The 144,179-nt window shown below is 42.1% G+C and overlaps 1 protein-coding gene across 1 annotated transcript; it reads right to left on the bottom strand.

The window, feature by feature from the left end:
* Window positions 1-42,147: 42,147 nt before the first annotated feature.
* Window positions 42,148-129,445, bottom strand: kpnb3 (karyopherin (importin) beta 3). Its single transcript, XM_034174039.1, has 26 exons — window positions 129,297-129,445; window positions 125,821-125,901; window positions 116,012-116,204; window positions 115,576-115,678; window positions 107,342-107,438; window positions 107,139-107,243; window positions 95,828-95,950; window positions 95,519-95,639; window positions 91,828-91,915; window positions 87,436-87,542; window positions 86,088-86,212; window positions 79,778-79,867; window positions 68,810-68,983; window positions 68,447-68,665; window positions 67,075-67,158; window positions 66,854-66,986; window positions 62,150-62,271; window positions 61,465-61,561; window positions 59,077-59,249; window positions 57,631-57,742; window positions 56,599-56,654; window positions 56,369-56,491; window positions 54,730-54,949; window positions 54,427-54,655; window positions 43,928-44,069; window positions 42,148-43,047 (listed from the first exon to the last, which is right to left on the bottom strand). Exons 1-26 carry the CDS (start codon window positions 129,372-129,374, stop codon window positions 42,961-42,963), a joined length of 3,282 nt encoding a protein of 1,093 aa, XP_034029930.1. The 5' UTR covers window positions 129,375-129,445; the 3' UTR covers window positions 42,148-42,960.
* Window positions 129,446-144,179: the final 14,734 nt, after the last annotated feature.

Below are 144,179 nucleotides of genomic sequence, written 5' to 3'. Positions count from 1 at the left end.
CCTAATCTTGTCCATTCTTGTCACTCCCAAAGAGAATCTCAACATCTTCAGCTCTGCCACCTCCAGCTCTGCCTCCTGTCTTTTTGTTAGTGCCACTGCCTCTAAACCGTACAACATAGCTGGTCTCACTACTGTCTTGTAAACTTTCCCCTTCATTCTTGCTGATATTCTTCGGTCACAAATCACTCCTGCCACCTTTCTCCACCCACTCCACCCTGCCTGCACTCTCTTCTCTCTCTCCACCACGCTCTCCATTACTTTGAACAGTTGATCCCAAATATTTAAACTCATCTACTTTCACCACTTCTACTCCTTGTAACTGCACTATTCCACTGGGCTCCCTCTCCTTCACACACATGTACTCAGTCTTGCTTCTACTGACTTTCATTCCCCTTCTCTCCAAAGCATATCTCCACTTCTCCAGACTAGACTCAACTTGCTCTCTACTCTCACTACAGATCACAATGTCATCTGCAAACATCATAGTCCATGGGGACTCCTGTCTGATCTCATCTGTCAACCTGTCCATCACCACTGCAAACAAGAAAGGACTCAGAGCTGACCCTTGGTGTAATCCCACCTCCACCTTGAATGAGTCTGTCATTCCGACTGCACATCTCACCGCTGTGACACTATTCTTGTACATGTCCTGCACTACCCTAACATACTTCTCTGCCACTCCAGACTTCCTCATACAATACCACAACTCTTCTCTTGGCACCCTATCATAAGCTTTTTCTAAGCCCACAAACACACAATGTAACTCTTTCTGTCCTTCTCTGTACTTTTCCAACAGTATTCTCAGAGCAAACATTGCATCTGTAGTGCTCTTTCTGGGCATGAAACCATATTGCTGCTCACAGATCTTCACCTGTTTTCTAAGCCTAGCTTCTACTACTCTTTCCCATAACTTCATGCTGTGGCTGATCAGCTTTATGCCTCTGTAGTTACTGCAGCTCTGCACATCACCCTTGTTCTTGAAAATAGGAACCAGCACACTTCGTCTCCACTCCTCAGGCATCCTCTCACTTTCCAAGATTTTATTAAACAATCTGGTTAGAAACTCTACTGCCATCTCTCCTAGACATTTCCATGCCTCCATTGGAATGTCATCTGGACCAACTGCCTTTCCACTCTTCATCCTCTTCATAGCAGCCCTCACTTCTTCCTTGCTAATCTCTTTTACTTCCTGATTTACTCTCACCACATCATCCAGCCTTTTCTCTCGCTCATTTTCTTTATTCATCAACTCTTCAAAATATTCCCTCCACCTTCTCAGCACACACTCCTCACTTGTCAGCACATTACCATGTGCATCTTTTACCACCCTAACCTGCTGCACATCCTTTCCAGCTCTGTCCCTTTGTCTGGCCAATCGGTACAAGTCCTTTTCTCCTTCCTTACTATTCAACTTCTTGTACAGCTCGCAATATGCCTTTTCCTTTGCTTTTGCCACTTCTCTTCTCGCCTTATACCGCATCTCCTTGTACTCCTGTCTACTTTCTTCATTTCTCCGACTATCCCAAAACTTTTTCGCCAACCTCTTTCTCCTTATGCTTTCCTGGACCTCTTCATTCCACCACCAAGTCTCCTTGTCTTCCTTCCATTGTCCAGATGTCATACCCAGTACTGCCCTAGCTGTCTCCCTCACCACATCTGCAGTACTTTTCCAGTTGTCTAAAACTGCTTCCCCTCCAACTAGTGCTTCTCTCACCTGCTCACTAAATTTCACACAACAGTCTTCCTCCTTCAGCTTCCACCATCTGATCCTTTGTTGAGCTCTCACTCTCTTCTTCTTCTTTACCTCTAAAGTCATCCTACAAACAACCATCCTATGCTGTCTAGTGACACTCTCTCCTGCTACCACCTTACAGTCTGTGATTTCTTTTAGCTTGCATCTCCTATAAAGAATGTAGTCCACCTGTGTGCACCTTCCTCCACTCTTATATGTTACCCTGTGCTTCTCCCTTTTCTTAAAGTAGGTATTCACCACAGCCATTTCCATCCTTTTTGCAAAATCAACTACCATCTGTCCTTCCCCATTCCTATCCTTGATACCATATCTACCCATTACTTCCTCATCACCTCTGTTACCTTCACCAACATGCCCATTGAAGTCTGCTCCTATCACCACTCTTTCATGCTTGGGCACACTCTCCACCACCTCATCTAACACACTCCAGAAATCTTCTTTCTCCTTCATCTCACAACCTACCTGTGGGGCATATGCACTGATGATATTCATCATCTCCCCTTCAATTTCCAACCTCACACTCATCACCCTGTCAGACACTCGCTTAACCTCCAACACACTTTTAACATACTCTTCCTTTAAAATGACCCCAACACCATTTCTCTTCCTGTCCTCACCATGGTACAACAACTTGTACCCACCGCCGATGCTCCTGCTCTTACTTCCCTTCCACTTGGTCTCTTGCACACACAATATGTCTACCTTTCTCCTCTCCATATCAGCCAGCTGTCTCCCTTTACCAGTCATACTACCAACATTCAAAGTCCCCAATCTCATTTCCACCCTTCTAGTTTTCTTCTTCTCCCGCTGTTCGTGGCAATGTTTTCCTCCTCTTCTTTGTCGTCTTCGCCCAGCAGTAGCCCAATTTCCACCGGCACCCTGTTGGGCAATAGCACCGGTGGCGGACGTTGTTAACCTGGGCCGCGACCGATCCGGTATGGGAATTCGATTCTGAGTCTGCATAGTTGGGTTGGCTTGTTTTACGCCAGATGCCCTTCCTGACGCAACCCTCCTCATTTATCCGGGCTTGGGACCGGCACTCAGAATGTACTGGCTGAACTGCCATCCCTTCAAAAAATGTCTCAAACAGTTCAGGTGTATTTAGAGATTCAGATTCATAAAGATTGGAGTACAATACTTTAAAACTTTCATTTATTTTGGGGGGTTTGTTGTAACATTGCCAGATCGGGTCTTAATTTCAGGAATTAAATGGGATGATTCAGATTTACGGAGCTGATGTGCCAGAATTTTAGATGCTTTATCTCCATGCTCATACCGCATTCTCCTAGACTTAAGAATCATAAATTAAAACTGTTGGGTAGAGATTAAATTAAACTCAGTTTGTAAAGTTAGCCTTTGTTCATACAAATCCAGAGATGGAGTTGTATAATGCTGCTTGTCTAGCTGTGATATCAGATCCTTCAGTTCTGTTTAATGATTTTCTTTTTGTTTTTTAGTATAAGAGCAATATGATATAATATGACTGCGTAGGAATGCTTTTAAGCTGTCCCAAACTGTACCAATTGCCATACCAGGTGTAATGTTAGTTTGTATAAAAATATCAATTTTCATACAGATTAGTTGCACAAACTCTTTATCTGACAGAAAAAGAGAGTTAAATTGCCAGGAATACCCCAAACATTCATCTGGAAAACTGAGTGGGCTATGATCAGATATCACTATACCACCATATCTACAGGTCTTGATATTAGAAAATAATTTTTTATCAACAAAAAATAATCTATATGTGAATACATTTGATGTACTGCAGAGAAAAAGTAATATTGCATGGTTGATGGATAAAAAACCCGCCATTCATCTACAGCACGATAAGTTCATAAATATGATTGTAAAACTAAAGATGATTTGGGGAGTGAAAAATTTTTAGTCGATGAGTGATCTAGTACTGGGTTCCATGATAGTATTCATGTCCCCTCCAAGTATTAATTGGTGAGCACCAATATGAGGAAGAGAGTGAATCAAGTCATTGAAGAATTTTGGGTCATCCCAGTATGGGGTATATACATTTGCCAGAATAAGGGGGTATTATACAGTTATCCTGTGACAACTACATCACGGCCATCTGAGTCAGAAATCATATCTGACACTGTGAATGGAGTATTCTTATTAATCAGAATTGCTGCACCTCGTGCTTTACCACTAAACTTGGAATGAAAAACCTGCCCAACCCAGCTCATTTTAAGTCGTGGATGATCTATATCCCTAAGGTGCATTTCTTGCAGGAAAGCTATATGAGAAAATGCGAGAGTACCTTATTTCATTTCACTGGATGGTTCAACCCCTTCACATTTCAGCTGGTAAAGTTGACATGGCAGCTATTTCTTACAGAAGATGAGTTGTCAGTAGAAGACGTCATCTAAGTGCATGACAGGAAAGAATTGTCCAAATCACATCAATCAATCTTGTCATCAGTGTACACCAGAGGGTCATAGTTAGCCACTATCTGTGCAAGTAGTAAAGAGTAAAAAAGAACAAACAAACACATTAAAAAAAAACCACATACATCATCCCACCCATCCCCTTACTTCCAGTGTTATTCCCAACTGACAAACAGAAAGTCCCCAAAGCCTCTCTGCTTTCAAAAAGAACCGTTCACTAAAAAGAATCACAGTCCCATCGAAAAAGGAATAACTGTCCGAACTATAAATCACCCAAAACATGTTCTTAAAATAAAAAAGTGCATTTATTTAACCTCTCATAAAAGCTGGGCCATTCAGCAAACTTGACAATATACCTGGCCATACCTTTAACAGAATCAACGCACCCTCTTCCAGCGTCAGAGTGTATTGCAGGAGGTACTCAGCAAAGTTTCCCCAGTCAAACTCAAAATGCAACACTAACAGCTGAGTTTAAAAAAAAGTTTAATAATAATAATGAATGGAGGCTAAATCAGAAGACCCCCAATTCAAAAATTATCAACGTTAATGTAAAAATCTCTGGGGTATTGTAGAATATTAACAAATAAACAGTACTGCCTCATATCCTCATAGCTTGTCCTGTTGTGGTCACTCGGGAGATGGCCAAGCTTGGATCAAATGAAGGCCTTCCCTACCTCGGGAGAGTACACACCTTTGTTTCGCCGTTGATGGAGATCCAAAGCCAGGCTGGGTAAAAAAAGATCATAGCAAACACCGTCTTTCTTCTGTAGAAGCCGCTTTATCTCATTAAAGGCAGCCTGGTGTCTGGACAGGTCGATGCTGTAGTCAGGGAAGATGAAAACCTGCTCTCTTTGAAACTCCAACCACCCTTTCTGCCTGGCTAGTTGCTGTATTCGCCCCTTGTCCTGGTAGTAATGGACACGCACGATGAAAGCCCGCTGTCATCACCCCTCTGTGGTCGCCACCGCTGCTGCCACTCAATGAGCTCTGTCCAGGACTGGAACCCGCTCCAGACCGCTGGGACCACGAAGCACGTCGTGTAACAGGTCAATGATGAATTTGATGGGGTTTCCCTGCTCCATCCCTTCAGGTGTTCCTAATATATGTAGGCTACATTGTCTTCCCCTATTTTCCAAGTCGTCAGTTTTTGCCAGTAACTTTTTATATCGGTTATTCAAATCTGCATAACAGGTCTCCACAATTTCTAACCACTTATCCAGATTGTTTAGGCCTTCTTCACATTCATCCATGTCAGGCTGAGTGAAGGTGAGGCACAGACAGAGACTGAACACAAATGCAGGTTCAAAAATAGGACATATGCGTAAAAGGATGGTCTTTATTACAGGCAAGGGTTTGGTAAACAGGATGGCAGTCCGTGGAGCAAAAGTACCAGGCAAGGGCGAGACAGAGGACATGGTCAAAAAACAAGCAGGGTCAGTACACGAGTAAACTGGGTTTTCAGAGCTGTGGCAAAAAAGCAGGATCCGGTACACAGCAGAATCAAAACACCGCGTGGCATAAACAGGACAGAGAGGAGGTGCTGGTAAGTGATGAATATTATCAACAAACGAGCAATGAGGGATTGAACAGATGCAGTTTAAATAAGAAAGGTGGTGACAGGAAAACAAGGCGCACGTGAGGACGAAGGATCTGGAAAGGGGGGCATGGCTGACAGATGAGGAACAGGTGCAGGAGAGTGAGGGAAGAAAATGCAATGCAGACAAACCAAAATAACTAAGTGACTGGAAAATTAATGGTGGAAAATGTAACGTGCTTAAGGCAGACAAAGTGAGCAAAAAACTATGAAATAATGTGACTAATCAAAGTGGAAAACCAGGAGATCAATAATAATAAGCTGCAACAGAAGTGACACAGAATAAATTAAACATAAATGCATAGACTGATAATAAGGAGACAATACAAAATAACTAAAACAGAGAATGCAATAAATCATAAAAACCTAATCAGATATGAAATACTAAAGATAAATAATAAGCAAGACCTGAGACTAAAGCATAATGTAGAGTGTGAAAAGCTAAACCAATACATACACGACTAATAAAATAAAAGAGGACCAAGAATGAAACTAATGTCTCAAGCATACAGAAAGAAAAACAATAAATGACTAAACCGAAAATGCAATACATGAGAACCAAGAATACAATAAAGAACCAAAACCAGGGAGACAGAATAATACATGAACATGAATAATCAGAACCAGACAAGAATGAAAATAATCAAGCGGCAAAAAATAAAAACAAAGTTAAGACCGGACTAAAATGAAGGAAAAGAAAAGGGGACAAATAAGAGTCCAAACAGGACAGAAACGTGACAATCCAGCTTCTTAGTGAATTCGTTAATAGCGGCCTTGAATGGGCAAGACGGCTTCTGAAATTTCCTACCGTAGGGTTTCATTTTGCTCTTGAATTACTTCTTTAACAATGTCGCAGAAGGCAAGCAGCGTGGCCGGGTCGATAGCCGCTTTGCTGGCAGTTTCCAAGTTGCTAGCTTGTGCTCCTTTAGAAGATGGTTAGATGGCATTTTGCTCCAAGACAAGAAATGCTTGTAATAATGTCGTCTCTGTAGCTGCAACTTTGTCTTTTGTCCAAGTTTGAATTGGACAGCTTTGAGTGATTTATATAATATTTTGGTAAAAAATATTGGGACCCCATGGCTTGCACGTCTACTCCATAAGGCGCCCCTAGCGGTCGATCATGATCTATTAATCTTTTATGGTTGCTGGGAAACCAATAATTTAATGCTTCACTCTATTCTCTTTATCTATTTATCTATTACAAAATTCAGCTTTAATCATTATTGCGTGGTTGGCTCTCACTGCGGTATTGTATCACTTCCTGTTCCGGAGCACAGCGGTGTTTTTCTGTATCCGTTTAATCTGCGCAGTTAGATTGATCTAGTTATCTAGATTACGATTTGTTTCCCAGTGTAATCTTTACGTGCCTTAACTAAAGCACTCCCTCTGCTGAATCACCTCTAAATTATTTACACATTATTCACTTTGCGTGTTTTTAGGAATCCACTAGCTTAGCGTAGCTACTAGCTCTTAGCCGATTTAGCATGGCGGCTTCTCCTGTCTCTCCCGCACTTTTCTGCTCTGGGTGTGAAATGTTTAGTTATTCCTCTGCCTCCTTTAGCAGTAACGGTACTTGTAATAAGTGTAGCTTATTCGTAGCTTTGGAGGCCAGGCTGGGCGAATTGGAGACTCGGCTCCGCACCGTGGAAAATTCTACAGCTAGCCAGGCCCCTGTAGTCAGTGCGGACCAAGGTAGCTTAGCCGCCGTTAGTTACCCCCTGGCAGATCCCGAGCAGCCGGGAAAGCAGGCTGACTGGGTGACTGTGAGGAGGAAGCGTAGCCCTAAACAGAAGCCCCGTGTACACCGCCAACCCGTTCACATCTCTAACCGTTTTTCCCCACTCGACGACACACCCGCCGAGGATCAAACTCTGGTTATTGGCGACTCTGTTTTGCGAAATGTGAAGTTAGCGACACCAGCAACCATAGTCAATTGTCTTCCGGGGGCCAGAGCAGGCGACATTGAAGGAAATTTGAAACTGCTGGCTAAGGCTAAGCATAAATTTGGTAAGATTGTAATTCACGTCGGCAGTAATGACACCCGGTTACGCCAATCGGAGGTCACTAAAATTAACATTAAATCGGTGTGTAACTTTGCAAAAACAATGTCGGACTCTGTAGTTTTCTCTGGGCCCCTCCCCAATCGGACCGGGAGTGACATGTTTAGCCGCATGTTCTCCTTGAATTGCTGGCTGTCTGAGTGGTGTCCAAAAAATGAGGTGGGCTTCATAGATAATTGGCAAAGCTTCTGGGGAAAACCTGGTCTTGTTAGGAGAGACGGCATCCATCCCACTTTGGATGGAGCAGCTCTCATTTCTAGAAATCTGGCCAATTTTCTTAAATCCTCCAAACCGTGACTATCCAGGGTTGGGACCAGGAAGCAGAGTTGTAGTCTTACACACCTCTCTGCAGCTTCTCTCCCCCTGCCATCCCCTCATTACCCCATCCCCGTAGAGACGGTGCCTGCTCCCAGACCACCAATAACCAGCAAAAATCTATTTAAGCATAAAAATTCAAAAAGAAAAAATAATATAGCACCTTCAACTGCACCACAGACTAAAACAGTTAAATGTGGTCTATTAAACATTAGGTCTCTCTCTTCTAAGTCCCTGTTGGTAAATGATATAATAATTGATCAACATATTGATTTACTCTGCCTTACAGAAACCTGGTTACAGCAGGATGAATATGTTAGTTTAAATGAGTCAACACCCCTGAGTCACACTAACTGTCAGAATGCTCGTAGCACGGGCCGGGGCGGAGGATTAGCAGCAATCTTCCATTCCAGCTTATTAATTAATCAAAAACCCAGACAGAGCTTTAATTCATTTGAAAGCTTGACTCTTAGTCTTGTCCATCCAAATTGGAAGTCCCAAAAACCAGTTTTATTTGTTATTATCTATCGTCCACCTGGTCGTTACTGTGAGTTTCTCTGTGAATTTTCAGACCTTTTGTCTGACTTAGTGCTTAGCTCAGATAAGATAATTATAGTGGGCAATTTTAACATCCACACAGATGCTGAGAATGACAGCCTTAACACTGCATTTAATCTATTATTAGACTCTATTGGCTTTGCTCAAAAAGTAAATGAGGTCCACCCACCACTTTAATCATATCTTAGATCTTGTTCTGACTTATGGTATGGAAATAGAAGACTTAACAGTATTCCCTGAAAACTCCCTTCTGTCTGATCATTTCTTAATAACATTTACATTTACTCTGATGGACTACCCAGCAGTGGGGACTAAGTTTCATTACACTAGAAGTCTTTCAGAAAGCGCTGTAACTAGGTTTAAGGATATGATTCCTTCTTTATGTTCTCTAATGCCATATACCAACACAGTGCAGAGTAGCTACCTAAACTCTGTAAGTGAGATAGAGTATCTCGTCAATAGTTTTACATCCTCATTGAAGACAACTTTGGATGCTGTAGCTCCTCTAAAAAAGAGAGCTTTAAATCAGAAGTGCCTGACTCCGTGGTATAACTCACAAACTCGTAGCTTAAAGCAGATAACCCGTAAGTTGGAGAGGAAATGGCGTCTCACTAATTTAGAAGATCTTCACTTAGCCTGGAAAAAGAGTCTGTTGCTCTATAAAAAAGCCCTCCGTAAAGCTAGGACATCTTTCTACTCATCACTAATTGAAGAAATAAGAACAACCCAGGTTTCTTTTCAGCACTGTAGCCAGGCTGACAAAGAGTCAGAGCTCTATTGAGCCAAGTATTCCATTAACTTTAACTAGTAATGACTTCATGACTTTCTTTGCTAACAAAATTTTAACTATTAGAGAAAAAATTACTCATAACCATACCAAAGACGTATCGTTATCTTTGGCTGCTTTCAGTGATGCCGGTATTTGGTTAGACTCTTTCTCTCCGATTGTTCTGTCTGAGTTATTTTCATTAGTTACTTCATCCAAACCATCAACATGTTTATTAGACCCCATTCCTACCAGGCTGCTCAAGGAAGCCCTACCATTATTTAATGCTTCGATCTTAAATATGATCAATCTATCTTTGTTAGTTGGCTATGTACCACAGGCTTTTAAGGTGGCAGTAATTAAACCATTACTTAAAAAGCCATCACTTGACCCAGCTATCTTAGCTAATTATAGGCCAATCTCCAACCTTCCTTTTCTCTCAAAAATTCTTGAAAGGGTAGTTGTAAAACAGCTAATTGATCATCTGCAGAGGAATGGTCTATTTGAAGAGTTTTCAGTCAGGTTTTAGAATTCATCATAGTACAGAAACAGCATTAGTGAAGGTTACAAATGATCTTCTTATGGCCTCGGACAGTGGACTCATCTCTGTGCTTGTTCTGTTAGACCTCAGTGCTGCTTTTGATACTGTTGACCATAAAATTTTATTACAGAGATTAGAGCATGCCATAGGTATTAAAGGCACTGCGCTGCAGTGGTTTGAATCATATTTGTCTAATAGATTACAATTTGTTCATGTAAATGGGAATCTTCTTCACAGACTAAAGTTAATTATGGAGTTCCACAAGGTTCTGTGCTAGGACCAATTTTATTCACTTTATACATGCTTCCCTTAGGCAGTATTATTAGACGGTATTGCTTAAATTTTCATTGTTACGCAGATGATACCCAGCTTATCTATCCATGAAGCCAGAGGACACACACCAATAGCTAAACTGCAGGATTGTCTTACAGACATAAAGACATGGATGACCTCTAATTTCCTGCTTTTAAACTCAGATAAAACTGAAGTTATTGTACTTGGCCCCACAAATCTTAGAAACATGGTGTCTAACCAGATCCTTACTCTGGATGGCATTACCCTGACCTCTAGTAATACTGTGAGAAATCTTGGAGTCATTTTTGATCAGGATATGTCATTCAAAGCGCATATTAAACAAATATGTAGGACTGCTTTTTTGCATTTACGCAATATCTCTAAAATCAGAAAGGTCTTGTCTCAGAGTGATGCTGAAAAACTAATTCATGCATTTATTTCCTCTAGGCTGGACTATTGTAATTCATTATTATCAGGTTGTCCTAAAAGTTCCCTAAAAAGCCTTCAGTTAATTCAAAATGCTGCAGCTAGAGTACTGACGGGGACTAGAAGGAGAGAGCATATCTCATCCATATTGGCCTCTCTTCATTGGCTTCCTGTTAATTCTAGAATAGAATTTAAAATTCTTCTTCTTACTTATAAGGTTTTGAATAATCAGGTCCCATCTTATCTTAGGGACCTCGTAGTACCATATCACCCCAATAGAGCGCTTCGCTCTCAGACTGCAGGCTTACTTGTAGTTCCTAGGGTTTGTAAGAGTAGAATGGGAGGCAGAGCCTTCAGCTTTCAGGCTCTTCTCCTGTGGAACCAGCTCCCAATTCAGATCAGGGAGACAGACACCCTCTCTACTTTTAAGATAGGCTTAAAACTTCCTTTTTGCTAAAGCTTATAGTTAGGGCTGGATCAGGTGACCCTGAACCATCCCTTAGTTATGCTGCTATAGACGTAGACTGCTGGGGGGTTCCCATGATGCACTGTTTCTTTCTCTTTTTGCTCTGTATGCACCACTCTGCATTTAATCATTAGTGATTGATCTCTGCTCCCCTCCACAGCATGTCTTTTTCCTGGTTCTCTCCCTCAGCCCCAACCAGTCCCAGCAGAAGACTGCCCCTCCCTGAGCCTGGTTCTGCTGGAGGTTTCTTCCTGTTAAAAGGGAGTTTTTCCTTCCCACTGTAGCCAAGTGGCTTGCTCACAGGGGGTCGTTTTGACCGTTGGGGTTTTACATAATTATTGTATGGCCTTGCCTTACAATATAAAGCGCCTTGGGGCAACTGTTTGTTGTGATTTGGCGCTATATAAAAAAAAATTGATTGATTGATTGATTGATTATTGCTAGAAATCTCAGACAAAAAGAACTTTCACTTTAATTCTTTATGGTTATTGGGCAACCAATAATTTTATAAAACATACCAGGACAAACCACCACACATGAACAAGCAGTGACAGCAACAGTCTGTTGTCTAGTTAGTGAGCATTCATACCCTAATCTGGGACACCAGAGTCTTGATCCCCTTGAGAGCACCCAAAACCGAATTGTGGTGTCGGCCACGAACACATAACCAACCACACACAGAGACCCAGATCACAGCTATATATCCAATCACTACTGTGGCTGGTGTGTAGGGCCAAGATAAAAGTACAGAACCCTACCATATGACATGGACCACTCCGACGCGTCGGAAGCCATACAGCCGACCGCAAGCGACGATGGAAATGGGTCCAGGACGCAGGGTGCCAGGAGGAAACAGGCGACAAAGGGAAGCGGAAGGGCACAGGGACCAGGAAGGGCAGCCACCAGATATCCGATCACTAGTGTGGCTGGTGTGTAGGGCCAACATAAAAGTACTGAACCCTACCATATGACATGGACCACTCCGGCGCGTCGGAAGCCATACGGCCGACCACAAGCGACGACGGAAATGGGTCCAGGACGCAGGGTGCCAGGAGGAACCAGGCGACAAAGGGAAGCGGAAGGGCACAGGGACCCTGAAGGGCAGCCACCAGAGCCACCGGGGCAGCACGACGGACCAACAAGGGAGCGGCCTGATGGCGCCGGAACGCACCCCCAACACCGCCCCCCCCCAACAGAGGCACAGGAAGCAACCCCACACCTGAGGGAAGCACGCAGGGTGTGGCAGGGCCCATCAAGAGGGGGGGCCAGAACCACACCACTCTGGCCACGGCCCCAAGAGGGAGGAGCGAGTGGCAGTGGGGACGCGGTCAAAGGAGCCACCGAAACTGAACCCAGAGCACAGGCAGGGACCACCGGCATACGAGGGCAGGAGCCGGCACCCAGAAAAGAGGCGAAACCCACCCCACGGGCCAGGAAGCACACGAGGCCCCCCCAAACACCCGAGACCCCCAAGCAGCGTGCAGGACCCCCCAGACCCCCCCAGCCTCCATTCCACCCCCCATCACGGACCCCACCCCAGACACCAAGCCCGAGATCAGGAGACCGCCTAAGCGAAAATGGGGCAACACCCTGTCCCACGGAAACCAAGCTGCGGCACACTGCTGCACCACAGCCTGCCCTGCAAATCCACCACCGCCTGTGACCCCGACTTTAAATAGTGAGTGTGTTTACTAATTGTGTTGAAATATAGTGTGTGCATTAAAATGGCAGGGCAGGACTGGCGGATGGAGATTAACCCATTCCCAGCACCCGACCGCAGAACTATTTGATCCCTATAATGTGCTACTTAAACCCCAGTATGATGTGCCTGCATGTACTGTGCTGGGTGAAGTGCATTAAAAGGGTGTGACATGTGAGGCCCAACCCAGCGGCGCGCGGAAGGAGAGGCGCGGTGCAGGGAGCGGGCCACACACACCGGCCCCACCGGGCACCACGGCCCAGCTCCAGACCCGCAGAGGCACCAGGGAGACCGCAAGACGGGGGGAGGCAGGCAGCTCTGGAGGAGCACCGGAAACACAGGGAAAGAACAAACCAACGGGGGACAGGGGACCAGGCAGCTGGAGATGGGTTAGCCACCTCGCCCGGCGGCCCCCAAGCCAGGGAGGCACGAGATGAGACCTAGGAGAGACAGGGGCAGCCGAGGAGCCAGAGGGAGACAGGTGGGCCCCACAAACCCGGAGGGAGAAGCAGGGGCACGGGGGGCCACATGCGATCCGGCCACGGGGAGAGGCACCCCCCCCCCCCAGGCACCAGACCCCGGTCCACCAATGGACAGGCCCAACATGGATAGGAACAATGGCCATCCAGTTATCCCCCGTCCATCACCAACCCACCCCCCCAATAGGATCAGAAGCCCAGCGGCGTGGCATCGGGGCCCCCAGGCCAGGGGTGCAACCGTGCACCACAAGGGAGGAGCCGGAAGGGAGCGCGGGCCTGCAGAGCCACCGGGCAGCACCGGAGTGCAAACCCCCCAGGCGCCCAATGCCCCACCCCAAGCCCCAATCCCCAGGCAGCCCAGGACTCCGCACCCCGACATCAAACCATCCCCGCAAGCTCCGGCCACACATCCCCGCCATACCCGAGAGACCACCCACACTGGAAGACACAAGCTCTCTCCTGCACCAATTCAAATATTTTCAAGAGAGAAAAGAAAAACACAAAATAACAGTATCATATCTGACAGCTAGAGTACCATAAGAGCTGCAACCTGAATCTGCAGTACAACACAGAAAGGTCAGTAGGTCAGCAATAACAGGAACAAGTCATAATGTAATAGTAATACAGTACAGGTGCAAGAGTGGCATTCCCTAACAGGCAAAAAATAATTGAATATATAAACTTAGACCTTCGAATTCCAATTTAAATTTAATGAGTTGATAAATAAAGACCATGTTTCATTAAATTGTGATAATTGGTTTCTTAATAAAAACCTTAACTTAACTAAACTTACCTTAACTAAAGCACTCTCTCTGCTGAATCACCTCTAAACTATTTTCACATTATTCACTTTGTGTGTTTTTAGGAATCCGCTAGCTTAGCACAGCTATTAGCTCTTAGGCGGTTCCACTCCAGCTTATTAATTAATCAAAGACCCAGACAGAGCTTCATTTGAAAGCTTGACTCTTAGTCTTGTCCATCCAAATTGGAAGTCTCAAAAAACAGTTTTATTTGTTATTATCTATCGTCCACCTGGTCGTTACTGTGAGTTTCTTTGTGATTTTTCAGACCTTTTGTCTGACTTAGTGCTTAGCTCAAATAAGATAATTATAGTTGGTGATTTTAACATCCACACAGATGCTATGAATGACAGCCTCAGCACTGCATTTAATCTATTATTAGACTCAACTGGCTTCGCTCAAAATGTAAATGAGCACACCCACCATTTTAGCCACACTTTAGATCTTGTTCTGACATATGGCATAGAAATTGAAGACTTAACAGTATTCCCTGAAAACCCCCTTTTGTCTGATCATTTCTTAATAACATTTACATTTAACGGACTACCCAGCAGTGGGGAATAAGTTACAGTAGAAGTCTTTCTGAAAGCGCTGTAACTAGGTTTATGGATATGATTCCTTCTTTGTTATGTTCTTCAATGCCATATACCAACAGTGCAGAGTAGCTACCTAAACTCTGTGAGTGAGATAGATTATCTCGTCAAAAAGAGAGCCTAAAATCAGAAGTGCCTGACTCCATGGTATAACCCACAAACTTGCAGCTTAAAGCAGATAACCCGTAAGCTGGAGAGGAAATGGAGTCTCACTAATTTAGAAGATCTTCATTTAGCCTGGAAAAAGAGTCTGTTGCTCTATAAAAAAAAGCCCTCAGTAAAGCTAGGACATCTTACTATTCATCACTAATTGAAGAAAATAAGAACAACCCCAGGTTTCTTTTCAGCACTGTAGCCAGGCTGACAAAGAGTCAGAGCTCTATTGAGCTGAGTATTCCTTTAACTTTAACGAGTAATGACTTCATGACTTTCTTTGCAAATAAAATTTTAACTATTAGAGAAAAAATTATTCATAACCATCCCAAAGACATATCTTTATGTTTGGCTGCTTTCAGTAATGCTGGTATTTGGTTAGACTCTTTCTCTCCAATTGTTCTGTCTGAGTTACTTTCATTAGTCACTTCCTCCAAACCATCAACATGTCTATTAGACCCCATTCCTACCAGGCTGCTCAAGGAAGCCCTACCATTAATTAATGCTTCGATCTTAAATATGATCAATCTATCTTTATTAGTTGGGTATGTACCACAGGCTTTTAAGGTGGCAGTAATTAAACCATTACTTAAAAAGCCATCACTTGACCCAGCTATCTTAGCTAATTATAGGCCAATCTCCAACCTTCCTTTTCTCTCAAAAATTCTTGAAAGGATAGTTGTAAAACAGCTAACTGATCATCTGCAGAGGAATGGTCTATTTGAAGCGTTTCAGTCAGGTTTCAGAATTCATCAGTACAGAAACAGCATTAGTAAAGGTTACAAATGATTTTCTTATGGCCTCAGACAGTGGACTCATCTCTGTGCTCGTCCTGTTAGACCTTAGTGCAGCTTTTGATACTGTTGACCATAAAATTTTATTACAGAGATTATAGCATGCCGTAGGTATTAAAGGCATTGCACTGCAGTGGTTTGAATCATATTTATCTAATAGATTACAATTTGTTCATGTAAATGGGGAGTCTTCTTCACGGACTAAGGTTAATTATGGAGTTCCACAAGGTTCTGTGCTAGGACCGATTTTATTCATTTTATACATGCTTCCCTTAGGCAGTATTATTAGAAAGCATTGCTTAAATTTTCATTGTTATGCAGATGATACCCAGCTTTATCTATCCATGAAGCCAGAGGACACACACCAATTAGTTAAACTGCAGGAATGTCTTTCAGACATAAAGACATGGATGACCTCTGATTTCCTGCTTTTAAATTCAGATAAAACTGAAGTTATTGTACTTGGCCCCACAAATCTTAGAAACATGGTGTCTAACCAGATCCTTACTCTGGGTGGTATTACCCTGACCTCTAGTAATACTGTGAGAAATCTTGGAGTCATTTTTGATCAGGATATGTCCTTCAATGTACATATTAAGCAAATATGTAGGACTGCTTTTTTGCATTTGCGGAATATCTCTAAAATTAGAAAGGTCTTGTCTCAGAGTGATGCTGAAAAGCTGATTCATGCATTTATTTCTTCTAGGCTGGACTATTGTAATTCATTATTATCAGGTTGTCCTAAAGGTTCCCTGAAAAGCCTTCAGTTCATTCAAAATGCTGCAGCTAGAGTAGGGAGAGAGCATATCTCACACATATTGGCTTCTGTTCATTGGCTCCCTGTTAATTCCAGAATAGAATTTAAAATTCTTCTTCTTACTTATAAGGTTTTGAATAATCAGGTCCCATCTTATCTTAGGGACCTCATAGTACCATATTACCCCAATAGAGCGCTTCGCTCTCAGACTGCAGGCTTACTTGTAGTTCCTAGGGTTTGTAAGAGTAGAATGGGAGGCAGAGCCTTCAGCTTTCAGGCTCCTCTCCTGTGGAACCAGCTCCCAATTCAGATCAGGGAGACAGACACCCTCTCTACTTTTAAGATTAAGCTTAAAACTTTCCTTTTTGCTAAAGCTTATAGTTAGGGCTGGATCAGGTGACCCTGAACCATCCCTAGTTATGCTGCTATAGACTTAAGATTGCTGGGGGGTTCCCATGATGCACTGAGTGTTTCTTTCTCTTTTTGCTCTGTATGCACCACTCTGCATTTAATCATTAGTGATTGATCTCTGCTCTCTTCCACAGCATGTCTTTTTCCTGACTCTCTCCCCTCAGCCCCAATCAGTCCCAGACTGCCTCTCCTTGAGCCTGGTTCTGCTGGAGGTTTCTTCCTGTTAAAAGGGAGTTTTCCTTCCCACTGTTGCCAAGTGCTTGCTCATAGGGGGTCGTTTTGACCGTTGGGATTTTTCTGTAATTATTGTATGGCTTTTGCCTTACAATATAAAGCACCTTGGGGCAACTGTTTGTTGTGATTTGGCGCTATATAAATAAAATAGATTTTTGATTTGATTTAATAAAGCGGATATTCTTTCCATTGAGATACGGTATATTCGAAGAGGAGGTTTGACCATTGGTTAATACTGATTGATTGTTTAGTTTTCCAATTCGGCAAAATTGTTTTTTGGCAATAGGCAGTGCTACAAATATAGTTTTAGATTGTTTAGTTGGCAGTTCAATAATTGTAGTGTCTCCAAGTTAACATAAATTAGGAGATAAGGGAATTCTATATCCCTATTATCCCTATTCTAATTCTATATTGGGGGAGGTGATGGTCTCGTGGTTAAGGTGTTGGGTTTGAGACCAGAAGATCCTGGGTTCAAATCCCCACCTGACTGGAAAATGACTAAGGGCCCTTGGGCAAGGTCTTTAATCCCCTATTGCTCCCGGTGTGTAGTGAGCGCCTTGTATGGCAGCACCCTGACATCGGGGTGAATGTGAGGCATAACTGTAAAGCGCTTTGAGCCTCTGATGCAGATGGAAAAGCGCTATATAAATGCAGTCCATTTACCATTTATATCCCAAGATGGAGGACAGTTTTTTCAGTGACTTTGGACCAAAAACACCAGACAGGTGAGCAAAGCCAAAGGGCATGAAAATAGGTATCAATGGTGTTTAGTTCACACTGTGAACAAACATCAGAGTCTGAGAAGCCCATTTTATACATCTTATATTGTGTAATGTGTGTTCTATGAAGAATTTTGTATTGGATGAGTTGTAAGTTTGTATTTTTTGTCATTGAAAATGTGTTTTTACAGATCTGTGTTCAGTGGTCTGGGTCAGAGATGAGGAGGAAGCCCCCCCCCCCATTTTAAACTGGGTAAATGTAAAGCAGTGTCCACGCATGATATTAACTTATATACCTTAGACAAGGTTTTCTTTATTGGGAGGGAGTTCTTGATGCCTGTCACTAATGTGGGTGGTTCTGGTGGGCAGACTAAAGCGTCTGAAATTTTGACATCATTGCATGCTTTACTTGATGTAATGAATAAAATTTCCTCCTCCGGGACGCCACAATACGCAGCTCTACGTTTGTGCCAGTGTGAAAGGGGCTTTAGACAAAAAGAACTTGCACTTTAATTCTTTATGGTTATCCGGCATATGCTTTGATCTATTCTCTTTTTCTTTATGGTTACTGGGTTAATGGTTTAATCTGTTCTCTTTATCTATTTTTTTAGTGTGTCTAGTGTAATCTATGTGTACATGTGTTCACGTATGTGCGCGTTCAACTTAAGGGCCCCAGAGATGTCCGCCTTGGTACCCCAGTCACTATCCCAAGTTTGGTGTCAATCGCTTGATTAATGTGGCAGTTCACCCCAAACACAAATTGTGCTGCATACATTGATTTGATGTCACTTCTTTTCTTTTATGATTTGATGTCACCTTTGTACATAAGAACTTTCACTTTAATTCTTATAGTTACTGGGCAACCCAAAATGTTATGCTTTAATCTATTCACTTTATCTACACTCAACAAAAATATAAACGCAACACTTTTGGTTTTTCTCCCATTTTGTATGAGAGGAACTCAAAGATCTAAAACTTTTTCCACATACACAATATCACCATTTCCCTCAAATATTGTTCACAAACCAGTCTAAATCTGTGACAGTGAGCACTTCTCCTTTGCTGAGATAATCCATCCCACCTCACAGGTGTGCCATATCAAGATGCTGATTAGACACCATGATTAGTGCACAGGTGTGCCTTAGACTGTCCACAATAAAAGGCCACTCTGAAAGGTGCAGTTTTATCACACAGCACAATGCCACAGATGTCGCAAGATTTGAGGGAGCGTGCAATTGGCATGCTGACAGCAGGAATGTCAACCAGAGCTGTTGCTCGTGTATTGAATGTTCATTTCTCTACCATAAGCCGTCTCCAAAGGCGTTTCAGAGAATTTGGCAGTACATCCAACCAGCCTCACAAACGCAGAACACGTGTAACCACACCAGCCCAGGACCTCCACATCCAGCATGTTCACTTCCAAGATCGTCTGAGACCAGCCACTCGGACAGCTGCTTCAACAATCGGTTTGCATAACCAAAGAATTTCTGCACAAACTGTCAGAAACTGTCTCAGGGAAGCTCATCTGCATGCTCGTCGTCCTCATCGGGGTCTCGACCTGACTCCAGTTCGTCGTCGTAACCGACTTGAGTGGGCAAATGCTCACATTCGCTGGCGTTTGGCACGTTGGAGAGGTGTTCTCTTCACGGATGAATCCTGGTTCACACTGTTCAGGGCAGATGGCAGACAGCATGTGTGGCGTTGTTGTGGGTGAGACGATTTTTTCTGATGTCACAATGTTGGGGATCGAGTGGCCCATGGTGGCGGTGGGGTTATGGTATGGGCAGGCGTCTGTTATGGACGAAGAACACAGGTGCATTTATTGATGGCAGTTTGAATGCACAGAGATACCGTGACAAGATCTGAGGCCCATGGTTGTGCCCATACATCCAAGAACATCACCTCATGTTGCAGCAGGATATGCACGGCCCCGTGTTGCAAGGATCTGTACACAATTCTTGGAAGCTGAAATGTCCCAGTTCTTGCATGGCCGGCATACTCACCGGACATGGTCACCCATTGAGCATGTTTGGGATCTCTGGACCGCGTATACGACAGCGTGTTACCATTTCCTGCCAATATCCAGCAAACTTCGCACAGCCATTGAAGAGGAGTGGACCAACATCCACAGGCCACAATTGACAACCTGATCAACTCTATGCGAAGGAGATGTGTTGCACTGCATGAGGCAAATGGTGGTCACACCAGATACTGACTGGTATCCCCCCCAATAAAACAAAACTGCACCTTTCAGAGTGGCCTTTTATTGTGGACAGTCTAAGGCACACGTGTGCACTAATCATGGTGTCTAATCAGCATCTTGATATGGCACACCTGTGAGGTGGGATGGATTATCTCAGCAAAGGAGAAGTGCTCACTATCACAGATTTAGACTGGTTTGTGAACAGTATTTGAGGGAAATGGTGATATTGTGTATGTGGAAAAAGTTTTAGATGTTTGAGTTCATCTCATACAAAATGGGAGCAAAACCAAAAGTGTTGCGTTTATATTTTTGTTGAGTGTATTTACCTATTACAGAATTCATCTTGAATCATTATTGCCAGAAATAATCTGTAGATCGATGACAGAATTCGGCTTTAATCATTTTAGACAAAAATAACTTTTACTTTATTTCTTTATCGTTACTGGGCTAATGCTTTAATCTATTCTCTTTATCTATTTATCTTTTATTGTGACTGGGCAACCAAAAAGTTAATGCTTTAATATATTGTCTTTATCTATTTATCGATTACAGAATCTGGCTTTAATCATTATTACGTAGTATAAATCTTAGACAAAAGAACTTTCACTTTATTCTTTATGGTTATTGGGCCACGAATAATTTAATGCTTTGATCTATTCTCTTTATCGATTAGATGATACAAGATGATACTGGGTATGAGAGTCTGGAATTACAACCTTTTCGGTATACTGAGCATCATAGCAGGATCTGGAATATGAGATACAGTAGTGTTCAGATAATAGTAGTGCTGTGTGACTAAAAAGATTAATCCAGGTTTTGAGTATATTTCTTATGTTACATGGGAAACAAGGTACCAGTAGATTCTCACAAATCCAACAAGAACAAGCATCATGATATGGACACTCTTAAGGCTATGAAATTGGGCTATTAGTAAAAAAAAAAAGTAGGAAAAGGGGGTGTTCACAATAAGAGTAGCGGTCTGCTGTTGACACTACAAACACAAAACTATGTTCAAACGCTTTTTTTTAGCAATCCTTCATTTCATTTCATTTTGATTTCTTCACATCTGCGAGGCATTAATTTTGTTGGTTGGAACCAAGATTTTGCTGTTTACTAGTGTGCTTGGGGTCATTGTCTGTGTTGAAACACCCATTTCAAGGCATGTCCTCTTCAGCATAAGGCAACATGACCTCTTCAAGTATTTTGACATATCCACACTGATCCATGATATCTGGTATGTGATATATAGGCCAACACTATAGTAGGAGAAACATGCCCATATCATGATGCTTGCACCACCATGCTTCACTGTCTTCACTGTGAACTGTGGCTAGAATTCAGAGTTGGGGGTCAATCTCACAAACTGTCTGCGGCCCTTGGACCCAAAAAGAACTATTTACTCTCATCAGTCCACAAAAATTCTTCCATTCTTTCAGGCCAGTTGATGTGTTCTTGGCAAATTGTAACCTCTTCGGCACATGTCTTTTATTTAACAGAGGGACTTTGCGGGGGATTCTTGCAAATAAATTAGCTTTACACAGGCGTCTTCTAACTGTCACAGCACTTACAAGTAACTCCAGACTGTCTTTGATCATCCTGGAGCTGATCAATGGGTGAGCCTTTGCCATTCTGGTTATTCTTCTATCCATTTTGATGGTTGTTTTCCGTTTTCTTCCACGCTTCTCTGTTTTTTTTCCCCATTTTTAAAGCATTGGAGATCATTGTAGATGAACAGCCTATATTTTTTGCACCTGCATATACGTTTTCCCCTCTCCAATCAACTTTTTAATCAAACTACGCTGTTCTTCTGAAACAATGTCTTGAACGTTCCATTTTCTCAGGCTTTCAAGACAAAAGCATGTTCAACAGGCTGCTGGTTTCATCCTTAAATAGGGGACACCTGATTCACACCTGTTTGTTCCACAAAATTGACAAATCATTGACTGAATGCCACACTACTATTATTGTGAACACCCCCTTTTCTACTTTTTTTTTTTTTTACTAATAGCCCAATTTCATAGCCTTAAGAGTGTGCATATCATGAATGCTTGGTCTTGTTGGATTTGTGAGAATCTACTGAAGCTACTGGTACCTTTTTTTCCAATTAACAATAAGAAATGTACTCAAAAACCTGGATTAATCTTTTTAGTCACATAGCACTACTATTATTCTGAACACTACTGTAGATCCAGACAATCACTTCTATTCCTTCACAAATGGTAACGGTCGGTATTATACAGAGGAACAATACAATAACTGCATTACTAGTGATGGGAAATTATCAATAATCCACTTTAACAGTAGGAGTCTGTACAAAATTTTGGGAGTATCAAAGACTATTTAAAACAGTTTTGTCAACCCTTCAATACAATTGCCATAATGGAAACTTGGCTTGGAGAGGGTGATGATACAAACTATGAATTGGAAGGTTATGAATTCAATAATATGAATAGACAAAATAGAGGAGGAGAAGTGGCTTTGTATGTTGACAAAAGGCTTAACTACAAAATTAAAGATCAAATGACTATGGCTGTGGAAAATCTTTTGGAATCCATCACAATTGAAATAGGTATGGAAAAAGGTAAAAATATATAGAGCTCCAGGCTCTAAAATTGAAGTTTCAAAATTGAACAGAGTTTTTTTCACAGATGTGTAATAAGCAAGTATTTGTCTGTGGACATATACACATTGATCTCTTAAACCCATATTAGCATAAAGTGACAGAGGGTTTCATTAATACTATGTACAGTTTAAATTTATATCCAAAAATTACTAAACCTTTAAGAATCACTTCACATTCAGCTACTCTCATTGATAATATACTTACAAATGATATCAATACTAAAACATTAAGTGGCTTATTAATTAATGATATTAGTGAGCATTTACCAATTTTATAGTAACTGATCTAATTTCAATAAAAATGTACTGAGAAAATACAATATTGCAAGTGTCTTCAATCCGAAGAAGCTATCACTACATTAAAAAAAATGATTTACTTTTACCAGGATTGGAATCCATTTATGAGAAGCAAGATGCGAATTTAGCATATTCCTAATTTGAAAACCTATTTCTCAATATATACAACAAAAACTGTCCAATTATACAGTATTATAAAATAACAAATATAAAGTTAACCTATGGATAACAAAAGGGCTTCAAAAGGCTTGTAAGAAGAAAAATATGCTATACAGAGAATTCATTAAAAGTAAACCAAGAGAGGCAGAGGTTAAATTTAAGGACTATAACAATAAAAGAACAACTATTATGCGGAATTGTAAAAAAATCATACTTTGAAAAAAATACTAAACAATAATAAAAACAACATAAAGGAAACATGGAAAATACTGAATAGTATTACAACAAATAAACCTAAATCAAATAACTACCCAACATACGAGGGCTGTCCGTAAAGTATAGGTCCTTTTTATTTTTTTCTAAAACTATATGGATTTCATTCATATGTTTTTACGTCAGACATGCTTGAACCCTCGTGCGCATGCGTGAGTTTTTCCACGCCTGTCGGTGACGTCATTCGCCTGTGAGCACTCCTTGTGGGAGGAGTCGTCCAGCCCCTCGTCGGAATTCCTTTGTCTGAGAAGTTGCTGAGAGACTGGCGCTTTGTTGATCAAAATTTTTTCTAAACCTGTGAGACACATCGAAGTGGACATGGTTCGAAAAATTAAGCTGGTCTTCAGTGAAAATTTTAACAGCTGATGAGAGATTTTGAGGTGATTCTGTCGCTTTAAGGAATTTTCACCGGTGCGAGACGTCGCGCAGCACTCTCAGGCAGCGTCATCAGCCTGTTTCAAGCTTAAACCTCCACATTTCAGGCTTTATTGATCCAGGACGTCGTGAGAGAACAGAGAAGTTTCAGAAGAAGTCGGTTTCAGCATTTTATCTGGATATTCCACTGTTAAAGGAGATTTTTTTAATGAAAGACGTGCAGGCGGATTGCAGCGTCGGCTCGCAGCCACCGCGACGCTCCGCCCAGGAAAAACACCTCTGTTGGAAGCCTGAGGACAAGTTGGAACATCTCCAGCTGATAAACAATTTCTCATATACTCACTCCACTGAAAGCCATCAAAAGCCGCCTGGATTTTACAAATGGTTATCAACACGGAGGTGTTTTTCCTGTGCCGCCGCGCCGCGTCGGCTGCGTTCCGATGCGCGGCCCGTCCGCCGTCTTTCATTAAAAAAATCTCCTTTAACAGTGGAATATCCGGATAAAATTGCTGAAACCGACTTCTTCTGAAACTTCTCTGTTCTCTCACGACGTCCTGGATCAATAGAGCCTGAATGTGGAGGTTTTAAGCTTGCAACAGGCTGATGACGCTGCCTGAGAGCGCCAGCGCGACGTCTCGCCACCGTGAAAAGTCCTTAAAGCGACAGAATCAGCTCAAAATCTCTCATCAGCTGTTTAAAATTTTCACTGAAAACCAGCTTAATTTTTCGAACCATGTCCACTTCGATGTGTCTCACAGGTTTAGAAAAATTTTGATCAAACAAAGCGCCAGTCTCTCAGCAACTTCTCAGACAAGAAATTCCGACGAGGGGCTGGACGACTCCTCCCACAAGGAGTGCTCACAGGCGAATGACGTCACCGACAGGCATGGAAAAACTCGCGCATGCGCACGAGGGTGCAAGCATGTCTGACGTAAAAACATGAATGAAATCCATATAGTTTTTGAAAAAAATAAAAAGGACCTATACTTTACGGACAGCCCTCGTACTTTACTTATAACAACAAAGATGAATATAACATGAGCCAAGTAGTGAATAGTAATTTTTTGTTAATGTTGGTCCAGATCTGGCAGCTGACATTCCACACAGCCCATGGGAAAATCAGCAATTAATTGCCAGGAATCTGCACACAATGTTTATTGGCCCAGTAGATGAAACAGAAGTTATTAATGTATTTAGTACATGTAAAAGTAAAAAGTCAACAGATCATAATGAGGTACATATGTCCTTAGTAAAGCGAATAATTACTGAAATCGCAAAACCATTATCATATATTTTTAATAAATCATTTCGAACTGGAATTGTTCCTAACGGTATGAAAGTGGCAAAAGTGATACCTTTATTTAAATCTTGTAGCAAGCATCTTTTTGATAACTACAGGCCTGTGTCTCTATTGTCACAATATTCTAAGATATTGGAAAAACTTTACAACAGCAGACTGGATAGATTTATAGAATGACACAACTTGCTTGATGAAAGTCAATATGGTTTTGCGTGACAAGGTCCACTGCAATGGCATTGCTCGATTCAGTAGAAGAGATCAATAAACATGTGGACCAAAGAAAAATAGTATTAGGTTTATTTATTGACTTAAGAAAGGCTTTTGACACAATTGATCACAATATATTATTTCAAAAGATGTATCTGTATGGGATCAGAGGGCTTGCTCTGAGTTGGATTAAAAGTTACTAACAAAACCGGAAGCATTTTGTTAAACTCAGGGACTACTGTTCTTCATGTCTGGACATCATTTGTGGGCTTCCACAAGGTTCTGGGTTGGGACCAATATTATTTATTCTATACATCAACGAGTTATGTAAAATTTCAGATCTGTTTAAAGCAGTTCTCTTTGCAGATGACAGAAACCTGTTTTGCTCAGGTGAAAATCTGCAATTGTTATCCGATTTAGGAACTGAAATGATAAAGTTAAAGAGATGGTTTGATATTAACAAATTATCATTAAATTTGTCAAAAACTAAATTAATGTTATTTGGAAATTATAAAAAAGACATACAAATTCAGTTAAATATACAAGGGGTAAACATAGAACGTGTCAAAGAAAATAAGTTTTTAGGTGTCATTATTGATGAAAAAATTAATTGGAAAGCTCATATTCAACATGTCCAAAAGAAGGTATCAAAGAGTATTGCAGTATTAAATAAAACAAAGCATGTTCTTGATTGCAGAACACTGCATATTTTGTATTGTTCATTGATTGCACCCTACCTGACTTACTGTGCTGAAGTTTGGGGCAACATTTATAAAACTACAGTGCAACCATTATTCATTTTTTAAAAATCATGACATCAAATCATTAAATTACAGAAGTGACACACACAGTCGGCCTTATATAAATATACTTGCTTTACCTGCTAGTCTATATATAAAAGGCAGTCTACGTATGTGGCATTGTTTGTGTTTGGGGTGAACAGCCATAGTAATTAAGCAATTGACACCAAACTTCATATGGTGACTGGGGGCACCGAGGCGGATGTCTTTGGGGCCTTTGTGTTGAAAGTGCACGTGCGTAAACACACATACCCACACAGCCCAGTCTCACGTTTTTTTTATTCATGCCCCCCTGACGAAATTAGTCTAATTTTTGTGATGGGGTTTTTTTTAAACTCACTATTCCTAACCCTACTCCTACCCCAACCCTAACCTTAACCATAACCTAATATTACTCTTTTCCCCCACCCCGAACCATAACCACCCGACCCCCCCCGCTTCACTTTTAATTTTGGGTAGCCATCACGGAATGAATTAGAATGAATTCATGCTGCCGTGACGAAAATGAGGCGCTTTTCGTCACAATATCACGAACCAATAGATTTATGTATATTTCGTGCTGCTGAATCACGACTTGCCGTGACAACAGGCTGACCCCACACACACTCTAGATAAAAGCATCTCTCACACACACACACACACTAGATTAAAGCATCACACACACACATTCAGGTTCTTTTTGTCTAAGAATTCTAGCAATGATTAAAGCTGAATTCTGTAATAGATAAAGAGAACAGATTAAAGCATTAGCCCAGTAACCATAAAGAATTAAAGTGAAAGTTCTCTTTGTTTCAGATTTCTAGCAATAATGATTAAAGTTGAATAGTGTAATAGATCTACAGATTATTTCTGGCAATAATGATTACAGCTGAATTCTGTAATAAATAGATAAAGAGAATAGATTAAAGCAGTAAATTATTGGTTGCCCAGTAAACATAAAAGATAATAGATAAAAAGAATCGATTAAAGCATTAGCCCAGTGGCAATAATGATTAAAGCTTAATTCTGTAATAGAAAACAGATAAGAGAATACATTATAGCATTAAATTATTGGTTGCCCAATGACCATAAAAGATAAACAGATAAAGAGAATAGATTAAAGCATTAGCCCAGTAGCCATAAAGAATTAAAGTGAAAGATCTTTTGTATAGGATTTCTAACAATAATGATTAAAGCTGAATTCTGTAATAGATAAATAGATAGAGAATAGATTAAAGCATTAAATTACTGCTTGCCTAGTAACCATAAAGAATTAAAGTGAAAGTTCTTTTTTCTCTAAGATTTCTAGTAATAATGATGTAAAGCTGAATTCTGTAATAGATAAATAGATAAAGAGAATAGATTAAAACATTAAATTATTGGTTGCCCAGTAACCATAAAAGATAAATAGATAAAGAGAATAGATTAAGGCATTCTCTCAGTAACCATAAAGAATTAAAGTGAAAGTTCTTACTGTCTAAGATTTCTAGCAATAATGATTAAAGCTGAATTTTGTAATAGATCTGTAGATAAATTCTATTAATAAAATCATTAAAGCACAGAAGTGACATCAAATCATTAAAGTCCAGAAGCGACACAGAAAGTCGGCCTTATATAAATATACTTGCTTTGCGGCGAGTACACTTCCTTGTCAAATCATAAAGGCACCCTACCTGACTTACTGTGCTTAAGTTTGGCGTAACAATTATAAAACTACAGTGCAACCATGATTCATTCTTTAAAAATCATGACATTAAATTATTAAAGTACAGAAGTGACACACACAGTCAGCCTTATATAAATATACTTTCTTTACCTGCTATATATAAAAGACTATGTATGTGGCACAGTTTGTGTTTGGGGTGAACAGCCATAGTAATTAAGCAATCAACACCAAACTTGGTATGGTGACTGGGGCACCAAGGTGGATGTCACTATGGCCCTTCGGGTGCGTGAACACGAGAATGAGAACATAAACACACACACACACACACACACACACACACACACACACACGGTCAGCCTTATATAGACTTTGAAGGATTATGTCAAAACTACTTCACAGATTCTCACCAAATTTTCAACACAGGTACATATTACACCAGGGAAGACTCCAATAAATTTTGGAGGTGATCCGGACTTGGATCCAAATCCGGATTCTGGATCAAGTTTTCACTTTATATAGGCTTTGAAGGATTACGTCAAAACTACTTCATGAATTCTTGCCAAATTTGCACAACAGATAGATCTTAGGACACGGAAAACTCCCCTAAATTTTGGAGTTGATCCAGATCCAAATCCGGATTCTGGATCAAGATATCACTTTATATATGCTTTGAAAGATTACATCAAAAACTACTTCACGGATTCTCCGCCCAACTGGAAAATCACTTAAGGGCCCTTGGGCAAGGCCTTTAATCCCCTATTGCTCCCGGTGTGTAGTGCGCGCCTTGTATGGCAGCACCCTGACATCGGGGTGAATGTGAGGCATAATTGTAAAGCGCTTTGAGCATCTGATGCAGATGGAAAAGCGCTATATAAATGCAGTCCATTTACCATTTATCTGGCACACAGCTGAACAACAACAATGGCAATAACAAAACATAAAAGAAAAATGTACAAAGAACCCGTGTGGCCGAAAGGGTGAAGGCAGAAGCAAAGCTTATAAGCATCCTCCCCTTATACCATTAAAAATAAAGAATGTATATATACATATACAATGTATTTGTATATGGTCGGGATCAGCAGTTTATCCGGACATTCCACTGTTAAAGGAGATTTTGTAATGAAAGAAAGTGCTGACGGGTCCGTGCGTCGGGACGCAGCCGGCGCCGCGTGCCGCCACAGGAAAAACACCTCCGTTGGAAGCCTTAAGGACAAGTTGGAACATGTCCAGCTGTTAAACAATTTCTCAGATACTCACTCAACTGAAAGCCATCAAAAGCCGCCTGGTTTTTACAAATGGTTATCAACATGGAGGTGTTTTTCCTGTGCTGCCTCACCGCGCCGGCTGTGTCCCGACGCGCAGACCCGTCCGCACGTCTTTCATTAATAAAATCTCCTTTAACAGTGGAATGTCCGGATAAACTGCTGATCCCGACGTCTTCTGAAAGTTCTCTGTTCTCTCACGACGTCCTGGGTCAACAGAGGCTTAAATTTGGAAGCTTTCAGCTCAAAACAGGCAGACGAGGGCGGCTCAGGGCACGTCGCGATGTCCCGCTCCGTGGGCAGTCCTTAAAGCGACAGCAACAGTCCATAATCTCTCATCAGCCGTTAAAATTTTCACAGAAAACCAGCTGAATTTCTTGAATGGTGTCCACTTCGATGTGCCTCACAGTTTTTGAAAAAATTTTGATCAAACAAAGCGTCAGTCTCTCAGGAAGTTGTCAGACAAAGAGATTCTGACGGGAGGGGTAGACCACTCCTCACTCAAAGCCAGCCCACAGGCGAATGACGTAACCGACAGGCGTGAAAAAACTCACGCATGCGCACGAGGGTTCAAGGTTGTCTGACGTAATCGCACGTGATTCAAATCCATATAGTTTTTGAAAAAAATAAAAAGGTACGTTAGTTTTATCACAGACCTCATATATACACATACATACATATATACATCTCTCTCTCTCTCTCTGGCAGTTTCCTCGCTTGCGAGGATAGTGGGAAGGCCTTTTTTTTTTCTGCAAGCCCTCTGGTGGCTAAAAAGTCCAATGCGGGATGCACAAGACCTGTTACACTTGAGGCAAATGAACACTTGAGTAGGCTGGGCTTGTCCTGCTGCCCGCTCTTTCTGCCTTTGACGCTTCCGGCGTGAGGCCTCACTTCTTTCTGCCTCGAACTTCAGACTGGCGGATTTGATGCTGGAACGCCAGCTAAGTCTATCTGTAGCTAGATGCTGCCATGACTGATGCTGAATGCCTGCAAGGGAGAGCTGCTTCTTCAGCTGGTCCTTGTAGCGCTTTTTGGGGGCCCCTTGGTTTCGACTCCCTTCCTTGAGCTTGCCAAAGAGAATTAATTTCGGCAAGCGTGTATCATCCATCCTGGCTACGTGACCTGCCCAACAAAGCTGTTGTTTGAGTATATTAAACTCCATGCTGGGCAATTTGGCTCTGGTAAGGATGTCCTCATTTGAGACGTAGTCCTGCCACTTGATCCCGAGGATGTTTCGGAGACAACGCTGATGAAAGCGTTCCAGTAATCTGATCTGCTGGCAATACAGAACCCAGGTTTCAACTCCATACAGGAGGGTAGGGACCACAATGACTTTGTAGACCTGCACTTTTGTGGAAAGGCGCAGTGCATCATTCTGCCAGACCTTCTTGGAGAGGCGACCAAAAGAAATGCTGGCCTTGGCAAGGCAACTGTCTAGGTCCTTGGCGACAGATGCGTCATTTGAAATAACACTACCGAGATACGTGAAGTGCTCTACTGCATTCAAGCTGTTACCCTCGATGTTGATTTGGGGTGGGGTATATGCTGTATGGAGGACCAGTTGATATAGCACTTCTGTCTTTCTCAGGCTGATGGTGAGGCCGAAGACTCTTGCTGCTTCAGCAAAACAGTTGATGTGCTGCAAGGCTTGCTCAGTATGGGCGACGAGGGCGCAATCATCTGCAAAGAGCAGCTCCATGATTAGCTGTTCTGTGATCTTAGTATAGGACAGAAGGCGCTCCAAGTTAAACAGACTTCCGTGAGTTCTGAAGCGGATATAAATGCCGTCTGTCAAGTCTTCTTTGGCCTCACAAAGCATCATGCTGAAGAAGATGGAGAACAGGGTGGGCGCGAGGATACAACCTTGTTTGACACCATTTAAGAAGGGGAAGCTGCCGGACAGAGTCCCATTGTGCTTCACTTGTCCCATCTGGCCTTCATGCAGCTGGCGAAGGATGGTGAGGAGCTTTGGAGGGCAGCCAAGGCGTGCAAGAATCTTCCACAAACCCTCACGACTGACCGTGTCAAAAGCCTTGGTTAGGTCTATGAAGGCTGCATAAAGGGCCATGTTCTGTTCTCTGCACTTCTCCTGGATCTGTCTCAGGACGAAGATCATGTCGGTGGTTCCCCTGTTGGCCGCACTGTTGGAAATCCGCACTGACTCTCAGGAGTATTTTCATGCGCTATGATAGGGGTAAGCCTGTTATATATATATACATATATATATATATATATACATATATACGAGGGCTGTCAATAAAGTATAGGTCCTTTTTATTTTTTTCAAAAACTATATGGATTTCATTCATATGTTTTTACGTCAGACATGCTTGAACCCTCGTGCGCATGCGTGAGTTTTTCCACGCCTGTCGGTGATGTCATTCGCCTGTGAGCACTCCTTGTGGAAGGAGTCGTCCAACCCCTCCTCGGAATTCCTTTGTCTGAAAAGTTGCTGAGAGACTGGCGCTTTGTTTGATCAAAATTTTTTCTAAACCTGTGAGACACATCGAAGTGGACACGGTTCGAAAAATTAAGCTGGTTTTCGGTGAAAATTTTAACGGCTGATGAGAGATTTTGAGGTGATACTGTTGCTTTAAGGACTTCCCACGGAGCGAGACGTCGTGCAGCACTCCCAGGCGCCGTCGTCAGCCTGTTTCAAGCTGAAAACCTCCACATTTCAGGCTCTATTGATCCAGGACGTCGTGAGAGAACAGAGAAGTTTCAGAAGAAGTCAGTTTCAGCATTTTATCCGGATATTCCACTGTTAAAGGAGATTTTTTTTAATGAAAGACGTGCGGACGGGTCCGCGCGTCAGGACGCAGCCACCGCGACTCTCCGCCACAGGAAAAACACCTCCGTTGGAAAAGGCAATATTTGTATGTCTGTGGCACGGTTTGTGTCTGGGGTGAACTGCCACAGTAATTAAGCAATTGACACCAAACTTGGTATGGTGGGGTACCAAGGGGGAGGTCACTGGGGCCTTTAGGTTGAAAGCACACGTGTGTGAACACATACACACAATCAGCCTTATACTGTATATTAGATCACGACCTGCTCACTGGAGCCCTTATTTTATCATTTGTACTTTGACAAATGCAGCCTGTGTATTACTTCACACTGAATTAGGGAAAGTCTTGCACCTGATGATCATTGATGACGTATGATTTCTGTCAACTGAAACCTTCCCTAGATTCCAGACCAAATTCTTGTTCCTGATCATTTTATTGACTGGATGATTGTCCATTGAGCATGGGACTCTGGCGAGAGTGGTCGCATCTCCTCCTCTCTCCTCTGCCTCCTTTATCTCTGCTCCAAACTTCAAAGTCCCTACTTCACTGGACTGAATTCTTCAAACTATATTTGGATTAACCATGGAATTGATCAGCTGGTCTCTGAATGCTATTGACACCATTTTTTCAACAAGGAAATCAGGGCTGGGGGACCCTGTGTGCCCAGATGGAACCTACCCTGTGTGCTATGTTCTTGACACCTGGGAGAAGTGGCATGTTGCATGCTTGGTACCACTCTCTGTGGAGGATGTCGAAGATTTATTTATATTTGGTTTTATTGTGGGAGGATTGGCGTATTGGTTTATGTGCTGCCCTGACCTACCAGTGAATTGGCAAGACAGATGCTACCAGAACCACGACCCCTCACATGTCCATCATGATTAATGAGTAGGGCAAGGCTTTTACACTGGAGCCAGACGTATCAAATGCAGGACCAATAACGCAATTTAGATAACCACCAAAACTCAGAAGTTATGTTTTTAAATCAGGGATCAACCCCAAAAGGTTATCAGCAACCTGGGCATTATCAAAATTTGGAGCATAGATGTTCACCAGAACAATAGGGTTGTGCAAGATAGTCCCTACAATAATTAAATATCTTCCATTTGTGTCTGTGAACATTTTAGAAATTGAGAAATTATTTTCTTATTAAATAAAATTGCAAAATCTCTTGCTCTGGAGTCAAAATTTGAAATGTAGCCTATCCACGGCTTTTTAAGCCTGTTATGATCTTAATACATAAATGACATTCTTGGAGAAAAATCACATCTGTTTTAAGATGTTTCAACTGGAAGAAAATCCTTGACCTCTTTACAGGACCATTCATGCCCTTCACATTCCAGAATAAGAATCCGATGGCAATACCCATAGTACTGCAGTCAGCCATATGTGCACTTCTCCAACAGTATTAGTGTGTGTATGGTTCCATGTTGACAAAAAATGGTGACACAAACATTGGGATATCCTTAAGCATCAAGGGCATGAAAGAGACAAAACACACCAACTCAAATAAAAACATAGTATAAGAGAAAACGAGATGAAAAAACAATTTATAACAATCCCACCCCTCACCCTCTTGGTCTCCTTCCCCAATTGAAGAGAACTACACCTTAAACCATCGGAAACATCGGACTCCCTACCGCAGGCTCCAGCCACACTATCCTCATGACTTTGAGCCAAAAAGAAAGTTAACCTCAGATGATAGCAGTCTCAATATGAAGAACAAAAATAATTTTTTAAAACCAGCAAAATATGTTACTAAAGGCCCTGCCACACCTTGACAAATTAACCAGCGTATGCCAACTGTATTAAAAACAATGGCACAAGTCTAATAACTTCAGGGTATGTTTTTTTAATAAGTTAAGAGCATGTTGAAATACACTGAAGCTCACTGATGTATGTCCTAATAAGCTGAGCTCCTTAAAAAAATTTGGACATGCTGAAAATTTTCAACGCATGCCAGAGTGTGACTCACATGTCCCGCACATGTGGGACATAAGTTGTAGGTAAGTTATGTGATTGTTGGCACGTTTCTTGTAATTTCCTCATAAGTTTAAAGCTGTCCATTAATGCTGGCCACTGATTGGCTGAAACCTGCGGTCCTCATGCAGACACTGTTTCATTTCGGTCTAATTCACCATCACAGATGGACATGAATCCACATAAAGCTCCTGATTTTTTTTAAATACTAATTTCGTGGCTGGAAATGTAGCATTTTAAAGCAATCTAGTCTGTGTTTTTCATGCCTGTGTCACGCTCTGATCACACAGAAGCACTGTGATGATTTAAACTTTTAAAGCGTGATCAATCAGGTGTGGTCACACCTGATTAATGCGCTGTTTACACATTTAAAGCGCCATCGCTGTCAGTGATCACGACAGCCACAGATCACCAGATCGCTTCATTCAGGTCTGATCACACCTGATCGCAGTTGACTGGCACTTTAAAAGTATAAATCATCACAGCGTTTCATTATTCAGGTCTGTGATGACCTGATCAGGTCTCATCAGACGAGAGTGCCTTTATTAGAGAGTGGTGACATGACAAGTCAAAAAAAAAAAAAAAGATCACGTGATTCATGGTGTCATCTTGGGTTCAAAGTAACATTCACTGTTAATGTGTCTGCATGTAAATCCAGCCATTTTTTTTTAAATGTATTCACTGAAAATGCATAGCCCGTACAGTAGGAGCTGAGAGCCAGCTGTAAGCAGGCACTCATGCACTCTGCATTAGATTGCAGATTTGGACATTCATGTCAGGTGTTGCTCTGGATTTGAGCTCATTGTCATCTTTTAGTGTGAGAATCCAGTTTGAAGAGTGATGCCACTTTGGATGAAATACAGTCCACATCTATATTTTCTCCAAATGGAAAACAGAAAATTGACAACAGAATCCGCTGCACACGGACAATGGCATCAACATCGCAAGGTAAAACTCATGTAAATATATTATCTAGGTTTTTAGATGTTTGTTTGTTTTATGTAAACCTGTGAGAATCTCAAGTGATTTCACCGTTATTTACAATTGGTATTGGCATGAGCCGCGATTGCTTCCTGTTCATGTCGTGGTGGAAAGTAAAGTATGCTATCTTAACACCCTGCTTATTGTCCTTTATAACACTGTTTGTTCCAGAGTAATATATATGTCTGAAATTCAGTTTGTGTTCATGAAGGTCCACGCAGGTTGAAGGTAACAGACGAGGAATATTTGCAAGTGTTCAGGGGTCTCAAGCATGCAGTCTCTTACAGATGTTACAAAAGGCAGAAAAATTTACATTTTGGTAGTATAATGTTCATTTGCAATTGTCATTATGTAGTTTCTCCATGTTGTTTGGATAGCAGTGCCTCTCTGGTGTGCAAGGGATTATAGGATATCTCAATAGGGTGAATGGCATTTAGTGAGTAGACACGCATTTGGCTTGCTCTGCTGCACTATTCAATTTTTTTTTGCCTTGCACACCTCTTACTTTTTGTCTGGAGTCCATTTTATTTTTCATATTTTACGCTTTCTGGTCACCTGCAAAATGTCTAAAAATCCAAATGAGACAGAGCAACTTCGCCACTTGCTGCACCTGTAACTATGGCAGAGATTAGCCTTCTGGTGGAAAACCACAGAGCTGCGTTGTCTGCGGACTTTAAGACTTCTTTTGAAAGTTTCTCCTCCAAGCTGGACAGTGTCCTATCTTCATTGCGTGACCATGGTTTATGCATTGTCTTGAAAACTCACTCATTGATTTTGATCAGCATTTGGACCAGCTCAAGGCCGCATACTCTGCACTTTGAAAAGCGAACGAGTGGTCAAAATAGTGCAAATCAAATTTAGGTTATGTGACCACAGGACCTTTGTGGCCGGGACGGCAGTGGGATCGAACCCAGATGGCTCACACTAAAGACCATTCCTCTACCAGGTCAGCCAAATGGGAATTCCCTGTTAACCAAGCTAACGGGAACGTCGTTTCAATCAGGACCCAGGACCTTCATCCTGCTACACTTAGGTCAGTGCACTGGTGTGTGGCCTTGTAACAGCTGCATCATCCTGTGCAACCCTTTCTGTGTAGGCTCTCAGTTGTCCAGGTGGTTTCCATAGTAGAGAAGCTTGAATCTTTGACTGGACTGGGTTGCTTGACACGAGGACATTGTGCTTCAAATCGCAGAAGCTTCCTCAGCTAAAATTCTTGCTCTGGTGGTCTGACTTCTGTCTTGACTCTTGTAGAGAATAATCAAGAAGTCACAAAAGCTGGAGTTTTAAACCTAACCAGACCCCTCCTACTGAGAGGCAGACTGCTATAGGCTAGTGACTAAACAATAGCTCTAATTAGCACCTATTGTGCTCTAGTTAGCACCCTCCTAATGACAAGGCAGCTGTTCCTCCTAATGATGGGACGGACCCTCTCCTAATGGCTCCCTTGACGACTCTGCTGATGACGTGAATGACTCATTACCATGAACAAAAGACTGAAACTGCTTTGACCTGAGTACCCCATTGTAAACAGGGGATAAAGCGTGTCTCAGACCCCTCCCTGGTTAAAGCTGGGTTTCAAACATTCCACAAAGAATGCCTCACCCTTGCACCGTCCCCAGTCATCAGAGGATGGGAGTACAAGACATGGAACCATAGTTTGTCCACACACGTCCAGCCTGTTATACCACCCGCGTGAGATACTGGTGCAAGGCTGCAGCACTAGGTGGGATGTGCTCCAGACTACGATTTCCATAAGCAAATAAATATTTCCTTGCTTCCCTTACTGTTGTGAATGTTGATGTTCAACTGTATAAGAGTACAATAAAGCGTTCAAGTTGGGTGAAGTCAGTGGAGCTGATCTCAGATACTGGCTTGGACAGTTTACTTAACACATTACAATAGTTGATACGACCAACAAGTTCCCAGGCTGACTTGAACAATTTTGAAAATGATGGAAATCCGCCATATTTGATTTATGCTAATAGACAGAAGCGTTCAAATCACTTGTCTCCATCTCTATTTGGAGGGAAAAAAAAAACCAAACAAAAAAAAAAACAAACAAAACACAGGACAAAGCTTCACGCTTGGTTCCAAAAGTGCGCAACTTTTTCACCTATCCCATCCACTAACTGGTTAATAAGGTTTTAAAAAGGAATTGTTTTCACCATGTGCCATGCTTAGTTATGTTATGCACTATGCTGAAGGACAGTGACGCTAAGTCAGCTAAAAGTCTCGCTCCAATGCTCATCAGCGCACTCCTGCAGGTCTTTCACCTGCTGCACCTGATGTTTGGGAAAATGAGCGACACAGGAGCCGTGTGGAGCCACACATCTGGCTCTCTCCGTTGGCTCCTCCTCTCTGCACCACTCTATGGCACAGAGCCTAACTAATCATGCTATCACAAAGTTCTGTTGGGGATTAATCTAGATTTTGAGGAGCAAACTGGAGTGATCTGAATTGCTCAGCAGCTGATGGTAGGATGAATATGGGTGTGTGTGGAGACAATTCACTTCATTCACAACATGACAGAACATAACGATGCGCTGTTAAGCGCAATAGCACAGATTACTCTTGACCATGTGTAATGGTTCCTGATAACTTGCCAACATCTGCCATTAATCGTAACGTGTAACAGGTTGCAGCAGTTCCTGAGGACACCTGCGCCTCTGCCCTGAATCATCACATTCGTCATCAGCGGCCGAGAATGTATACTTCGTGACATTCTTGACTTGTCATGTGTAAACACAGCATTATGTTGTGGCTGGGGTGCCTGGCTGCCTTTCGTTTCTGTCTTTTGTTTTTCCTTCCAGGTGGCACACGTTTAGGACTGAGTGGTTGTGTGGCTGAGTTATCAGGACCTCACCCTGATCACCTGAGGCTTATCATGTGCAGCTCGTCAGGACTCACAGCTGTGGTGCATCTATACGGATTGGAGCATGGTGGCATTTAAGTCTGGAGTACACAGTGTGTACTTGCCAGAGACTCGACCTTGTGACCAGACGGGTGAGATCGTCGTCTTGAGAGCCATCTCATCATTATGGATGCAGAGAACGTCCAGGTTTGATGCCATGGTCTGTGAAAGAGGAGGGGGTGAGGTCTCACGCTCGCCAGCACACTTCCTGAGGTACGTTAGGTTTTGTGACTAACATTTGTACAGTCAGTAAATGTGGTGTCCCTCACACCTTATTATATTGAGCTGTTATGTTAGTCGTTTAATCAGCTTCCACTGCAGTTGAAGTATGTGAACTGGATGTTCCATGCCTGCAGGGTAGGAAGCTGATTAGTGATTAAGCCAGGAAGTGTTTGCTGTTTGTGTACACCTTTGCGTGGTCTCTCTGTGTGTGGAGTGTGGACTCACATGATGGTTTCTTCTTTCACAGACTCGGTTTGTCGCGGCCACCTGGGGGATGTCGGCGGGGTCCTTGGGTCCGAACTGTTTCTGGCTCCGGACCGTTAGTGCTGCTGGGAGCACACCGTCATCTCCACCTCGCAGACCGCGCACTCATTTGTTGTATTTAGCACGTCACTGTTATGTCATTAAATTTTGTTATCCTTTGTACCGTGCTCTGCTCATTTCATACTGGGTCCTTCAAACGCTGGTCGGTTCTCCGGGCTGCGTCAGACACATAACACATTACAGAGGAACATGTCACACGTCATAGAATCCAATGGAAGTTGACATTGTTCCACCTTTACTTTGCAGACCAAGCATTCAACAGTGAAGTAAATTCCATTTATTAATGTACATTATTTTTAATAAATTTGCAAAAATGTAAATGTAGAATTTGGGGGGGAATTTTTATCCATTTTGGAATAAGTGGAAAACCTGAATTGCATTCCGGATGCACTGTAAATTAAGTTCATTCTACCAGTTCTCACCTGTAATATACATTGTATTTTAAATGACTGGCAACAAGCTGGTCCTTCCCCCATGGGGCTTCTGTGCAGAATTTGCATGTTCCCCCCGTGTTTGCGTGCTCCGGCTTCCTCCCACTTCCAAAGACACGCAGGCTACGTACGATATGATATACTTTATTGTCCCCAAAGGGAACTTTGTCTTGGACTTCAAGTGCTTTGCAAACATTCCTGTCTCAAAATCAATAAATACAACAAACAGTACACTGCTTGTATGCCTATGGAACATTCATCAGCATGTTGCACATCCCCAGGACAGGTGAATGTAGGTGTGTGAATGAGTGTCTGTATATGGTCGTGCGATTGACTGTCCTGTCCCGGTTGTACCCCATCTCACGCAGTTTGACTGCTGGGATAATCCTTGATTTGACTAAATGGGCACAGAACACACACGATAATCTGAATTCATCTGTGAAGAATTGGTTCAGAGCTCAAATGGGGCCACTCCAACTGTCATTTTGGCAAGTGCATGAAACTGCCCAACTCCCAACCAACAAGACCGCATGGGCAAGACCAGTGGGAGCTGGCTGAGACAAATTAAGCCAGGGGTGGGCAATTAATTTTTACAAGGGGCCATATAGGGAACCTGAATTATGTCCGAGGGCCACACCATCGATAACTGTCTCCCATTACAAATTTTACAAAAAATGACCTATTTAATAGCTTTTATAGGTAATTTTTTATTGTAATATGTAAATATTTAAATATACCTAAATAAACCTAATGATTTGCAACACACAAGCTTGACATTTTTAATATATGTAATAATCACAGACCTCATGAGGGCCAGACAGAGACATGCAAAGGGACGCATGCGGCCCCCGGGCCGCAGTTTGCCCAGGTCTGAATTAAGCCAACACACCCCATCTCATGGTTACTCAAAGTAAAGGTTAAGAGGTCAACTGTTTCTGGTGCTTGAATGATTTGTGGAATGGGTGGTGGTTTGATAACTGGCTATTTGTTTGGTTGCCGAGCCACGTCTCACCTCAGTCTCTAAACTATCTTTCCTGCACTGTTCCTCAGACACATTCCACTACTTTTTTGGGAGTGAAAGGATCTCATGTAGCATTTTCAGTTCTGCCATCTTTAACTCCCTGGTCTTTGTGCCACCAAACCACAGCTTTAGATACGTACTATCACAAATCACTCTTGCCACTTTTCTTTACACCGTCTTCACTTACCGATTACACACCATTACTTGAATAGTTGACCCGCAAGTATTTAAACTATACCTTCACCGCCTCTGCTCGTTCCAACCTTATGATTCCACTGTGCACCCTCTTATTCACACACACTGATACTCAGTTATACATGCCGAAAACTGCTGGTAATCTCGTTCATGTAAAATCCTTAGATTGCCTTGCAGCAGTGAGAAGTTGGATGTTTAGAAACTTCCTACTTTTAAACTCTGATAAGACTGAAATGATGGTTCTTGGTCCAGTGAGACATCGGCATCAAGTTGACCAGTTAACACTCAGCCTAGGCTCGTGTATCATACATCACACTGACAAAGTGAGGAACCTTGGGGTAATTTTGATCCTTCCTTGTCCTTTGGCCTCCATATTAGAAATATTAGTAGAACTGCTTTCTTCCACCTGCAATATATAGCGAAGATTCGTCCCATCCTGTCTATGGCTGATGCTGAGACCCTGATCCATGCGTTTCTCTCTTCCAGATTGGACTACTGCAATGTTCTATTTTCTGGTTTACCGCAGTCTAGCATTAGGGCTGTCCAATTGGTTCAAAGTAAATAATAGCACCTTTCACAGACAAGAGCCACAAGGTGTTTCACAAAAAAAAAAAAAAATGCAGCCAGACTTTTGACATGAAGCAGGAAGTTTGACCACATTACACCCATTTTGGCGTCTTCACTGACTTCCTGTCCCAGTGAGATCAGATTTTAAGGTTCTGCTACTAACCTATAAAATTATTCATGGACTGGCACCTCCCTACCTAGCTGACCTAATTAAACCTTACGTACTGGCCCTTACATTCTGAGGGTGTAGGACTACTTTGTGTCCCTAGGGTGAATAAGAAGTCTGCGGGTCACAGAGCTTTCTCTTATCGTGCCCCTGTTCTGTGGAACGGTCTCCCTGCGTCAATAAAACAGATTCTGTGGAGACTTTCAAGTCCAGACTTAAGACGCACTTCTTTCCCTTTCATCTGGCTAGCATACTGGTATATTTTGTTTTACGCTTTTTACTCTTAATTCATTTTATTAATTGGAGAGGGCCGCAGCCTCAACTTCACCTAAATTCTGGGTCTTTCAGTGAAGCGCAGGGCTAGTGGCTGGTGATCACTTTAGTATTTCTTCTGTTTTTGTTGATTAATGCTGGCAAATTATACAGTATTTTTTGTCTTTGTGATGCTTGTTTTTTTTCCCCCCTCACTGTTTAAGGTGCAGCTCCATCCAGAGATGGGAGTTGTATTTGTGTTGGCGACCCTCCTGTCCACCAACAGCATTTCTTGTATATTCGTCCGTGAATTGTCATGTAATTTGTGTCTGTAGCATGGCCCAAGCAGAGGGTCACCCCTTTGAGTCTGGTCTGCTTGAGGTTTCTTCCTCAGAGGGAGTTTTTCCTTACCCCTATTGCTCTGGGGGTTAGTAAGGTTAGACCTTACCTGTGTGAAGCACCTTGAGACAACTCTGTTGTGATTTGGCACTATATAAATGAAAAATTTAATTGAAATATTCCATCTGTCTACTTACTGACTTTCATTCCCCTTCTCTCCAGAGCATATCTTCACTCCTCCAAGCTAATAGTCACCTGCTACTGACTCACTAGACTGGTCACAAACAGTCTACTTGGATTCCTGTGTGATCAGTTATCCTGTCCATCGCCACTGCAAACAAATGGCTCAGGGGCTGATATTAGAGAACATATGCATGTAAGAATAGTTAGAATTAAGAACTAATTCCACATTTTTCCACTGTCATCTATCAGATCTTAATTCCTCAGTGACACCAGGTTTTCCTGAGTTCTGTGTTGCAAACTCTTGTCAACAAAAGCCCGTTCGAGTCAGTACAGCCATCTGAGTATTTCACCATCATTTACATATAGACATTTACAGCAGAGGTCTCAAACTCATTCTAGAAAGGGCAGAGGGGGTTGCAGGTTTTCTTTGCAACCACCCACTCCACCAGGTGATTTCACTGATTACAGCTGCTCAAAGATCAGTAAAATCACCAGGTGGAGTGGGTGGCTGCAATGAAAACCTGTACCCTCTCTGCCCGTTCTGGAACACATCTGAGACCTCTGATTTACAGCAACTAGACTGCAGTTACACACGAACAGAAACACACACCCCTACCTGGATGACTAAGAAGCTTCACTGATGCATTGCTGTGCTGTTAATGCTGTACTTTTTTTTTTATTATGATTAGTATGATCTGAAAACGCTGATCAGAAAAGTTTGCAGCAACAGATTTTACTGGACAGTTCATGAATACAGCAAGACAATTTGTTTTGCGATTGCAGTTTTAAGGGTCGATGGTTTCAAGAACTGCCCAATAAACTAGAAAGTCAATTCTGAATTCTCAAAGGGAATTTTATTGTTTGTAGTTTCTGAATCCCGTCACATACCTGCTGAACTGCAAGGGGTCCAAACCAAACTGTTAAAGTGGTCGCACACGTTACAAATACTCTTTGATGCAATACACCACACTTTGTGGTCGTCACCCACTAAACATTACAATTCTGCCGTGTAGCTTTTAGGTGCTGCTACGACAGGCTGAGAACCATTCAAACATTTTTTCTATTAAGAACCACTTGGAAGGTTAGAAATCTGTTCTCAGGTTATGTAAACATTCTATTTCATATTCTACAGTTAGCCAGTGAGCATGCCGTTACTTTTAGACATCCTCTGATCCGTGCGTACAGAGGCCGCTTACACCCACGACACTGCCAGCACACGCGTGTGTGCACGCACACAGTCCACAGGAGACAAATCATGATCATCCCGTGCGCATTCCCACATCATTACTCAGTCCACTTTCATGTCCTGTCCCCATGTCCCCACAGAGTTTGTACTGGACCACTGCTGGGGCAGGTCCAGAAAGAAGACATGATATTGAGATAAGACAGGTCAGTGACTCATACTATGGTTCCCTTTGCACAGGTGAGAACCAGGAAGTTCCCGGGATTCAGTGTCAAAGTTTTTCAGGTTGATGACCAGAAATCTCCACTGTAGAAATGGCAAAACCGCTCCCTCCGCACAGCTGAATGTGGGTGGAGGTTCTCTAATGGCAGGGAGGTGCTGATGGGGTGAAGCTGGCGTCCATACACACTGCAGGTCAGATCAGGAGGGAGAGGAGGAGTGTGGGAGAGATCCAGGAGTCAATCAGGCAGTGTTCAGGAGGTCCTGTATGGCTTTCTGCTGCGTCTCATTCAGCGTCGATACACACTGTGTCCATAATGCTGCTGACACCTAGTGGACACAACATGGTTTAAATGTTCTTAATGTCAGATGTTCCTCATTTTGCTCCAACATCACTATTCAGATGTGGAAAATCCTAAGTTCTCGGACAGTTCAATCGATGTAAGTTCTGACAGTCCAATGTTATCTGATGACTGGGTGATTTGACAGCCATTACTCGGGCACGGACAAACTATTCTGCGGTGCTGCTCCCACTAAACTTTGCAGCCGAGTTTTAGGGATCTATCTGTAGAGCTGATTTAACAAAACAAAGCTTCAGGTGGCTTCACCAAACAGAGTGCCAATCTGTCCATCCACCAGGAGTGGATGGTCCACAGGTGTCAGTCATCACCAATGCAATAGTGCTCCACAATGAGGTTTGCACAATACTTTGAACACTGATGACTCAGTTCCTCAGTAACAGTACAGGCCTTCTTGCAAGGTCATAACTTTGTTTTTTCATTAGCATGAAAAATAATGCTAAATATCCCTTAATTTCTAGATCAGCAGCACAACACCAAGGCTGAGGATCACAACTGCAGAATATCTCCTACCCCAAGGTCATGGTTATTAAATACGATACCCATTATGATCTTTTTTTAAGCCGTTAACTGGCTATAAAGCCAGTTTAGCAAGGAATAACATAACAGTGATGGGTGGTTAAACTGAAGGAGCGGGTGCTCTCTAAAATGATTACGCAGCAACAGACCTTCAGCTTTGAAAATAAAAACATTCCAGGTTAAACCCAGATCAAACAAAGTGAACTACAGTGACAAAATATAGGTTATCCATTACAATGTAAAAAGCACCCCCCCAGCCAAAAAAGGAAGACTCAAAAGCATGTGGTACATGTGCCAGAAATAGAAAACTGGTACATTATCTTCTGGCTCACTTGTACTTGGCGAACGACATTTGCCAGCCGTTTGCTGCAAGCATCCTCACTCTTCACAGACTCGTTAGAAACCCCATCTGCGATGATGATGAAGATTTTAGGAAGGTTGGAGTTGTCTGGTCCAAGAACAATGGGGTTGTTGCTGCAAGGGTGAAAACATGTGAGCAATTGCAGTGTTAGAACATTGCACCAGGATGTGAACAAACCAAATAGTTTACTACAACCCCTGGCAATAATTATGGAATCACCGGCCTCGGAGGATGTTCATTCAGTTGTTTAATTTTGTAGAAAAAAAAGCAGATCACAGACATAACACAAAACTCAAGTAATTTCAAATAGCAACTTTCTGGCTTTAAGAAACATTAAGAAATCAGGAAAAATAATTGTGGCAGTTAGTAACTGTTACTTTTGTAGACCAAGCAGAGGGAAAATTCACTCAATTCTGAGGAATAAATTATGGAATCACCCTGTAAATTTTCATCCCCAAAACTAACACCTGCATGAAATCAGATCTGCTCGTTAGTCTGCATCTAAAAAGGAGTGATCACACCTTGGAGAGCTGTTGCACCAAGTGGACTGACATGAATCATGGCTCCAACACGAGAGATGTCAATTGAAACAAAGGAGATGATTATCAAACTCTTAAAAGAGGGTAAATCATCACGCAATGTTGCAAAAGATGGTTGTTCAGTTAGCTGTGTCTAAACTCTGGACCAAATACAAACATGGGAAGGTTGTTAAAGGCAAACATACTGGTAGACCAAGGAAGACAAAGCATCAAGACGGAAAACTTAAAGCAATGTCTCAAAAATCAAAAATACACAACAAATGAACGAATGGGAGGAAACTGGAGTCAACGCTTGTGACCGAACTGTAAGAAACCGCCTAAAGGAAATGGGATTTACATACAGAAAAGCTAAACGAAAGCCATCAAAGTCATTTCAAATGGCAACTTTCTGGCTTTAAGAAACACGATAAGAAATCAGGAAAAAAATTGTGGCAGTCAGTAACGGTTACTTTTTTTAGACCAAGCAGAAGGAAAAAAAAATATTGAATCACTCAATTCTGAGGAAAAAATTATGGAATCATGAAAAACAAAAGAACACTCCAACACATCACTAGTATTTTGTTGCACCACCTCTGGCTTTTATAACAGCTTGCAGTCTCTGAGGCATGGACTTAATGAGTGACAAACAGTACTCTTCATCAATCTGGCTCCAACTTTCTCTGATTGCTGTTGCCAGATCAGCTTTGCAGGTTGGAGCCTTGTCATGGAGCATTTTCTTCAACTTCCAAAGATTTTCAATTGGATTAAGATCCGGACTATTTGCAGGCCATGACATTGACCCTATGTGTCTTTTTGCAAGGAATGTTTTCACAGTTTTTGCACTATGGAAAGATGCATTATCTTGAAAAATGATATCCCCAAACATCCTTTCAATTGACGGGATAAGAAAAGTGTCCAAAATATCAACGTAAACTTGTGCATTTATTGATGATGTAATGACAGCCATCTCCCCAGTGCCTTTACCTGACATGCAGCCCCATATCATCAATGACTGTGGAAATTTACATGTTCTCTTCAGGCAGTCATCTTTCTAAATCTCATTGGAACAGCACCAAACAAAAGTTCCATCATCATCACCTTGCCCAATGCAGATTCGAGATTCATCACTGAATATGACTTTCATCCAGTCATCCACAGTCCACAATTGCTTTTCCTTAGCCCATTGTAACCTTGTTTTTTTCTGTTTAGGTGTTAATGATGGCTTTTGTTTAGCTTTTCTGTATGTAAATCCCATTTCCTTTAGGTGGTTTCTTACAGTTCGGTCACAGACGATCGACTCCAGTTTCCTCCCATTCGTTCATTTGTTTTGCATTTTTGATTTTTGAGATATTGCTTTAAGTTTTCTGTCTTGATGCTTTGATGTCTTCCTTGGTCTACCAGTATGTTTGCCTTTAACAACCTTCCCATGTTTGTATTTGGTCCAGAGTTTAGACACAGCTGACTGGGAACAACCAACATCTTTTGCGACACTGCGTGATGATTTACCCTCTTAAGAGTTTGTTAATCCTCTCCTTTGTTTCAATTGACATCTCTCGTGTTGGAGCCATGATTCATGTCAGTCCACTTGGTGCAACAGCTCTCCAAGGTGTGATCACTCCTTTTTAGATACAGACTAACAAGCAGATCTGATTTGATGCAGGTGTTAGTTTTGGGGATGAAAATTTACAGGGTGATTCCATAATTTATTCCTCAGAATTGAGTCCATATTTTTTTTCCCTCTGCTTGGTCTAAAAAAAGTAACCGTTACTGACGGCCACAATTATTTTTACTGATTTCTTAGTGTTTCTTAAAGCCAGAAAGTTGCCATTTCAAATGACTTTAGTTTTGCGTCATGTCTGATCTGCTTTTTTTCTACAAAATTAAACAACTGAATGAACATCCGCCGAGGCCGGTGATTCCAAAATTATTGCCAGGGGTTGTATGTACTCATTGGAGCACCCAGGGGGCTATTCAAACAGGCCAACTAGTAACATATCACTCCTGAAAATCTTTGGCTTTTTACGTGAGGTGAATCTGCCCTACGATTGGATTTTGGAAAACCATGTGACGGTGAACCAACTCCGATTGGACACTCACATTGCGCACATCACACAGCTTCTATGAGGAGTACAAAGATGGCCGATGGCTGGCTCCAAAGTCCGCAGAGTTAACTTTTCAGCAAAAAAAAAAAGTTTCTATCTCATATCATTAAAGAGTTATTTATAATTTAGTAAAGCTTGGTCTTAGCCGTCGTATAATGACATTACTCATTCACAGAGCGATTTTGACACCAAGGTTGCAGCTGTGATCTCATTTTGCTCTGAAGTGGTCCCATGTAATGACAAAGTTCACAGCATTTCAATGTTGTACATTCTGCTGTAGCAGTCTGACAGCAGGTGGCAGTACAGAGAAAATCTCCCCTGCAACATGACAGTCAGTCAAAGTCTCTGAAGTGCATAACGCCACATTACATTCAACCCAGAAATAATAAATCACAACTGGGAATTAATTCACACTAGGTTAATGTATTCCAGTTTCCACACAACAAAGCAAGTCCGAAAATAAGGCCAACGCATCCAAGATTTTGAAGTACAGAGTGCTACAAAGATATTTGGTCCACCATAAAGACCTCATGGAAGAGAACAGTAGAGGCAGAAGTTACATTGTTTAAATTTTCTGCTGTGGTTGTAGCATGAAGTAGAATGCTGTTAGCTACACCTACAGGTAGCCAATACTAGTTGTACCACTTGACAAAGCATTTCACAGATAAACATACTGTAGCAGGAGGTCCACAGGCGGCAGCAGGAAAGTACTCTGTGCATGTTTTATTAAAATGGACAAGACAGAAGTGATAAAATTCCTGCAGCTTTTTCTGCCATTTATGCTCTGAGTGGACAGTGAATTGTTAACTCTGGATATGTGGGGTTCAAATAAATTCCTGAGGAGCGTGACAAGGAAATTCTGATCTCAAAGCATATTTGGAATGCACCATCATGCCATGTATTTGACTTTAGCAAACTGCAAGGACTTTGTGACAACTTAAACCTCAAATGTGCCTTTATTTCTTCTCTATACAATTTAAAAAGGCACCTTCAACTTGTAATTGTAATACCTGGTATAATAGGCCACTCTTCATAAGAGGAGGGCAAGCCAGTTTGGTGCCAAAAGTCGCTAACGACACGATACCGAGTGATGACATCACGCAAACAGAACGAGTCAGTGGGGAACAAAGATCTTCAGAAATGAAACAATCGAAATGGTTTTCATTCCCTATACATAGCTGTGTAGCCCGTTTTATCCTTCATCCCAACAGTGACAGAGCCCTCTGTGGGTGGAAGGAACAAAAAGTCTGACTTGTTCCTCATGTTGCACTCTACTATTCCGGCGGTAAATTGCATTACGATACCCACCAACGTGACTGAGAACTGTAGAAGTGAAATCAGGCTTTAATTATCAATCAAGTTAGAGTGGAAATGACCAGTGTGTTCTCACCAGAACTTTTTTTTTTTAGGAAAGTACTGGGATGGCAAAATCACCTTAAAAAGTTGGGGATTCAGGGGCTGCTTAGGCGCCACCCCGGTGGGGGGCCCAGGGGAGCCAAGCTTTTACACTATGGGTTTATAAAGGGCTGTCTTTGTCTAACTATACCAAATTTCTCTGGACCTAGTTTTACCTTTTACATACCATGTTTCCAAAATATTTGACAATCAGGTGCTTAAGCTCACAATAACACCCAAATCATGAGCTCAACATTTATTGAAACTAAAAGTTACATATGCATTTCTATCAGATTTGATTAAAGAATGCTCAGGCAGTAGCGCCAATTCTTTATTCATCTTGGCCCAGTTGTTGCAAGCAGAGTCAAAGCTGAATGTTTCTGTCTCATCTCCTTCAATAAAAATCTTAAGGAGGTTGTCCAGTAGGGTGTCCCAAAAAATGCCAACTTTAAAAAATTTCGAGTCTCACCCACCAAAAAGTTTCCTTTTGGTGAGTCATTCTCACATGTAAAACTGTTTGCCAATCAGAAATTATTTAGAGGTGGCTCAAGGTCACCAAACATTGAAAATCTAACCGTGACAATCGATATTGGCGCAATAATTGGAATGTCATATCTTTGCCACTTTTAGACCTATTAGATCACCACTTTTCAGATGTGTAAAGTTTATTTTGGTAATTTAGAAATTATAGCAGCAGATTGGGTGCTAGATGTTTACAGTGCAGTGACTATACAGGTCCAAACTTGGCTCCTCCAAACCCAATTCGTGCAGAAGCTGGGCTTCATAGTAATCCTATGATATTGGTCAGACAATTTATTTACATGTTATATTTACAATACTGTGTTTACTTTTTATTTTGCCTTTATGGCTTTAATATTTTTTGGTACTTTGTTCATAACTGTCTGCATTCTGCAAGTGCTTACAGATTAATCATAAATGTAAAAAAAAAACCTGTTAGGGCCGTTTTTATCATTTCTGTATAATTAGTACAATGAAAATACTTATATGAATACTGAAAATCAGCTGCTTTATAAAGGTATGTAATATGTTACTGTGATGCTTTCATATGGAATATAAATGTTTCTAGTGTTTAGAGAGACCAAAACTGGTGAGTTTCCATACAGTGCTATAGTTTTCTTTCACTTCCCAGTCTTACAGGTTTCAGATCTGCAAAAAAACTGCAAAACCAGCCAAGTTTGGAATTGCATATTCACTGCAGTAAACATCAGGCACCAAATCTGCTGCTAATTTCTAAATTACCAAAGGAAATTTTACACAAATGAAAAGTAGTAATCTAATAGTTCTAACAGTGGCAGAGATATGACATTTCAAATACTGCACCAATGCCAGTTGTTGCAGGTAGATTTTCAATATTTGGTGACCTTGAGCCACCTGTAAATAATTTCTGATTGGCAAAATTTTACATGTGAGAATGACTCACCAAAAGGAAACTTTTTGGTGGGTGAGACTCAATTTTTTTTTAAAGTTGGCATTTTTTGGGACACTGCTGTCCAGGGTTTCTTCTTTCAGTCTGTTTCAGAGGGGGGTCGTCACCCTCTTCATAGTGGAAAAGCCCCTTTCATAGTCTGAATACAAGTTACTTAGCCACAGCCTTGGGCTAACTGTCTCACAGTGTATGTGTTTTGAGGCACTACAAGTAAATGCATTTCATAAATTGTTTCAAAATGTTAGGTCATTTCTACAATCTAAATTTCTTCAACTCAATAGTAAATGAACACCAGGTATAATATAAAATGGTAAATTAAAAATATTATATATGAAACTCAAAATACCTACTGTTGAATTATGAAGATGTATAGACATCACCTTCACGTGGTTGGGGAGTTAGTAAATTTCACTTGTAAAATGAGCTACCAGTACCCAGGACAATTTCGTTGGTGAGGAGTTAGAAAACATCACAATCACGTTACTGAAGTAAAGTTGGAAAGATATACAATGATTCAACCTTCTGGAATAAATAACTTTAAAGCCAATCTCTGTTTTAAATCAAATGATGCCTCTCTCCAAATGTAATACAAAGGCCCTTTAGTCAGAGAGCGACATGAGTAAAAAAAAAGTCACTTGATACATGGTGCCATCTTGGGGCCAAAATAGCATTTGCCATTAATCTGTCTGCATGTAAATCCAGGCATTGTATTTATTTGCTAAAAATGTTGGGTTGTGCATTTGGATGCACAAATAAACAAGGGCTTCAAGATGTACAGATTCCCTTCAGATCTGAACAGAAGAAAAATGTGGAAAAATAAAGTCAGCTGTGTGGGATGTAAGCGACTTGAAAGCTTTGTGAGGTAGGTAAATTTATTGTTCAGTCACATGTACAGTAAAACTCACCTAAACAGTCATCAAATAAACCGGATATTCGTAGTCAGACAAAAAAAGTCCGTGTTTTTGTGTCGTCTTGCATGCAGTGGTGGGCACAGATAACCAAAAAATTATCTTCGATAACAGATAATCGTAACTGAAAAGTTATTAGATAAAGATAAAACAAACCACCCAAAAATGTATCGGAAGTTACAGCTAATCGATAACCGATAAATTCCAGTATTGTCTCTGGTACACTTGTAACTACTAACAAGCTGATTTTGAGTTTTAACACCATGATGGCTTCTGGTAGCGTTAAAAGGGACAGACCCAAACAATGAGCCAGCACTTCTGTCTTTGAACATCTTGCCCCCTGCTGGAAGCTCCTGTTTACTACATGGCTTCCAGCACAGAAGCAAGCTGAGAGGAGCCACGAAGCTCAACTCTCTACTCAATCACAACGCTGCCGTCAGGCGGAGGACTTGGAAAATAAAGCAGTGCTGAGTTATGGTTTGGTATATAAATAAAATGAATACTGATGGAATAACTCCATTAATGTCAATTCTGTCATTTGTACAAAGTTAAAATATAACATATCATTTAATGTTGAATAATGCACTAATTCTGAAGTTTTGTAACAAACAGATCGCAAAGGATTCTGGGTAAAATGTGCCTCTGCTAAACACTGACTTGAGTCATTCATTATGTAAACCAACATTTTAATGTGACTTGTGTCATGTGTTGGTGTTTACAGATAAATGTGCTTTTGTAAAATATTCCAATTTTTATTTGTAAAAACAGGCATTTAAAAAAAAAAAAAAAGCCAAGTTGTAATTAGATAACTGTCTGATATAACCGGTATCAAAAATAAATAGAACACTGCCATGATCTACTGGTGCCAGATGTTCAGTACTTAAGCTGGGTTTACACTGTGCGAGTTTTGGCCCTTTTTCAGCTGATTTTTCATCCGTGCGAGAATTTTTTGGATCGCACTTAGTTTCAGGTTAATACTGCGTCCTGCATCCTTTAGTATACATGGAGTAACAAGCTGCGTTTAACATCTCACGACCACCTCCTGATCGGCGATCGTATGGTCAGATGAAAATCAAACCTGTTTGATATTCTGGTCGGCCGTCATAAGGGTATCCCGCTGCTGAAGAGCTACAAGCATCCAAACTCTCGCATTGTGCATGTGCAAACACCGCAGACCTGTCTTGTAACTTTTTTTTTTTTAAACTTTGATGTCTCCCATTGCGGGTTTTGGAAAAAATAAGAAATGTAAATTAAATTTGAAAAAAAAAAGTTGTGTACGTTTTGCCTCTGGAAACACGAGTCCAACACGTGGTTTTTGAATGTACAATGTGTGTGACAACAAATCGGGCGCTCTGAAGTTTTACACCGTGCGGTTCTGTGGTAGTTTGAGCTGGAACAGAGTACAGTGATTGAAAATATCAGCCCAGCTTCAGTTTGAATACTGCTATCTACTGGCCAGTAGAGACCGTAAAAACTTGCCAAAACAAAATTCCAGATAATCCGTGTCTGTTACATTTAAGATGCGCGGAATTTAATAAACGCAAACACAATAACGACATCTATAAACCCAGAGAATATATTCACGAGAGTTTAAGGCACGAGAGTTTAATGCTGTTGTCCGTGGAGCCTGATCAGAGTGTCTGAAATGCATTTCTCATGTCATGAACGTACAGAGATTACCCTATCATACCCATAATGCACCTGGACACAGCATGTCCACACTAAAACCTTAAAAATTAGCGCATTACTTTAAAACTAAAACATATATCTGATATTTTCACTTTATAAAACTTCAGACATGATAATTTAAATAACTTGTCCGAAATTAGTTTGGTTAAAATTTGAACCATAAGTTAAAAATGTATGCCTCTGGATGACTTGGGTGATATTGCCCGCGTATCAGTATGGGGTTAAAAGAAATTAGTTTTTTTTTGGTGACCAGTTCTCCTTTGCCTGCAGAGGCTAGAGTGGTTTCTTCTAGAAGCAGCTCTCCTCTGTTTTGCAGAGGGTAGAACTACACATCTGCTACGAAACATTTAACAGGTAGGTGCTCAAGTGATTTTAAATTTTATAAATATTTGTAGCTGTTCAGCTTTATTTACCACGTTATTGGTCTAAAAATTATCGGACAAAAATTTATCGCAAGATAATTAGTCCGATAATGGTTTTTAAAGTTATCTAAAGAGATAATCCGATAATGAAAACATTATCTTCGATAATTATTGGTTAATCGGAACTGTCCCCACCACTGCTTCCATGTAATAAACACCATGTATAAGATTTTTCACTCAAATCAAATAAAATGTCCCATCCGATCGCAATGTATTTCCATTAAAAAAAAACCCTTGCATGTGGGACCGGAGCCATTTTTGTGATTAAAAAAAACTTGACAATTTTTTTTCCCCACACCGTGCTCGGACTCAGACCCACAGCCTGACGTGTACCTGTTAAATCAGACACAGCAAAAGGCTGTAATTTCACACTTTTCTGCCATCATATTTTAATAGTTTTTTTCAATGCACACTGATTACATTTCAGGATCACATGCATTTGGCAGAAAAGTCTGCAAATTTACAACACTGAGTTGGAAAAAAGGTAACTGTACAGCTTACCTTTGAATTGACAGTGATTATTGTAGAAAGAAAAGCTTGAGGGTCAAATTAATCCATAAAGCATAATCCAGAGACTGAACGTTTAAAACTGCCACGCACGTCATTGGATGACACGGGGTTACAAAAGCGTAAATCAGGCTTTAAATTAAATAAACCACGTGCTTAATAGGATATGTGCCAAGTTTTAGCTTAATATCTTCTTAGGTTTTGACAAGAAAATAAAAATAAAGATTACAGTGGTCCCTCGCTATATCGCAGTTCACCTTTCGCGGACTCGCTGTTTCGTGTAATTTTTTAGTGCAATTTTGCATGCTTTTTTTTTTTAACTGTCTGCTGTGCTTAGTTGCAGCCAAAATCTGGCAACAGGTCCAGAGACTGCACTCGCTGTTTTGATGCAGAGTGCTCCAGCAGCGAAGAAAAAGCATGCGCATTGTGTTCTGCGTGTGTCTGTTTAATCTTCTCACTCAGAAGAAAAAAAACAGCGCCAACAACTACCCATATCACTCAGAAAAAGACGCTGCGGAGCGGCGCCACAACGAAGAGGCGCGATCAGAGGAACTGTGAAATACTGGTCAGTTACTATTAATAATTTATGTGTCCAACCTCGTAGGTTGATCGTTAAAATTAAATTTGTTAGTTCTAAAAGCCATAATTATTTATAGGAAAATGTTCTATTTTTATTTCTCGAACAAATGTCTGGGCCTGAAAACAGGTTTTGATCTTTGGTTTCATTCTATAATACTGGACTTATTTTTCTACTAAGGTTTGAACTTTGAGAGTGTTTACACAGGAGAGAAAAGTGAGAAAATGTGTGTAGTGAGGGGTTTACAGCCTTAAAACATCTATAATTGTAAAAAAAAAAAAATGCTGACTACACGGAATTCACCTATCGCGGCCTATTTTTAGAACGTAACTCCCGCAATAAACGAGGGACCACTGTACAACATTTTGCTAATTTTCACACTCGCTTCTGCAATGTCAAATAAAGGAGTTTTTAGGAGGCCTTATCTCTAGATATTAAAATACCTTGGGCTCAAAACTTTCCAGTGTACTATGTATACACAACACACTTGCCAAACATTTTCAATGGCAAGTCAATTTTTTCTAGGGAGCCGTCACAGTTGGCAAACCTTCACCATCTCAAAGTATATATTCAAGGGGTACCTTTGGTTCAAAGATGGATTTCCAGGTCAGAGGTCAACTTAATTCTTTGTGAAAATAACTCGCACAGTAGAGGTTCACCAGACTCTGTATATAAGTTGTCTTGATAAACATAACTGACTTCAACCATTATTACCTTTGTGGAAACAGCACTGGATAAACTGAACTTCAACCCGATTTACTGCCGAATGAGCATCATGTTAAACAGTCAAAATACTTATTTGTACCATTTGTTACACTGAAACTTTTTGTTGCATGTAAACATTAGGCATGTATATATTCGTTTGTGGATTTCAATTCAACACAAACTTTCAGCCACTAATCTACCTTTCAATGAGGTCACACAGGAAGTCAAACGTGTGGGCAGCCTCTTCCTTGTCCTCGTTGAGTGGTAGCCAGCTGAGCCAATGGGGAAGGACTTCGTTAACATTGACACATTCAGAGCGAAATCTCATGACCTTCCCAACAGCAGAGATGCAGTTCTCAGTGGCATTGACATTCTCCTTAGAGCGAGATTCTGCTGCCTGGATGACCCCAACTAACAGCGGGATGGCTTCTGAAAAATGAACAAGCTGTTTGTAGCCACACACACACGCGTGCAACTGTTGGAGCTACAGGACCATTTCATACCTGTGCAGAACGGTCGATAGTTTTCTCCTCCATACTGAGCCATGACACCAATACCGTAAGCAGCTGCCTGTCGAACCTCAGGGCTCGAGTCACACAGAGACTGCAACATCGGCCGCAGGAAATACTCTGCGTATTTGAAGGAGGAGGGGCTACAGTGCTCCACAATATCATCAAAGATGCACAGACCCCACTGTCTGTCAGCCCATGGCCTGCTGGGACACTGGCAGACAAAAACAGTTCAGTCAGTTTCACTGAACCAGCACTATGAAGCTGCATTCCAACATGACACTGAAAATTCAACATGAAATACAGATTAAGTGCAACAATTTCACAATGAGGGGAACAAACTATATAACGTCACCAAAATTACACTTTAAAATCCAGCCTCACTGTACCACGGCCTACCCCATAATGTATGACAGCCATCCCAAAGTGGCAGCTGTAGCTAGGTGGGCGTCAATGAATGGTTACATAGAGGTCAACATTTAAAAATGCTCCAATCGTGTTGGAAAAAATTTTGTCTGATAACGATTCCAAAAAGGTATAGTTTGGACTAACTATGACTGAATGTTATGGAGTTATGCAGTAAAAACAGCAAAAATTGTGAAAAGGGTCAGTTTCAGTTTGCACAGGGATCAAAAGTTAAAGTTTCTCCAATTTCAGTAAAAAATGATGCAAAATATTGGATGAAATAAAAGGATTAATAAATAATAGTTTTAACTGTGCTAAATGCTTGGTCTCCAAAATAAAAGGCTAAATAAAGTTGACTTACATTGGATTTTATGACATGTGATAATGAAGCATATGGTGAAAACCATTTCTTTTAAAACCCTATTGACCTATTTGCACTACTTCATACCTAAACGGGAGCAACTAACTTTTGACCCCCGTATAAACAAACACCTTTAACACAATTTTTCCGTGTTTTTAACTCTAACATTCAGTCATAGTTAGTCCAAGCTATACCGTTTTGGAATTATAATAGATAAAGGATTATTAACTGAGGTTAATAATTTGTTTATTTTATATATACACACACACGTATGTGTGTGTATGTATATATAAATAAGATAAGATAAAACTTTATTGATCTCACAGAGAAGAAATACACGTTACATCAGCTCTTAAGATAATGGTTCTCAGGCTGATGTCACTTCCTCCTTCTCCAATGTCGGGACTCGCCCGGAAGTTCTTGGTTTTTAGTGGCACTCAGTTCAAGATCTGAATATTCATCTCTTCAGTAACTGCGCACCAGGAAAGGATAAATTTCAAGCTTCTTTAATTTTAGTCTTAAATACTAAAAAAAAAAAAACAAACAAACATTACATATCATGCCACCTACACTTTAAGTACATGTGATTTAAATTTTTAAAATTTTTAATAAATTTACAAAAATCTCAAACATTATGGGGTACTAGGTGTACAATTTTGAGGAAAAAATTTAATGCATTTTGGAATAATGCTGTCACAAAATGTGAAAAAAACAAGCGCTGTGAATAGTTTTGGGATGCACTGTAAGACTGATACCTGAATTTGAGTTGGTTCAGGTTGCCAGGGAGCTGTCAAAAACCAACTCTCCCATCATTTTCACTGCAGTTTCAGTGAAAAGTCTTTAATCTACAGCCTAAGCAGTACTTACGATGAGCTGGACGATGAGCTGCAGTAGCTGTTCAAACCAAGGTAACACTTTTTCCTTATAACTGCTGAAAACTGAGTGAAGGATGTCTGACACTTTGGTCAAAATGTACACATCATTCTCATCCTGCCACAGGGGAAAAGAAAAAAAAAAAAGTTAGTATTTGGGGGGCATTCCTTTACTCGGGAAACCAAGTGGTTTCAGTTTCTGTAATAACTCGTGAGTGTTTTTACCTCATCTTGTAATGTTTCCTCCACCTGCTCATCATAGTCTTCATCCTGCCGTTTAGCTGTGAACACAAAATGTAAATATCCATAAATCACTCAAATGAGCATCAACTTAATTTTAATTAGTACAATTAAAGATTAATTTCAGATCCTTTGGTTAACAAGTATAGTGCAATTGAAGTCCCTTCGGCTTCTCCCTCCCTCTTCAGTAACGATCACCATATCATGGTGGAGAGGTTCGTCTGTCCCTATGAACCTGAGAGCTGTGTTTTCTGGAGCCTTCGTGCTCCTAGTAGGGTCTCCCATGGCAAATTGGTCTCAGGCGAGGGGCCAGACTAAGAATGGTTCAACAAAGACCCAATGGAAAAACGAGGCAGAGGAAATGTGACCCGGTCTGTAGGAAGCTCGAGGACCCATTCTGGAATCAGGTGTGGACGAAGGGCCCGTCTGCTAGCATCCGATGTCTGGACTTGCCATGAAGCCAAACCAGGATTAGTCCAGAGAAGCAATGTGGACTTTCCAAATCCACCCTGTGGGCTCACTACCCGCTGGGGAACTGCTTCAGATAGGGTGCGTTGTCCTACAGGTGGCAGTGAAAGCCTGGGGCCTCGATGGACACGACCCGGGCGACAGAAGTTAGCTGTGAGGGTGTGGAACATCACCTTACTGTGTGGGGAATGAGCCAGAGCTGGTGCGGGAGGTGGAGTACTACCAGTTAGATCTGGCAGGCCTCACCTCCACACACAGCCTCAGCTCTGGAACCACTGTCCCTGATAGGGGTTGGACCTTATTCTTTTCCAGAGTTGCCCAGGGTGTGAGGCGCCGGGCATAGCCGCACTTTCCTGGCTACTGGAAAATGCGGTTAAAGTACAAAATCTTTAGCAGAGGTATTGCTTTGATGTTTACTGGGCATCCCCCACCCCCTTTTTGTGGCAATAGGGGCTGTCAGCCCTATTTTCTGCTTTTCATTTAAACATTGATGTTATAAACACCCCACCCACAATAAGAATTGAGTATTATGCACTTAATGAATCTCACCTTGTCTGAGTTCCTGGTTCTTAAAGTGTTCCTCCAGTTTTCCTTTCAAAATGCAGCCTAGCTCCTCAAAATGCTCATTGTTCAGACAGCCATCACCCATCAGCTCAATACACTGGAACACAAAAAGCTCTAATCATAGGAATCGATATGTCCACTTTCTCTAGGAAAGTGGGCTCTTTCATTTCATTTGACCATCTGACCAAGCAAGCATATCTTTACTGCGTGGAATACAAGTCTTTTTTTTGGGGGGGGGGGGGGGGGGCAGAATTTGTTAACATGTTTCCAGGAATCAAAGCACAAAAACTCAAAAGAATAAATGTCAATAATAGCACACAATGCACAAAAATCTCAAATTAAAGCACAGAAAATCCAGAAAGGTGTGACTTTTTCCTCAACAGGCGTGACATACTCAGGAAAAACAGTTATTAGCTTCTAAGTTCATTAATCATTAAAATCTGGCAAATGTGGGAAGATGGTTTGTGCACCATCCTTTGATCTATGAAACAAAAATCTATCAAGAACTCAAATCATTTGTGTAATATGGAACACATGCCTACAACGACGGATGCCTCATTATGGTATTAGGTCATCCTGGCCGTACAGCTAGATCTAAAAAAAATTCATGTCAAGCAATCCTGGTTGATTTGAACCCTTGGGTGCTGAAAGGCAATAACCCACAAGTGTGCAGCAGAGATGACATGCGTTCATGAGGCAGTAGTGAGCACATTTACATGACCATAATAGCCTGATAACGGAGTCAGATAACCATCACAATCTGATCTTTACATGCACTTCAGTTATGCCATAATTGGGAAAACCTGGTTTACATAATTTCAGTTCAATAGTTTGATTTCTTTTGAAGTGGAGAAAGGGCAGCTCTTGAAGAAAAGACAGTGCTCTCTCCCTTGCTCAGTCAGGTGGCTCATGGACAATCAGGAAAAATGAAGTCATGCTTTTAGACCACAGCAAACTCTGCTCAACTCCAGCATACGTCTATAAGCCACAAAGATCGCCAAGAAATTTGCGCAAAAGAATGCTGAAATACACTAGAGATGTACACTAGGATGCACACTTGTGCACCCTGGCAAATTATTTTGGACACATACTCTCGGAACTTGATCAGTGATCTGGTGAATGGAAATGTGAATGGCACAAAATGGATCAGATTAATGGTATACATGTACCAAAGACGTCCGGGTATTAGGGAGAAATCTAGGTGTGTTAATCAGATTTCTCAAACTGACAGTCATTATTGGATAAAGGATACTGGATTTTGTCGTTTACATGAACACTTAATCATATAACAACAGTAATCAGATTATCGGGTTTTTAGTGTGCATGAAAACAAAGCCACCCCCCACCCCACCCCCAAAAAACATTCCGTTTCACATATACCTGTTAATGCAGTAAACCAACACTAGGTTAAAGACACTCGAGTTGCCTTACCTTGGCAAAAGAATGCATGATTTCTGATAGGACGTCAGAGTCGGGTTCTGTGCCAATTGCCTTAATGAGGGCATCACACATGAAGTGCCACATCTGAGTAAGATACTCTGGTCCTCTAACCCGTGCACACTCCAACAGCAATGGCATGGACTCAGCTGCTGCAACCCGCACACGTAACGTAGTCAAGGACAAACAGTCAAGAATTTAATCACACCAAAATAGTTAGCAGAACAAAGGCTTCTTCTCTGGACTGGCTTCAGTGTTGTCTCCAAGGGACAAAAAAAAAAAAAAAAAAAAAAAACTACAGGAAGACTAACATTTTGGAATCCAGGGGTCTCACTTCTGTCTTCATCTTTACTAGTTTGTCAGCAAGCCGACTGAGGATGTCAGTTAATTTGTGCAACCAAATCAGAGCAATATTGACAATCTACTTATCCCAAGTCCCAATCTGATACACATCGCATATACAATAAAACTTGCATATAATGATTCAGTTGGATCAGCAAATTTTGCCCGTTATAATTGAAATCCGTTACATGTACGAAATGGACAAAGTCCATAATATGTATGTATTTAGTCTGAAAAAATAGACACCGGACATTGTGTGCACGAAAAAGATTAAATGTTTTTGAGTCACTCTTTTCTAAGTTCGCTGTAGGGTGGTACCTTAAAATCCTCAAGCCTGATTTATTCTTCTCCAGCTCTGTGGCCATGCAAAGACAACGTGTGTAAAGTGACTAAAGTTCTCCACTGCGTCTTATTGCAATTTACAGCAGGAACAGCATCTGTTTTTGGGTTAATTTGTCACCTACAGACACTACATGTACTATTTACTGCCTTATTCTGCAGAGCATTGCAATTGGCTGTACTGCCAAATGGCTGCATTGTCAACCCTATAGTGCTCACTAAGCTAGCACCAAATACATCAAGTAAGTATAAACTAAATATCCAACTTGCAACTAAGGACGGGTACTGATAAGATTTTATCAATAGATGCCTTAATCGACCCGATTCCTTATCGATACCTCTTGTGAATTTCCTGTGTACTAAAAGTAGGCTTTACAGGTTTTCTATGTCAACATTTTATTGCGCAAATAAATATGAAATTGGTCACTGGATCCTTGATCTCTGGATATAAAATAAAATCTGTACATTGTGAATCCTAGATCTCTGGATATAAACAAAAATGAATAAAATCTGTAGTTTGTCAAAAGCATTTCCTTTCTGATATTAATGACAAATGCAACCCCATAGCCTCTGAGCTGAGCTTTTGCAGGTGGCTGTGCTGCACATCAACATCAATGTAGTTCAGAAAGAACAGAGGCCTCTCATTTTGGGAGAGGGGAAAAAAAAAAACCCTGAAATTGCGGACCTGTTGCTTCTGAAAAGTAGCGAAGCAATGGATCGTAGCGCTGCTTTTAGTTCATTTGATACCAATTCAAATTCAAATCTCAGGCCCGTAACCATTATCTGAAATTGTGGAGGGGGTACTCTTTTTTGGTGAAAGTGGACCTTGATCAGCAGGGAGACTGGGGCTGCTCATGGGACCAAGAAAATTTTGGGTTTTTGTGATGGAGGGCACGCCCCTGACATCACCCTCTTTCCGTCCGGATTCACCCCTGATTTTGCTGTCCCTGAGCAGGAACAATCAATTTGTATATTTACATGGGAAGCGTGACCTGACTGAGATGTAATAAGGGTATATGAGTATATTTTATGTCATGCCATTCCCAGAAAGAGATTCTAGGTATATTTTAGGGGGAGAAAAAAAAAACGTGCGTATGTATGTTAATTCGTCACAAGTCTGCAACTGCTTTTAGTTTAACCATAGCGAGGACACTCAGACAGAATGGACTTTGAAAGAAAAGTTTAGAAATATGTTTGTAAAACTCTTCACTCTGTCATTGCTGTGACACACAAACACAGGAGGCTAACCCCCCCCCCCCCCCTACAACAAAGGGAAGGCGGGACACAGAGGAACAGATACAGGGACTAGAAGTGAGGGAGAAAAAATGAAAAAAGAAAAGTAGATGTTATTCTAAAAATCAATTTTTAAACATTTTAAATGTGGCACGTGTCCCGGGATGCTGCAAATGTTTTATCTTGCTTCCAGCCTTGATTTTATGTCAAGATGGCTCAGCACGAATTCCACCTTTTGCCAGCCCAATTGAAGGAAACCCATCACAGCAATGGAGAACTAATCCCACAATCTGACTACACTGGATGAGACACTAGTCTGATGCAAGTCACACCCCATCAAAGATTAGTATCAATTTACAATAGGGTAGACTGGGACAATACAGACCAACAGTCTTTTCCAAGGACAGGCAGCGTGACTGAGAATTAAACAGGTTTACATTGCTTGTAACACACACACGAGAAGGATATCATCATGAAAGTAGAATTTGAGTAGTGGAACCATCAGCTTGACCACCTGCTCTGTGTATTCCACAAAACCCTCCTTCAGCTCTTTGGCGTAGCACACCTAGGGGGATACAAAATGGTAAACTTGACTGCATTTACATTAATATATACACACACACATACCTCAAAATAAAGGGAACACTGTTCCACTAATTAGTTAATTAGATTTTGAGTCACTTTTCTATCCGATGCATAAACTGGCTGTGTCCCAGTTCAGCAGCTGCACCCTTCTAAGCTTGCATTCAACTGCTGCATACGTCATGAATGGTACAACAAGGCTGACCATTTCGAAGTCTCCATGGAATGTGACCAACAGCCTTCCTCCCCCCGAAAAATAAGGATCCAACAGGTGTATTCATCACAGCAGCCCAAACAGTGCAATCTCACCCCCCACCAAAAAACAAACCCCACGCAGAAAGCTGTGAGGACTTCTACACTCCATATGTACAATTGTAAATCAGTAATATTTCTGAGTTCAAATAATGCCTTCAACATCATTACTAAGCTACAGGTTTTACACCCACAATGCTAGCTTGTTACATAAAGCTGTCAAGATTGCCAGATTCGCTAACTTACCGCAAGCAAGAATAAGCCTGTGACTCAATAAATTCTTGCATCTCAGTGCTCAGCTGTTGTGGTCATTACTCACCAGCATCTGGCAGGCGGTGGCTTTCTCCTCCAGACCTGCAGTTTTGATGCCAAAACTCTGCTGGTCACCCAAATTAACAAACTCCCAGCCATCATCCTCTGACATGTTCTCCATATCCTGAGCTACACACAGACAGTAACAGCAATAATAAAATAAACTGAAAATAAATAAAAATCCAAGTTACAATGATTTGTACATTTTGAACACTGCGGCTTTAACAATGATGCAGCTGATTTATGGATTATTACAGGCTTTCATGTAATTTACTCATTAAGTCAAATATGTCCATCAATGCTGTCCACTGATTGGCTGAAAGCCGCTGTCCATCATGCGGAGTAAATTCACACATGCAGTAAGTAAGTCTTACCTGTTCGCTTCAGTGGAATTCATCATCACACGATCATACGAAGAAAAATAATCCACATAAAGCCTCCAGAGTTCAGAACATAACATCTGAAAACACTAATTCCTCATGCAACTGAAAAACGTTCCTCTGACTTTGGCACTTTGCCGGTGTAAAGAGGAAAATGTATGTACTCTGGAAAAAGTGGCATCGGTACATCCCTAATTAGAATACAGTGTTATACTATTTCATAAAACCACATTTGCATTCAAGAGTGGTATGGGTGGCGGCTAAATGGTTAGTGTACTTGGTTGCCGTGCGGAAGGTTCCCAGCATGTGGAGTTGTGTCAGGAAGGGCATCTGGCATAAATGCTGACTAATCAACCTCATTGGATCTTCTGTGGCAACCCCAAATTAAAACAAAAAAAAACAGTCAAAGGGACTTTACATATTTGCATATGACTGTTGCAGTTCTGTCTCTACATTTATCTAAACATTTAACTTCAGCAATTTGTGATTTATAACAACTGATGGTCTCTTAACATGAAATGCGGCACGGTGGATTAGTGGTTAGCACTGATGCATCACAGCAAGAAGGTTGTGGGATTGCTTCTCGCCCAATTTGTGTGGAGTTTGCATGTTCTCCGCATGTCTGTGTGGGTTTCCTCCTACTTTCAAAAATATGCTTATTTAGGGTCTGCTCCTTTCTCTGCCCCTGACCAAGGCAGTGTCTCTACATCTTGGTCTCCAGGCACCGGGCTGTGGCTGCCCACTGCTCCTAGTGACTGGATTGTGTCTAAATGCAGTGACGATGGGTTAAATGCAAAGGACAAATTTCACTGTATATGTGTGTGTACAATGACAATAAAGGTACTTTACTTACAATTTGATACTAGAGCACCAAACGCAAACCTCCACCAACATTAGTTTCCAATTTCACAATTTTACCTTGGAAAAAAGTTACAAGGTCAAAGTGGCTTTGCAGAAGCTAGATGTGATCAAATGTCAGGATAATATATTTAGTTCATGCACTTGAATCAATGTTTTGTTTTTTTTGCAGTGTAACTTTTCCCCCCCAAATTTTCAGTTTCTGAATTCTTTTACAAAATTTTCACAAAACATTGGTTATCTCTGCTATGCAATTTGTCATTGTTTTGGCACTTGGCTTCCGACTGATAACTGGAAGGCAAACAGGCATAAAACTGGAGTCTCCATCCAATTTTGGTGGTGCAGGTAAATTCATAACAGAAAAATCAGTGATTGAGACACTTTTGATTGAGAGATTATGCAAATGGGCTTTTCAATATAGAATAGAACAGAATAATTCTTTATTGTCCACCGATGTGGAAAATTGTCTTTGGCTCACCAGCACAAAAAAGACAAAAAAAAGGTCATAAAACAATCATACAAACACACGAATAAAACAAAAATAAGATACATAAAATACATGGAAGTAAAGGAAGCAGTAGAATAAGACCTAGTAAGATAAATTAAACGTACAATAAGATCTAATAAAATCAAAACAGAAGTAAAGCAGTTCAGGTTTTATTTGTGGAGTGGTTACTTTTGAGTTCATTATGGTGACGGCATTTGGTATAAAAGATTTTTTGAAAGAACCTTTGGCCAGAGAGCTCTGTAGGGCCTCCCAGACTTCAAGAGCTCAAACTGACAGGACAGAGGATGAGAGCTGTCTGCTAGGACTCTCAGCTTTCCTCCTCATCCTGTCAGTGTAAATGTGGGCCAGAGTCTTCTGGGGTTTTCCCACAATTTTCCCCGCTATTTTTACAATTCTATTTAATTTGTCCTTACATTTACAACTCAAGTGACCAAACCAAACACAAAGATGAAATGTTAAAATACTCTCAATATGTGCAGAATACACAAGCTCTAAAATCTGCGGATTAACACCAAGACAACTCAATCTTCTGAGAAGACTGAGTTGCTGTGAACATTTCTTAAAGATAAAATCAGTGTTTTCAAAGAAGCTCAAGTGACTGTCAAGAACTGTTCCAAGATATTTAAAAGTTTCAACCGTTTCAACAAGCTGGCCATCGAGTAAAACTGGCTGCACAGTTAGTTCTTGCTTTGTGTGAAAAACAAGCTCCTTTGTCTTAGACACATTGATTTCCAACTGGCTGTTGAGACACCAAGCTTCAAGAGCCTTAGTGTGAGCGAGATAGGAGGCTTCGCCAGAGGAGTCACATTTTTGTAGCAGGCCGACTAGGGCCATGTCATCCACGTATTTAATCAGTTTAAAGTTTGTGTCATTAACTGCAAATTCGTTTGTAAAAAGAGAAGAGCAGAGGTGAAAGAACGCTACCCTGTGGGCAGCCAGTGCTTATGATGAGCTCTCCTGACTGTTACCACAAACTCTTTGAGGGCGACAAGACAGAAAGTCTCTAATCCAGAGCATCAGGCCCTTTTCAACATTTAAATCAGCCAGCCTTTTCAGAATAATATGCAATTTCATAGAATTAAAAGCTGCACTGAAGTCTACAAACAAAACCCGAGCATATGCTTTAGCAAGTGAAAGCTGCTTTGAGATCATGTCCAGCAAGATCAATCCGGCATCATCAGTTCCTCTGTCCCTCTTATAGGCAAACTGCAGAGGGTCTAGTTCACTGACCACTGTGGTGGTCAGGACATCAACTAACTCTCTCCATAGTTTTACAAAATATGGAGGTTATGGCAATGGGCCGAAAATCTTCAGGTTTGCTTGCCCCTGGCTTTTTTGGTATAGGCCTTATTATGGAGAATTTCCAAAATTGAGGAGCACAGTCTTTGAGTAGACGGGCTTTCAGACAGACATTTGAATTTAATATTCAAATGTCCACAAAATCTACAATCCTGATCAGATCTGGATCAAACTTTGTCAGGTGATAGTGAGTGCCACTCTGCACGTCACGTTCAAATATGAAAGTGACTGGGGCATGTTTGATTAAAAAGTAAAATATACATTAAAAAGGGGTTTTCCAATGTTAAATTTGGCCACAAAAATCTGTAATCTGGACTGAATCTGGTGTCGCTGACCAAACAGTCCCCCCTAAAAATTGGTCCGCCCTGCCTTCACTGGACATGCGTCATTTCTGTGCGTCAGCTGCAGTTCACCGATTATCACCTCATTTCTGCTTAAAACTGCACTCCAGTCATCATCTATCTCAGCGGCAGATATCTGAAGCTTTTGTACAACAATCATTTCCACATATAATCATTTCCACAGTTCAGCACTATTTCATATTCAAACACTGAGGAAGTGATCAGAGCACCGCAGGCAGAGGAGCTGTTGCTGCGTTCACTGCGCCTCCGTCATTTCAAAGCGTTGGTAGTGACTCAACGATTATCGCATTGTTTCTGCTTAAAACTGACTTTAGAATAAGAGGTTTTACTTTGTCATCTGATGGTTAATAATCATATTATTCCCTTTGATCGCTTTGGGTGAAGAGATACTGTCTCAGATGTGCTGTTGTGGTCCCAAATGACATGCGCAGTGAAGGCAGGGTGGACCTGCGATACCGGCTCAGTCGATAAAGGATACCATCCTACATAACGCTCTCAAATATGAAAGAAATTTAATCGTTTTTGACAGAGCTATGAAATTTTTATAAATTCATTCAATGTTAAAGCTATTTTCAATTTTTCAAGATTTTTCCAGACTTTGACCTTGAAAATTTAATCAGTTCTGTCTCAATCTTCAGTAAAAGTTTCATAATGACATGAAAAATTTTGGGCTCTAGGCTGTTCACAAACAAACGGGTGAAAAAAATAACCAACATGGTTGGCGAAGGTAGCAAGCAAAACTGCACCTAATGTTCTTTAAGTTACCAATATCACGTTTATTTATCAGGAACACTTATTTGGGTTTAAAGCTGATTCTTATTCACTTCTATAAATGGGAAACTCAACTGATTTTTCTGTCCGGTGATGAGGACAGCATTTCTGTGATACTGAATTTAGGCGTTGCGCATTAATGTTTTTCACATCAATATTTGATTTCGACGAGCATGAAGTCAGACCACAGCCTAAATCTGACAGACCAGGAACACAACAACAACCTGGAAACACTTGCCATGGAGGCCAAAACCTGAGGAACCCATGGAAGTAAAAATTCCAGAAAAACTTCCATGATTATAAAAAAAAGTCTGCCACAGACAACTATCATTTTCAGAGAGTCGTGAACATGAACAAATATATTTAGCTGAAATATAAAATTCACAAATGTGATCAATAAAATGGGTAGGGAATCACAGCCAAGCATTAAGTGCCAAGACGTTTATTTTCATAATATGAAAAACCTCAAAGCATTCCATACTGCTGCTACAAGAATTGGACACATTTGGTAAGAACCCCCATTTGGTACTTACTGTCAAGCAGTGCTACCTCCGGTTTGATGGAAGCAGTCTTCATCAATGGACCCATTACCACAGGTAGGTATTGCTGAAACTCCTTCCCCAGGATCTTACACATCCTGGCCCAGGCTGATATCATGTATGATATCTAATAAAGAAACAACAAACATTTTGACATGGAGTCTAAACAGACAAAGAAATATTGCAATTTAAAAGCCATTCTTAGGTATTAATACCTGAGGATCATCATCCTCCAGCTCATTAAAGCCTGTTTGGGTCTTGAGCAGCAGTTGCATGACTGCAGAGGCATCTGGCATAAACTAGAACAGAAGATTATAAATTTCAAGATGACAAATGTTAACTTCTGATTGACAATATTGCATTTTCATTTTCATTCTTACATATACTCAAAAATATAAACGCAACACTTTTGGTTTTGCTCCCATTTTGTATGAGATGAACTCAAAGATCTAAAACCTTTTCCACATACACAATATCACCATTTCCCTCAAATATTGTTCACAAACCAGTCGAAATCTGTGATAGTGAGCACTTCTCCTTTGCTGAGATAATCCATCCCACCTCACAGGTGTGCCATATCAAGATGCTGATTAGTGCACAGGTGTGCCTTAGACTGCCCACAATAAAAGGCCACTCTGAAAGGTGCAGTTTTGTTTTATTGGGGGGGGATACCAGTCAGTATCTGGTGTGACCACCATTTGCCTCATGCAGTGCAACACATCTCCTTCGCATCATCCGTGAAGAGAACACCTCTCCAACGTGCCAAATGCCAGCAAATGTGAGCATTTGCCCACTCAAGTCGGTTACGACAACGAACTGGAGTCAGGTCGAGACCCCGATGAGGACGACGAGCATGCAGATGAGCTTCCCTGAGACGGTTTCTGACAATTTGTGCAGAAATTCTTTGGTTATGCAAACCGATTGTTTCAGCAGCTGTCCGAGTGGCTGGTCTCAGACGATCTTGGAGGTGAACATGCTGGATGTGGAGGTCCTGGGCTGGTGTGGTTACACGTGGTCTGCGGTTGTGAGGCTGGTTGGATGTACTGCCAAATTCTCTGAAACGCCTTTGGAGACGGCTTATGGTAGAGAAATGAACATTCAATACACGAGCAACAGCTCTGGTTGACATTCCTGCTGTCAGCATGCCAACTGCACGCTCCCTCAAATCTTGCGACATCTGTGGCATTGTGCTGTGTGATAAAACTGCACCTTTCAGAGTGGCCTTTTATTGTGGGCAGTCTAAGGCACACCTGTGCACTAATCATGGTGTCTAATCAGCATCTTGATATGGCACACCTGTGAGGTGGGATGGATTATCTCAGCAAAGGAGAAGTGCTCACTATCACAGATTTAGACTGGTTTGTGAACAATATTTGAGGGAAATGGTGATATTGTGTATGTGGAAAAAGTTTTAGATCTTTGAGTTCATCTCATACAAAATGGGAGCAAAACCAAAAGTGTTGCATTTATATTTTTGTTGAGTGTAGTTAGGAATAGTGCAATATGGTCTGAATTCCATCTCACACTAAGAATGTTCACTGCACTAAAGATTAAAAAGTCACTCTTGAAACAAAAATTAAGATTCACCTTCTCCTTGCCAACAGCTAGGCCAATGAGGCTGATGCACTCAATAGTTTTGCCACGCAGTAGCCGGAGCTCCTTCTGCACAGCGTTTTCTACAATGTGTCTGAGTGAGGGCATGAATAAGTCGTAGTATGGCACAAACTTCTCTTCAGCTGTGTCCGCCACAGAGGCGATTGAAGTAACAACCTGCTCCAGGACCAGTTTGGTGCCCTTCTGGATCAGCTTAAGCAAGAACAGAAAACATTCACCAAAAACTCACATTGAAGTCAGACGGGATATCCTGCTATCCATAGTGCACTTTTAAAGACCTTCAGCGCCACTATTTAACAACATATATTCACATACCTCTTGCAACATACCACATACCTCTTGCAACTTTGCTACCATGATGACATGCAGATGCTGCACCAGACTATTGAGATAAGGGATCAGCAATGCTTTGGGACAGTCCTCTGTAAAATTAATGAGAGCAGCAGCAGCATGAGCCTGTACACGAGGGTTACCCTGATCCTCCATTGTTTGAAGCAGGGCTGAAATCACCTGGAAGGATCATGAAAGCAGGTCTCTTCAGTTCAGAGGCAATGTTACTTAATATACCTTGATTCTTATGACCATGAACACTCCAAAATTTAGTATGTGCCAACTTTCATTACATTCCACTGACTATTCCAACATGCTTCAGACAGTTGAAGCCATGAGACACAAAGACACCCTTCTTGAAGAAAGTTCTCAGCATGTCTGGCATTACCATATTTTCCCAGAGTACAAAGTTGCATCTGTCCAAAAACACTTCTTTGAGGGAAGAAAAATGGAAAAAAGCAGTACACAACTCATACCATTGTAAAAGTCGCACATTTCACACACCAAGAAGCAAAACAAATTTGATCGGTGCATTACTTGTGTGAGGCACACATGGTGTTAAGGAGCACAGCTAATGACCCAATTAATGTCACTATACCAGGCACAAACACGAGCAAACCGCTTCTTCCAGCAACTGAAGAGATCATGTGAGGTAAATGCACAATGCATTTAAACATCTGAAAACTCTTTTCTAATACATTTGTAAAAGAAACTCACCAGTAATTTTGTTCTTGTTGAGTTTTTGCACAGGACTCTAAAAGTACCATTATTTCACACAGTTCAATTAAGTTTTCTTTCATAAAAGGAAAAAAAAATGAAGAGCCAGTGGAACACTGACCAGTCTTGGTGAAACATCTTTTCCGTTTTACTTTCAGTTTTCATGACATTGATTTGCACTTCCCAGCCACCGTACCATGGCACAAACATTTCAAATTCAGTGGCTGAGAGAAAAGGGAAGTCAGCGGTACACTTGGAAGTCTTATTGAAAGGTGTGTTTGGTGTTTTAGCTATTTTACTTTCAGTTTTCACACACTAAGAAGTCATTCAGTGGCTTTTTATATATCACAGTAAGAAACGGCTGTACTGCCTGAACAAAATCTCTGAAACATTCATTTTATTGAGTTGGATATACAGATGAAACGCCTAAAAGTTTGCCAGTTAAATAATTAATGTAAAATTAAGGTACAATTAAGTTAATTTCATTGAAATAAATTAACATTTGGTTAAATTATATTTTTGTAATATCCTAAATTTGTTTGGTAAATTTCATTCAGAATATTTGTAAAGGACTACTTATACTGATCATTTTTACTTTGATTTACCAACATCATCAAGCATATTTAAACGATTTAACAGCTCCTTAATTTACAGGTGTAAAAATGTTTCACCAGACAAGTAGAGCACAGTTAAGGTTTTTAGAGTGGATTGATTTGCATATGGGGCCATTACTGTAAAAAAATCTGTGTGTTAACAGATTCACAAATGTGTTTAAAAAATAAATAATTAGGTGCGTGTGTGTCCGTGTGTCTGTGAAAATTGGGCAACTCGATTGGCTGTGTTCGTACACGTGACTTTTGCTACACTCCTCGTACACTTTTGCTGTAAATGCGTGCACCAATCAGACGGGGACTCGCGCAGTTTAATTTGCATGCAGTGTCACTGCACACACTGCATGCAAATTAAACTGTGCGAGTCCCCGTCTGACTGCTTGATGGTCTTAAGCCCCTTTCACACCAGGGTGCTCCCGGTTGCTCCCAGCTGCGCCGTGCATCATTATGACGATGCTGCGTGGAAGCAACTCAGTGCTGAGACGAAGCTCAGCGCCGCAACAGCGCGAGGGGCGCAAAGGAGGAAGCAAGTCGGGCGTTGAAAAATTAAATCTGTTTAATTTTTTTGGCGTCCTGTGCTCGACGCAGAAACGAAGTGGTTCCAGCGCAAGTCGGGGCAAAGAGGCGTAACTCGGGGCAAAGAGGCATTATACGGTGTGACTCAAAGCCAATTTATGATTCCTGCTGTGTTCCATTGTTCCCGCAGTATAAATCACAAAGGATTGTTTTTATACCGTGTAGTAGAGAAGCTTGAATCTTCGACTGGACTGGGTTGCTTGACGTGAGGACATTTCGCTTCAAATCACAGAAGCTTCCTCAGCTAAAATTCTTGCTCTGGTAGTCTGACTTCTGTCTTGACTCTTGTAGAGAAGAAGTGGCCTTTGTGTGTGGAGTTTGCATGTTCTCCCTGTTTATACCGTGTACTTAACGCAGTAAAAACTGCACGCTGAAGGGGGGGGGGGGGGGGGGGTGGGGAAGCAGACTGATTGCCAGAAATATCCAGTAAAAAGTCCAGACATCTCTAATCCACTCATGGAGGTTCGTTCACGCACGCACATGTGAACATTCATTCATTCATCTTCTACCACTTAGTTCAATTAAGGGTCGCGGGGGGCTGGAGCCTATCCCAGCAGTCAGAGCGCGAGGCGGGGTACACCCAGGACAGGACGCTAGTCTGTCACAGGGCCACAAACAGACAAACAAGCGCACACACACACCTACGGACAATTTAAAGACTCCAATCCACCTAACCCGCATCTCTTTGGATGTGGGAGGAAACCGGAGCACCCGGAGGAAACCCACACACATACGGGGAGAACATGCAAACTCCACACACAAAGGCCACGGGAATTGAACCCATGACCTTCTCACTGTGAGGCAACAGTGCTAACCACTGAGTCACCATGCTGCCACATGTGAACAAGAAAAAAAAAAAGTCTGGCTGCAGGCATTAGTTCCTTGTTCTCTGCTCAAACTCTCACATCAGTTAAAAAACGGACACAGGTCCTGAGACAGGACATGTCAACATCAAGTACAACTCCAGACATCTCCACATTTGCTTGACGGTTCGCTCGCGCGAGAATCTCGCAGTCAAACGAGGAAAGAAAAGAAAAAAATAATAATTGTCTGCAGGCAGTTAGTTCCTTTCTCTCTACTCTCTCATCAGATAAAAAAGGACATAAGTCCAGGACATGTCAACATCAAGTAGAACTCCAGACATCTCCAGATTTTGTTAAGGATGGTTCGTGCGGGCGCAAAAGAAACTATAACAGAACTCAGAGCGCAGCCCTGCAGCTCAGCACGACAAGAAGAAGAGAAGTCAGAGTGCATACACTGTCTGCAGCAAAACTGTGCACTCTGACTTCTCTGTGCAGAGAACCTGCAGGCTGCGTTCTCACATCCTCTCTGCCTCCTGTTGCGAGCAGCTGATGCAGAAATTCCTGCGTCGTCATGACGCCACAGGGAGCAACTGGGAGCAGCCCCGGTGTGAAAGGGGCTTTAGGGGCAGAAACAAAACTGTTGTCATCGGACCTTTTTTGCATAAACGACACTGAAAATTGTCTTGTCTTTTCCAGCCCCGACGCTTGTCTTATGCGCACAGAAGCGCGTATTCGAAACACGTTCTGTGCATCTAAACACTTTTTTTTTTTAAACAGCTTTTTAAGAGCTCCACTTTACGCCGTGATGAATGGTGTGTTTTTAACACAGCGTGCTTTAAGCTGCCCGCTCAGTTTGAGTCAGGGCTGCACACACTGCATGCAAATTAAACTGTGCGAGTCCCCGTCTGACTGCTTGATGGTCTTAAGCCCCTTTCACACCAGGGTGCTCCCGGTTGCTCCCAGCTGCGCCGTGCATCATTATGACGATGCTGCGTGGAAGCAACTCAGTGCTGAGACGATGAAGCTCAGCGCCGCAACAGCGCGAGGGGCGCAAAGGAGGAAGCAAGTCGGGCGTTGAAAAATTAAATCTGTTTAATTTTTTTGGCGTCCTGTGCTCGACGCAGAAACGAAGTGGTTCCAGCGCAAGTCGGGGCAAAGAGGCGTAACTCGGGGCAAAGAGGCATTATACGGTGTGACTCAAAGCCAATTTATGATTCCTGCTGTGTTCCATTGTTCCCGCAGTATAAATCACAAAGGATTGTTTTTATACCGTGTAGTAGAGAAGCTTGAATCTTCGACTGGACTGGGTTGCTTGACGTGAGGACATTTCGCTTCAAATCACAGAAGCTTCCTCAGCTAAAATTCTTGCTCTGGTAGTCTGACTTCTGTCTTGACTCTTGTAGAGAAGAAGTGGCCTTTGTGTGTGGAGTTTGCATGTTCTCCCTGTTTATACCGTGTACTTAACGCAGTAAAAACTGCACGCTGAAGGGGGTGGGGGGGGTGGGGTGGGGAAGCAGACTGATTGCCAGAAATATCCAGTAAAAAGTCCAGACATCTCTAATCCACTCATGGAGGTTCGTTCACGCACGCACATGTGAACATTCATTCATTCATCTTCTACCACTTAGTTCAATTAAGGGTCGCGGGGGGCTGGAGCCTATCCCAGCAGTCAGAGCGCGAGGCGGGGTACACCCAGGACAGGACGCTAGTCTGTCACAGGGCCACAAACAGACAAACAAGCGCACACACACACCTACGGACAATTTAAAGACTCCAATCCACCTAACCCGCATCTCTTTGGATGTGGGAGGAAACCGGAGCACCCGGAGGAAACCCACACACATACGGGGAGAACATGCAAACTCCACACACAAAGGCCACGGGAATTGAACCCATGACCTTCTCACTGTGAGGCAACAGTGCTAACCACTGAGTCACCATGCTGCCACATGTGAACAAGAAAAAAAAAAAGTCTGGCTGCAGGCATTAGTTCCTTGTTCTCTGCTCAAACTCTCACATCAGTTAAAAAACGGACACAGGTCCTGAGACAGGACATGTCAACATCAAGTACAACTCCAGACATCTCCACATTTGCTTGACGGTTCGCTCGCGCGAGAATCTCGCGGTCAAACGAGGAAAGAAAAGAAAAAAAATAATAATTGTCTGCAGGCAGTTAGTTCCTTTCTCTCTACTCTCTCATCAGATAAAAAAGGACATAAGTCCAGGACATGTCAACATCAAGTAGAACTCCAGACATCTCCAGATTTTGTTAAGGATGGTTCGTGCGGGCGCAAAAGAAACTATAACAGAACTCAGAGCGCAGCCCTGCAGCTCAGCACGACAAGAAGAAGAGAAGTCAGAGTGCATACACTGTCTGCAGCAAAACTGTGCACTCTGACTTCTCTGTGCAGAGAACCTGCAGGCTGCGTTCTCACATCCTCTCTGCCTCCTGTTGCGAGCAGCTGATGCAGAAATTCCTGCGTCGTCATGACGCCACAGGGAGCAACTGGGAGCAGCCCCGGTGTGAAAGGGGCTTTAGGGGCAGAAACAAAACTGTTGTCATCGGACCTTTTTTGCATAAACGACACTGAAAATTGTCTTGTCTTTTCCAGCCCCGACGCTTGTCTTATGCGCACAGAAGCGCGTATTCGAAACACGTTCTGTGCATCTAAACACTTTTTTTTTTTAAACAGCTTTTTAAGAGCTCCACTTTACGCCGTGATGAATGGTGTGTTTTTAACACAGCGTGCTTTAAGCTGCCCGCTCAGTTTGAGTCAGGGCTGCCAGGGACCAAATGGAGATCACAGTGACGTCTGCCTGCCTGCTGCTGCTTTAACCACACAATATGCAATTTATTTGATTTTTTGTTTAAGTCGTTGTCACAATTAAACAGCTAGAAGAATATCTTCATTTTACAGACTCAGGAGCATCTTTAATTATACAACAAAAGCACCGCAAGAGGAAACCAGACAAGCTTCACAAGTATTATCTGAATGTAAGACTGTTAGAACGATGATGAAACTGTGATAATTAAGAAAATGCTTGTTTTTGCTTTAGAAGATGGTGTTAAGTTTCACAAAGAGAACCGCCTCAGATCAGAGCTGAAGCCTGTTGCAATAATGAGGAAATGTAAACTGTGATTATTAACAAAATACTGCTTGTCTGCAGATGTAAGATGATGTGAAGTTTCACACAGATGCCTGGGTTTGACTAAGCAAAGAGAACCATTTTAGATCGATCACAACCCCTCTGGCTGTACTTCTGATTTTTACCACCAGGCGTCGCCATTGTATAACAAAGCTGTCATTCCAGTGTTTACCACAAGGTGGCTTTTCATTTTTGTTCCCAAAATCTGTGAAGTTTGACCCAATTATCAGTGGTAAATATAGTTGGAACCACTCCAAAAATCATAGGATTATAGATACCATAAGTCTGCATGATCTGACCAAGTTTCAAGTCAATCAGATGAAATGAAAAAATGCTCCAAATTTAAGGTGAACAAACAAACAAACCGACAGACAGACCAACAGAGTAAGTCCCTTCGGCTGCTCCCTTGTTTGCACTCTGGGTCGCCACAGCAAATCCAAGGTGGATCTGCATGTTGAATTGGCACAGGTTTTATGCTGGATGCCCTTCCTGACGCAACTCCACATTACATGGAGAATGCGGCAGGGGTGGGATTTGAACCCGGAACCTTCTGCACTGAAACCAAAAGCATTAACCACTTGGCCACCACCCCTGCTAGACAGACAAACAGAGCCTTGTCTAATTACTTCAATAAGACTAATAGAGGTGCACCGATCAGGATTTTTTAGGCCGATCACCGAAATTTTGATCGGCCGATACCGATCAAGTACATATTTGGATCATGCCCAAAATAAGAATATAGGTCTAATGTATACGACTATTTTTGCATTAAAACTTAATGAAAACAAAAAACATGCATTCAAATAAAGACACTAGAATAAACTGCCAACTTTTGTTTTATTACACTTTGTTCTACCAGCAAGCTTTTCTTTTCCATGTTGCTCAGGTTACAGCCTACAGAACGTTGAGAATGTAAAATACAGCCCTCATTCTATGGGGTTAAAATTGTCTCAATATTTGTAAATGCACAAGGTGATCTACAAATCACTGATTTGCAAATGTGTTCAGATATCCACAAATGCAAATTTCATATTTGTAACTTGTAAATTGGTCTTTGCAAATAATGTTGCATTTGCAAATATAAAACTTAATTTGTAAAAAAAAAAAAAAATTTGTAAAACTGGAAATTGTATTTGTGAATTGAGTTTCAGCATTTGTGGATCACCAATTACATGCATTCATCGCTTTCCTCTGTGACGTAATTGAGACATTCTTTTCGCGAAATCCACAGATCCACAAACAAATGCCTACTGATTCACAAATACACACACTGGATATCCACTAGATGGCAGTGTGGTTCCATTCATTACACAGCAGTCTAGATCTCTTAAGAGCCATTTGACTCATTTTGACTTCTGATATGAGCTGGGCGGACATGCACTACATTAGATGATGGCGACTGCTCTCCTTATCCGTCCAGCTCATATCAGAAGTCAAAATGAGTTTACGTCACAGAGGAAAGCAAAAACAAAAAACAAAACGGTGTTTCACTTTGAAGTTATTAATTCAGACTGGTCTCTATCATTCTAACTTGACTCAGCAGAGAGCCGCGCAGCGTTTGGAGCTGTGTGAACAGAACGGAGGACGATTCTCATTTCTTTCTCGCAACAAGACAGGAGTCCCAGTTAGTAACTTTAATCCGCACAAACATGACTCACGATTGCCATATTCAGAGATGAAAGTGGTGAAAAACAAAAAGTTTAAACCCCAAATTACCCCCCAACACCACCCGCACGAAAATGTTTCAATTCTAGAAGCTCTGAAATGCAATCTGGGACTATTCCAGACAAACTGGAGTGAGTACAGCATCCATTTAGGTGAGAAAAAACAAAACTTTCTTTATTCAAATTCATTCCAGTAGTATTCTGCTCTTACGAGGATGCAGCAGTTGTCTAGTTTGGCAGATAGTTCTGGAGGAAATCACTGAAGAAATTAACACACTGAAAATATGGTTTGACCGAAACAAACTGTCAAACTTAAATACGACAGGGATGAAATGGAGGTGTAAGAGACACTAGGTGTTCACAGGAAACATTTATTTCTGTATGTATGTATTTATTTATGTATGTTCATTGTTATCAATCAATCAACTTTTTTCTTATATAGCGCCAAATCACAACAAACAGTTGCCCCAAGGCGCTCCATATTGCAAGGCAAGGCCATACAATAATTATGAAAAACCCCAATGGTCAAAACGACCCCCTATGAGCAAGCACTTGGCAACAGCGGGAAGGAAAAACTCCCTTTTAACAGGAAGAAACCTCCAGCAGAACCAGGCTCAGGGAGGGGCAGTCTTCTGCTGAGACTGGTTGGGGCTGAGGGAAAATTGAGGGATTGTTAGTTGCTATTATATATTTTCTGTTGTGTTTCTATTCAGGTTCTTTGTCTCTTTCTCTAAAATTGCATATAATAAGCACTAGATTATTAATATATAAACAAAAATAAATTTAAGAAATATTACAATTTGAAAACAAATGCAGCCGAACGTGATGAGAGCTGCAAATGCGTAATGCTAACTTTTAACATTGAAAATGCCATAGACATGCTAACGCGTTAGCATCGCTCCCGTTTTTAAGTTATAAAATACATAAACCGTTTCAGAACCATAACAGGTCGGTCTAACATAGAAAAGGTAAGTAATACTCACAGACGTATGCTCTTTAGAGTTTTAGCCGGGGAAAATTAAGCGAAAGAAAAAGTATAAACGAAGCAACAGATCGAAGCATTGCTTCAATCTGCAAACCACTGCTTTGATTGGTTCAAGGTTCAGAGCAAAGCCTCGCTGCAGAAAAGTTGATCACGGACCCGCTGCAGGGTCTGCAATCAATGTAGAGAAATTATTTTCCTGACAAAGACCCCCCAAAACAACTTTGCACTGTTGTGATCGGTCCTTTTGATTGGCGCATTTTGCCGATCACCGATCAAACCGATCAAGGCGTGATCGGCCAATAATGATCGGTGGCCGATCGATCGGTGCACCTCTACTAATAATGCATTTTCGTTTTGGATTAGGACGTCCAGTAAGCAGTGTTTTCAATACAGAAAAACGGAAGATATTACATGGCTAGAAACAAAAACCTTTTTGAAAAGCTCAAAGAGATCAACTCTGGCTCACCCACAGGTCATAACAGAGTGGGAAGATGAAATGAAAAAGTGGCCCTCGATTATTTTTAACTACTTTGTGTTGTCACTCAGCGTGGACAGTTTCGCTATGAGGAACTACGAGCTCCGTGCCGCACAGCGCCGCTAAAGTTTGTATAAAAGCACAATCAAGTTAAAATACTACCTGACAAGTAGTATCACCGTAATGCCAAGATTACATAACGTTAATATACGTATGCGTTATTTCATGCAGTGTTTGGTTGTATCAAACGCCAGAAAATGAGGAAATAAGATAGCAGCTAACGCTACAAACACAGCTTACCCGTTTGTCTCACTAGCATCCGCTTCTTCAACGGAGTATAGTCCAATCATTTCTCTGGGTAAAGATTCAGTGGTGTGGTTTTTTTTCCTCCATAAAATGAAAAGAACAGACAGGGACGTCTAGGTGGAATTTTCAAATTCAGCTCCTTTAGCCAGCACCGGAGATCCTCGTATTTCAATGGAGAAGGGAACAAGTTAAATGCTGTGTGAGCAGTGGTCCACCCCTCTCGTCAGATTTTTATTGCGAATAAATGTTTTAACGATTTGGAGCTTTGCTGCATCAATTTTTTCCAGAAACTGTGAGAGACCTCCAGGTGGTGGTTGTCGGTGGGTTTTCAGTCATGTGACTAACCGAGAAATTGCGGATGAGCCTGGACATGCCAGAACATGTCCTGTAAGGCTTCATCACAGCGTTGCTTTGCGCCATGCGGCTCCACCGCGAGACGCGCGGAATTCCTCCGCACGTCTGTCTCAATGTGCCGAAAAAGTGCTGATGTCCACGTCTTCCGCAATTCCTGTGTTAGTCAGAGGATGTCCCTGATAAAACACAGCGTCCAGTTTGGAAATGAACGGCAAATTCCAGTTTTTGTCATGGAAAGAGGAGCGGAGGAATTCTGCGCATCGCGGCGGTGCCGCATGGCGCAAAGCAACACTGTGATGAAGCCTCACAGGACATGTTATGGCATGTCCAGGCTCATCCACAATTTCTCAGTTAGTCACACGACTGAAAACCCATCAACAGCCGTCTGAAAGCCATCTCAAAGCCGTCCTGTGAGACCAACATGGAGGTGGTTTTGTGCCGCGCCATGAACGGCACGGTGGCGCAATCCTCCGCTTTTCTTTCCATGAAAAAAACTCCCGTAACAGTGGAATGTGCCGAAAAAGTACTGATGTCCACGTCTCCTGCCATTTTTGTGTAAGTCAGATGACGTCCCGGATCAACAAAGCCTTCACGTTGGAAATGATCTGGTTGTTTCAGCCTGTCGCATGCGCACGAAGGTTCAAGCTTGGCTGATGCAATCACACGTGATTCAAATCCATATGGTTTTTGAAAAAAAATAAAATAAAAAAGGTCAGATACTTTTCTAACAGACCTCGTATTTGCTTGAAATGAGCATGACTGCTAATTGTATTTCTTCTCTAGAGCCTGACAATTGCCAAAGGATAAATGGAAAAGCTCAAAGTAGTGACACCATTTTAGCGGCCGTACTCTTCTGCGTTTTGATAACCCTTCCCAGTCATTCCCCTCAGGACACAAACTTAATCTCCGACATGCGAGGTGGGCGCTCTAACCAGAAGGCCAAAAACCCAGGATCTGGCCCTGTGGCCAGAGTCCTCTTTAGCCATTGGGTGGTAAGGTTTACCAACTACTGTTGCACAGTGACTCCTGCTGGCCTCCGTCACGCCATCACTTTTATAACAAACACTTCAAGTGTGACCAGACCATTTTAAATGCATGCAGAAAATCACCAATCCCCGTTGTGAAGTTGTGTTTTGTCATTTCAATGCACAGAATTGTATTTTTTCAACATACCAGTCACAGGACATCTCAAACTAGTTCTTAAAAAAAAACAAAAAACACAACTTTGACTCGGGGAAAATATAGCAGCCACATTTTTCATAATGTTGAATAATATATAAAACATGAAACCATGAGAAACCATCTAGAACATAGCTTGAGATGTTTGTAAACATACCTTATCGTGGAATTTCTTTTGAAATGTTGGAGCAAAGTCACTGGCCATCTGCCCAATAGCATTACAGGCTGCATAGCGCACTCTTGGGTGCTAAAAAAGGAAAGAACATTATGGCAAAATAATAAAAATAATTTGTTGAATGTACTACTTCCAAAGGATTAATTGTCAAAGTAAACTGCATAGGAAAACAAGACAAAGGTTGTGGCCAGGTTTAACAGGCAGTAGGCATGTCCCAATAACATGCATTTCCCTGTAATGAATAAGAGTACTCATACAGAACAAATTTCAATTCCAGACTTCTACTGAATTTCCTAAAACCAATTTTCCAAACTTAGTGCAATAAGGGATTCCCCCATATTAGAAAATCAGTTAAGTTACCCACAGCATATGCTGAAAGTTTTACATTTGCACTAAAACTGTCTTATAGTCATATAGTTGTATCAATCGTGACGGATTTTTTTTTTCCTTTCACATCACTAACAACAGACTACTTAAAGGGCATGCCGCACGTTTTTTTAGCATCACAGTTAACACAACATCAAAGTATACAACTGTATATATACAGTGCACATGCGGTAATTAGTGGTTTGTGTGTTTTATTGGTAATTATTCCTCTTGCTCAGCCAGTTAGCATGTGCATTTCTGAAACATCTTACTTGGCATTTCTCAGCACATGACGTACGTTTTAGGAAAAGTAGAAGCATCCCGATGGCCAACAGAGTGAAAAACGCTGCTACGTCCCATAATGAAGCTTCTGAGCTTTTATTCAAAACTGATGGGTCAGACTTGAGCCTAGTTTACACAGACAGTTTTGTCGGCGGGCAGTACATAAACCGAAGTTCGTAGTAGTTTCGGCTGTTTTCGCGGTGGAAAGGGGCGGAGCATTTCGCCGGCGTTTTGGCCGCCGTACTATCCGCAAATACACGGATAAAACGCCGCTAAATCTGCCGAATAAAGCGGCATTTTGACGCCGTAGCATCCGGCACACGTCAGGCAACGGAGGTTAATACCCAGTTCTATCCTTTACAATCGCAGGTTAAGACATGTGTGAGAACGGCGGTGTTCTGCTGCCGCCGATAATGCCCTGTGTACCGCTGGATTTATCCAGGCAAATCCTGCGTTACTCCAGGAACTTTTGCATATAGGCACCGCTCCCAGAGTATAATAGGCTGAAGCCTCTGTCATTTCAGGGGGATGGAGATCATCCTCAGCCTTTTCTTCTCCTTCCTTTCCCCCTCCACCACAGGGCTACCCTCTGCTTCTGAACCAGACCTCTTGGTAAGTCCTTGCCGCTGCCAATTTTCTTTTAGGAGGCATACTGGAGCTTCTCTGCAAAAATATCTGGAGCTGGCCGCAAGTGAGAGGCCTGCATGCAGCGCGCTAGTGTTTTTATATTGACTGCCGCCTATCGGCCGTTTGGAACGCCGTTAACCAGGAGGTGGTGTTTAGAACGGCGTACTGTCCGCTAGCGCTGCCGTTCTGCCTCTGTCGCCGGTTAAAACGCCCTTGAGGACGCCGATGTGTGCTCTATCGCCGTTTTACACGCCGTTGATTAGGGATACAACGCCGGCCGCCAATTACGGCGGTATAAACTGCGGCACTACAGGATGGGGCAGGATGAAATGGCGATTAACAAGTATCAAACGCCGTTCGTGTTGTCTCCGCTGTCACGCGAATTCTCCGGGAGTGCTCCCGGAATTATTTGACATGTTGAATAATTTTTTCGACGATTCCCGGTAAAGCCGGACATAAGCCACGCCCCCTAGTGCCAGCGTTATCAACGGCGTGTGATCCTTAAAGCTGCGTTCACACCGGGCGCGACGCGAGCGACTGCAGCCACAGGTTGCCATGTAATCCCTATGTAAGGACGCGTTTTGGCACCAAACCGCGCAGCGCGACGGAGGCGAGTGAAGCGATTGAGCGTTTTGCGCATTTGTGGTGCGATATTGCGTCGCCTCATGTTGCGCTGCCCTCCTCCCAAGTTCAAAAATCCGAACTTTTTCGTCTCGTCGTGCCGCGATGACCAATCAGGGACTGAATATGTAGTGATGTAGAGATGTCTGGAGTTTGACTGAAGATGTGAACATGCCCTGTATCTGGTAGCAGCCTGTGAGCAGGACTTATGTCTCTTTTGTCCTTTATTTCACAATCATGACAGTTTTTGATGCGAGCAGCAGCACCACAGCAGCGGGGAGTGGAATGGAAGCTCCTCCTATTTGATGACGCACCGGGGCGAATTTTCGCAGCGAAAGTCCACCCAAGCACAGCGACACACTGGGCGAAGGAGGCGCGTCCGTCGCCTGGCGACCCACGCGAATTTGTAGCGTCTGATCGCGCCCGGTGTGAACGCGGCATAAGACTGCCAAGAACTCGTCCGGGACGCTTCCGGGAGCTCTTACCGTCTATGTGTAAACGGGGCTTTAGAGGCTGTACAGAGGAGACGACACTTCACCTTGAAATTTAAATTTTTTCAGAGTTTGTCAGATTGTGGACACTAACCTGTACTGATGCTGCCGTTTGTGTAGCAGGACACTATTTTACTGCCGCCGTGAGTATGGATGTGGAGCATGTAGATGTTGACATGTGTCATCAAGAGCATGTACACTTTCGCGCGGCCTTGCCCCTCCACACAAAGGCCAAACAGAGTAATTTAACTTTTTTAAATTTTATTTTGTCTTGGTGGACCATGAGATTCATTTTCATCAAGTGCAGACTGCTGAAGAATTGACTGATGTCTGTGGTGTTAATCAGAAATTTCAGTTAAATATATCATATAGCAGACGAACACCTATTTACAGAAAGTGTGCAATAAATATTTAAACAAAATTGGGCAGGTGCATAAATTTGGGCACCCTTGCCATTGTATTGATTTGAATACATTTAGCACTAATTATTGGAAAACAAAATTGGTTTGGTAAGCTCACTGACCCTTGACCTTACACAGGTGAATCCAATCATGAGAAAGGGTATTTAAGGTGGCCATTTGCAAATGTTTCCCCTCTTTGTATCTCTTAATGAGTGGCAACATGGGAGCCTCTAAACTCTCAAATGACCTAAAAACAAAGATTGTTCAACATCATGGCTTAGGGGAAGGATACAAAATGCTATCTCAGAGATCTCAGCTATCAGTTTCCACTCTGAGGAACATAGTAAGGAAATGGAAGACTGCAGACAGTGCTAGTTAAGGCCTGAAGTGGCAGGCCAAGAAAAATCTCATAAGGTGAAGTGAAGGATGGTGAGAAGTCAGTCAAAACAGAGACCTGCTCCAAAGACCTACGACATGATCTTTCTTCAGCTAGTGCCTCTGTGTATCGTTCAACTATACAGCGCACTTTGCACAAAGAGATGCTGTATGATGCTGTAATGCAGAGGAAGCCTTTTCTCCATACACACCACAAACAGAGTCGCTTGAGGTATGCTAAAGCACATTTGGACAAGTCTGCTTCATTTTGGAATAAGGTGCTGTGGACTGATGAAACTAAAATCGAGTTATTTGGTCATAAGGGGCAGTATGCATGGCTGAAAAAGAATAGCATCCCAAGAGAAACGCTTACAGCAAAATCTGGAGGTGGTTCCATCATGCTGTGTGGCCAGTGCAGATACTGGGAATCTTGTTAAATTTGAGGGTCACATGGATTCCAGTCAATATCAGAAGATTCTTGAGAACAATGTTCATGAATCAGTGACAAAACTGAAGTTGCGTCGGGGATGGATCTTTCAACAAGACAATGACCTATACACTGCTCAATATCTACTAAGGCATTCATGCAGAGGAACAAGTACAATGTTCTGGAATGGCCATCTCAGTCCCCAGACTTGAATATTACTGAAAATCTGTGATGATTTTAAGCGGGCTGTCCATGCTCGGAAACCAACAAACCTGAGATGTTTTGTAAAGAAGAATCGTCCAAAATACCTATAATCAGAATCCAGACTCTCATTAGAAGCTATAGGAAGCATTTAGAGGCTGTTATTTCTGCAAAAGGAGGATCGACTAAAGATTGATGTATTTTTTTTCCTGTTGGGGTGCCCAAATTTATGCACCTGCCTAATTTTGTTTAAAGAATTACTGCACACTTCCTGTAAATCCTATAAACTTCATTTCACTTCTCAAATATCGCTGTTTGTCTGCTATATGATATATTTAACTGAAATTGCTGATCCAAACAACCAATGATTTATAAAGGAAAACCATGGAAATCAGGGGTGCCCAAACCTTCACCTTCAACCAGCGTGCTGTGCAAACTTGGTGAAAATCCATGAAGTAGTTTTGATGTAATCCTTCAAAACCTAAAGTGAAATCTTGATCCAGATCACCTCCAAAATTTAATGGAGTCTTCCATGGCCTAATATCTATCTGTGGTGAAAAGTTTGTCAAAACACGTGCAGTCATTTTGACGTAATCCTAACAGACAAATAAATAAACACTTGTAGCAACCAAGCTACACCTTTGAGACACAAATTCACCATAAACAGCTTTCAGTCACCAAGCACAAAGTCATATGTAATTTCAATGTGTCGTTTACTGCCTGCCACACAAAGCTGTATCTGATGCAAGTTAATGTCTGCTGACAGAACTCCTGCTTTATACCTGTTAATGTCTTTTCATGTCCCCTTGTCCGGCAGTGGGTGCTAACATGCTGAAGTGCAACACATTCGATCCAGATATTAAAGGTCTGTTTCATGTCCCCCACAGAGGGTGGCAAGCAACCACCTGTTCTCAGTCATATACAGATGATCAACAGTACAGACCAAAGCTTATCACCTGAGTCTCTCAGTCCTTCCTTTGTTCACGAAAAAGCATTTCCTACAAAATTGTTTATCAACTTGTAGAAACGCTGTACATCTGGAAAATAAAGATAGTCTATTCTCTAAGCTCAGTGTGTCGATTCAATTTTCTCTCATGCTCGATTGCGACAGCACAGATATGTAGAAGTCTTGCTCAACGGCATGCCGACGGTCACCAGGAGCCTGGCTCCAAAGCGCCACACTGGCAACAACGCAAACTCCACAATGGCGACCCACAACTTCTACATTGGTGCTCCTGACTTGATTTGCTACATGCCAATATTTTTATTACGACCTTGATGGATGTAATAAAATCAAAGAGTTAAAGACTGTTAGTTTTCCGTATAAATTATTTAAAAAGCTGGGTCAGAGCTTGGTCCTTTTGGTTGAACCAGCCGCCTTTTGAATACATTCATGAAAATTTCAATCATCTCCCTACAGCAGAACAACTTCATCAATTTGCTTTGTTGTTTCAACACAACACGGCATTCGCAGTAAAATCTGCAAGGGCATCTCTCATTCACTGCTGTGTGGGCGAGTGGCACCATGTTACATTATCCCCTCGTCTCGGATCAGGACATGAAAATACAAGACTTAATATCCACTGTGACGTCTCAGACATTTCCAAACAATTTTACAAATACAAACGTCATGAAAGATCACAGACTAAATCCAACACGAGCCAGGAAAACAAAAATAACCCTTCTTTCAAGTTTACTGGCACTTTCCAAACTAACATGGTGCATTACTGTCACCAACTGTTTGGATGTGGAGCATTAAAGCATTCTGACATTCAGTGTCTTGAATGTCCCATTTTCCTCAGGCTTTCAAAGAGGAAAAACATGTTCAACAGGTGCTGGCTTCATCCTTAAATAGGCGACACATGAACACCCCCTTTTCTACTTTTTTTTTTTACTAATAGCCCAATTTCATAGCCTTAAGATAGTGTTAGCCTTAACACTATCATGAATGCTTGGTCTTGTTGGATTTGTGAGAATCTACTGGTACCTTGTTTCCCATGTAACAGTAAGAAATATACTCAAAACCTGGATTAATCTTTTTAGTCACATAGCACTACTATATGCTATCAAAAATAACCCGCAAATGTTCACCACGCACGTAAAAACCCGGATTTCTGAAATTTCTGGAAAACTTCCATCACTGATAGCTCAAAACAACTGCATTAATGTGCCAATTCATGTACCAGGAACATCACTTTCTAAATGGGTGCAAAAAAAATCGACATGTCAGGCAATAAGGGAGCATGGTACAACAGTGTGATAGTACCATTCACTTGCCACTGTCAAAGTCAAGCATGACTGTCATGCCCCACTTTCAGTGTGGTTCACTGGAGCAGCTCATGGCCCCAAGCACTGCCATTACATGTGAAACCACACTCCTCTTCCCACCACCACTGGGCACATGAGTATCAGCATCAGGACCCTTTGATGATACCCAAACAATGCTGCATTGGTGTAGTCCTACAAGATAGCACACACACACTTGTTAAAATATTACTTACAGGGTCAGAACAGAAGAGGAGGACAAAACTGACAATCTCACTGAGGATGGCCTCCATCTGTTGGTGGCAGCCTTCACCAATGGCTGAGAGTGCCATCAGCCCAGCGTGTCTGTATTTCCAGTCAGCTAGAACAAAGAGGACCATATAGTTATCCTGGCTGATTAAAAATTTTAAAGCTTAACTTTCATAAAGCTTTTCTTTAAAGTTCTCTTCAAAAAAGCCCATTACAATTTATCTCATAACTCCTGGCAAGAACAAGAGATCTCAAAATCAAGATGTGACTGAACTTCAGACTTTCACATTTAAAAGTGTTTAACAAAACAATCACCCAGTGCAAAATGTAATGGTATGGGCCCTGTTTAAAAACACTAAACCGCTTCTTGAAAACAACAACAAAAAAAAGGGGGTGTCAAAGGAAATATTCCCATTTAACAAGTGTCTGGTAGAATATGAGGACACCAACAAAGGTGAATGTGTGTATGGAGAGCTGCCATTAATTACCTTTATTCCTCCAGATTAATTATCCCTCAACCATCACCCTCATCAGGTTACTTTACAAAATCTAAGACTAGCTTTTTCCACCCAGTCTATCTGCAGCATCTCTGCAGGTACACACAAAGAGAAAACTAGTGGATGCATGAATGATTTTTTTTTTTTTTTTATGGCAAAATGCATTCAACAACTGCTTTAATCCACTCAGAAAGAATAACTGAATCAAAACATTAGCAGATTCAGGTCTGCTTTGTTTATTTTAATTTTATGTTAGAGGCAATTTCTGTTTACTAGCAATTTTTCCTATCACAATTTAATAATACGTATAACCGTTAAATTTTACTTCAAAATGATATTTAAACATTGGGCACCTTGTTTTCATCATTTTAAAACTGAAAGCATATTTCATCCCCCTCCCCCAACCCCCCTTTGCTGATCTGAAGAACAATCTATGACTTAAAATGTGATTTGATCTGAACAGTTTTTTGATCCCAAAACCACCTAGCGATTCAATACTGTCCTCAAAATATGGAAAAAAAGAGAATTCATTCAAGTCTTCAATTAAGAATGAGGTATGATTCAGTCATACCTTTATGCTAATTAGCACAAATGTGTCCATTTATTTGCCGTTATGCAAGAAATCTGGGTGAACAGCCTCCACATGTAGTGATACAACAGTTTTTGCCAGTGGCTGTAGACTGTTCCCTGTAAATGTTTAGTGGGGAGGGACCCTACAAGAGACATGAATATTTCTCATGGCTGTGTGCAAGCCCAAGAGCCCATTGCAAAATGTGCAGGTTCAACACAAACATTCAAAGAAATAATGTTCAAGTGTGTCTTCTATAAGTTTACTTACAATTCTGTAACATCTGCATGATGTGCTGTTTGATCATAGGCAAGATTATCTTTCCTCCCAGACCGCAGGCAATTCTGTCGAGTGCGCTCTCTCCAGCTACAGCATTACTGATGACAAGAAGATCTCTCTCAGAAAATGGGAAGCTTTATAAAATTATTTCCTTGATATAAATCATTGCAAAGAGTCCAGATTCTCTCCATCTGTTGGCTTCTTAGCAGAACTACTCAAAAATACTGCCACAGGCACAGTAGCTCACCTGGATGATACAAGACAACACAGTTTCAGCTATAAAAGTGGGCATGGCCAAAGTCCAAAGGTTGTATCAAGGTCAAATTTTTAAAAATTAAGATCTTAAAAACCCATCAGATGTGTTTTTGAAGCTACCTACTAGCTACCCTTGTACCACATTTCAGCTCGATATCTTTAAGTGCTGGCCAATAGCTCTAGGTGGCATTTTCAATATGGCCACCATGGCAGCCATGTTTGACATTGGATGGGAATGCCTTGAACAAATTTTGGTGTCCCAGCAGGGGTGACCAACCTTTCTTGAACCAAGATCTACTTTTAAAGTGTACTGAGATCCACCAAGCCACAGCGTCACCACAATATTGTGTACCAATATAATAATGTTTGGCAAAAAGATAAACTTTTAACAATAATACTACATTATTGAAGTAAATGTGCATCATGCAAAGAAAAAGCACAAGTAGGCCTAGGACTGGCCCATAACAAATATAATTTGCATAATTGTCTTTTCATTTCCACACTGGGCATAGCTTTCAATCGGTTATTTTTATGTTTATTTTTTCTTTTCTTCTCCAGATCTTTCAAGTTGGTGTGTGGGTTACGCAGGCTTATAGTTGCACTGAAAGGCTTGCACCTTAACTTTTGTTGTACTGGTTGCAATGACAAAGAATCTGTATGCATGTAACGGATTTTCACCCACATCAGACAAAATGTCCTGTCCAGCCGCAATGTATTTCCATTAAAATACCTTGCATATAGCGGACAAAGAGGTACAAAAATTAAAGTCCAGCGGTGACACTCGATTCAAGGAAAGTGGGGCCGGAGTCATTCCCGTGATTAAAAGCCTGAGAATTCATTTTTTTCCAAACTGTGCTCAGACGGACACAGCTTGGAATGCACCTGCTAAGTCAGACACCACAAAAGGCTGTGATTCGACACTTTTCTGGTTTCACTCTTATCTTTTAAAAGTCTTTGCAGTGTGCACGCTGATTACATTTCGATAATGGATCAAATATGTTTGGCAGAAAAGTCCTGAAACATGGAGTTGGGAAAAAAATAAATTATATACCTACCTTTGAACTGGAGATTGACTGTAAAAAGAAAAGCTTGTTGAGGGACAAATTAATCCATAATCCATAATAATAGAGTTGCAGAAGCATAAATTAGGCTTTAAATAATTAAATGTAAATTTGATATCTTAACTATTTTTAAGATTTATTTTGATGATACCTGTCGCTGTATGTGGCTAACTGATTAAAAAAATAAAAACTGAAAACAGAAAAGGTAAGTTCAGTAGTTCAGCACAATTGGCATCGTATTTTCAGTTGTCGCTACTCTGTATAAAGAGACTAGGCATTACGGAGCTGGAGAAACAGATCAGGCTTACAATTTTAAGGTACCACTTGCAGCTGACAGGAGAGAAAAAAAATGACAACTAAATGTAATTCTTTTTAATGCAAATAATGTCAGATATAATGCAGTCAGAATAATCAGAATAATGCAGTCAGATGAAGTTTTCACTCTGTCAAATGAGGCAGGTCCCGATTCAACGGCAGGCTTTTAATCAAGGAAATGCATAAGCCTAATTGGTGCTGGGGATTCCCCGTTGATCATTTGGCACCACCTTTTTATGTGTAGCGGATTGAATTTTGCCCATTTTATACGTAATGGATGTCAGTTTTATACATAACAGATTTCAATTGTAATGGACAAAATGTGCTGGTCCACAAGATTTACTGTACAACATCACGCTTTCACAGTGACCTCTGCTCCAAAGCTTCCCCCAGCAACATCTGCAGGTCTGCATTTGTTTTTCCACACCATCTCTGAGGCCAACTATTTCAAGAAAGCTCGACAGAGGTCAACCTGTATATGAACCCTCACGTTTTCAACATCTGTGGGTGTCTCTGAAGTTGCAAGGCTGGTTTTCTGCTACAAGGCCCCTGATAGGGGCAAGAGAGCCACCGTTCTGCCAAAAACAAGTCATTTAACCATGTTGCAAGCTCTGGCCATTGATTCACAATGAACTCAACATGTAGTGGGGTGGAGCATGGGTGACTCTGTTGAGAAAAGCCTGAACAAGCCCCCCTCTTCGACAGAACCAGTGTGCCCAACCAGTCGATCGTGGGCTGAGTTCCAGTCGACCACATGAAAAATAAATAAATAAAAAAATCTCACCACTTCTTTCCATCTGCAGATGTGCAGGATCGAAAAGGCACGAGAAGCTACAGTGGAGCGAGTGGATACTACAATGGCTAAAGCTAAAACTTTAGAAAGGGAATTTAGAGTAGCATTTCAAGACGATCTACAAGAGCTATGATGTAAACCTCCTGGCTAAATCCCGACTGCGCACCCAAAAAGTCCAGGAATTAAAAAGTTGGCTAGCACAAAAGTCCGTAAATATGGAAGATGTGATGGATGTGGCTAACAAGATTGCATGTTCTTGAGCCAGAAGTTTGCAGATGTGATTATTCCATGCGCAGCTGGAGATGTGCAGAACACAAAGGTCTGCTGCTGCACACAGACATTAGGTATGACCTGTGGATCTTTTCACACATGGACACAGAACAAGCGCAAGTCTTGGTTCAAAAAAGTTGGGCATTCCATCTTAGATCTGTTACTACAATTCACTGCACAACAACCCATGTTTTACCAGATGTTTGTTAAAAAAAAAAGACCACAAGAGCAAGTAGCTCCACATCAAGTGGACATGGTTACGATAAGAGGCTATGAGAGGAGTCGTCACTGAGCTCAATCCTTGTCACTCAAAGCAACCACACCCACAATTACACTTAACTTTATGGTTAAAATGTCTTTAGTTTGGGAGGGGGGGAATTCACACACACACACACATCCCCCACTTGCTGTGCAGTTGTCATGGAGAGGGGAGACATCGACACCAAAATGTTTTTTTGTACCAGGCTGTAAACATGTTTATTTCTGCTCGAAAGCTGGACATTTTAAAATGGGCTTGTAGGGGACTGTGCTTTGTTTTGGAGTCAGCCTCAAGTGGGAGCCAGCCTCAAGCGGTCAGTCAAGGAACTGCATTTCTGGGTTGAGGACAAAATACAGGTGTGTGTTGCTGCTTGGCAGACATTTTTATTTATTTTTACTAGTGTCTGGCAAAAAAAAAGAAAGTGGGTGCATACATTTTATTAGCATTTTTATTGTGTAAGCGTATGTGAAAACATTTAAAATGTCTCTACAAGTGGGAAAAGTGGACCCTCTCCAACGGTTGCAGTCTCCATTAAAAAAGTTAACCAGACCAAAGCAATGATAAAAACTTTTGTGGAAATCGCAACCTGATTGACCATTAAGATCGTATCACTCTGCCCCTCTGAAACAGACTGTATTTTAAGCAATGTGAAATCTATTTTGGAAACACTGGTGTGAGCACTGAGCACTTATCACTCCGCTCCTTTCAAACACAGGAAAACAGGTGAGCATGGTTTATCACTGTAAGTAAAATGGTTTATCACTATAAGTAAAATAGACTCATTGCATATTTAGAGTCTTTGACTGTTTATAAAACTCACATCGTGAACCTGTAGTGAAGCAGCAGCCACGAGTTTGTGCAGTCTGCTGACAGTGACTTTAAAGCGAAGGGAACATGGTCACTAATTTGATTTCATGAGTTGAATCAAGTGAAAATAATGCTAAATCAAAAACTGCCTTGATTAGGTCAAATCCTGATTGGATCATGTCGGGACATTCCTAGCTTTTGGACCAAAATTTTTTTGTTCATCTCTAGCAAATTAGAAGAAAAAAGAGCTACTATCTTCATATTTATGAATGCATATGGTAAACTGGTCAGATTGCTTTGTGGAGGGCAGGTACTGAAATTTAATATGTTTGAAGTGTATCATTTACTATTCATTTTGGATAAACCTGCACTGTAAAAACATGAAGGTGGTGCTTCACGTGACATTACAGTTTGCTTAGGAGATGAGACAGGTGACTGAATCAGGAAGCACCAGTGACTCAGTTCAGTATATTCCTTCAAATTAAACATTTTTTTGGTCCTTGGCTAGAACACAATCCTACATTCTATCAGGTCTCCATGGAAATTAGAAGTGTCTGGTCTTCCACTGCCATTGACGCATGACTAGTGCTCTGGGTTTACATCAGAGATATAAAACAAATTACCTGTCAAAGTCATCATCCTCCAGCTCATCAGCCATGGCCCACTCATCATCATCCTCAAGGTCCACCATCATAGCCAACATCTGCGGCACTAAGAACACATCAAAATATTTGCTAAATCCCAAGTCTCATCTTGTGCAGCTCTGATTATTTTGTTAAGACCAACAGGGGTTAAAGTTAATGCTCAAGTTCAACAAAGTTCACTTATACGGCACATCTACCATGATGCAGCAAATCCCCCCTCACCCCCAACACACCCACAGATATTACGTAAATACTTTGAACAAAATACAATGCAAGAGTGCACACTGAATTGACTGTCAACTATTATTATTATTAACAATAATGGGACAGGTTCATCCAGGAGTTGGCAAGACCTCATTGACGACATTCTTTCGGCAATTATGGATGAGGCAAGGAAAGGCATGGAGATAATATTGAGGTGGGTTCCAGCTAGGGATGGGACCGATCCGACCCCGGATCAGTAAATCAGATCAGAAAATACCAATCCAACCTGCAACACTTTCCGATATCGGAGAAGAGCCACTGAATACTCGCTAATGCCGTTTGCGCTCTGCCTGTTTACTGCCAAGTGGGAGGGGGGAGGTTTTCTGAAGCCGGGCTGTTTGAGAGCGCTCTCTTCCACAGTGTTCTATCTGCGGTTAGCGGCAAATTTCTGCCCAGCTCTCGGCTTCAAATTGTCTGTCTGTCGAGCACTGATTAAAAAAAAAAAAAAAAAAAAAAAAAAAAACCTGAATTGTTGCTGAAAAGTTAGCCGCTTTACTGTCCCGAGGCTGTAAAATACCAGCTCAGCATGCAGCCGAGGAGAAGCCGTACAGAGATTCTGTCCGCTGAAAGGGAAAAAGTCTCCATTAAAATCCTGCACGTGACCGTTGATATTTTACAGTTGAAAGGCTTCATGTTTCCCAAAAGTTCGAAGTTTGTGCAGCACTTAAACAGCGAGAGAGGAAGAAAAAGAGATGGACAGACAGAGAACGCGAGTGAGAGAGAAAAAGAGAGCCAGGCAGAGAGAGTGCTCTCTTTTCTCAGTCTATAAAAAAAATAATTCTTTCACCAAAACATCAAATCTAGGCTTTCGTCCTAGATGCACCTTCTGGCAAATTGTAGCTCAACTTTCAGGTCTCCTTTAAGAAAATCCTCATATAAAAAAAAACAAAAATAATAATATTAAACAGCTCTGGTATCAGATCGAAAAAGTATCGGTATTGGCAGATATCCAAATTCTGGTATCGGAAGTGAAAAATTATGGATCAGTGCATCCCTAGTTCCAGAGCATATAGGTATCCCAACAAATGAGAAGGTGGGAAGGCAAGCGCTTCTCAGATTTTAGAATAGGCCTGAAAGAAGTTTCTGTAGGAAGTATTTTAGACATAGGGTCAAGTGGGAGGGGGAAGTGTTTAACTAGACCAGGGGTATTCATCTCCAGTCCTTGAGGGCTGGTGTCCTGCAAATTTTACATGCGGCTCTGCTTCAACACGAGTCAATTTATGACATCATTACCAGCACTATGGAGAACCTGACTGCATACTGAGGATGTAATTCAGCCATTTGCTCCTGGTGTGTAGTGAGTGCCTTGCATGGCATGACATCGGTGTGCGAGTGTGTGAATGTGAGGCGTAATTGCAGAGCGCTTTGAGCCTGATACAGATGGAAAAGTGCTATATAAATGCAGCCCATTTATCATTTGATTCAGGTGTGTTGGACCAGGGACAAATCTAAAAGTTGCAGGACACTGGCCCTTGAGGACTGGAGCTGAATACCCCTGAACTATAACCCCAATTCCAATGAAGTTGGGACATTGTAAAATGTAAATAAATACAGAATACAGTGATTTGCAAATCCTCTTCAACCTATATTCAATTAAATGCACCACAAAGACAAGATATTTAATGTTCAAACTGATAAGCTTTATTGTTTTTGTGCAAATATTGGCTCATTTTGAAATGGATGCCTGCAACATGTTTCAAAAAAGCTGGGACAGGGGCAACAAAAGGCTGAGAAAGTTGATGAATGCTCAAAGAACACCTGTTTGGAACATTCCACAGGTGAACAGGTTATTTGGAAACAGGTAAGTGTCATGACTGGGTATAAAAGGAGCATCCCCAAAAAGCTCAGCTGTTCACAAGCAAAGATGTGGCGAGGATCACCACTTTGTGAACTGCGTGAAAAAAAAGAAAAAAAAAAGTCCAACAGTTTAAGAACAATGTTTCTCAATGTTCAATTTCAAGGAATTTAGGGATTCCATCATCTACAGTCCATAATATAATCAGAAGATTCAGAGAATCTGGAGAACTTTCTACACGTAAGCAGCAAGGCTAAAAACCAACATTGAATGCTTGTGACCTTCAATCCCTCAGGCGGCACTGCATTAAAACCCGACATCACTGTGTAAAGGATCATATCGTGTGGGCTCAGGAACACTTCAGAAAACCATTGTTAGTTAACACAGTTTGTCGTGACATCGACAAGCGCAAGTTAAAACTCTACCATCTAAAGTGAAAGCCATACATCAACAACATCCAGAAACGCCGCTGCCTTCTCTGGGCCAGAGCTCATTTGAAATGGACAGACAAAGTGGAAAAGTGTGCTGTGGTCTGATGAGTCCATTTCAAATTGTTTTTGAAAATCATGGATGTCGTGTCCTCAGGACAAAAAAGAAAAAAGACCATCCAGATTGCTACCTGTGCAAAGTTCAAAAGCCAGCATCTGTGATGGTATGGGGGTGTGTTAGTGCCCATGGCACAGGCAACTTGCACATCTGTGATGGCACCAATGCTGAAAGATACATCCAGGTTTTGGAGCAAAACATGTGGCCATCCAAGCAACGTCTTTTTCAGGGATGTCCCTGCTTATTTCAGCAAGACAATGTCAAGCCACATTCTGCACGTGTTACAACAGTGTGGCTTCGTAGTAAAGGAGTGCGGGTACTAGACTGGCCTGCTTGCAGTCCAGACCTTTCGCCCATTGAAAATGTGTGACGCATTATGAAGCACAAAATACGACAACGTAGACCCCGGACTGTTGAACTGAAGTCGTACATTAAACAAGAATGGGAAAGAATTCCACCTACAAAGCTTCAACAATTAGTGTCCTCAGTTCCCAAATGCTCACTGAGTGTTCGGAAAGGTGATGGAACACACTGGTAAACTGTTACTTTCCCAGCTTTTTTAAAACGTGTTGCAGGCATCCATTTCAAAATGAGCAAATATCTGCACAAAAACAATAAAGCTTATCAGTTTGAACATTAAATATCTCGTCTTTGTGGTGTATTCAATTGAATATAGGTTGAAGATTTGCAAATCATTGTATTCTGTTTTTATTTACGTTTTACATAATGTCCCAACTTCATTGGAATTGGGGTTATACGAGACTACTTACCACCATTTTTTTTCAGGAAGTGGTATTTTTGAGAAGTTGGTACCCACTCTTTTTGCATAGAATAAACTCTCCTGAATTTTGGAAAAATAGACACCAAGCTCAAATTTAAAATGTTGCAACTGAAATGTACGTAGACATGTAAGTATGTATTTTTTTTTTAAGTGCCAAATCTGAGTATAATACACACACACACACAGACACTTTAAACTCCTGCCTAATTTAGTTGATAACTTCCAATAAAAATTGCTTAAAGCTAAAAGACATCATCTGGAAATCAAGTGATGCTTGAACTCACCACTCTGAGCAACAATGGCAGTGTGTTTCCTCAGCATAGCTGCTGCAGTCTCAGACAATGTGACAATCACTTCCAGTGCCAACTGCCTTTGCATATTGGTCAAGTTGGTGTCAGCACAGAGCTGGGAGGGAATATATAAATATATTTTTAAGTTGAACAGTTTGTATATTAAGTCCACGACTTGCAAAGCATATATGTCAAATGAACCTTTCTAGTGAGACAAAAAACAAAACAAAAAATACATTAAGACCCTATGCAATATAAATAGCAAAAGAAATGTATCTTTAACATCAGCACATTATGACTTGCCTTCAAACACAACTGCAGAGTGGCCTCCAAGTTGGGTCTCAGGTATTTTGGAGCTGTGTCTGCAATTTCCACTAGTGACTTGAGTACAGCATCATCTCCTTGGTAGCAAGATTCATTCACCACCTGAACCAACAGGGAAAGAAAACAGTTTTAGAGTTTTGTTTCATCTGAACATCAAGGCTGAAACGATTAGTCAAGTAATTCGAATAATTAGATTACAAAAAATGTCCGAGGCAAATTCTGTGCCTCGAAGCTTCATTTAACATTGTAGTACATATGCCAGGCCTGTGTGTGGTGCTGCAATGTCCCTAGAAAAACAAACAGAAGAAGACTACAGAAAGCGCTAATCAAATTAGCACAAAAGCTTCAGCTTTCCAACACGACAAAGAGGGAAATAAAGCCTTTTAGGAAAAAGACGGTCCACACTGATCATCTGAAATAGCTTACTGTGCATTCAAAACAAAGTGTGTGGCTCAGCACTGCCCTCACACAGCTCCGTCCCGGCCACAGACAGTCTCTGGAAGAAGTCCACTCTTCTGTGTTTTGCTTAGACTCGCAATGAGTTATTCGCTTTTTAATTTTAGCTTTTTTGGGCAACACACAATGCTTCACAAACACGAGAACTCAAAATAACAAAAAAAAAAAAAAACTGACTGCGAAGCTTTCATGTTCAACCCCCAGCTGAAAATGAAATGCAATGGCTGAATTCCAGAGTGTTAAAAAGAAATTCATGCAGGGACCCAGTCCACCACCTTAATAAATAAATAAAAATGGTTACATTTTACAAGTTGGGGAAACAAAAAACAAAGCCACAACCCATCCCCATTTCAGCAAAATGTCAAGACTTTGGCGCGACTTTGGCTAAGCTACCGACACCAGGAAAGATCCAATACTTGTAAAGATGTGAAAAAATAAATAATTACCCAGGAAAACAAAGGGATACACTATATTTAACAATCTCCGTGATAACGCAGTGACATTATGCCATTACTTAGGGAGAGCCCTGGACTGTTAATGTTTTAAAACGCAAAAGTAATTTTTATCCAATTACTCGATTAATCGCCAGAATAATCGATAGAATACTCGATTACTAAAATAATCAATAGCTGCAGCCCTACTGAACATGCTCACATGCACTGCCATCTTACAAACTGAAGCCAAATTTTCTGGACTGAGTTGCAATTTTTTCTCTGTTTGAATGGTCCTGCAACTCTTATCAAAAACAAGAATCAGAGATTTCTGATGTCCACCAATCTGGATGTGGCTCACCTCCGACATTGAGTTGTCTTTCATGGCCTAATAGCTATCTGTGGTGCAAATTTGGTGAGAATCTGTGAAGCAGTTTTGATGTAATCCTTCAAAGCTTATATAATGTGAAACTTGATCCAGAATCTGCATCACCTCCAAAATGTAATGAGTCTTCCATGGCCTAATTTGTATCTGTGGTGAAAATTTAGTGAGAATCCATGCAGTAGTTTTGACATAACCCTCTTAACAGTAATCCTTCAAAGCCTATATAAAGTGAAACTTGATCGAGAATCCGGATCACCTCCAAAATTTAATGGAGTGGCGAAACTATTGCGTCATGGAAGACAAAAGTTTTTGTTACAGTAGAAGAAAAGAAAAGCTTTAACGTTAGAAAAAAAGGTCAAAGTCATTTGTTTGAATGAAAAAGGAGAAGATTCCTGAAAGTTAGCTGTTGATTTCAGTGTTGGTAAAATGCAGATCAACAATATTCATACCAATTTGAAGATGCACTACAGGAAGAAGCTTTGGCATCATGTCCTGATGGTAATGGGTGATGTTTCCAAGACATCAGATGTTACCAGGCAAGTTAAATATTTTGCATGCTTAACTGTTTTGTGGACTGATCTTGTTCTGATTTTCTATCATTTTTGCGACTTTAAACGATGCAATTCTTGTGCTGTAATATTTCGGACTGAGACTGAGTGAATACATGGTTTGTCTCTAACTGTAGTCAAATCTGTGATGTTTATCCCCATACTTCATGCTTGTAGCAATACAGTATGTTATAGAGTACTGCACACATGTTGGATTTCATCTCCCCCTCAACACAGGCCACCTCTCTGATGTGGCCACTTTTAGTTTGCAGTACAGGTGGCGTTAATGGAGGGGGACCACTATACTGTTTGTTCCACACGCTCTGCGTTCTCAGGGCACAGGACTACTTTGTGCCCCTAGGACAGAGGTCTTCAATTCCAGCCTTTGAGGACCGGTGTCGTGCAACTTTTAGATGCATCACTGCTTCAACACACCTGAGTCAATTAAGTTCATTAGCAGCACTCTGGAGATCTTGATTGCTTACTGAGGAGGTAATTCAGCCATATGATTCAGGTGTGTTGGACCAGAGACATCTAAATGGTGCAGGACACTGGGCCTCAAGGACTGAAGTTGAAGACCCCTGCCCTAGAGTGAATAAAAGGTTTGCGGACACAGAGCCTTCTCTCATCGTGCCCGTATTGTGGCATGATCTCCCTATGGCGATAAAACAGATTCTGTAGAGACATTCAAGTCTCGACTTAAGACATTTATTCTCCCTTTCGTATGGCTAGCATACTGGCATAGCATGGAACTATGCTTCCTGTCCTTTTAAATTCAGTTTATTAGTAATGAAGAGGTCTATGCCTCAATTTTATCTAAATTTGAGGTATGTCAGTGAAGCTTAGGGATCGCGGCCAGCGATTACTTTTGTATTTTATCTGCTTTCCTGTTGATGAATTATACCTTAGGTGTGTTTTTAACGGCTGACTAATTCTGCTTTTCCCCCTCTGTCCGAGGTGTTGAGTGAAATAAGTGAGTGGCACCCGTGGACAGCGGGATGTTGGACTGACAGTGGGATCCCACGCATGAAATTGTTGCAGCAAATGTTTCATTTTTCTCTGCGCAACTGTGCATACGTAGCATGCACAGTATTGTCAGGACACAGAACTGTATGCGATGAGACGCACAATTCAACTGAACACTGGTCACGCGCACTGCTAGCTGTTAGCACTGTTGCCTCACAGCAAGGTCAGGGGATCAGATTCCCACCTTTGGGCTTTGGAGTTTGCATGTTCTGTTTGTGTGGGTTTTCTCCAAGTGCTCTTGAGAAACAATGTTCTTAAACTGACTAAGCGGTGATCCTTGCCCCATCTTTGTGAATGGCTGAGCCTTTTGGAGATGCTCCCTTTATAGCCAATCATGACACCTGTTTCCAATTAACCTGTTCACCTGTGGAATGTTCCAAACAGGTGTTCTTTGAGCATTCATCAACATTCCCAGTCTTTTGTTACCACTGTCCCTGCTTTTTTGAAATGTGTTGCAGGCCTCCATTTCAAAATGAGCAAATAATTAAATAAAAACAAAAACGTTTATCAGTCTGAATATTAAATATCTTGTCTTTGTGATGTATTCAACTGAATATAGGATGAAGAGGATTTGCAGGTCATATTCTGTTTTTATTTAATTTCACGTAACATCTCAACTTCATTGGAATTGGGGTTGTACATGTGATTTCTTAGTTTTATTTTAATAAATTAGCAAAAATTTCAAATATACTTTTCATGTCGTCATTACGGGGTGTTGAGAGTAGAGCTTTGGGGGGGGGGATTTACTCCATTTTGGCATAAGGCTATAATATAAAATATGGAAAAGTGAAGTGCTGTGAATACTTTACGGATGCACGATAGCATTTTCTGCCGTGTTCAAAACTTGCATATCGTAGGTTTAACCCTCTGGGGCCAATCAATCAATCAATCAATTATTTATATAGCGCCAAATCACAACAAACAGTTGCCCCAAGGTGCTTTATACTGTAAGGCAAGGCCATACAATAATTACGTAAAACCCCAACGGTTAAAATGACCCCCTGTGAGCAAGCACTTGGCTACAGTGGGAAGGAAAAACTCCCTTTTAACAGGAAGAAACCTCCAGCAGAACCAGGCTCAGGGAGGGGCAGTCTTCTGCTGGGACTGGTTGGGGCTGAGGGAGAGAACCAGGAAAAAGACATGCTGTGGAGGGGAGCAGAGATCGATCACTAATGATTAAATGCAGAGTGGTGCATACAGAGCAAAAAGAGAAAGAAACAGTGCATCATGGGAACCCCCCAGCAGTCTACGTCTATAGCAGCATAACTAAGGGATGGTTCAGGGTCACCCGATCCAGCCTAACTATAAGCTTTAGCAAAAAGGAAAGTTTTAAGCCTAATCTTAAAAGTAGAGAGAGTGTCTGTCTCCCTGATCCGAATTGGGAGCTGGTTCCACAGGAGAGGAGCCTGAAAGCTGAAGGCTCTGCCTCCCATTCTACTCTTACAACCCTAGGAACTACAAGTAAGCCTGCAGTCTGAGAGCGAAGCGCTCTATTGGGGTGATATGGTACTACGAGGGTCCCTAAGATAAGATGGGACCTGATTATTCAAAACCTTATAAGTAGAAGAAGAATTTTAAATTCTATTCTAGAATTAACAGGAAGCCAATGAAGAGAGGCCAATATGGGTGAGATATGCTCTCTCCTAGTCCCCGTTAGTACTCTAGCTGCAGCATTTTGAATTAACTGAAGGCTTTTCAGGGAACTTTAGGACAACCTGATAATGAATTACAATAGTCCAGCCTAGAGGAAATAAATGCATGAATTAGTTTTTCAGCATCACTCTGAGACAAGACCTTTCTAATTTAGAGATATTGCGCAAATGCAAAAAGCAGTCCTACATATTGTTTAATATGCGCATTGAATGACATATCCTGATCAAAAATGACTCCAAGATTTCTCACAGTATTACTAGAGGTCAGGGTAATGCCATCCAGAGTAAGGATCTGGTTAGACACCATGTTTCTAAGATTTGTGGGGCCAAGTACAATAACTTCAGTTTTATCTGAGTTTAAAAGCAGGAAATTAGAGGTCATCCATGTCTGTCTGTAAGACAATCCTGCAGTTTAGCTAATTGGTGTGTGTCCTCTGGCTTCATGGATAGATAAAGCTGGGTATCATCTGCGTAACAATGAAAATTTAAGCAATACCGTCTAATAATACTGCCTAAGGGAAGCATGTATAAAGTGAATAAAACTGGTCCTAGCACAGAACCTTGTGGAACTCCATAATTAACCTTAGTCTGTGAAGAAGATTCCCCATTTACATGAAGAAATTGTAATCTATTAGACAAATATGATTCAAACCACCGCAGCGCAGTGCCTTTAATACCTATGGCATGCTCTAATCTCTAATAAAATTTTATGGTCAACAGTATCAAAAGCAGCACTGAGGTCTAACAGAACAAGCACAGAGATGAGTCCACTGTCTGAGGCCATAAGAAGATCATTTGTAACCTTCACTAATGCTGTTTCTGTACTATGATGAATTCTAAAACCTGACTGAAACTCTTCAAATAGACCATTCCTCTGCAGATGATCAGTTAGCTGTTTTACAACTACCCTTTCAAGAATTTTTGAGAGAAAAGGAAGGTTGGAGATTGGCCTATAATTAGCTAAGATAGCTGGGTCAAGTGATGGCTTTTTAAGTAATGGTTTAATTACTGCCACCTTAAAAGCCTGTGGTACATAGCCAACTAAAAGATAGATTGATCATATTTAAGATCGAAGCATTAAATAATGGTAGGGCTTCCTTGAGCAGCCTGGTAGGAATGGGGTCTAATAGACATGTTGATGATTTGGATGAAGTAACTAATGAAAATAACTCAGACAGAACAATCAGAGAAAGAGTCTAACCAAATACCGGCATCACTGAAAGCCAAAGATAACGATACGTCTTTGGGATGGTTATGAGTAATTTTTTCTCTAATAGTTAAAATTTTGTTAGCAAAGAAAGTCATGAAGTCATTACTAGTTAAAGTTAATGGAATACTCAGCTCAATAGAGCTCTGACTCTGTCAGCCTGGCTACAGTGCTGAAAAGAAACCTGGGGTTGTTCTTATTTTCTTCAATTAGTGATAAGTAGAAAGATGTCCTAGCTATACGGAGGGCTTTTTTTATAGAGCAACAGACTCTTTCCAGGCTAAATGAAGATCTTCTAAATTAGTGAGACGCCATTTCCTCTCCAATTTACGGGTTATCTGCTTTAAGCTACGAGTTTGTGAGTTATACCACGGAGTCAGGCACTTCTGATTTAAAGCTCTCTTTTTCAGAGGAGCTACAGCATCCAAAGTTGTCTTCAATGAGGATGTAAAACTATTGACGAGATACTCTCTCACTTACAGAGTTTAGGTAGCTACTCTGCACTGTGTTGGTATATGGCATTGGAGAACATAAAGAAGGAATCATATCCTTAAACCTAGTTACAGCGCTTTCTGAAAGACTTCTAGTGTAATGAAACTTATTCCCCACTGCTGGGTAGTCCATCAGACTAAATGTAAATGTTAAGAAATGATCAGACAGAAGGGAGTTTTCAGGGAATACTGTTAAGTCTTCTATTTCCATACCATAAGTCAGAACAAGATCTAAGATATGATTAAAGTGGTGGGTGGACTCATTTACATTTTGAGCAAAGCCAATTGAGTCTAATAATAGATTAAATGCAGTGTTGAGGCTGTCATTCTCAGCATCTGTGTGGATGTTAAAATCGCCCACTATAATTATCTTATCTGAGCTAAGCACTAAGTCAGACAAAAGGTCTGAAAATTCACAGAGAAACTCACTTCAATGTCGCCTGCTCTGGCCCCCGGAAGACAATTGACTATGGTTGCTGGTGTCGCTAACTTCACATTTCTCAAAACAGAGTCGCCAATAACCAGAGTTTGATCCTCGGCGGGTGTGTCGCCGAGTGGGGAAAAATGGTTAGAAATGTGAACGGGTTGGCGGTGTACACGGGGCTTCTGTTTAGAACTACGCTTCCTCCTCACAGTCACCCAGTCAGCCTGCTTTCCCGGCTGCTCGGGATCTGCCAGAGGGGACCTAACGGCGGCTAAGCTACCTTGGTCCGCACCGACTACAGGGGCCTGGCTAGCTGTAGAATTTTCCACGGTGCGGAGCCGAGTCTCCAATTCGCCCAGCCTGGCATCCAAAGCTACAAATAAGCTACACTTATTACAAGTACCATTACTGCTAAAGGAGGCCGAGGAATAACTAAACATTTCACACCCAGAGCAGAAAAGTGCGGGAGAGACAGGAGAAGCCATCATGCTAAATCGGCTAAGAGCTAGTAGCTGCGCTAAGCTAGCGGATTCCTAAAAACACGCAAAGTGAATAATGTGTAAATAATTTAGAGGTGATTCAGCAGAGGGAGTGTTTTAGTTAAGGCACGTGAAGATTACACTGGGAACCAAATCGTTATCTAGATAACTAGATCAATCTAACTGCGCAGATTAAACAGCTAACAGATACAGCAAAACACCGCTGTGCTCCGGAACAGGAAGTGATACAATACCGCAGTGAGAACCAACCACCAAATCACAACAGAGTTGCCACAAGGCACTAATACGATGGCTAAGACCAAGCTTTACTAAATTATAAAGAACTTTTGAATGATATGAGATAGAAACAGTTTTTGCTGAAACGTTAACTCCGCAGACTTTCGAGCCAGCCATCGGCCATCTTTGTATTCATAGAAACTGTGTGATGACATGCGCAATGTGAGTGTCTAATCGGAATTGGTTCACCGTCACATGGTTTTCCAAAATCCAATCGTAGGACAGATTCACCTCACGTGAAAAGCCAAAGATCATTTTCAGGAGTGATGTGTTACTAGTTGGTAGGGGTGTCGGGGGGGGGATCGATTCACGTCCGAATCGCGATTCTTATTTATTACGATTCTGAATTGATCCAAAATGTCCAAGAATCAATTTTTTAAAAGCTTTTTTTAAACAATCTTGCTTACTCGCTGCGTGTACCGTTTGTCAGGCAACGGCTTCCGTACTACAGTGTCCCCGCGGGGGGGGGGGTCCAGCGTGCTTCAAACACTTGTGCTCTGCAGAGTTCAGTGGCTGTAGCTTAGCATGGCGGACAAAGAGCTAATTCAGCCAGCACCGTCTTTGCTGAGGCAAATGTTTGGGCACATTTTGGATTTTATTTGCTACGTAAGGAGCTTGACATGACTTATGTAGTGTGCAGAATCTGCAAAATGAAAGTCAAGTACTTCGGAAACACTTCAAATCCGCAAGCCCACATGCTACGCTATCACCCAGAGCTAAGAGGGGAGCAGCGGTCTCTGCCGACTACTGACCAGTGCTTCGCTAACCTGCCAGCCAACTCTGAATGAGCAAAGCAGATAAGTAAATTTACATCTAGAATCGCTTGATTAACCTTGTAAAGCTGCATTTTCTTAAACATTTAAGTAATAACTATTTCTCAGAGCTCTTTGAATCGAAAATCGATTCTGAATCGAATTGTCACCCCAAGAATAGGAATCTAATTGAATCGTGAGTTGTTGTACGATTCACATCCTTACTAGTTGGCCTGTTTGAAAAGCCCTCTGGGTGCTCCAATGAGTACATACTAGTAAGCCGCGGTCCCACCGAATAATGAAGGAAGAAGGAGCCACGCACCCTGTCTGTTTCGTGAGCTATCGTGGCAGTATAGTGGCTCAGAGTGGCTCTTAGAGGCATTATCTTCAGTTAACGAGGCTCCTCTCTGAGCATGGCACTAATTTCAAGATGTTCAAAATTTAGCAACAACAGCGTGGCGCAGTTTGTGTTCGAATTACTGCGACGGCCTAGAGGCATTTGCGTGGTGCGAGTCTGCAAAAAGTCCATTATCCGTGCGCCTGGCACCTACGCAGGACCTGAGAGGCTATTTTTGGAACAGCTCTCCTCTTGCGCGCACAATTCCACCTGCTCTGTGCGCTGGACTCTGTATAAAATAATTATTTTGTAGCAGATTAATCATTTTCTGCCAAACCTTGGATGCTGAAAACACCTCTTCTAGAATCAGCGGACTGTTTCATCTGGACGCTTTTTTTTTTTTTCCTTTCTTTCCTGCTCCATGTGGGATGTATTTTGACATGTCCGGTGAGTATGCCGGCCATGCAACTTCGCACAGCCATTGAAGAGGAGTGGACCAACATTCCACAGGCCACAATTGACAACCTGATCAACTCTATGCGAAGGAGATGTGTTGCACTGCATGAGGCAAATGGTGGTCACACCAGAAACTGACTAGTATACCCCCCCCCCCATAAAACAAAACTGCACCTTTCAGAGTGGCCTTTTATTGTGGACAGTCTAAGGCACACCTGTGCACTAATCATGGTGTCTAATCAGCATCTTGGTATGGCACACCTGTGAGGTGGGATGGTTTATCTCAGCAAAGAAGTGCTCACTATCACAGATTTAGACTGGTTTGTGAACAATATTTGAGGGAAATGGTGATATTGTGTATGTGGAAAAAGTTTTAGATCTTTGAGTTCATATCATACAAAATGGGAGCAAAACCAAGTGTTGCGTTTATATTTTTGTTCAGTGTATGTCTGTATGTTGATGTCTGTTGTATGTAAAAGTATGTTGATTTAATATCTTGTTAATGGATCACATAAGCTCCGCTGTGTGTGCGCACTGACGCAGTGACTCATCACGCTTCAAACGAGTATTTAGGCAGAACGCCAGCTCACAAAAGAATGATATTTCAGTCAATATTGGACAAACACAAAGTTAAAATTTGGGTGACTGCGTGAAAGTGGATGTGTGTTTAAAGCCATGGAAGATAACTCCAGTGGAGCAGCTAAGAGCAGGAGCTGTGCAGCAATACAGGTGGAGAGAGTGCAAAAGACCGATTTTGAAGACAAAGTTAAAAGTTGTATCATGATAAGTTGTAAGCTGCGGAAGAAATAAAGAAATATATATTTTATATATATTTAAAGGACGGTTCGTGCACGCGCGCATCTCGCGGTCCAAGAAGGAAAGAACAGACAGCAAAAACAGCTCACTACTTCCAAGGGCAGCGACGTGTGTACTGTGTTCAGAAAACAGACTGGATGAGAGGCAGAAAATGAGGCTATTTAAAGTTTAGAGTGAGGGGGAGCAACTGGCAGCCAAACTCACAGCGCAACGAGACGTCATCAGGCGCAAGCCGACACAGTAATTAACCGGCAATTAACTCCAAACAGCGCGGTTTTTCGGCGTCGTCATGGCGCAATAGGAAGCAGCCCCGGTGTGAAAGGGGGTTTAGTACATACTCAGTGCGCCCTGCGCCATTACACACAGTGATCGGTGAAAGCAGGAGCAGACTGAGAGCCTCTGATGACAATCTCACGTGCCCCTAAGTGTGTAATTATCAGGACTGCTCCACTAGTTTGCATGTGAATGTTACTGGATAACTGTTGCTTTCTCTGCATAAAGCACTGTTTACCATATCAATGGACAACAAAACGCATAGACCATTTTGTATATATTGTTCAAAATGTGCATTTGTGTTTATTGTCTGAACCTTTGTACAGACTTTCACACAAGACCTCAAATTACCTTTATAAAGTGTCAAAACAGTTTATTATAGTTTGCTGTGTGTTTGGAATAAATGTGTGTGGAAAATTATTTTTCGCTTTATTTTTTCCTTGCCTATTTTTGATTGTAAACCTTTATTACACTTATGAAACAAAAGCATATATATTATGAAAGCACAGGTTGTCCTGAAAAAAAAAAGACATAAAACTTGATTGTGGTATGCAGGGAGAGCTGTTAACAGCAATAATAAAACATTAATGCCAGGCGTGAACTGTCCAAAAAATGCCCTTGGACCCCAGAGGGTTAATCTTAACAGCAGAGTGCTCCATCAGGCACTTCAGCACCGTGAGAGAGAAAGAAGGTGGTACTCCCCCACCCAATTAGCGTTGGACAAACTTACACCGCAGCACTTTTTAAATTGCTGGGCAACGTGTCACACCAGATTGCCTTCAATATTATGTCAATTTTAAGTTTGATTTTCGCACAATTTATGGCATTTCATAAAACCTTCCCTGGTGACAGACTGAAATTGATTTTAGTCATTAAAATACAAGCCAGCCTATTTTTAGGTTTACTCTTTGAAGTTACTGAGCTGCAGCCATATTTTATTTATTACAAAGTAGGCTACCTGATTTTATTAATTTTCCATAAAAGTGGACAGCCAAGAAAGCGTGCAATGTGGTGTTCAGTTATTTCAGAGTATGCATACACATGCCAGTGTATCTCTCTTTTCCCCGGACCTCAGCCACATTCCATTTAATACCTGCAATGACAGGCTAGTGTTAGAGATGTCTACTATGCCTTTAGGAAGCAAGGTGCAGCAGTGACTTCTGAAAGAGTATGAACACTTCAGAAAGTATAGCTGTGTCACTACGTTATAATAGTTCATGTAAGCCCAGCTGGATGTAAAGTAGAGGTTTTACATCTCACCTGCAGAATGCCTGGCAAAAGATCAGCAAAGTGTTTCAGCAGTGCTGTGTTGCTTTCATTTGACAAAACAAAGGAGGCAGCAGCACGCGCTGCCAGGGTACGAATCTGAAATAATAATAAAAAAAAAATCAATCAAAAGTCAAAATCATAAGTACAATACTGGATAAAGTCATGAAATGAACTGCAGTGCAGCAGTCACTTACCTGCGCGTTGGTCTGGTCTTGCATACGTTGAACTAACATGCGTTTGATAACATCCATATAATGCTGCTGCTGGTTGCCAAAAATTCCTGGAAAATTCCTGAAACAAGAAACCTCAGTCATCAGTAAGGGTGTAATGAAATATCATGAATCGTGATAATCATATTGTGAAGCCTGTATTGAAAAGTTTATCGAAAACAAAGCCTAATTATTCAGGTCAGGTCACATGCAACGCTACATCCAAACTACAGAACTGTCTTGGGTCCTGCATGACAATCACCCAAGCAGACAATGGGTCCATCCCCACAGCTTGAAAGTAACCATCTACCCATAGGCCATAGGACATGTGTTATATGTATATATGCCCAGAAATCCATTTTCGTGCAACACCAAGGGGGGCAACTCAAAACTGGTTTATTCTTGTATATAATGTGTCCCAAATCACAAATTTCATTGTCCCCACATAGGGGACGGTGCACATGAATTTGTAACATGCACTTGATGAAAATACATGGTAGTGAATGGTACATCAACTGTATGATGGTTAAATGTTTGGCTTTCCTTGCATTAATGTACACTTGTTATAGGAAAATGTTCTTGTTATTTCAAACTGTTTTCTTATTTCTTAATTACTGGGAGGGGGAATCTCAATTTGTAACGTGTATTTGATGAAAATGCAATGTAAATAACTAATTGACAAACATACATATCTTATCAATTTCATGTTGCAGAAATGTTCACTAAGTACATATGTTAAGTACTTTTGTCATTTTACCACAATCTTTCTCATCTTGTATGCAAATTCAGGATGGGGGGCATCATATACCTCAAGTGGTAACGAGAGTTCAAATTAACGTTCCGTGAGGAAAAAACATTTCACCATCACTACCTTTATTTTGCTTATTTCATACTACCACTTGACTTTTGTTTATACAGGTAGCAAGACCCCAGGAACAGTACGACAACCCAGAACCCCAGGGACGGGACTGAATGGGATCCCAGGGAGAATATGATTCTACAATATATGTAAAACATTTCTGCATAAATCCGGGCCCATTATTTTCTAGTTTCTAGAAGCATTTATGTGTAATTGTTTTACATGTATTGTACATCATGAATCTAGCATTTCAATTAAAATACATCTGTCTACATTACATGCAATGACAGGTAATATGGGAGAGAGATTGTTGCTGGCCTCAAGTGGACAAGTTTAATTTGACAATTAAAATAAAATACAATTAAAAATACTAGTAGTAATAATAATAATAATAATAATAAGGGATAGTTGGCTGGATGTCAAATCATGTACATAATGTATACCAGTAAATAGCCACCAAATTAGACGAGTACATTCAAAAATATTGTTCATTGCTCTAAAATGGTTTTAGCTAATGGGAAGACAGTATTCATGTCTACTGAATGACAAAAATAAATACCATGACAGTAATTTAGTAGAAATCACAAGCACACATCACTTACATATTTATAACAATAACAAAATAATTCAGTCTAACCAGGTTCCAACAAGTGAAATGTAACTTGAAGTGATCATCCTTTCTTAACGCATGTAACTTATGTGAGATGCAGTTGGTACTATTTTTTTTATAATCAATTTAATATTTACAAAGCGATGTACAAAACTGACCATTTGGCATAACTTCACACTGCCACTGGAATGAACAGAAATAGGGATTTCAGTTTTATGTTAGTGTTACAAGGACTATATATATATATATATATATATATATATATATATATATATATATATATTTTTTTTTTTTTAAACTTGACTGCTACAATTGGTAGTGCACAGTGACATGACTGAACAATTTGGCAGTTAAGATTTAATATGAATGCGAGTCGCATATACAACATTTACAATTACAATGGACATCAACGATCATGCATATCGATAAATCTTAAAGTTTATTTTAATGATATGTAACACCTACCCTGTGCAGCTAACTTCTTCGCACAGGATTTCTCCTTTATTTATGTCACAGAAACGTGATAGCATGGTGACAGTACGGTGATGTTGACTGGTGTATTTATCGAAATTACGTCATCGACTTTGTGAGCATCAAATACAATATCGCTGATTGGATTATTTTTATCACGTGAACAGACTGTCCGCAACATTTACAGTTGCAAAAGTCATTCAAAATATTTGTATTTTTTTCTCTTTCATGAGCACTTATTTGGATTGGGGATGAACATTTTCTGTTAGTTTATAATATTCTTGATATTATCAATCAAGAATTAAGTTGCCCCCGGAGATGTTGCACGAACCAATGGCTTAGAGACGACCGTATTGTGGCCTACAACTGCAGCCACATGAAATGTGAGTGTGTCCAACTGCCTTCTCCAGGTGTCGAGATTCCTAATACTGAAGCAACTGTGTGCTGGTCATGCCAGGAGAAACAGGCTAACAGGCTAGCTTCTGTTCATATTAAATCATTTATGATGACTGCTTGGTGATTCTAATTGGTTGCTTCGGTGTGGGCATAAAAAATTATGAGCCGCTTATTTTTCCTCAGTAATCGTGCATTAACTGGAAGTAACAAAGCTACTGACAACTGCTAAACTGTCACATTATCATTATATAAGATGTTCAGTACGCCTACCGGTATTCCCATCCCCATATTTATGATACATCAGTGTTGGAAATGGCACGCCGTTAGCCCACATTTTGTGCAGTAGCTGCGATCACTTGTAAACACTGTCTGGCTGTGCCTCATAACACGGTGGCAACGCAAGGAAAAGGAGCAGCATGCCTGTGGTGAGTTTCTAAACATTTTTCCACTTTGCTTTTCTTTCATACTCTGTGCAACTAAAGACCACAGTAGCACACCTGCAGTGAGTTAAAAAAAATTAACAGTTTGACGGACCCCCCCCCCAAAAAAGCTCTGAGGATAGCATGAGCTAAAAGCGCCAACCTTACCTGTAGTGATGCTCAAATGAAGCAATAAAGCAGTATTGAACCACTTTGCCAGTTGTATTGAACATGGGTTCATTCATTCAAAGTTTCATTTCAGTGACATCTAGTGGTGAAATACTAGACAACACTGTCAAAATATGTTCAGATGATTCAGTAGACATATGTTGACTAGTATCTGGAATTGAGAGAAGGTGTGCTTTAGGAAACAAAGTATGTGCAGGGAAGGTGGGCTGTGCTTTTGTAACTCAAGACAGTCATGAATTTTGGGGATGGGAATTCAGATTGTTATTTAGGACACAAAAAAGGTGCAGGGAAAGTGGGTTGTGTTTGTGTAACAGACTGTCATGAAATTTGGGGATGAGAATTCAGAGGTTTTTATTGAGGAATAAGAGCTTTTCCACTGTTTTTGGACTCAGGCAATTTCTTTTTTGCTGACAACTTCTCCAGCTTTTGAAAAAAAACACGTTCACAAGTAACAGATGAGGCTGGTATGCATAAATATTGTTTAGCCAACAATAATAAATGTGGGTAAACATTTCTGTGGTCATTCAGGACACCAGAGGATCATCCGATCTTTGCAACCCACGTTTGTTGTGACGGGTGCCTTTAAGGTGTGTTTTGGCGCACAGAAGCTTCCTGAAGCAAGTCTCGCATCAATGACTCATCTCGCGATATGAAGCAATTCATTCTGGACTGAATCAGTCACTGCTTCATACGTCCTCGCTTACGTCATATGCTCTGCCGCGAGACAAGCTTTAAAGCAGTGGTTCAAAGAGAACGCAACTTCCGAGTATGAAGTGAGGATCGGAGCTTTGGTGTCAGACTGACATCACTACTTACCTGTCAATCAGGTAGTGCTTTCCACATGAATACACAAGTTTTCCATTCTTCCAGCTCACAGATTGTGAGACCAGGGGCGTAGTCAAACGGAAATAGGATTGAATATGAGGAGAAATTGCCCTCGTACAAATATTGCAGCAGAGATATCTTAGATCAGTTAGGGAATTTCACCACACAAGCCATATTATTCCAGGTATGTCATAATGCTAAAAACAGACAGGCCTCCACAATAGTTAGCCACTGCATTGAGTGGCCCTATGGCCCTACAGTGAGACTTGACCCAAGTCAGATGCTAGGCTTTGCTGTTGTCACTCAAAGTAAACACGCCCATAATTATACACAGCTATGGTTTAAAACGAGAGTTATGAATGTAACTAAGGTTCTATGAATTCCAGATAACCACCAGAGGACGGTGCTTAGCACCTGGATAACTACATGTGCGCAAGCAGAGAGGTTGAGAATATATACCAACAAAGTCATGCCATTGATGTGACCTGGGTGACGTCACTGCTTGTCTTTATATGCCAAACGTACCCAGCACTCGCTTCTTTTCGGAATGAACTCACAAGACTGAGTGACAAGCAACTCTGGCGGTCATCCGGAATTCACAGAACCTTAGTTACATTCATAACTCTTGTTCTATTTCATTCCTACTGACCGCCAGAAGAGGGAGCTTAGCACCTGGATGACTTAATACCAACAAGGTCACGAAGACTCACTCTCACCTAGCATCAGCAGTGAGGAGTGGAGGCTGAAAACACGGCCGAAGTCACCGCAGGAGGAGCGGCCACATTCAGTCTAATAGCAGGCGAAGGTACAAGATGAAGCCCACGTAGCAGCAGCACAAATATAACTCAAAAACCGCGTTCACACCGGGCGCGACGCAAGCGACAGGTTGCCATGTAATCCCTATGGAAGGACGCGTTGTGGCGCCAAGCCACACAACACGGACACGAATGAAGCGATTTTGAGCGATTGGTGCGTTTGTGGCGCGATATTGCGTCACGTCATGTAGCGTTGCCCTCTTCCCCAAGTTGAAAAATCTGAATTTTTCATCGTCGCGCCGCGATGACCAATCAGGGACTCGATATGTAGTGAGGTGGAGATGTCTGGAGTTTGAGTTGGATGTGAACATGTCCTGTCTCTGGCAGCCAACCTATGAGCAGGACTTATGTCCCCTTTGTCCTTTATTTCATAATTATGACAGTTTTTGGGGGAAGAGCGAGCAGCAGGGGCAGCGGAGTTTATTTTTTCTTTCACGTGCGCGCACGAGCGAATTGTCTGTGAATATTATTTTATTTATTAACTACAGAGATGTATAATAAAACAAATGGTGACTGGTTTATCAACATAATTATGACAGTTTTTGGGGGAAGAGCGAGCAGCAGCCCCGATGCAGAGTTTTTTTTTTTCTTTCACGTGCATGCACGAATTCTCTGTGAAGATTATTTTATTTATTAACTACAGAGATGTATAATAAAACAAATGGTGACAATTATGACAGTTTGGGGAAGAGCGAGCAGCAGAGCGACACGAGGCAAAAGGAACACCTCTCAGTGCAGCCCAGGAGGTGGACACCCCTCTGGTAGAATGGCACGTAACTTCAGGATGCTGAAGACCCCTGGATTTGTAAACTTGTAAAATGGCATCCACGACCCAATGTGAAAGTCGCTGCTTTGAGACAGCAGAGTCTTTTGTGATCACCGTAACACACAAACAGGGCATCCGTTTTCTGAATCCCAGCAGTCGCACTAATGTACCGCTTCAACATTCGGACAAGACACAGGGAACCTGAGACAGATAATCCTGGATCAGAACGCGGGGCATATACAGCCAAGGAAACTGGCTGGTTAACATGAAAGGTTGAAGTTCTCTTGGGCAAAAAGGACAGATTAGGACAACAACGTAATCCCAGATCCGTCAGAATTCCATCGCAAACAGTCCTCAGCAACCGACAGAGCATGGAGCTCTCCCACCTGCTTAGCCGAAGGTATTGCAAGTAGAAAGGCAGTTTTCACTGAGACCCTATTAAGAACTCTGAACTTTAACAGCTCTGATTTTCCAGGGGTGGTGGCCAAGTGGTTAGTGCGCTTGGTTTCAGTGCAGAAGGTTCCCGGTTCAAATCCCACCCCTGCCACATTTCTCCATGTGATGTGGAGTTGCATCAGGAAGGGCATCCGGCGTAAAAAAATCTGTGCCAATTCAACATGCAGATCCACCTTGGATTTGCTGTGGCAACCCCGAGTGCAAACAAGGGAGCAGCCGAAGGGACTTATTTGTTCAATCTTGAGCTTAATGTAGTGTTTAAGCACAAAACGTGACTGATGAGGAGAAACAATTTCAGAAAAAGTTGGGACTGTATGTAAAATGAAGATAAAAATAAAAATGTTGCACTATTCCCAGTTTCTCCACTCACAGAAGCCAAACGTTCTTCCAGAGGTGTGTAATTATACTACGATAGCAGAATATAAAAACATTCGTCAATCGCAATTATTTGTCTGACAATCGTCTCCAGAAATTCCTAATCGTGACAGCCCTACCCGTAGGCTCCCGAAAGGTAGGTCGCTGGGAGAGCTGGCCCTCAACTGCAAAAGCACGTGCAGCTCTGGAAGTAGGCAGGAGCCTGGATGTAGAGTGAAAAGCTGTAGCACGTCTGACTGGCTGAGGCCTGGAAGTCTGGTGTAGGTTAACAAACTGTAGTTGAGATTTACTAGCCTCAACAGTACGCTCCAAAGTTTGTTGGGCTGCAGGTCCAAATACTCGGCCTGGAAGAACCGGCAGTGAACAGAGTGTACCTCTGCAGGATTCGGACAGGGGGGGACTGCGCAAGCCACACCTGACATCTAGTGATGTTAAGGGTCAACATCAGTCTGCCAAGCTCTCTGGACATATTAGCAAAAGTTTGGAGTGAGGCATTACTAAGACTGAGTAGCATCAACCTCTGCCTCCCTCAAAGACTTTGAGAGGGCAAGGGCTAAATGGGACAGTGAGTTGCCTAAACGACCAATGCGAGCAGCTATGTCATAACTCTTAGCGAAGAGGTCATCAGTCACACTACACTGAGGTCGTAGGCAATGGGCATCCAGCCGAGCAACATCAGCCGGAGCCACAAACAGGTTCACAATAATGCAGTCAACGAAGGGCATACGGTTCAGACCATTCTGAGCTGAATCACACAGAGCTAAGGGCTCTGCAGTCCCGCGATAGATGGGTCAATGATTTGTTGTCTGCCCAACATCGGTGGAGTTCCTCCATGTATGGTTGTGAAGCTGGAACATTGAACTCAAGGTTCTGAGTGACTTTGAAAAAGGCACTTGAAGCGGTGGTTTCCGCAGGGGGATTGTTGACCCCGAGCCTGGATAAAGCCATCTGAATAGCTTGCTTGACAAAGGATAGTCCAGGTCCGGTTTGCAGCAGGGACTCTGCCTCAGAGGTGTGAAAGCCCACCAATGAATGGCTTGGAGAGAGCCCCCTCTCATCTTGATCCTCCACACAGTGGTATCACTTGTCATGTACAAGGAATCAGTCGCAGCAATAAACATGGCATCTTCTTCCTACTGAGTAAGTACACTGGTCTGATCAGCCTCATTAGGGACAGTAGGAACTGTTACAGCGTCCCTAGGTTGTACATTCAGAAGTAAGGACTTAATCTGAGCAAACTCAGAAGTCAATGTTTCAGCCTTTTCAGCCAAAGCATGGTCATGAGTAATCTTCTTAGCAAACCAACATGGTGCATTACCACCACCAATTGTTTGGGAGTGAAACATTAATGGATTCTGACATACACTATCAAAAATAACCTGTAAACATTCACAGCGCAAGTATAACACACTGGATTTATGGGAATTCCCGGAAAACTTCCATCACCGATATGCTTACTTCTGATCTATACACAACAGAGAGAACATTGATCAATTTGTCTTCAGGAAATCAATGAGGAAGAGCCACACTTGACAACCCCAAGAACAATCACTGTCTTGTATCCATGAGTGTATAAATGACCACCCTCCCTCAACTGAATGATGTGTCAGGGTGGATTTTAAGAGTTACTTCTATTCTGGAGGCAAGTGCCTCAATTATTTTAATATCAGTGTCAAGTTACAAGGGACATATCTGGATGGTGAAGTGGGGTCTATTTTTTCAGTAAGAATGTGATAAAGAAAATTCAGACGGTGTGTGATATTGGCTTTATCTTTAGATACTATTCTGCTAAAAAGCAGAACAGGAATAGGCCTGAAATGCTTTTAAAAGGCAGCAGAAAAAACACATTGCAGCATTTTGTTATTCAGAATATTGGGGACAAAATTTAACTTTTGCTTTATAGTTTTGATATGCTTACACTTTGATATTGTGTTCATAAACTCCTGAATGAAGACATTTTAAACAATGACAAGTCCATATATTTAAAATGATAGGGACACCCCTGTAAAAATGAGCAATAGATTGAAGAGGTGCTCACCAGAATATGTGCAGAGCAGCTTCTTGCAGACCAACGTTGTCAGAGTTGACGGATTCGAAGAGAAACTTAAGCACCTCGGGCCACTGGTTGTTCCCATCATCATCTACGTTAAAGCCCAAAAATCAAAAACGAAGATCGGACACAATGAGGATTATCAGTTATATACACAAGACATTTGTTAGATCCCTGACAAAAGTGAACCCACTCATATCCAGTTCAATAGCTTTTACATCTGAGCCCTTTATATTTTACAGTCAAGCTTAATTTACACAGTACCAACAAGAAGAAAGCTGTGTGTGGCCACTAAAAAGATACTTCATTATTTGAAAAGGAAAGGTTTAATATATCCTACTTTAGGCTACACACAAGTTTCAGAACACTTCCCGCTAAGGGGGGGGGACAAAAAAATAACTTTTAAAAAAGTCAAGAATTTTACCAATAAGGTTGCGGGATAACTCAGCAGCTATGTCGCAGACCTTCTTGCGGATATTTGATGATGACTGTTGTTGGATGCTGGTCAGAAGCTCTGACTTAATGGCTGTCTGCATCTCCAGGGTCAGTCCTGGGTAGATATCCTCAAAGGATGACGACAGCAGCCGCCGGAGCAGCACAGCTGCCATCTGTTTGACCTAATAACACAACATACTTGTAGTGTCATTATCATGTTGACCTTTCCACAACAGTGTCCCTGCATTTTATAACCTTCTACTAGAAGTGAACCAATTGAATAACAAAGTAATATTTTAATGATAAAATAGGCCTTTGAACACATGTTCAAGATGGCTTTGACATTTAAATCATGTACAAGAGCACCGTGAGAAAATGTTTTCTCTAGGACCATGTTGCTGCAAAACACAAAGACGACAACACTCAAAAATGACAAACTCATAGAAACTACATTATACAGTCGCTTTGAGTAGCCAGAAAGAACACTATAGTGTGGAAGGGACTGTTGTCTGATTCTGTTGTCAGACAGAGGCCATATCCAATTCAGCAGGTGCATCCTTCCAAGGATGCAAATACTAGCCACAGACAGTTAGCAGCACAACTCTTGCTGTCTCAGTTCAAAAGCCGCTTAGAATGCGGTTGACATACGCAGCCTTCTTTCCACAGAAAAGGAAAACAGGTATATCTTTTGAAGCCTAAGGAATGACATGAGTCATTGCGTGATTCTCTCTCCCCAAGACAGAACAGCTGGCAGTAAAAAAAAAAAAAAAAAAACAAAGCAAGAAACTGAACTACCTTTTGGGCTCCATGCATACAACTGGAAATAAGTAACTTTATAAGTATAAATCAGCACTGAAGGACTACTGAACTACAAGTTATGCCCACTATACTAGCTTGTTGCATGTAGCTGTCAAGGCTGGAGGACCGCTTTCCACCTAACAAGCACCAAATTCATTACAAGAGAGCCACACCTTGAGCCAATTTAACAAGTTAAATATGATGCAAACTTCGTATTTCATGATTATGTTATATTTAATGTCATTTATTTGAACTTACAAGGTCTATTAGAAAAGTATCCGACCTTATTTTTTTCAAAAACCATATGGATTTGAATCACGTGTGATTACATCAGACATGCTTGAACCCTCGTGGGCATGCGAGAGTTTTTTCACACCTGTCGGTTACGTCATTCGCCTGTGCGCAGTCTTGAGTGAGGAGTCACCCACCCTCTCGTTGATTTTTTCAATTGTTTAGCAATGGCTCAGAGACTGCTGCTTTCTTTGATCAAAATTTTTTCAAAACTGTAAGGCACAACTGAGTGGACACCATTCGATCAATTCAGCTGGTTTTCGGTAAAAATTTTAACGGCTGATGAGAGATTTTGGTCTGGTTGTGTCACCGTAAGGACGGCCCACGGCACCTGACGGCGATCTGCGCTTCGAGGCGACAGCGTCTCGCCATTTCAAGTTGAAAACTTCCACATTTCAGGCTCTGTTGACCCAGTAAGTCATCAGAGAACAGAGAACTTTCAGAAGAAGTCGGCATGAGGAGTTTATTCGGACATTCCATTGTTAACGGACATTTTGTAATGAAAGAACATGCGGGCAGAGTCGCATGTCGGGCCGGACCCGACCGCGGGGGGTCGCGACAGGAAAAACACCTCCGTTGGAAACCTTAACGGGCAAGTTGGAACATGCCCAAGCTGTTAAACTCAGCGAATTTGCGCGCACGTCTTTCATTACAAAATGTCCTTAAACAGTGGAATGTCCGCATAAAGTCCTCATGCCGGCCTCTTCTGAATCTTCTCTGTTCTCTCACGACGTCCTGGGTGAATTAAGCCTTAAATTAGGATGTTTTCAGGTCGAAACAGGCTGGCGACGGCGCCTGGAAGCCCTGCACGACGTCCCGCTGCGTGGGAAGTCCTTACACCGACAAACACCCCATAATCTCTCATCAGCTGTTAAACTTTTCACCGAAAACCAGCTTAATTTCTCGAATAGTGTCCACTCGGATATTCCTCACAGGTCCAGAAAAAATGTTGATAAAGCAACGCGCGCCGTCTCGAACAGCGTGTGAAACAAAGGAATTCAGCCGAGAGGGCGGGACCACATCTCACTCAAGGCCTGCCCACAGGGAAATGACGTCACCGACACGCGTGAACAAACTCACGCATGCGCACGAGGGTTTAAGCATGATTGGTGTAATCGCACGTCATTCAAATCCATATAGTTAAAAAAAATAATTTGGCACACAACTGTCAATAACAAAAACTGATATACAAGACAATTCCACAGTGACATGTGTGACCAAAAAGGGGGTGAACAGAAGCAAAGCTTATAAACGTCCACCCACACACACTACCTACCCCTAGAACAAGCACACAGGCAACAGTGGTAAGGAAAAACTCCCTCTGATGTATTGAAGAAGAAACCTCAAGCAGACCAGACTAAGGGGTGACCCTCTGCTTGGGCCATGCTACAAACATTTAACAACACAAACTCAAATCCCATTATCATAAACATATCAAGTGAACACTGTGTTTGTCTACATACATATTTAGTATACATGTATACACACACCAACATACACCTACATACATAATTACATATATACACATACATATATATACATAGATATACATACACGCACATACGCAAATTAATGTTAGTGAGTTACAATTACAACTGACAAAACTCATCGTACTTCATTAGATACATATTTTGAAAACATTTTTTATATTGATTTTTAAACATTGATATTTGGACATCGTTTGAGTTCATCTGTCAGGTTATTCCGTAATCTAGGGCCACACCTGGAGACAAGCCTTTCCTGGTGGTCCGATCGCCAGCAATTTTAAAATGATACAAGCCCCGTAAATTATATTTTCCTTCTCTCTCACTAAAATATTCTTGAATTCTAGATAGCACTTCTTTATTTTTCACTTTGTGCATTAATTGAACAGTCTTGAACGAAATCATATCATTAAGTTTTAATATTTGAGATTTACTGAACAGTACATTTTTTATTAAACTTCAAATCAGTTACTATAAAAATTGGTAAAAGGTCACTAATATTAATTATTAAGCCACTTAGTGTTTTGGTATCGATATCATTTGTAAATATATTATCAATGAGAGTAGCTGAATGTGAAGTGATTCTTGAAGGCCTAGTAATTTCTGGAAATAGATTTAGATTGTACATAATGTTAATGAAACCCTCAGTTACTATATGCTGATGTGGGTTTAAGAGATCAATGTTTATATCTCCACAAAAATACTCGCTTATTACCCATCTGTGAAAAAAATGTATCTGTCCAATGTTGAAATTCTTCAATTTTAGAGCCAGGAGCTCTATATATGCAGCTAATAATTATATTTTTGCCTTTATCCATACCTATTTCAATTGTGATGGATTCCAAAAGATTTTCCACAGCCACAGTCATTTCATCTTTAATTTTGTAGTTAATCCTTTTGTCAACATACAAAGCCACTCCTCTATTTCATCTATTCAGATGATTGAATTCATAACCCTCCAGCTCACAGTTTGTGTCATCACCCTCTGTAAGCCGTGTTTCCGTTATGGCAATTATACTGAATGGTTGACAAAATATCATCTGTGATCTCTCTCATATTCCGGATCCTGTATATGATGCTCAGTATACTTAAAAGGTTGTAATTCCACATTCTCATAACCATGTATGATCTCAGTTATACTATTACTGTTCTGAAGCACCGATGAATGGTTCTGTATGTTTGTCAGTCATTATGAAAGTTGGCTGCGCTCACTTACCATGTTTTAGTCATATTTTGCCAATTTCTCCATGCTTCTGATCAGCAACACTTTGGCTTCTTCTGGGGACCCGTTCAGTTTGATGAATACTTTACAGTTTGAAGTCCATGTGTTTTGAATTTTGTTGTTTTCTCAAGTATCTTTCCTTTTTTGCTATATCTGCGTTGTGTTTAGTGAGATGTTCATTTATGTAAACATTGGATCCTTTAAGTTTATATCCTTGTTTGAGCAGAGTTGTTTTGTCTTTCCTGTTAAACCTCATGATGACTGTAGGTTTTTCTGATGAATTCTTCCTGGGTAACGGATGACATGCTTCAATAGTGTTAATATCCAGATCGATCCCCTTAGTTTGTAAAAAAGCAGCAACTTGTTGCTCTGTGGAGAGTTCATCGGGCTCCCCCGTTACCAGAGACTGCTGCCCGAGCATACGATCTGGGTCTGATGTAGAGCCCAGATACAACATCATTCACGTGTACTGCTCCATTTCAGTCACCCTTCTTTTCCAATGACGCGATCGTTTGTCCTTCTGCTCAATAAGGCCTTGCAGGTCCTTAACTTCCTTCACTAGTGCCAGTATCTCCTTCTGCTGAGTTTTTACGGCACAAACCTCCTCCGTGAGTATCCAGAACCTTCTTAATATCCTCCAGATCCTCCATCACAGGTGCCTTCTTTGGCCCCATTCTCACAGTCTTATTTAACAGCTGTTTGTTGTGCAACAGCTGTTAGCTTTTAGCTGTTAGCCGAAACCAGGCTGACTTAGCCTAGCCTGCGACGTCCTGGCTTCTCCGCGGGGCCAACAGGCCGACTGCTGATGTTAATTGCGGCTGCGACGAGTCGCGGGCCTGGGTGGTGTCTCCGGTGGTGGAGGGCTGGTGACGATCTCCGACAAGCTGCAGTACCGATGGTGGCCTCCCTCGAGCCGTGGCCCCGCTGGGCCTCGGAGAGCTGCGGACTGATGGCGGCCTCCCTCTAGCTGCAGTCCCGGCTGGGCCTCCGGCGTGCTGCTGGGCTGATGGTGGCCTCCCGAGCTGCGGCTGAGCTGGGCCTCCGGCGAACTGCGCGCTGATGGCGTCCACCGATGCGCCTGGTGCTGGCTGGGGCATTCGGCGGCCCGTGGACTCTGATCGAAGTTGTACAACGGTACGGCCGTCTACCCAGACGCCGACCGTCCGCTCACACTGCTCGCTCTTTTTGGTTACTTGATTTGAATTTCATTTTCTAAGCAGGTCATGAATAATGTTTAAAGTGTTAAAAATACATTAATACTGGGTGATATTCCATTTGCTCAAAAACACAGTTTGAAGCAGTGAGCAGCAGAGAGCTGTGTCAGGCACTTTAGCACAGTAAATGTAAAAATGTAAAATCTTCATTAAATGTTTTTCAATTAGATTACAGCTGTTCTCATTCATGATGGATGAATGTATTCTGCAGTACGTTTGCGCTTTTTATAAACTATGAGATGAGATGTCACACTAGACCGCTTTCAATATTTTGTGAACTAAGTTTGATTTTTTTGCGCAAATTACTGCATGTGAAAACCATTGCTGTACAGATTAAAAATCATTGTAGGCGGCGTTGCTATTTTGCGAAAATCTCACCCGTGAAATCTTACACTAATTCAAATTAATAAGTAATCCAATTAGTTGGTGGCATTGTCTTAAACATGCAGCCGTTTAGGGACAGTAATCCAACACAAATGAGGATGGCATGCTTTGGCTTTTAAGCCTCATTTCTCCATTTGATCCAGGTCGGTATGGGCTGGAAGTGATGGGTCTGGCTTGGCACAATGTACTAGATGGAGGATCTCATCTTCACCACTGCTGGGGACTGCTTGGGACTCCAGCGAGGGCAGTCACATCTCTCCTGTTTGTCTCTATCTCTACCCCAACATTCAAAGTCCCAACTTTACCAGACTGAATTCTTTGAACTGCATTTGGAATAACCATGGAATTGATCAGCTGGTCTCTAAACGCTATTGATGCCATCTTTTCAATAAGGAAATCAGGGTTGGGGGACCCTACTTGCCCAGAAGGAACCTATCCCGCGGGCTATGTTGTCGACACCTGGAAGGAGTGGTGTGTGGCGTGCTTGACACCACTATCCGTAGAAGACGTCGAGGATTTATTCTTATTTGTCTTCATGGTAGGACGCTTCTGCTATCGGGATTAGGTGCTACCCTGATCTACCCTACCGGAAAATTGGCATGACGGCTGCCACCAAAACCACAGCCCCACGTCTGTCCGCCATGATTATTGAGGTTGGCAAGGCTGTACAATCTCAGACTGTGTTAGCTTTTGAACTTAAAAGCTAGATGGAATCCATCTCGGAGCAGTTGAAGATCAGTGAATATTCACAATTGGATCTGGACAGTGAAGAGAAACCGTACTGGAGTTCTGTGCATCTCTGCCTAACCCAAACAGCAGTTTTATCAGCTACTGAAGGTCAAAATTCCCTGCTTGTTTTTCCTCTAGTAAGATTTCAACAGCCCTGTTGATGCACATGGTTCCCTCTTCATCTGCTCTTCCCCACAGTCTGTGGTTGTCATCAAGGCCACTGCAGACTATGCATACACAGACAGAGACTGATATGAACCACCTGCACACATGGACGGACGCACACTCCCCCCACCCCCTCCCCCCTTGTGTTTCTGTCCCCGCCCCAACCCCGGCCTCCAAACTTGCCACTCCTCTTTCCCCCTCCAGATGGCCGCGCGGCACCTGCAACTACAGCAGCACCCCCTACCCTCCAAGCTTGGCTGCATGGTATTTCTGCTGCGGCCTACACTCACTTTGCCTCAATTCGGATGACGGACTGTTTCAAGTTTAACACAAAATCAAATGTATATGTGCGGTTGTTATAATTCTGATGTGTGCCATTATTACGGTCAACTACTAATAACTATGGATTAATTGTATTTTTGTCTGAGGTAAATGGGTGTGAAGATAATTTCGTTGCACTTGTGTAATGACAATAAATCATTCATTCATTCACATAAAATGGATGGAGGGGAACACCTACAGTTCAACTGCAGACAATTATGCCCCATTCACTGTCAAACACTGGTAGAGCAACTGTTATGTTTGATGAAGCTGAATGTAAACAAGGTCAACATTACCAAGGTGACTATCTGTTGGGGAAAAAGGAGGATTTCTTGTTGAATGAGGCAAACAAGCAGCTGATCATGAACCAATGTGACAGAACAGCTGTGACATTATTCAAGCAGAAGGCAATGCAGATGTTGAGATTGCAAAGGCAGCCATCGATGTAAGTTTTCAGACCGAACACCCTAATTGGAGTAGACCCAGATCTTGTTCTCCTGCTCTACGATGCAGATGTTTCCAAAATGTAATGCACTCTATTCCACTCGGACAAGGTGAAATCATAAGTCTATAATATCAAGGTCCTCAAGCAGGTGGCAGGTGTTTGGTGAAGCAGTTTGCAATGACCTATTGTTTCTGCATGCCTTTACCGGATGCAACTGTGTCTAGAGTATTTGGGACTGGAAAGAAGTCGGGGTTCTAACAAATCAGCAACAAAGAAAAAGGCAATGAAAGACTGTTCAAAAGCATTCTCTCTACCAAAGCAAAGTCAGAATGTTGTGGAAAACAATGGTTGTAAGGCAATGGTAGCATTGTTCAATGCAGATGAGAAGGACCCCCTGGCATATTTCCTATATAATATGCTCTGCAAGAAAGTTACAAGAGCTAAAATGTGACACCTGAATGACTCCCACCAACCATCTGAGTGGGGATGAAAGGTAGAAGGGGACAAGCTTGTTCCAGTGATGATAGACAAAGCCCTGTTCCAGATGCACTGATTAAGATGATTCACTGCAACTGTTCAGAAGCATGCAATACCCTAAGGTGTACCTGCAGAAAGCACGAACTACAGTGTACCAGTGCATGCAGACGTCGCAAAGATGGCAATTGTGACAATATGACGAATGATCCAGTGATGGAAGATGATGTGTGAAAAGTTTTGGATGAAGCATTACGACAGATATGCCCATTTGTGAAACCGAGTGGGTGCAACAAGCAGCTTGGGGGTTGGGGTACCCCTAGATATGGTTTAAGGAGTGATTCAACATCACTGGTAAACCTTTCATATGAAAGACGGACCTTGAAAACCTGGGTATAAATGTAAGTTTTATTGATTTATCATGAAAATTGACAGTTATTGCTTTCTGTAGCATTCACAATGTATGGAAATTGACAAAAACTGACAAAAGTCATCTTCAAATTTGGACACTATCCCCATACTCCCATTTTGTCCAACTTTTAGTATGTTGTAGACTAGACCCAACCTAACACAAATTCACCAAAAAACAAAATCTTGCAACTTTTTTTTCCGGGGGGGGGGGGGGGGAGGTGTGTCAATCAGTGTATGAACAAGTCTAGTAGACACATTCCAGTCCAGACTTAAGATGCATTTATTCTCCATCTCGCATTGCTAGCATACTGCCATAGTATGGAACTGTGCTTCCTATCCTTTTAAAAACATTTTATTAGAAATGGAACAGGTCTCAGCCCCAACTTTATATAATTCTGGGTCTGAGTGAAGCTTAGGGGTAGCGGCCAGCAATCACCTTCATAATTTCTGTTTTCCTGTCAATTTAACACTGATGAATTATACCTTATGCTGCGTTTACACATAGGCAAGACATGTTATGAATGTCATATTTGCGTCATTCTTGGCACATTTCTGACATTCTTAGCACATCTGAATAGGTTTCTTCATAGAGCGTGTTGGTGCGTGATATTCGTGGTTTCTGTGGAGCATGTTTTTGGCTGTCAAAAAAACTTCCATGAATGTCACACACCATTCATTTCGCATCATGTCATGGTCACAACTGAGCGTGTTGATCCATCTTGATTAGTGGTGAGCCTTAATAGAGCAGGACAGCGTTCTTCTCCAACGTGCGCACAATTAAACCCTGCTGCACCACATTCAGTTTCATTGCTGCAATATGCCGAAGAAGGACAGTAATGCCAAGTCGCCTGAAAGTCTCGTTCCAGTGCTCCTCAGCAAGCTCCTGCAGGTGTTCCACCTGCTGCATGTGCCTGATGTTTGGGAAAACAAGGGAGACTGATGGATTGCCTACTCCGGGTAGGTAATGTGGTCTAGCCCCAAGTGAAGGAGTTCAAGTACCTCGGGGTCTTGTTCACGAGGGGACAATGGAGTGTGAGACTGGCCAGAGAATCGGCACAGCAGGGGCAGGGCATTGCAGGAGCCAGTTGCGGTGGTTTGGACATCTGGTAAGGATGCCCCCTGGGCGCCTCGCTAGGGAGGTGTTCCAGGCACGTCCATCTGGGAGGAGACCCCGGGGAAGAACTAGGTGGAGAGATTACATCTCCACACTGGCCTGGGAACAACCCAGGATTCCCTAGTCAGGGGTGGTCAATGTGGCCCAGGAAAGGGAAGTTTGGGGTCCCCTGCTAAAGCTGTTGCCCCCACGACCCGACCCTGGATAAACAGTTGAAGATGAGTGATGAGTGAATAAATAAAGTTTATTCTTCCAAACTTTCTGGATGGAGTGACGCAGACTACTTTGCCGTTGTACGCTGCCCACTAAGCACCCCATACACATCAATACCCACACATACTCCACCTCCTGCAGAAACAAGGACATGAAGGAACAGTCTACAACTTTTCAGTGAGTCACTACTTCAGAGTTTATGGCAGTGAGAAGCAACAAACAAAACAGAATGACTTTCAATGTTTTGAAAAAATTGTGAATCATTAAAGATAAGAATCACAGGATGTCCCCGCACATTTTCAAATGCATCTCAGGGATGTGGCACATATACTGTGTCCAGCCTTGTAAATTTGTGGCAGAATGGTGTAAGTGCAAATGGTGATTATAACCGTAAAAATACTTTTGGTAACTATATGATGAGCTGACAAACATTTCACCAAAAAAAAAGTATGACGATTTCAAAACTCCAATATCCAAGTTAAATAATGCTGAAGTGATAAATGTCATGTGAAATATACATTAGCAGTACAAACCTCCTCTGCAGCAGATTCATCTCTAACAGCCTGCAGTAAGAATGTGATCTTGTTTTGGCCAGGAATCGTGTCATAGGTCTCCTGCAAAGGACAGCGTAAAAATTAAAAACATTTGTAAAGATGAAAACTACAGGTCTGTCACCACTAACACGACCTACTGTAAAGCTGTTAGCAATGACTAGTGTGCATCCATAGTGGCACATGTTCAAAAATATCTGCAGCCATGTTAAGGTAAGTAGCATAAACTTCGTCATCTGTACCACTCTCTAGTGCAGAATAAACTAAAATCTTCATCAGTGACACTGTGTAGCAGGAGGTGACTCGACATATTCCAGAAAGATTCCCTCAATGCCCCACAGTGTTTAGCATTTTGAGCATAAAGCACTTCTTCAACTCTGCAAAGTGCAAACTGCTGTTGCATCATTACATTTTGTGATTACCAAGTGTGCTTTAGTGATCAGACACAGGACAGTAAAGAAAGCTGACTTCAGTTGGACACACAATGGGGAACTTTTTTGTAATCATAACTATGTACAAACTTGTCTGAGTGAGCAAATAGAGGACCTTCAAATGGAAAGTTCTGATAAAAAAAAAAGCAAATGAACACTATGGACATAACCTAAGCAGATTAACAACCTAACAAAATTACCCAGTTACAGCATGATTTGTTTTTATGAACCAAATCGTCATGCAGCCATCATTTCACTATACGTTTGGGCCATCAGAGCTCAATGCAATACAATATTTGACACACATTTAAAAGAAAAACTGATATCACTATATGCAGATTTTTTTTGTTTTTTTTTTTTTTAAGACAAATAAAATTTAGCATACATTTTCAAAACTAAAGTTTTAATGTGTTTTTTTTTTTTCTTAAGTGATAATTCAAAAAACAAAAAGAAAGTTGTTGTCCATTCGGCTGCTCCTGTTTTTTTTTTCTCCCGGGTGTCGCCACAGCGCATATAGCCAGATCCGCATTGGTAATTGGCACAAGTTTTTTTACGCCGGATGTCCTTCCTGACGCAACACCAGTTCACGTACAGAAAACACACACAGCCGCTGGTGTTCCAAAGAGGTCTCCCATCCAAGTACTAACCAGATCCTGCTCTGCTTAGCTTCTGAGATCTGATGGGGTCAGGCTTACACAGAGCAGACCAAGAAGAAAACTGAAAGTAAATAACTTTTGTACCCAGGCCTGGTTTGTATTAAAAGCTGTTTAAATCAAGCAAAAAAAAAAAAAAAAGTGAAATGTTTTCCCCATACCACTCCCAGGTTCTTTAGCCAATCTGCAAACTTTAGATGTTGTTGTCATACCCAGAACTGCCCTTAAAGGGTTTGTTTAGCCAAGGTCGAGGCCACTGGGGTCTGCGCTTCAAGATATTAGATTAATCAAACAACTATACTCTATGTAAATGTCACCCATGTTGCGTTTATCTTTTGCAATGTTTGACAGCAAAATATAAACACTTTACTGTATTCAAACACGTATTCCACCACCTACTATAGAGAGTTTTCAATCACGTGACAGATTTGCTCCTGTCTCCATCATGGATTACTACGTGGCTAGCGCGTGAAAGAAAATAGAGAGAATGAAAGCTTATTACGAGGCTTTAAACCCTCGAGATAAAGCTGTTTATCGTGATCGATTTGTAGCAGTTGGCTCAGTGGATCCGTATGTTGTACCAGATAGTTAATTTAATGACAATGTAACGAAGTGGCCGTCAGTTTCACAGCGTAAGCTTAATATGACCTGAACCAAGCAGACCGTCCACATAAATCCACCGGAGGAAAAGCTCAGAGGAAGCAGCTCGCTACCAAAGCCGCCTGGAAGAGCGCGCTGGTACCGGCAATGTGAAGAAGCCTCACAGTTACAGGCCCGGCACAGTGGCATGAGAGAGACCACCACTACCAGAAATCCACACAAGATGCGATCCACAAGCTGCCGAGGTCGCTGCACAGGTCAGCTCGCTGGCACTCCTGCAGAGCATCACAGTGGAGCTCTGAAAGCGGAGGTTGGTCTTGAAGTCATGAGCGATTTCTCTCACCAGGGTGCCGGAAGGGCAACTTGCGGTCTACAGCAACTCTGTGATCTTCTGGTAACGGTGGATCTCTCTCAGCGCCACAGTGCTGGGCCTGTAATGGTGAGGCTTCACACTGACAGTAGCCAGAGCGCTCTTTCGGGCGATCTGCTTGGTTCTGGCCACATTAAAGCTTCATTCATACCTGCTCTTCCTGTTTTGCTGAGCCAAGTCTCTGTCACTTAGAAAGCTTGTAACACGTCACTGCTTGATGCACAATAACTGCTGGCAGCCTGTAAAATGAGTGACCTGCCTCTTTTATCACCTCTATTTGAACATCCAACGACAGCACAAAAGTTGACCATTGTTGAAGCTTCTGCAATTGTTTGCCAAATGCACATAGCGCACAGTGGCCACCGTGTCGTAATCCAGAATGGTCGCGGGGCGCAAAATGACGTGACTAATGTCACATAAAAACCCTCTATAGGCCAATATATTCAGTTACACTTTAGTAGTTTACATCTGACAGCTCATTATGTGATTGGGACAGAGAAAGGCTGCAGTGTCTATAAAGGATGAATTCCTATGAGCTTGCATCGTCAGTTCTGAAAATGCTGACTGATAGTGAGGGGTGGCGTGATAAGATACACCCATCTAATCCAAGAGTCAATTGCTGATGAGAAAACAGTGGTAACAACTTTTTTTAAAAGACAGGAGGCTAATCATGTCAGGAAAACCTGAAAGACTAGTTGACAAAATTATCTAATGGGAAGGGTGATCAAGGAGAACTTTTGTAATGACGTGTCTGGAAAACAGTATTTCATCTAGTGATATTACGTGGCGTGTTAACAGTTGTACTTAACCGACTTTCAAACTGGCTGAAGGCCACTAATGCACAGTGATGCTAAAACAACTTCACATCTGAATGAGCTGGATCCCTAAACTATTAGCGCCTTCTGCCGAATACCACCGTATTCATGATACTAGCTGTGTATGCTTTTATTTTTAGTATCGAAATTCGCTAATTTGACCAAAAGATGTAGACACTGACCCCAAGTCCAGCTAGGTGGCTAAAAAAATTATCGTCAGTGTAACACTAGCGTCATGCTACTTCCTGTGTAGTTAAGTCAAACAAGCAACACACATTTCAACTTAAACCGTAACGACTCGACCCAACAAGGCCATAAACACACAGTACAAGCGTGCACTGTGACGGGTGTGTCCGTGTTTTTAACACGCCTACACAGACACAACTACGCAACATGGAGGTAACTAGCATTAGCTGACTAGCACTGGCAGTAGGCATCACCGCGCACGTGGGCTCCAGAGTTTGACGTGAAAGACGCCGCGCGCGCGACCAGCCTAACTCGCTAACATGCTAACAGTGCTAACTTAACCGCGGTATCTTCCACCAGTCACTCACAATAACCGACCCAAAAAGGCGACGTGTCAGCTCACCTCTGCCTGCTTCCTGATGTTATTGTCAGGGCTCATCAGGTTACCCAGCAAGAGATAGAACTGCTGCTGTTCCGCCATTGCAGTGAGAGTGAAAAATGCTACCAAACTAGTCCAAAAAGCCGACCACAGCCTCACGGTGCAGCTAGCGCCTCATTGGTTTCTTTTATCAACTCTACTCGCCATTCATTGGCCTTTTGGTGAGAAACGGATTACGTCAGTGGCTCGCTGTGTTTGTCACATCTCATTGGATTGAATGAACAGAGTAAAGTGAATGCGTTGATTCTATTGGCTAGACGTACAACAGCGCGGGAACGGTAAAAAGACAACAAAAAGAACCGGCAACACACACAGATTGCTCTTTAAGCATGGACAGGCCATCTGTCGTACCGGGCAATGCCAGGTGGGCCGACACGCATTTTTAGGCCGGCTGTCACAATTTAAGCCAAAAAGCATATTATAAATCATTTTTATCGACCGCGACGGCCCACTGGTCGATTTTCTTGAAGGACATTAGGCTAATCCAATGATATCTCTCAGGCGTTCTTGGCCCGCCCCTTCCCTCCCCTCCCCCTTGAGGGGCTCAGCACTATTCGAAGTGGAAAAAGCCATGACAAGCAGAGGTGGGCCATACCGGGAATTTTGGTATTGATCCGATACCAAGTAAATACAGGCCCAGTATCACCGATACCAATACTGATACTTTTTCCATATTTAAGCTTCAGAGATCCAAAGGATCCAAAATACCAGGGATAGAATTTCGCCAAACATTGTACATGACAACAAAATACTTTATTTATCACAATCAACACTTTAGTTTAAAAAATATCACTCAACACAACTTAAAACAAAATCTCCTGAGGTAGAGGGCTGACAAACCACAAAACAACAAAATTAACACACCACAACAAATACTGTAAACAATTTCAAACTTACTCTGTTTTTCAAGTCGAACAATACAATAAAATAATAAAAAAAAAAAGGAATTTCTTCCCTTCAGTGCACTTCTCTACATTGTTTCTTAAATAAAGAGTAAAAAAAATAGAACTTAAAGCAAATTAAAACAATCTTCTGAGGTTAGAGAGCTGACAAACCACAGAGAAAAACTAACACACCACAACAAATACTGTAAACAGTTTCAAACTTGTTCTTTTTTTCAAGTCGAACAATACAAGAAAATAATACAAAGAATAAGGAATTTCCTCCCTTCAGTGCACTTCTAGCTTTAAACAAAATAAAAAACAGTAAGTGAAAATTAAATAAAGATAGTACAAATAAAGAAAGAATATGTTAAGAACAAAGGGTTAGAGGTTTTTATTTAACAGTATCATGTTCACAGTGTCACGTGTTGACTCGAGGAGAGTGCTGAGTGGGCGGGCCAGGCTGAGCCTACCTGCATGACTGTTGGCTGGCGCAGCTGAGCCATGTGACGGCGCAACAACAAAAGACCAGAGGGGGGAGGGTGCGCTGCTCCGTGTTGTGTGACACAGCGCAGCGCTGCTCTTACAGACAGAGAGTAGACTTTGATGAATCTGTGTGCGCAGCAGTCAGTGCGTGCGGGAGAGAAAAAAAAGCTTGAGTATCGATCTTTTTACACAAGGATTGTTCAATATCAGTACCAGCGTTGGTATTGATATTATCGATATTAGGATCGATCCACCCACCTCTAATGACAAGGTCGACAAGTCCAAGTTCTGATGGTCTAACCAGCAACTTTTATAGACATTTCTGGATGCATATCAAAACTAGAAGCACTCAGAGAGTGCAAACCTCCGCCAAGGCCATGGGGTCACTGACGCCATAACATCTACACGCTGTGGAATCATTGAACCTAAAAAAGTCTAACAATGATGTTTGTTCAGTAGTAAAAAAAGTTTCATCTGCTGTGACTGGATAGCATGTATCCGTAGCGCTTGGCATCACAGTTTATTGCAGCTTGCACCTTTCGCAGAAGCTACTGTCATCTGAGCACTGATATTGATATTGCATGTGCTTATAGACAAAAACAAATAAGAGACAGGGTTAGGGTTAACCCTAACCCTAACACTTCTCTAAACAAGGCCATAGGGTCACTGACCCTAAAGAGATTCCCTCCTTGGCACAGTGATCTATTTCTTTTTGTCTCTTTCTCTAAAATTCTATATAATAATCATTAGATTATTAATATATAAACAAAAATACATTTAAGAAATATTACAATTTGAAAACAAATGCACCCGAACGTGATGACAGCTGCAACTGCTTAATGCTAACTTTTAACATTGAAAATGCCACAGACATGCTAACGCATTAGCATCAGGATTCGGATCGTGATCCAGATCACCACTAAAATTTAATCACTTGTTCCTCTTGTCAATTCCAACCACTCCACAAAATTTCATCAAAATCCGTTCAAAACATTTTGAGTTATCCTGCTGACAGACAAACAAACAACGCGACTGAAAACATAACCTCCTTGGCGGAGGTAAATATCTTTTTTAGTATGTTAAAGGAAATATTTAAAATGCCACACTCTTCCAACTACCATAAAGCAGGGTGTTAGATAATATAACTGTGCTAATTCTTTATTTTATGTTAGCTATCAAGTATTTGTGTTATTTGTTTGGAAGTTCTGAGAAATATAAGTTTTGCTTCATCATGTGTCCAAGTTTTAGACACAGGGAGATCTCCCCCTGTTGGTGAGAGCCAGTAACATTAGAAATGTGAGACTAAACCACACCTACTGTGATGCCCACAAGGTATAAAAAATGTTGTATGACTCATTTTAAGGGCCTTTCACAAGATGGACACTGTCTGTGAGGGTCCCAGGCCTGGTTTTTAACGTGACCTTTAATAAGCTCAAAATGAGGAATAGAATGGTTTGGTTTTTGGTAAGGGGCAGAATCTTGCATAAAAGAACCGGTTAAAAATAACAAGGGGCTGATCACTCTCACCCCTAAACCTGGTAAGGACTAAATTATTCAGTAACCTTAGACCTATACAGTGGCTTGCAAAAGTATTCAGCCCCTTGGTATTTTACGCATTTTAATTTGTTTATGGCATTTCAAATACAACTAGAGACATTCATCACGAAATGCCCCGCGCGCAGTATTATTTTCCATGCAAAGTGCAGTAATATGTACTTGTATGGGGTGGATATTTGGTTGAAGCCTCATGTGTTTGATGTAAACTGGGATATACAATGAAAAAAATTGAAGATTGGCAAAAAATTTATTTAGAGGATGTGACAAACAATGACCATAAAAAGTCATTCATGATCACCAGCCTTCAAAACAAATGCAACCACTGGTGACCTTGAAACGGAGGCCACCAAATATGAAGTTTCTGCGAGCAATAGGTGCCGAGCTACATTGCAGCGAAAGATTTGACAGTTGTGACCACTGGTGACCTTCAAAAGTAGGTCAAGGTCACTGTCCTTCGAACCCATGGAAGTACCCATGTTTGAACCCATGTTTTGCGTTTTATTGTACAGGAGAATTTTCTTTTACCAAAACATTAAATCTAGGCTTGCATCTCAGCCTATAACTTCTTCTGGGTTGTCTGGGTGTCTTGGTGGCTTTCCTCACTCTTCTCCTTCTTGCACAGTCACTCAGTTTTTGAGAACTGTCTACTCCACACAGATTTACCAGAGAGTGCCATACTGTTTGTATTTCTTCATACGTGATGTAAATAAAATTCAAGACATATTCAGTGACTTGGAAATGTTCATGTATCCATCCCCTGACTTGTCTGAAGAAAACTGGCAATTAAACTGATTATTTACAGGTATTATACCAAAGGGGCTGATTACTTATGCAACCCATCATCTGGATTTTATATTTTTAATTAACTTATATCAAGTTTTGGGGATTTACTTTCAGTTTGAGTCTAAGGAAGATAATTTTAGAAATATTTATATTGAGAAGCCTGATTTACTTTTTGTATTTAAAATGCCATAAACAAATTAAAATTCATGAAATACCAAGGGACTGAATACTTTTGCAAGCCACTGCAACCTTGCTCAATATGACTACAAAATGTTAACACATATCTATGCAAATAGACTAAAATATGGTATCACACAAATTATTTCTAATACACAATCTGGCTTTATTAAACGACAGTCATTTCATAATAATATAAGACTTGTACTTCACTTGCTAGAATAGAACCACCTTATTGAAGACGAAGGCTTTAATTTATTCTTAGATTTTTTTAAAAGCATTCGACACAGTTGAACACAGGTTCATCTTTAATACCCTAAAATTATTTGGTTTTGGAGAAAACTTTATTCACATGATTAAACTAATTTATAGGGATACCAAACAGTACAGTTACTCTACCACAAGGAACCTCTCCAAGATTTTCAGGTAACAGGGGTATCAAACAAGGCTGTCCCATTTCTTCCTTACGTTTTATCACACCAGGAGAAATGCTTTCAATTCTCATTAAAAAACACTGATTTTGATCATTTAAAGGTATTAGGCAAAAATGGCAATTAGCCAGCTGGCTGATGACACAACCATCTTCATGAAAAATTCTGAATAAATCCCTAAAGTCTTTAAAGCTGTTAATTTCTTTTCCAAGGCATCTGGACTCAATTTAAACCTTAAAAAAATGTGAATTATTACCAATTCATAATTCTCCATTAACAATTATTCACAATATCTCTGTTAAATCAACTGTTAAATACTTAGGTATACACATTGCTAGGGACATTAGTACATTAACATTAACAACCCCTTAACATTTGGAATACTTCAGATAAATGTCTTATTTAAATTTGTGGTCTCAAAGAGACAGCTCCATTATTGGTCGAATCTTACTTACTAAAACCGAAAGTCTATCAAGATTCATTACCCAGCTTATTAGGCGTCACTCTCTAAAAATGCAATAAAATCTATAAACCAAGCAAACTTCAATTTTATCTGGAAGAGGAAAGCACACTATATCAGAAAAGGAACTATGGTTAAAGGACATGAAGAGGAAGGCCTTAAGGCCATTGATACTGAATGTATTAATGGCATCATTAAAATTAATTGGTTAAGGTACTTCTTGAGAGATGAGAACAGCTAATGGTTCTACATCCCAAAGCACACTTTCATGAGATTAGGTGGCATCAACTTTCTCCTTAGGTGTGATTTTGATCTTGAAAAAACTCCTATTACTCTGTCTGCTTTACATAAACAATTTCTTCTTCACTGGAAAATGATTTTCAACCATAACCTCAGCCCTCATACCACCCCATTGTGGAATTGCAGGTATGTGTTACTTATAAATAAATGTTTTTGCTTTTTTTAATACCAAAACTGGCTAGATGAAGGAATATGGTCTTTAATGCATCTTTTAGATAACTCTGGTAAAATTTTATCCTTTGCAAAAATTTCCTCCAAATTTAATATTAATGACAGGAAGCAATATAATAATATAATCCAAGCAATTCCACAAGCAGTAATTACAATGTCCAGCATTCTTATTCAAAATAACAATAATGTTGTGTGGGCCGCCCGAAGAGGAGGTACTGCTGGCTCACCACCAGAGGGTGTCCTGCCTGTTGTCGGGTTTCAGGCACCAGAGGGCGCAGTTGCCGCAGGAAGTCCACCAGGAGCCCGGAGCTGACAGCTGTCATTCATCACATCATCACCACCACCCATAAAAGCCTGGGAGAGACATCAGAACTCTGCCGAGTTATCTGCTTACCCTGAAGGTAAACTTACTCAGCCGTTCTGTGCCGTACGCACACATTTTTTGCATCTGAGCTTTTTGCAGTCGTTAACCTTTTGTACACTTGCAGCTTGTAGCCGAGTTTGTGGAAGTTGGAGGAGTTGGCGTCTCCACTCCTCACTTCAGACTTGATTAAGTGATACATAAGGCACTGCACATACTCTGTGTTCCTGTGTTTGGAGGTGGAGGTTTTCCCCCAGAAAGGAACTGTATTTTCAGCTGACTTGTTTGCTGGGTGTTGACACACCCACCCCGTAACCTGTCTCTGTTCCTGCCAACAGTACCGGATCTGACAGCTGGAAGCGGTGGCCACCTGGGGACTCAGGACTTGGTGGCTCTGGTGTATTGCAGGTCTCGGTTGGCGGTGGAACATCGTGGGTCCCGGCTTTTCTCTGGTTAGGCGTCTCCTACCCTCGGGCCTGCCCACGCGTCATCTGGTTATCTTGATTGACAGACTAAAAGCATATTTGGTTGTTTGTGCACATTTGCAGAATAAATTGTTATTTATTCGGACTTCCTATTGGCCATTCATTCACGCCCCCTGGCGTGGGTCCGTGTACTTCACTTTCCCAACAGGATAACTCTGCCACATCATGGACTCCGAGGGGCGTTTTCCACCATTTGAACCACCAATGGAAATGCAAGGTGCGCAGGCTCCACCAGGAGGTGAGTTGTGTGAGCTGCAGCACATTCTCACCAACTTAATTGCTCGGTTGGATCTGTTAACCGAGCAGGATATTCACCTCACCCGTAGGATGGAGGCTCTCACCGCTCAGGTGGAGGCTCGTGCATCAGGCGCGGCTGCAGCCACTCCTCCTGCGGGCCTGTTGCTAGATAATGAAGATCCAGTGGTGGTTCAAAGGTCTCCTCCCCCGTCGCCCGAAGCTTACATTAGCCCCCCCGGAACTGTACAGGGGTTGTGTCGAAACGTGCGCAGACTTCTTGATGCAGTGCGCGCTCGTTTTTTCACAATGCCCCGTGATGTACGCGTCAGACCACAGCCGGGTGGCTTATGTGATTAATTTGCTTCGGGGCAAGGCACGCGCCTGGGCTACGGCGCTCTGGGAGCAGAACTCACGGCTCCTGTCGACGTACACTGGGTTTATTAGGGAGTTTCGACACGTGTTTGATCATCCTTACAGAGGCAAGTCCGCTTCAAATGTGCTACTGTCAATCCGACAGGGGCACCGTAGTGCAGCCGAATATGCAGTCGCATTCTGCGTTGCGGCAGCGAGGGCCGGCTGGAATTCGGTGGCGCTCCGCGCCGCCTTTGTAAAGGGGCTGTCTCCGGCCCCAAAGGAGCACCTGGTGGTGAAAGATCAACCACGGGATTTAGATGGGCTAATGGATCTGGTTATACGATTAGACAATCAATTAGCCGAACATCAATGGGAGCGAGACGAAGGACGTGGCCGGGTGCGCGCCGTCCCTCCCCCTTCCGGGTCCGAAGCAGCCCCACCCTCTCCCCACTCCAAGGCCAGGGCTCTCCACGTGACACCAGCTCCCCCTGCTGACGTTGCTATGGAAACGAGCAGGGCCAAATTAAGAAAGAGGAAACAAAGGAGACTGTCACGTGGAGAGTGTGTTTACTGCAGCTCGAATGAGCATGCACAGAATCAGGGGCCCCAGGCGGTCAAACAACAAGACTCAACCTTAGAGACTGGGTTAAGAGTGAGTCATACAAACCACACGGGTGTCCCACGCAAATGTGCACGACTGCCAGTCACGATCCTCTATGGGGATTTAGCCCTTAATGCCCCAGCACTGATCGACACGGGGTCAGAGGGAAATCTACTAGACAGTAGATGGGCTAAGGAGGTAGGGCTCCCTCTGGTGGCCGTTCCTTCACCATTGAAGGTACGGGCACTAGATGGCACCCTCCTCCCAGTAATCACACACCAGACACAGCCCTTAACTCTGGTTGTCTCTGGTAATCACAGGGAGGAGATGGTGTTCTTAGTAACACCTTCTACCTCCAGGATTATTTTGGGTTTTCCCTGGATGGTGAAGCACAATCCCCAGATCGATTGGCCGTCCGGGGTAGTGGCTCAATGGAGCAAAACCTGCCACCGGGAGTGTCTAAGAGCCTCGGTGCCACCCGGTGAGATTGCTAAAGAGGAGGTCCGAGTCCCCTCAATCTTACAACGATGCCGGCTAAGTACCATGATCTTGCTGACATTTTCAGCAAAGATCTGGTACTCACGCTTCCTCCGCACCGACCGTATGATTGTGCCATTGATTTGGTTCCGGGCGCTGAGTATCCGTCCAGCAGGCTGTACAATCTCTCACGTCCTGAGCGCAAATCAATGGAGACCTACAGACTCTTTAGCTGCCGGGTTAATCCAGAACTCTTCCTCCCCATTGGGTGCGGGTTTCTTTTTTGTGGGCAAGAAGGACGGCGGACTCCGTCCATGCATTGATTTTAGAGGGCTGAACGCGATCACGGTTCGCAACCGATACCCGTTGCCCTTATTGGATTCAGTGTTCACGCCCTTGTATGGAGCTAAAATCTTCACCAAACTCGATCTGCGTAATGCTTATTACCTGGTTCGGATCCGGAAGGGAGACGAACGGAAGACGGCATTTAACACCCCCTTAGGTCACTTTGAGTACCTGGTCATGCCGTTCGGCCTCACTAACGCCCGCGCAATGTTCCAAGCACTTGTTAACGACGTCTTGCGGGACTTCCTGCATCGATTCGTCTTCGTATATCGAGATGATATCCTCATCTTCTCTCCGGACCCTGAGACCCATGTAAAGCATGTACGTCAGGTCCTGCAGCGGTTATTGGAGAACCGGCTGTTTGTGAAGGGCGAGAAGTGCGAGTTCCACCATACTTCTTTGTCCTTCCTGGGGTTCATCATCTCCTCCAACTTCGTCGCACCCGATCTGGCTAAGGTCACAGTGGTGAGAGACTGGCCCAAACCAGCAAGCCGTAGGAAGCTGCAACAGTTCCTCGGCTTTGCAAATTTCTACAGGAGGTTCATCAAGGGCTATAGTCAGGTTGTTGGTCCCCTTACTGCCCTGACCTCCACAAAAGTCCCCTTCACCTGGTCGGATCGGTGCGAGGCCGCGTTTAGGGAGTTGAAACGCCGGTTTTCGACTGCACCAGTTCTGGTGCAGCCCGATCCAAACCGCCAGTTCATAGTTGAAGTGGATGCTTCGGACTCAGGGATAGGAGCCGTGCTGTCCCAGAGTAGGGAGTCCGACAAGGTTCTCCACCCATGTGCCTATTTCTCCCGCAGGTTAACCCCAGCTGAACAGAACTACGACACTGGCAATCGGGAACTCCTGGCGGTGAAAGAGGCCCTGGAGGAGTGGAGACACTTGCTGGAGGGAGCTGGAATACATCCAGACCGCCAAGCATCTGAACCCCAGGCAAGCCCGTTGGTCACTGTTTTTCGGTAGGTTCAACTTCAAGATCACCTACCGCCCCGGGACGAAGAACCAAAGGTCTGACTCATTGTCCCGGGTGCATGAAGATTTAGTTGGACCAAAGCTGTCGGATCCACCAGAGACCATTCTGCCGGAGTTCACTATCATCGCCACCCTCACGTGGGACGTCGAGGAAGTGGTCAGGGAGGCCCTGACCTGACATCCTGATCCCGGCGGTGGACCACCAAACCGGCTGTACGTCCCACCAGATGCTCGGACTGCAGTTTTGGACTTCTGTCACGGTTCCAAGCTCTCCTGTCATCCAGGGGTGCGCAGAACCGTGGCAGTGTTCCGGCAGCGGTTCTGGTGGGTGTCAGTTGAAGCTGACACCCGGGATTACGTCCGGGCCTGTACGACCTGTGCCAGGGGCAAGGCTGTTCACAAACCCGAGCAAGGACTCCTCCAGCCGCTTCCCGTGCCTCATCGCCCCTGGTCCCACATTGGCCTGGACTTCGTCACGGGCCTCCCTGCGTCCCAGGGAATGACCACCATCCTGACGATAGTGGACCAGTTTTCCAAGGCGGCCCACTTTGTGGCCCTCCCAAAGCTCCTGACGGCCCAGGAGACCGCAGACTTCCTGGTCCACCACGTCGTGCGTCTGCATGGTATCCCAGCGAACATCATCTAGGATCGTGGTCCCCAGTTCTCCTCGCAAGTCTGGAGGAGTTTCTGTAGAGAACTGGGGGCCACCGTGAGCCTGTCGTCCGGGTACCACCCCCAGACCAATGGCCAAGCAGAGCGGGTGAACCAAGAACTGGAACAGGCCCTGAGGTGTGTTAGCTCCGCGCACCCGATGGCCTGGAGCCAACATCTGGCCTGGATCGAGTACGCGCACAACAGCCAGATCTCGTCAGCGACCGGCCTCTCCCCCTTCAAAGTCTGTTTGGGGTACCAGCCCCCATTGTTCCCAGCCATAGAGGGAGAGGTCGAGGTCCCCTCGGTCCAGGCCCATCTGAGGAGATGCCGTCGGGTGTGGCTGACAGCCTGCTCTGCTCTCCTCAAGGCCCGGACACGGGCGAAGAGCCATGTAGATTGCGGACGAGCCCCGGCCCCAGCTTACCAGCTCGGGCAGGAGGTGTGGCTCTCAACCAAAAACATCCAACAAAAGCTTCAACTCCCAGCTTCACTGCGGATACACCCGGTTTTCCATGTCTCCAGAATCAAACCACACTACACCTTCGACCTCTGCCCCCCCGGACCAGTGCCGCCTCCTGCCCGCATCATTGACGGTGAGCTGGCCTGGACTATAAAAACACTGCTGGACGTGCGTCGGAAGGGTCGGGGCTTCCAGTATCTGGTGGACTGGGAGGGTTACAGACCAGAAGAGCGCTCCTGGGTGAAGAGGAGCTTCATCTTGGATCCTGCCCTCCTGGAGAACTTCTACCAGCAATACCCCGACAAGCCGGGTCGGGCGCCAGGAGGTGCCTGTTGGGGGGGGGGGTCCTGTTGTGTGGGCCGCCCGAAGAGGAGGTACTGCTGACTCACCACCAGAGGGCATCCTGCCTGTTGTCGGGTTTCAGGCACCAGAGGGCGCAGTTACCGCAGGAAGTCCACCAGGAGCCTGGAGCTGACAGCTGTCATTCATCACATTATCACCACCACCCATAAAAGCCTGGGAGAGACATCAGAACTCTGCCGAGTTATCTGCTTACCCTGAAGGTAAACTTACTCAGCCGTTCTGTGCCGTACGCACACATTTTTTGCATCTGAGCTTTTTGCAGTCGTTAACCTTTTGTACACTTGCAGCTTGTAGCCGAGTTTGTGCAAGTTGGAGGAGTTGGCGTACATAAGGCACTGCACATACTCTGTGTTCCTATGTTTGGAGGTGGAGGTTTTCCCCCAGAAAGGAACTGTATTTTCAGCTGACTTATTTGCTGGGTGTTCACACACCCACCCCGTAACCTGTCTCTGTTCCTGCCAGCAGTACCGGATCTGACAGCTGGAAGTGGTGGCCACCTGGAGACTCAGGACTTGGCCGCTCTGGTGTATTGCAGGTCTCCGGTGGCAGTGGAACATCGTGGGTCCCGGCTCTTCTCTGGTTAGGCGTCTCCTACCCTCGGGCCTGCCCACGCGTCATCTGGTTATCTTGATTGACAGACTAAAAGCATATTTGGTTGTTTGTGCACATTTGCAGAATAAATTGTTATTTATTCGGACTTCCTATTGGCCATTCATTCACGCCCCCTGGCGTGGGTCCGTGTACTTCACTTTCCCAACAAATAATCCAGTCCTTCCTTCACTGTTGTTAAACGGACATAATATTAGCAACTCTAAATTATCTAATGCAACAATACGGTCAACCTTTGTTCAAGAACTCTATCCATTCTCAACAAACAGAATTTCAATTCTACATTTCTTCTCAAAAGAGGAAGCTGAAAATGTAAGATCAATTTTTTTAAATATCCTGTTGCACCATAGGCAAAGGAAGTTCATTTTAAAATTCTAAATAATATAGATCCTTCTGCTGAATTCTTAAGATGCCGATTTGGTTTTGAGTAGAACAATTGCCCATTCTGTGATGAAGACATTGAAACCACAGAACACTTGTTTTATGATTGTATATGAGTGTCTTCTGAGAAAATTTTCATGACTGGCTATTCCCCAAAAGTTTCAGTTTCTCCATATTAACAAGAAAGGACATTCCATTTGGTTTACACAGAAAAGATGCATTACATGACCTGGCAATCAACACAATTATCCTTCTAGCAAAAATATTTAATTCATAAAAACATTCTTTAAGGTAATACCACAAATGATTGTATTTCACAAAGAGTTCTGTCTTTATTTCTCTTCCGTAAAGTAAATGAATAAAAAAATGCTGTGAAGCTTCGTGATTTATTTGAGGAACTGAACCTTTTGTAGTTCCCCTAGCACCCCCTCCCCCTTTTCTTTTTTCTTCACCCCCCCCCCCCCCCCCGTTGCCTTTATGATTGTTCAGTCACTGTGCTTTGCCAAATGTTTCTGTAAATTTCCTGTTTGTTGTACATTCCAATAAAGTTTGTTAAAAAAAAAACATTCACCCTATTGAGATTCACCGCAGTTAAAACAGCATACAGAATAAGTCAGACTGGACTTCCGAGTGCGCATGTGCGAGTTGGGTAATATCAAACTTCCGGTACAGGCAGCTCGGGATAAGCAAGCATGGTTTGTCAATGGTGAAGCATTGTTGAATCGGATTAAAACTGTGGACAGGGGTCCCGGCCTCCACCATTGTGGCTCACATTTTCCTGCATGCCTCCAGGCTGAGAGCGCCACCTGGTGGGACACCTTCGGCTCGACTGCGCCAAGACCATGCCAGCTCTCGGGCCGATTCTGGTGGCACGTGGCCAGTGCCCTGGCCTCCACCACTGTCCACGTTTTCCCTCGCACGCCTCTGGCTGAGAGCACCACCTATTGGCACACACTCTCTGCTGGGTTGCACTGCGTGGCTGTTTTTCTCCCGGTTCGATTCCCAGCTGACCGAATGGCAACTGCTACCTGCCCCAGGAAGGCCCCCGCTGCCTTGCTGCTGGCGTTTCAGTGAGTGGTTCTTCCCCACCTGGCAGTCCCCTGTGTCATGTGGCACACCGACGGACGCAGTTTGAGTGGGGCAGCATTGCTCCCGCTGGTCCCAACGGTGTCCACTAAAAGCTTGGTGGCAAGACCGAGACGCCCCGTCTCTCCCAGTTGTCATCAGACGGAGCCTGCCCGTGCTCAGGTGGCCCCCCGCCTGCCAGCCAGCCAGCCCGCCCCGAGATGCTGCTGCCACTGCTGTGGGGCCAACCCGGCCAACACGGCTTTCCTCTGGCAAACACTGCTTTCTCAGGACCCCCACATGACAGTCATGACATTCACAACGAGCACATACGCATCACAACACAACCACGTGCGGCGTGTCGTGTTTGTTTATCCCAAGCTGATTTTTTTCCTACCCATGAGCCCACATGCGCAATCAGAATGCCAGTCTCGCTTATCCACATGATGAGAATTGCAAATGAACATTATACTACCAAAATGTAATTTTTTATGCTTTTCATCACATTAATAAGAGACTGCATGCATGAGACCCTGAAATATTCCAAATAATCCATGTCTGCTATGTTTAACCTGTGTGGAATTTAATAAACGCAAAACAAATTTTATACATTTTATATATATTCCTCCGGAACAAACTGGACAAACAGTGCTGTTAAGGACAATAAGCAGGATGTTAAAGAGCATATTTGAACAAGCCAGCTTCGTTTTAGAATAAGGTGCTGTGGACTGATGAAACTAAAATTGAGTTATTTGGACATAACAAGGGGCAGTGCATGGCTGAAAAAGAACACAGCATTCCAAGAAAAACGCTTCCTACCTACAGTAAAATTTGGAGGTGGTTCCATCATGCTGTGGGGCTGTGTGGCCAGTGCAGGTACTGGGAATCTTGTTAAAGTTGAGGGTCACATGGACTCCAGTCAATATCAACAGATTCTTGAGAACAATGTTCAAGAATCAGTGACAAAGTTGTAGTTGCGCCGGGGCTGGATCTTTCACCAACACAATGACCCTAAACACTGCTCAGAATCTACTAAGGTATTCATGCAGAGGAACAAGTACAACGTTCTGGAATGGCCATCTCAGTCCCCAGACCTGAATATTATTGAAAATCTGTGGTGTGATTTTAAGCGGGCCGTCCATGCTCAGAAACCAACAAACCTGAGATGTTTTGTAAAGAATAATGGTCCAAAATACCTTCAACCAGAATCCAGCCTCTCATTGGAAGCTATAGGAAGTGTTTAGAGGCTGTTATTTCTGCAAAAGGAGGATCTGTTGGGGTGCCCAAATTTATGCACCTGCCTAATTTTGTTTAAAGAATTATTGCACACTTTCTGTAAATCCTATAAACTTCATTTCACTTCTCAAATATCACTGTGTTTGTGTGCTATATGATATATTTAACTGAAATTGCTGATCCAAACAACCAGTGATTTATAAAGGAAAATGATGGAACTCATCAGGGGTGCCAAAACTTTACATACAACTGTATGTACCTACTGTTTCACACATTCCTTCATTCTATTTATCTTTTCTCAGAAACAGGTAGTGGAGCACTAATGTCCTCAGGAAGGAGATCCAAGGTGAATCTGCATGCTGATTTGGCACAAGTTTTACAAGGATGTCCTTCCTGATGCAACTCCACATTACATAGAGAAATATGGCAGGGGTGGGGTTTGAACCAGGAACTTTCCTCTCACCACTTTCCTCTCACCACTCGCCACCACCCCCGCTAACAAATTCACATATGAGGGCTGCCATATTTTGGACAAACTGCTTTATTTGATTGGTTGCCTTTGGTTTATCCATCTACTGCACAAATCAATCAATGATTTTTCAGTGTAGACTAAAACACACTTTTTCCTCACATGGCTACACTTGTTGATGTTTCTGTGTAGGCTCTCAGTTGTCCAGGTGGTTTCCAAAGTAGAGAAGCTTGAATCTTTGACTGGATTGGGTTGCTTGACGTGAGGATGTTTCGCTTCACATCGCAGAAGCTTCCTCAGCTAAAATTCTTGCACTGGTGGTCTGACTTCTGTCTTGACTCTTGTAGAGAAGAATAATCAAGAGGTCACAAAAGCTGGAGTTTTAAACCTAACCAGACCCCTCCTACCGAGCGGCAGACTGCTATAGGCTAGTGACTAAACAATAGCTCTAATCAGCACCTATTGTGCTCTAGTTAGCACCCTCCTAATGACAGGGCAGCTGTCCCTCTCCTGATGGCTCCCTTGACGA

This window comes from Thalassophryne amazonica, chromosome 1 (genome assembly GCF_902500255.1).
Source record: "Thalassophryne amazonica chromosome 1, fThaAma1.1, whole genome shotgun sequence".
NCBI lineage: Eukaryota > Metazoa > Chordata > Actinopteri > Batrachoidiformes > Batrachoididae > Thalassophryne > Thalassophryne amazonica.
Note: the sequence above shows the minus strand (reverse complement) of the source record. Positions and strands in the feature narration are given on the sequence as shown.

Bases quoted from the DNA above. Each gene is read 5' to 3' on its own strand.
- kpnb3 (XM_034174039.1), bottom strand. From the start codon at position 129,374: ATGGCGGAACAGCAGCAGTTCTATCTCTTGCTGGGTAACCTGATGAGC. The intron at 68,666-68,809 runs GTATGTGGTATG...TTCTTGCTTAAG, and splicing joins TGGTAGCAAAGTTGCAAGAG to CTGATCCAGAAGGGCACCAA. The intron at 56,655-57,630 runs GTGAGATTCATT...TTGTGTTCACAG, and splicing joins GAACCAGGAACTCAGACAAG to CTAAACGGCAGGATGAAGAC.